The sequence below is a fragment of the Cyprinus carpio genome, chromosome B9, assembly GCF_018340385.1.
Source record: "Cyprinus carpio isolate SPL01 chromosome B9, ASM1834038v1, whole genome shotgun sequence".
In the NCBI taxonomy this organism is placed as follows: Eukaryota; Metazoa; Chordata; class Actinopteri; order Cypriniformes; family Cyprinidae; genus Cyprinus; species Cyprinus carpio.
Genome location: NC_056605.1, coordinates 25,664,536 through 25,767,947, shown reverse-complemented (window position 1 = coordinate 25,767,947; position 103,412 = coordinate 25,664,536). Strand labels below are relative to the sequence as shown.

Sequence of the window (103,412 nt, the reverse complement as noted above, 5' to 3'; positions counted from 1 at the left end):
TCTGTTCTGGTTCAACCACATGAGCAACACGGGGTATGTGAACAGGGCTCCCTTGAACCTGAACTTTTAACAATGACCGGTGAACCCGCTTGATCTTACCCCCGTCATCCACCGGTGCAATAGTATAAACCGAGCCACCTACCCTAGGCGCTTCTATCACCCTATACACCACAGAGCTCCACAAGTCCTGAATCTTGTGTCGGCCCTGCCTTCCACATTCCCGGAGATAAACCAGCTGCCCTTGCTCAAGTGGTGCGTCATGGACCCGCAGATCAAAAGATGTTTTCCGACGATCAGCGGCTACCTTTAAACGATCTCTTGCCCCATCAAAGGCTACTTGTAACCGTGTCTGGTGCTCCATAATCCACTCATGCACCTCACCTGCCACTGGCTCAGACACTCTGCCCAACAGGAAATCGATGGGGAGCCGCGGCTCCTGACCAAACATAAGGAAGTGTGGGGACTCACCTGTGGCCTGGTGTGGAGTGGTATTATATGAAAAGAGCACCTGAGGGAGGCATGACACCCAGTCTCTTTTCCTTGAAACTGGTAAGGTGCGCAATAAGTTATGCAATGTTCTATTGAAGCGCTCACACTGACCATTACCAGCTGGGTGGTATGGTGTAGTGCGAGACTTCTCAACCCCATAAAGCTTACACAATTGCTGGATCAGAAGGGACTCAAAGTTTCGGCCCTGATCAGAATGAATTCGTACAGGTACCCCAAACTTATAGAACCATTCACACACCAGCACTTGTGCTACAGTCTCGGCCCGTTGATCCCTAGTGGGGACAGCAAGAGTGAACTTCGTAAACACATCCGTCATTACAAGAACATTCTCCAAGCCTGAACGAGAGGCTTCAAGCAACGTGAAATCGATGGCCAAGATTTCATTTGGCCGGGACGCTAGCAAATGTCCCATAAAACTACGGGCAGCCGGTTCAGTGTCTTTGGCCACTTGACATCGTTCACACTCCTGAACCCATCGTGCCACTTTGGCTGTCATACCAGGCCAATAACACCGCTGACGCACTAACTCAGTAGTGCGTTCAATGCCCTGGTGCCCGTGTTCTTGATGCAACCCTTGCAACACGTCACGCTGCAGTACAGAAGGTAGAACTACTTGCAAAATCTCATCCCCACCATCAGGACGAAAAATTCGACGATAAATCACTCCCTGCTTTTCCACCATGCGGTCCCACTGCCGAAGAAGAATTAGAGCAGCCTGTGAAAGCTGCCACCGCTCAAGAGGCCCAGGGAACTCTTGCTTTCTCCAAAACCCCAGAATCTCACCGATTACTGGGTCAGCCTCTTGTAAGCCCCCGATATGATCAAGTGAATGACCCGGTAAGGCAGTCACCATGGCCTGACAAGCAACAGGAGCCAATGGTACAGCGACAGCCTGACGTACCGAAGCGGGAACCCCTGTACCTGGGAACAGGCTACCTGCCACTTCCAGTACGGGTGGATTCTGACGAGACAAGGCGTCTGCATTCTTATTACACCTCCCAGGCCGATACTTAACTTCAAAATCAAAGCAAGCAAGCTGTGATGCCCAGCGCTGCTCTGTAGCCCCCAATTTAGCTGAGGTCAGATGGCTGAGAGGATTGTTATCAGTGTACACCACGCATTTATGGCCTAATAGATATTCTCTAAATTTCTCAGCCATGGCCCACTTTAATGCCAGAAACTCTAGTTTCATAGAACTATAGTTTGACATATTACGTTCTGTGGGTCTTAGGCCACGACTTGCATATGCCACAGGTCTTACTTTGCCACCCTGCTCCTGGGAAAGGACTGCACCTAACCCACCCAGGCTAGCGTCCACCTCCAAAATAAAAGGGAGGGAAAAATCTGCATAACAGAGCACCGGAGCAGAAATGAGCTTACCCTTCAAACTCTCAAAACTTCTCTGACAGTGGGTAGTCCAGCCACTTGCAAAACCTGGCTCTGCTCTCTTCCGAGACTTTGTGCCACCAAACTCTGCAACCAGCCGATGTAGAGGGGCTGCCAATTTAGCAAACCCCTCCACAAAACGGCGGTAATAACTCGCAAAGCCCAAGAAGGAGCGAAGCTCTGACACACTAGTAGGTTGTGGCCACTGGGCCACAGCCTCAATCTTCTTGGGGTCGGTGGAAACACCATCGGCTGAAATCACATGACCCAAATATGTGACTTCCGAACGAAAGAAAGCGCATTTCTCTAACTTTGCCTTAAGACCTTCGCACTGCAACCTACTCAAAACAAGCTCCAGTCGTTCCAGATGTTGTTTGACTGAAGATGAAAAAATTACAATATCATCCAGATACAGTAACAATGACTGACACTGTTGATCACCGAATAAACGCTGCATTAAACGCTGAAACGTACTAGGTGCGTTGCAAAGGCCAAAAGGCATGCGATTCCATTCAAATAAGCCGAATGGCGTACAAAATGCAGTCTTAGGCCGATCTTGTTCACTGACAGGGACCTGATTGTATCCGCTAGCTAAATCCATGGTGGAAAACCAACGGGCTCCTGTCAGTGAATCTATTGACTCCTCAATACGAGGAAGAGGAAACGCATCCTTTCTAGTTCTCGCATTCAACTGACGGTAGTCTACGCACATCCGCAGACTACCGTCCTTTTTCTTGACAAGAACTATAGGGGATGCGTAAGGGCTGCAACTCTCGCGTATCACCTTAGCCTCCAACAACATATTGATATGGGCCTTTACCACCTCATACTCCGATGGGGGTATTCGACGGTACTGCTGCCGAACTGGGGTATCATCCATCAGTGGGATCTCATGCGACAACAGGGTAGTACACCCCAAATCCCCCTCATGTACAGAAAACACCGACTGGTACTGCCAGAGCAGAGCCTGAACACGTTCTTGATCCTCCAGTGACAACACAGACAAATCAGTAGCCTTTATCTGCTCTTCAATCGTAGGCAACTCATGAGAGACCTGCACGTTAACGGTAGCAGAGATAGTTTTAACCTCCGTAACCCCTGATGGTAAACTGACAACATAAACACTAGTTAAAGTTCCTAAATGAGTGCGTGGGGTAAAGCACAATGTCAGTGGTTCACACATTCACCACTGGCACCGAAACAATACCTCGATTTACCTGCACCAACGATGGTGAGGCCAACAATCCAGCTGGCAGGCCAGATTCAGGGGGCTCAAAAAGCACAGTGTCATGCAAGAACTGCTCTGAACAAGTTGCTGTAACTAGTTGTAACATGCCACCTGGGATGCGTTGTACCCTACGACCGCGTACCCTAACTGACCCCGCACGAGTAGAATAAGACTGGGAGCATACCTTATGACAATATTGAAATGCCTCTGTTACAATACTGGGTACCTTAACCAATGAGGGAGATTCAAAAAGAGAAGAGCCATGCTGCCCAAAGAGCTCCTGGTAACATCGGCTGAGAACATTCATTCCCAGAACTCCCGGTGCCTGGGAACACAAGCCCCCAGGAGGATCTCGGACAACCGGCACCCCGCATCCTGGCACTAACCTGCCACAGAGTTCGACATCCAACTCCATATAACCAATGTAGGGGATGTCCAACCCGTTGGCAGAACGAAGTTGCAACCACTGGCATGACCGAAGACGATCCTGACCCCACGGTTCAAAATTTTGTAAGAAACAACTCTCCGTTATTGTAGAAACCATGGAGCCAGTGTCTATAAGGCAGGGCACCTGAACCCCACCAATGCAAACTACCAAATGGGGACATGACGACATTAAAGATGATACTGAACGAGAACCCTGAAGAATCTTTGAGCCAACATCTACCCCAACCGAGCTGTGACTCTGCAGCCCGGCGGGTGCTAGTTTTCCGACAACTGCTGTGCAAAAGGCTGCCCACCTCCAGCCACAGGAGGGACCATACGAGAAGATGGAGGGTGAGGAGGAACACGTTCCCCGTCACACTCCCTGGCAAAATGGCCAGGTCGCTGACACCGTCGACAAATTATGGTATTGCCACGAGAAGAGTGATTCCGTGGGTGTGGAGATTGACTACGTGCACGAGGGGCTTGACTACACTTAGCCACCATCTGGAGCCGAGTCACACTTTTAGAGAGCTGATTTAATTGGGCTTGCTGTGATTTCAACAGATCCCTTAACTCACTTAGCTCAACCATTGAGGCACCACGGGCATCTAACGATGATCCCCCCTGTACCCCATACTGCATAACGGGAACCAAAGGAACCGACTGGCTTCGACGGCGATCACCCCCCGGCAACCCCCTCTCTCTCCCACCTAAGAGCCTCACTACGGACCTCTAACAAACTGGAGGAGGGTAAGCGACGTACCAATTGTTTCAACTCATGACGTAAGGCGCTATCTATCACATGTTCTACAAATTGGTCACGCACAAGGGTTTCTGAATTTGGCATAGCATAAGGGGACTTTTCTTCAACAGACTTCCAAAGGCCCATCAAAGCTAAAGAAAACTCTAATAGGGTCTCCCCCTCACGTTGTTTACGAGAAAAAAATGCCTCCTGCAGAGCCACATATGACTGAGAACAGCCATACAATTCCCTCAATGCGGAAATAATTTTATCGCAATCCCCTCGTTCAACACTAGGTGGATGCCTAATCTCCTCCCGTGCTTCCCCCTCCAAAGGGTCAAATACAAAAAACGCTCGATCAGCAATAGAAAGATGGCGCACCTGCATACACGCCTGAACTTCCTCAACCCATTCGTCAATGCTGATGCCAGCCCGGCCGTTAAATTTTGGACATCGCCGATCACGAGGTACAAACACAAACCTCTCAGCTGAGGTGGCACCAGCACTCACGGGTTGGGACACGGTGGCGGGAGCCTCTGCAACACTAGAAACACCATTATTTGACAACAATGGAGCACATACACGTTCTTGGCGCAATTTCTCATTATCAGCCTTTAGCTGTGCTACCAATTCCCTTAATTCTTGTAACTCCCCTTCCATCACTACTCACCACAACACCGAGGAGATTTTACACAAATAACACACCGCTGCCTTGCCTTTAGGAAAGAAAGAGAAAAGAAAAAAGAGGGGGGGAGAAATGTACATGTATATTTTTCAACCATACAATACCAACAGAAAATATACTGCCTCAAAAGCACTCCCAGACTCACTTCTCAAAATACAAGCTCACCCAAAATATGGAGACCCTGCCGACTACGCCAAATGTGGCCAGTGGCGTCAGGTACTGGAAGGAACTGTATAAAGCAACAACAATTATATAACGTTCAACTACGCCACCCGGTATATATACCGGGAACTACCAGCCCCAAGACAGGGGGGCGCACAGGTTCGTTACCGAAAAATGGGTGAGCAGAGAGACATAGGCCTGGGAGTACAAAAGATGAAGCAGCTTTATTCAATACAAAATTTAAAATCATCAATACATTACCATCAAGGGCTAAATATTCACGTGTCAACAAAAGAAAAAAATAAACACTTTACAACACTTCAATAAATAAAAAAAAATGAATACAACATAATACAAATACACAAGAAAGCTTAAGGGAGGGAGATGGCCTGCTGTGACCCTCAATTCACACACACACACACACACAACACGCTTAATACCCACACACACACTCTGGTGAAGTAAGGTCACACAATAAGCACAACACTCAACGTGAACCCCGTTAAACAGCGGCTAACCCCTCCTCTATACACCTTCCTTAGGACAGAAATAAAAAAAAAGTAAAATAAAGAGAGAACAAAAAAAAGTACACAGTCAGTTCACAAAAATAAGTGAGGCCACGATCGCCCGCACACTCACAGGGCAAACGAGAAACAGCCACGCTTTTACTTTCACTGAATTCAGTGATGAACTGCCTTTAACTGTCATTTTGCATTATTGACACACTGATTTCCTTATTAATGTTTTTCAGTTGCTTTGACACAATCTGTTTTGTTTAAAGCGTTATATAAATAAAGGTGACTTGACTTGACTTTGTTTCAGGTTTTGTCTTTTGTTTTGTTTGTGTCTTTTGTGTTTGTGTGCTTTGTTCCCAAGTGTTTCCTATGTTGATTGTCTCATTAGTTCCAGGTGTCCCTCTTCTTCCCCTGATCAGTTCCTGTGTATCTAAAGTGTGTTCCAGTTCTTGTTCCTTTGTCCTCTGTTAAATGTCATCCCGAGTTTGTCTCGCTTGGTTTATGGAATTAAAAGTCAAGTTAAAGTATTCTCCAGCGTCTCCTCGTTCCTCTCCTGTGTATCGTGACAGAACAGCGGACCCAAACTGAAAGCAGCGCCCCCTCTCCCCATGTTCATTTTTTCGTTTTCCTAAAAGGGGTTTTGTTTGTTTTTTCCCTGTGTGTTCTTCCACATCCCTAAATGGAGGAACGCGCTTTATTTATCACCGTGGCTCAGGCGAGCACCAACCCAGTCAGTTATGCAAGGGCGTTCATGCCGCTCGCCCTCGCCAGCTCCCTCGAGGGGGAAACCCTAATCACTCTGTTCCAAATCGGGATTAATTGCCATAGCCCCACAGAGCTCCCAGACACCACCAACCTTGATTGGAGGGAGGCAGTCATCCGGTGTCTGGAGAGCATCCGATCCTGATCCGGAACCCCTCAGCCAGCAGTTCCCGAGCCCAGTCAGCCAGACATTAATATGGCAAGTCCGCCAAATGTTAATGCGGCCCAAGTGTCGGTTCCAGCCCCAGTGCCCGCTCCTCGTAAGCGCCTTCCAGAGCTCCCTCCAGTGCCCGCTCCTCGAAAGCACCTTCCAGAGTTCACTCCAGTGTCGGCCCAGCCCCAGAGCAAAGCTCAGGAAGGGCTCCCGATCCTCAGCCAAGCCCAGGATGGGCTCCTGTTCCCAAGTTAAGCCCAGGATGGGCTCCTGTTCCCGAGTTCGACCCAAGGAGGGCTCCTGATCCCCTCCGTTCGGCCCAGGGAGAGCTCCTGATCCCCTGTTCAGCCCAGGGAGGGCTCCTGTTCCCCCGTTAAGCCCAGGGAGCCGGGGTAGTAAGGCTCCAGCTGTAGAGGCCGAGGTGGGGACTGGGGCCAGACCCGCCATGGCCTCCCGAGTCTTCTGATCCGCCATGGTGCTCCGAATGGCCCACTGTCCTGTGTGTATCCTGGGGTACCTTGTGTGTGCTGGGGTACTTCCAGAGCGCCCCCCCCTCCCCTGGATACCGCTTTGTTGTGGAAATGTGGTTTTTATGTAATATTTTTGTGTGTGTTTTGTGTGTGTTTTTTATTTTTTTGTGCTCTATTTACCAGTTTCTGCCTTGTGTTTGATTCCATTATTCCAAAGTGTTCCCTATGTTGATTGTCTCATTAGTTCCAGGTGTCCCTCGTCTTCCCCTCATCAGTTCCTGTGTATTTAAAGTGTGTTCCAGCTCTTGTTCCTTTGTCCACTGTTAAATGTCATCCTGAGTTTGTCTCCCTTGGTTTATGGAATTAAAAGTCAAGTTAAAGTATTCTCAAGCGTCTCCTCGTTCCTCTCCTATGTATCGCGACATATATTAGGGCTGTCAATCGATTACAATTTTTAATCTTATTAATCACACCCTTTTTCTGTGATAAATTACACACTTCATGAAATTAAGCATAGATACCATTTATCTTGTTTCAAATGTTTATTTTGTCATCATTTGCTATATCCAGCAAAGTACACCCAAAAGATTAAAGGGTGATTCTCAAAATCTGTATTTTCTGCAAGCTTTTTTCAAGATAAATTTGAATGTCTTTCCAAAAAAGGACACTTAAAAAACCCAAAAGGACACCAAAGAACCAAATTACATAAGGAACCCATGTAAGCACATATGAAAGAAACAAAAAAAATCTGAATTTTATAGTATGTGTACAGTGCAACAGCAAAGAGCTTTTAACATTTTTAGAGAAGTCAAGTTGCAATACTGAACAGGACCACATAGGGACTACATAGGGATGCCAAAAACCCCCCCCAAAAAACCCTAAACCAACCGACGGCTGACTGCATATATCTACTACAGTACACAGATCCATTCGGTATTTACTAAACACAGCAACATAAACATGACAAATCAAAACATTATCGTGAATGTGTGTGGAAACAACGTGAATGTTTGCTGTGCATAAATATAATATGCGATCAGTGCGTTAAGAGCACTCATACACGCATTATTATAAAGGACTCACTAGTGTTTACTGTACGACTCCTGTACCTCACCGCAATCATCTTTACCTTGATTGCAGCTTTCATCCATCAAAACTCTACTAGCGAGACTGGTAAAGCTAAACTACTAGCTAAACTTTCCCAGAGTTTAGCAGCTTAAAGGGGTCATGTGATGCGATTTCAATTTTTCCTTTCTCTTTGGAGTGTTACAAGCTCTTGGTGCATAAAGAAGATCTGTAAAGTTGCAAACATTAAAGTCTCAAATCCAAAGTGATATTCTTTATAAAAGTTAGGAGCCAACCACACCCTCCTAAAACGTCTCATTCTAACACGCACCCCCGTCTACGTCACAATGTGGGAAGATTTGCATAACGCCATCCAAATGTTCATGCAACGAAAGAAGGCTTAACTTTTATTCTCGCTGTAGTATTGTTGTTTGCCGCTCCGCTATGTTGTGGAGATGCTGTGTGTTTCATTGTGAAAGCGAAACTACTTTGTTTGGCATTCCAAAAGAGGATGATATCCGCTTCTTCGTGCCTAGAGCTGATCCATGCTGGTCGCTGAGGAAATACATCAACTTTGCACTGAGGATTGCTGGATCGGCTTTCAAAGAGGACGAAGCGGAGTCAGCCTGGGGTCATCACATGTGATTGCCGCAAGTCCACCGGCCGCTCCTTCATCGAATCCACCGGCCGCGCCGCTCTCAAGTCCTCCACCGCTCACTCTAGCCTGCCCTGTATGATGCTGTGTTTCGTTGTGAAAACGGAACTACTTTGTTTGGTCTTCCAAAATAGGACACAACTAGAAATCAGTGGTTAAGTTGTATTTACAACACTGTTCCAGAACAGTTCAAACCAAATAGTCAGATGTGTGCAATACATTCAGATGTGTGCAATACATAGTCAGATGTGTGCAATACATCTCTATTGTGCAATACACAACAGAGAAGACTACAATGCCGGCTGTTCTGACTCACAGACTTTAAGTAAGTTTTTAATATTTAAAGAATTTGCCACTGATGATTTAAACGCGAGTTTTGTGCAGTGTAGAGTAGCGCTTGTTGTTTGTCGTTTCTCCAATCACAAATGCAGACATGGTTTTATGTTTACGCGGCGCATTTAAATATATATATGTGTTTTTTTTTTCAAAGCTCCATTACAGACTGGTTCAGCTCTAATACAGCTTGGTGTACAAAGGAATACTTTAAACTAATTTGATTATATCTTGGGACCTTATACTGCCAGTTGGATAGCAACAGTACAAATTCATAATGCAACACATGATTCAGTTCAGAAACAATATTATTGTCCTACCTTCCAAGATTTTTATGATAGGATAATTCATATACTTTTTGAAGTGGCTGACCCACTATTTTGGAACACGTTTTTAGTGAGTTCATCAGCTTTGTTTTTAAACTGACAGATAAACTCATATAGTTCAAGTTCAAGTTCATTTTATTTTATTTGTATAGCACATTTACAACAGCCACTAGGCTGACTAAAGTGCTTTACAGAAGAGAAAATTATAAAAAACATACACAGAAAGCAAACCAGATAAAAATAAGAACAACCTGTTTAAAAATTAACGTATAATAGTAATCAGTACACTAAGGAAAACAAAGTTTTTAGCAGGGACTTAAAAACAGACATAGAAGGAGCCATTCTAATTTCTAAAGGCAGGGTATTCCAAAGTCATGGCCCTGCCACCGCAAATGCATGCTCCCCTCTACGCTTAAGTCTTACATTTGGAACTACCAACAAAGCCTGATCGCAAGATCTTAGACTTCTAGATGGAGTGTATAAATGAAGGAGTTCTGAGAGATTGACAGGAGCTAGGTTATGTAAATATTTATAAACAAAGAGTAGAATTTTGAAGTCTGTTCTCTGATGAACCTGCAACCAGTGTAGAGATCTGAGAATTGGAGTGATGTGTTCATGTTTGTGACACTTCAGAAGAAGTCTGGCCACAGTGTTTTGGACTACATATACCACAATATAAGGAATTGCAGTAATCTAGCTGAAATGTAACAGACGTATAAACAGCCATTTCTAGAGTTTTGGGAGTGAGAAAGTCTCTGATTTTAGACAGTAGACGAAGTTGATAGAAACTGGATCCGATAATGGAGGATATATGTTTATCAAATTTTAAATGCTGATCGACAACAACACCTAGGTTCCGCACCTGTGATGATCCAAAAATGGTTAAACTGTCCAAAATCAGGGTGTATATACTGAGAGTTCTCTTTAGAACCAAAAACAAATTACTACGGTCTTTTTCCGGAAATTTTGAATATCATCTGCATAGAAATGAAAAGAGACACCATGTTTCCTTAGAATAGTTCCCAGAGGTAGCATGTAGAAAGAAAAAAGGAGCTAAGATAGTGCCTTGCGGAAAGCCATGGGTCAGAGGTGCAGGGGAAGAGGTAAAATTACCCAGCTTCACTAAAAAATTTCTGTCAGACAGGTATGACTGAAACCAATTAAGAACGGTAGCTTTTAGACCCACCCAGGACTCTAATCTGAATAATAGTGTGGAGTGGTCTACAGTATATAAATCTAAAAGAATTAGAACCACAGAGTCTCCAGAATCAGTGGAGAGATAAATATCACAATCACACTCTCAAGAGGGCAGACTGTGAGCATACTTAAAACCAGATTAAAAAACCTCATAAATACAATTACTTACTTAAAATGTTGAAGTCGATCCAGCACAATTTTCTCCAATATCTTAGAAATGAATGGTAAGACAGAGATTGGCTTACCATTAAAGCAGAAAGTCTGAGAGCACAATATCATTCACATCAAACCCATAGGAAAGAACAAGATCCAATGTATGGCCCTGGACATGAGTAGAGTCTTTAATCCACTGGAATAGATTAAAAGCATCAACAAGGTTAAGAAAATCATGCGATAGGGGGTTAAATGTACAGCAAACATGGATATTAAAATCGCCCACCAGTAGAAAGCGATCATAATTAGTGGCAATATTGCTGATAAGTTCAGTGAATTGCTGTATAAAATCCTTAGTAGAGTGAGGAGGGTGGTAAATATATATATAGACTCTACTCATATCCAGGGCCATACATTGGATCTTTCCTATGGGTTTGATGTGACTGATATTGTGCTCTCAGACTTTCTGTTTTAATGGTAAGCCAATCTCTGTCTTACCATTCATTTCTAAGATATTGGAGAAAATTGTGTTGGATCAACTTCAACATTTTAAGTAAGTAATTGTATTTATGAGGTTTTTTAATCTGGTTTTAAGTATGCTTTTTACAGATATATTCTATATGATCTTTCTATGGTAACCTGTTATCTTTACTCCTAAGTACTTATATGCTTCTACCTGTCTGATGTTCTCATCATGTATAACAACAGGTGTAGTTTTTATGTTAATACTGAGGGCATTATAATCACACCACTCAACTAATTTGTTTACCCCCTGTTGATGCTTGTTCTAAACACTCTGAGTTATTTAATAATGTTACTATATTAAATAGTTCATTATTGCTTATGGATTCAAATCTACTAAAAAAGCTGTTTAATTCATTTAATTCATTGGCAAAGCCAACTTCATTATCTGTCACAACAGAGTTATTAGATGATGATAAACCTGTCATTTGTATCATAGTATCCCAGACTTTCTTGTTGTTTTTAGTAGTAAAGGCTCCTTCTAGACACTGTCTAACTGTCTATGATTTTTTTTTTTTTTTGCTTTCCTATATATATATATGTGAAAAACTGGTAACACTTTAGAATAAGGTTCCATTAGTTAATGTTAGTTAACTACTTTAGTTAACATGAACTAAGCAAGAACAATCCTTCTACAGCATTTATTAATCTTAATGTTAATTTCAACATTTACTAATGCATTATTCAGATCAAAAGTTGTGACTTAGCTTTGAATTGTGAATTAGCATGAACTAACAATGAATAACTGTATCTTCATTAAATAATATTAACAAAGATTAATAAATACTGTAATAAATGTATTGTTCATTGTTTGTTCATATTAATTAATATATTAACTAACATTAACTAATGGAACCTTATTCTAAAGTGTTACCGAAAAACAAAATAACTAAACTGTTTATCACATGCAAAACATACATAAAATACTGCATTATTCCATTGAATATCTAATTTTAGAAAGTATTTCAATTCAAACAGGAAATCTTTTTTAGCCTAACTATTTAGCCAATGATTAATTGAAATGAGCATACTGTCATGAGACACATTAACAATGCTCTACATTATCTCATAACAAGTGCTCTGTGTGCTCATTAAACCTCCTCTTTTTTTCTAAGGATAAATTAAATTGCACATTCACAAAAATCTGTAAATGAAGAATAATTAAACTTCAAGTATTATTTCTTTATCAGCTGCAACATAATTAATGGAACCACATCATATGCTGTTTTAGAGAATGGGAGATTTCTAAACGTATTGCTGGCCACCTTATAATGCCTTAAGCATATTGTATGTCTGATTATGCACAGAGATACGGTGAGGACCAAGACCCCATCTGAACTATGTGCTGTTTGCTTGAATCTTCTCTCTCTCAAGGAACAAACTTTGCATGTTAGCAGGAGTTGAGACACCCAGACAACAAGCAGCAAAACAGCACTGGCGGGCAGAGCAGAAAATCCCATTAAAAAAGGTCCACTGATAAGGCAATCACAGTTTGCTCAAAGTGGCTCAGAATTTCACACCTCACTATTACTTCTACCCACAGCAAACCATAGCAAGACCACTCTGTAACAGACAAATGTGAGGATAGTTAGGAGGAAGGAATGGTGCTGTCATGTTCCTAATGATCAACATAAGGGGTTTGAGATGTAGGAGTCCGCACGGGTCTGTAATTTGTTGGACTGTTGCCTGTGTTAGAACTTTTGCAGGTGGGGTTCTTTTCCTTATTAAGACTGAAATAAAAAAAACACCCTTTTAAATGAGGCAATGTTGTACTGAGGGTGCTAGTATAAGCAAAATATCCCTACAGCTGTAATAAAAGTTAAAAGGGTTTCAGAACATACAGTGAGTGTATTATAATTCAGTTGGTACTTTGTGATATAATATCTGACCCAAAACAACCCCAGTTATAAATGAACACACTGGGACTTTGAGTAAAGATATCTTACTCATTCTGCAGTGGGAAGCAGTAAAAGAACTCAAGCTACTGTAGGTGCAGCAGAACTGAAATATGAAAATCAAAACAACTGGGTCAGGTATTTTAGAGAAAAAATACAGGAAACTATTTTAATGAACAGCCCAGATATAACACTAATGAGTAAATATATTTCTTATTTTTGTACTGCTCTCTGGGAAAATTGATTCTGATTGGACACTAAAGTGAGAGCTTCAAATGGAAAAAAAAGGCTGTAAGGGACTAAAAACAGTTCCTTGCACCATAAAGGTGCAAAGGTTCTTTATTGGCATCAATGGTTCTGTAAAACCTTTCCACTGCACACAATGTTATTTATAGTGGAACAACGTTCTTTAAAGAACCTTTTAAATGTTCTTCACGCTGGAAATGATTCTTTTAAGAGCTGTTCACTCACAGATTCTTTGGGGAACCCCAAATAGGTTCTTCTATGGCATTCTTGCGAAAACCACTTTTTTGAACTTGTATTCTTAAGAGTGTGGAATGCACTTCTTTGTCATCTTGCCAAGACAGTTAAAGAGGTATCATTCTCACACAATTAAGCTTGCAGCAACAATCACAGGAGCGAAGTGTCCATCAGAAATGGCCAGTTTTGAGTACTTTGGTTTGTAACAAGCAGTCAACATGGCAGCCAAGACTATTTTTACTCCGAAGTTATCTTTCAGAGGCGGATTTATCCTGTTTGGAATGCAGTGACAGTCTCATGCCAGTCTAGTCTCATATAAATCCAGCTGACATCATCTTACATGTTATTGACTGAAGACAATGCACCACCTGACATCAGTGTTAATATTACTGTAATATTGTTTTTATATAGTGGCAACTTTAATATATTACATAGGCAAAAATGATAAAATACATCCAAGCATTTATGTATTTATTTGGTCAGTAGGCATGGAAGCAGGATAATTAGCCAGGATAATGTCTGATAATAACAATGATAACCTAAAAAAACATTGCCATGGTTAAAACAGCTCACTCTCACAAGTGTCAATGTACAGTGAAAAATTGTATAATGTAAGCCTTTTGAAGGCTGTTTTATTTTGTCCCATTCAGCAAACTGTCAGTAATATTCCAGCTGGCCTATATGTACTGTACGTCAAAAGCATGTTTTTCACAGTCCTTCAAAGAGCTGTGCTGTTTATTTTCACACACATAACATTGAAAACAAGTGCCATTCATCTTTATACTGGTTATCACAATGGGCTTCATGGGCTCCTTTCCTGAACATTATTTCTGCAATGTATATATTCCACATATTCCTTCTTTAAAAAATATTATGTATGATGTTTGAAGCCCACTGAGAGTATGCTATATCTGTGGGGGCTTTGGTGAACTGCCAAGCAGAAGTCATTGTAATAGCTTTCATGATATCATTTCAGCAATCTAATTTTCCAAGGCTCACTTAGGGGACCAACAGGGTCGATTTTCTGTTGATGACTACAGATAAGTTTCATCACCCTTGTGTTTCTTTGAGCATGCTATAGGAACCAGCACCGAAATGTACCAGAGTGTGATCTTCTCAGGAAAAACATTTAACAGTTCATGTGCACGTGGCATGTTTTCTCAGGGACTGACACAGAAAATGCACAAAGGCTGCCCACTCTCTTTTCATATGGAACATGGGAGTTATAGAGGTCAAAGCGTCCCCTGGGCTAGAGGTTTGTTTATACTGGAAATGGCCAATTACATGCATGTTTTAAAACACTAGTGCTATAATCTCTCCAGCTGCTGGCTAATGGCAGAACAATGCAAGCGACTCGGAGTGGATTGTTCTGAACAAGCTCCCAGCTCAACCAATTTAATCATATAATTCTTGCAAAAAAATGTCATATAAATAGACTGGTGGTAAGGAATGAAAGAATTGTGCGAAATTACTCATTGTTATCAAAGTGCATACCTCCATGAGCTTTCTACCTTCATTCTTTAAGAAAAATGCTTTGCATCTCAGCTGTCTACAGATCTGAGAGCCTGTAACTTGTTGGAAAATGTGTAAAAATGTTTGCACAAAATAGACCTTTTTTTTTTGACCAAATAGTTCCTAGAATGAACTAGCAAGCATTTCTCCATAAGACAACTTGCATAGCCTATAAAGCCTATTGACCACAGTATATATTTTTGTAATTAAAATAAATTTTTTAAAACTTTACTTAGAAATCATCTACAATTAATGTAGAAAAATAATGGATTAAAAGAACAGTAAAACAACAACAGCAACACACAATATTTAGTTTGCCCTTCTAAGGACAATGATCTACATATTATCAAGATAAAGCACCTCCTTTCACTGAACATTTGTTGGTTTAAGATTTGTAATTAAGATAGTGTTTAAGTTCTTTTTAAAGAGTTTCAGGCCCTATTCATGGAGAGCATATAGCATAGCCCTATACTCTCTGCCAATCATTTCATCAAAATTGCTATAGCAGTAAGATTGCTAATTTTCTGGCTTCTGAAGTGTCAAAAGATTGAGAGAGATATGACTGTCCCTGACTCAAGAATTTCAATTTTGAGAAATTATGTTTCAGAGAGCTCAATATCATATTGCACATAATGCTGAAAGTAAATTATCTTGTGCAAACTACCGTGATGATATTAAGCAGTGTTCAAAGAGCAGAAAAATATGTCCCTAACCTAATTTAAGTAGATTAGTCATATGTATATGCTTGTGCACACATTCCCCTGCTCCTGTGAGTGTGTTCATCCAACTACACACCCTCAAAATGACTGCTACCGTGACACCCTCCTAAGAGACACGGATTTGAACTCTCCAGAGACATTTATTAAAATAGAACCTGTCCTTGACTTCACTATAAAGATGAAGTCTGTGTCATACCCCTCAGAGATATGGAAGCTTTAAAGACGATATGAAATAAATAAATAAGAAAGACCACATAGAGAGTTTCTGATGCCTGTGTGGTGAAATTGCCCACAATCGCTAACATCTAACAATGTTCATCTCTGTCATGTTTTTGCATGGCTGTCTTACATTTAAAATGACGTAAATTGTACAGCATATTCTGTAATATGACTCCACCTGACCTATGACCTGCCAAATCCCAATTTGTGCAACGACAAAAGTTTGGAGAAGAAGCTAATGGATTATGGGAAACAAAACCCCTGCAAGTAAGCTTCAGCTGTATACTGCACACTAACTGTTAACCAAGGGTTAATCTGTATACGGAAATGCAACCTAGAAGTTAATAAACTGCATTATGCATTTAAATCAGTAGATTTACAAGTCAGCAGTATTCTGCATTTATTTATTTATTTTTGCATTTTCAGAAATTACATTTTAATAAATTGCAAACAGACAGCTGCCATGAGTGATGAATGTCCAACAGAAGCAGAAAACTTGTTTTAACATGTTTCTGATAAAGTCGTCAGATAATTTCATTAGACTATATAACAAACTCCATGCTATTCTGTGTAATGAAAACCTGGATGTTCTTAATAGGTTTTTCTTCAGGACCCAGATTTGAAATTAGAGATAATAGTTTATTATATAAAAGTAAACAAAAATCAAAAGTGGAAAAGATGCAATGATATGCACAATTACTTAAATTACACAAAACTTGACAAGCCTTGCTGTCCTGAATGCCCAGTGGTTGGCTGCATTTTATTTTTTGCATATCTTCCTTCCTGTCTGAAGGAACAAGGAGACCTATGTCTCCTTTACTTTTTGTTATAAAAGAAATGATCGCTGAATCTGACAGAATACCTTTCTTGTGTATCCCCTGCAGCCCAGCTGTCCATTTTGTCTGATTTAGCTACAGGTCAATGCAGACATCCCACAGAGTGGGAGTGGGAAGTCCATACTCAGAGGCAGAAGAACAGCTTCAACCACTTCTAAAAAAGAAAACCTTTTTTTTTTCAAGTTACTTGTATCTAACTTAAATATAATGACAAACAGAGTCTTTGAACAGGGTCAAATTGGACAATAATGAAAGGACATGTTGCAGTGGCATTTGTATGGACAGAAGATTATATATATCCATCAGGTCTTGGCTCTCTCTAGAGGGCAATTCAAAGGCAATTTGTCCAAATGGGTATTGCTGAAAACATTTTCACATCGGCACTTAAACAATCTGGTGTCTTTAAATAATGTTCTGACAATTTTTAATTGCTTAATGGTGTATTAACTGATACTAGCCCTTTTACTCAACCTCTCAGTGGGAATGCTGACAGCTTTCTCCAGGTATATTACAACTCCTTGGTTTACAGAATCTGTAGATGAGTGTAATATCTCAGAGCATCAATGTTAATGATATTTGTCAGGTAGTGGGATTACAGCACCTTTAATTCCCATAAATTGCTTATTGGATTCTCTCTTGTTTTGTCTTTACAGTCTTTTTATCAAGGTCTTGTGTACTGTTTATCTGCCACGCTTGAACCCTGCAAAAGATTTAAGACTTTCATTTACCATGTCAAACGAGCCTCTTTGCAATCAATTATGAATTTGGCACAGAAAGTTCTTACCCTTGCAAAACCCATTGACCAAAACGTCTAGGACAGCTTCAAACTGCCAGCAAGCTGTGGAGTCTGCCAGATTTCATAATGGCTCTTTTCAGTCACTGAACACAGATGAGAGCAGAGGATTGTTTTATTTGTTTTTAGAAAGTATATTTAGAATGTTTGAGATTCTTTGATTTCAGAGAGGGTACAGCAAGAGTTTTCATTGGCGCACAGACCTAATACATTATACTTTAGCTAGGCTCTTTCTCACCAGAGAAATTCATTTATCATGCAGCGAGTATAAGGTGTTCATTTGATTTAAAAATCTTTAGTGATTAATGACTCTATGCTGTTGAAATAATAGTTATTTACTTGAAAAGACACATGCCAGGAAGAAGAACAACCCTGCAATCATAACTCTTATAATCTGCAGTGTAATCAGAGCCTCTGTATACAGACAATAGATGCCAGTACTCAGTACAAAAGGTCAACAGAAACATGGCATGACCAATGAAATTTAAAGGGATCATATGATGCGATTTAAATTTTTCCTTTCTCTTCGGAGTGTTACAAGCTCTTGGTGCATGAAGAAGATCTGTAAAGTTGCATAGACTAAAGTCTCAAATCCAAAGAGATATTCTGTATCAAATTTAAGACTCTGCCACGCCCTCCTAAACCGGCTCATTCAAACACGCCCCCACATATCTACGTCACTATGTGGTAATATTTGCGTAATGCCGCCCAAATGTTCACGCAAAGAAAGAAGGCGTGGTTTCAGTTAGCGCAGTTAGTGTTGAAGTAGCCATGTCAGGGAAATCCTGTGTGTATGTAGGCGAAAGCAAAAGAACTTTATTTGGCCTTCTGAAAGTAGATCCATTTAGGAAGCTTCAAGATTACTTACAACAGAACAGCAACGCATTTTATGGACGACCGTTTCGTGAAGCTAGGAGAGGAGATAATTCAGACTTTGCTATGACAGTCTGGCTCTTCTGAATCAGCTACTGTAAGTATGTTTTGTTATTAAAGTTTTTGGCCTATGCCTATTCAAATGAGTTTTGCGCGTCGTGTGTGTGTGTGTGTGAGAGAGAGAGAGAGAGAGACAGGGTCACACAGTGGAGTCAGCTGTCTTAACCGTCCGTGGCTTGTGTACTGCAAACACATACTAGCATCATCACTGTGTCTGTCGTGCAACCCTAACCCTAACCTTGAACTGATGGTAAAACTAAGGATATTATTAACTGTCTTTAAATTTATTTTGAGAGATGAAGCTCGCGATTATGGAAAGGGGCGTTACATTTCTGACGAGTGCTTGCGGTGTTCGGCCAATCACAATGCACTGGGTCAGTTGGCCAATCAGAGCAGACTGTGCTTGTCAGAAGGAGGGACTTTGTAGAAAACGAGGCGTTTTAGAGAGTCGGGGCAAAGAGGGCCTACAATAATGTACAGTATTTAAAAAAATAATGTGTTTTTTGAACATTAAAGCATGTCAACATATTCTGTTACACCAAATACACAAAATAATGATCTTTAAAAAAGCATCATATGACCACTTTAAATGTGCACTTTAAATGTGCAGTTTTACACATAAACGTTTTACTTTTGAAAAGTATGTTTAAAGACCATGGTGACTCAAATGAGACAAAGACTCCAGTCATATCAGCAGAGGAGTAAAAGCTGATTTATTTGAAATAATATGGGACTCATCAAAGGGGCAGAAATGTTGAGATCACATGATCAGAATCAGGGTTTCTGGGTTTGTGGCCCTCCCACAAATGAAGGCCTAAGAAGTCTTAAATTGCAACAGAAAATCTTAAATTCATAAAGAATTTCATTCATCATTCATTCATCTCAATTGACAATTTTTTTTTTAAAAATCATAAACTCAGTTTCTGATTTGATTATTTTATTATTTTTATCAGTTTCTCGTAAAATAAGATGCCTTATTTTATGTCATTTTGCTTCTCAAGTAATTGTGTCTTGATTAAAGAATCTTTGGACATTTGTACTGGAAAACAAGACAAAACTGCTAAAGAAGAACATTGCTTTTTACAGTGTGATCAAAAGATACAGGAAAAGTTATTCACACATCCTAGTGGTTGAAAACAGAGTCATTTAAGCCATTTTTTTTTTTTTTTAAGTAAAAAGTTAAAAAGTAAACTTTGAAATTTTGCTAATATAAGACATTTACATTTAGAAACCTTATTAATTTATAGTGTTCCATTCCATTTGTTCCTTAAATTTTCTTTACTTGGTTTTTAAAAAGCCTTAAATTTACCTTCATAAAACCAGCCAAAACCTTGCAGAATACTCCCCAATGATAGTAAAACCTGAAATCTCCTGCATTATGGGGACTATTAGAAATGATTAATAAACATTAATTAATGTCTAAACGTAAATGTAGAAAATACCAGTTACATTAGCTTATTTTAAGGTGTCCTTCCTACAGTATAATTATACATTTAAGTACTGAGTAATATTAATTAACTACATGTACTTACTATATGGTTATGGTTAGGATTAGGGTTTGGTTTAGGGTTATTTTTATGTAATTATGCATAATTTATTGTTATTATTATAGTAAGTACATGTAACGTCTAACAACGACACCTTAAAATAAAGTGTTACCAAAATATATTTAGCTTAGTACACAAAACAACAGAAATCATTGTAAAGAGTCAACCATAACTGAGAAAATGTGGAGTCTGTTAGCATAGCACAGTCCATATTTCATGCATCTCACCGAGAACGAGTTCATATATATTCCAAGTAGTTCACATTCAACATATTGTCATGCATTAATCACACACTTAACTGTGAGTGCTTTAGCTCCCACACTGTGGGTCGTATTTTTTTTATAATACTGCATGTGGTACACCAATGAAAGGAGGAAATCTATCAATAGTAAAAGGTTACAGCAACAAAACTGTTGGACTGGCTATCAGATGTGTATAATAGGTCCATATGGCCACGAGGCAGAGTCTGGAGCATTATATTATATGCTGCATCAGCTGGGGAACATCTAGACGTTAATGAGGACTTAATCAATAACCTGTTTGAGAAAGTCATTGTAATGCCATTAACCTTTTGCTGTTTAAATGCTATGCCACCCTTGAGATAAAATGAATGAGAATATGCCAATAGGTCATCTTGATGCATATTTTAGTATTTCTATACAACAACTTTATGAGTGTATGGGAATGGGAATATCAAGGGTTGTACATAAAACATGGATGTTAATGGTGTACCATGTTGACTTTAAGACATCAAAATATGTTTTATCAAGCATAACTATCCAGTACACAGCAAAACTAAACAAGATATTTTAAAACTGAAGAACACAGATGTAAAATGAAAGTGAGCAGCTTATCTAAGGCCTCTGATATAGTCTGCAAAGACATCGAGGTCTGTCTGATACTTGTCGAATTACTAACTTTATCTCCGTTTTATAAATTGGGTGACTGTCAACAAAATGATAGAAAAGATGAGAACAGTGACATTAATAAGTTGACTGGTAAACATAATTTTTAACCTTGACAGAATGTCATGGATGATGAAGAGATTCAGCCACAATGCATCAGGTTCAAGTTAAAAATGCCATTTTTCAACCAAAATTGAATTCAGTCTTCATTTATTATCCAGATCCAACTCTCCACAGTTTGATGCAGCAGCAGTAGCATTAGCTTTGCTACTAACTCATTGCTTTCAATGCAGTTCCCCAAAGCTCACATTCATTTTTTTTTATAGTCATCCCTGTTATAGCCAAAGCTTTTGACAAACATCATCTCAGAAATGACATTTGTCTTAGTGTCTGATGGGAGTGATATTCTCATAAAGGTAAGCCTGGTACGTGTTGAGACTAAAAATGAGAGAAAGGCCAAGGACAGATTTTGATAAGGAGCCCCTTAAAAAGAAAGAGCACCTATCAACACCATAAAGCCAAAAGGAAGATCTTAATACCTCAAGTCCAACTTCAAATAAATAGATAGATTTAGCACCAAGACAAGGATTAATCCCCCTTCTGGAAGTATTTAGATAAAATACCTTTCTGGGTTTCGGTTCAATAGTTTACTGTAATTGGGTCAAAAAAAAAAAAAAAGTTACAAAATGTTAGATCTATTGAATTCAGGTTGTAGCAAAAAAGAGTTTTTTGTTTGTTTGTTTGTTTTGCAACAGCAACATTAGCATATCAAAACACACTATTGAGCAGAATAAAATATATCATACCACTATTTTATTTATTTATTTATTTTACAATGTAACACCAATAATACATGCAAATTACCTGTGTGAAAAAAAAATTATAATTTGAAAAAAAAGTGTTTCAGGCACCTGATAAATTCAAATGATTAAAATGTACAAAACAAGTATAAAGTGAAAGCATTTCATTATGGATGTGGCTAATGCTTATTAGCGTATTTGAAAATGCATAAATAATGACTTCAATAACGAATTCAAGCGAATAACAACATGCTAGACTGATTTGTTAGGATGTCAGACAAGCACACAATAATCAACATACTTAAAATTACCACACAAACATATGTATGTAGCCAGTAGGAATAAATGAACCTATGCATGGTGGCATCTGAAGCTGAAATCCAACAGTTGCATTGCAGATTTTCTCCTTTTATTGTGCAGAATGTTTGCATCTCAAAAAATCACATGAAATTGCTGTGGTTTGCACATTACATAATAGATCAGTGATTGCAGTCACACATTAAACAATATTTCACTTGGAAGAAACCTTAACAACTCAATATAGTTTCAATATAGTTTACAAAACATGTGAGAAGCAATACAGGAAATCACATAAGACTCCTCCCCCTAAAATTTCCCTTGCCCTGTTTTTTGCTCTCTCATTGGCTGTAGGTCGTCGACGATGTATTTTCCAGTCAAAAAATATTTCACACTGCAAGAGGAAGAGTCACAGACACATCCAGATATTTAGCCCTCAAAATATTTCTCACTCATCAGTGCTTCTAGGTTGCATCTTTGATAATTAAGACTATGCGATCTTCACTCATGACCAAGCACTGATTTGCGCCACCTACTGGTGTTAAATGTAACCCCAATAAAAGTGACTTGACTTAAATGTAACCCTGCAGAAAAGGTCACCAACTGAATCTGAATGATACTTTACGTGGTATCTACTTCAGAATTTATTTTTTTTAGTCATGACAGATAGTTTAATGAATATTCTGGTTTCTTGTGTTTTTTGTAACTGAAAAATAAAGGGATATTTTTGTCCCTATAATTAACAAATGACACCATTTCAGTAAAACATATATATTTTAAAACAGGTCTATAACAACAGTGAGAGTGACACTGCTTCAACAAACCAACTGCGAAATAGTAATGCGGCATCTTGAACATCCATTTATTCTGAACCAACTTAATCACATTTTTCTTGATCCTTTTACATGCTTTTATTCTAGAGCGTTACTCAGCAGCCCCTTGTGCTGTTTAGTATGAGACTGCAAAAGCGCAGAGTGAGAATCTCATTACAGGGCCTGTCAGTTTCCTCAGGTGTATTGAATAATGAGGATTCTCTAGTCTGACAGCTCGCGATGTCTTTGCGCAGATTAATAAACTGAATTAGAAAATGATTCTTGAAGAAAAAAATCTTTAGACTGTGTCTCCTCTAATTAAGTTATAGGACACCACATCACTCATAATAGAAGTCCACATCCCAGAAACAGCTAAGTAATAAGAGACTGAAGTTGCTCTCTGGTGATTATGGCTGTGGCTGAGCACTACCTGAAGCCTTTAGAGCCTAATACTAGAATAAAAAAGTAGTTTCTCTGCACAAAGAAAGCAAAACAGTCATCAGTTGTAGTAGTTACCGATTGTTCCAGTTGGATTGATAGAATCTGCTTTGCATATCCCACTAAAATTAATTAATATTAACATTAATGAATAGGCTAGGCAAATTATTCAGACAATATTTTGCTATGGCATGTAACATCTCAAAACAATTAGCGACATTTAATCCCCAATTAGCTGATTAGTAGTGGTCTTCATCCTACTGGCAATATCAAAATGTACTGAAATATAATTTTTCAATATATCAATATGTTATTAAAAAAATTTACATTAAAGTTCAGCAAATATATTCACTTTCAATATTGTTTATTTTCTGGCTTTAAAGTGTTGTATATACGGCATTGTTGTTCTCAAACAGTGTTTTTTAGTGTAATATTGATATACAATTGTATATTTTGTTAATATTTCAATTAGATTTTTTTTATATTTTCTGTTTTCACTTTAATATTAGGTAAACTAAGTAATTTTGATGTTTTTATTCATTTTGACATTTTTTTCTATAATAAAAAATTTTGTATTCATAAATTTTTACTTGTTTGTTATTTTAGTACTTAAACTAAAGGAAATGTTGCCTTGCGAACTACAGAAATAATATAAATATTTGTTTATTTTTTTCATTTAATTTAACCTGCTCTCAGATTACTATCATTGTCATAACAGTAGTTTCCCAATTATATTAGGCAACATTTACTGTTTCTTGTCCATTGGAAGACCAAACATACAATGCCATAAGGAAAATGTGGTGTTTTTGTATTAATTTACTGTCTCCAGGCCGACTCACCTCTCTCCCTGCAACTGTCCAGAGAAGTTTGAAAGTTGTGTTAAATGTGAAAGTTTTTATTTTTTTTATAGATAATAAAGGCTTGAACTGAATGTTCCAGAACACTGGATTGCTTAACCTACGGAATCTTGGGCTTTTCTCCAACAACTGAAATAAGAGATGGCAGTGTCATAGAAACGGTAAATTTGTCCAAGGGAAATCTTCTTTGCAATATTTTTTTTTTCCCCCACAAGGATGATTTTGTTCTGGTCTGCTGGCACTGTTTCCCAGCATGCACTGACTTTTCAGTCAGGAGTTTGTGACCTTCCTGGACTTTCCCTTAAAATCCCAGCACATAGCAAGATGAGTTGTCTGGTTTATGGGAAAAATGCTAATCTGTACGATAAAGAGTTCCAGTTAAAATGTGGCAATGGGCTTTTAGTTTTTTCAAATAATGTCAATGAGCTCTCTAATCAACACCGTAATGCTAAACCATCAAGAACTAATCATAGCCTAAATGCACTAATTCTAAACAATAAACTGTGCCTTACAATGATGAAAAATAATAATGCTGTAAGAAACTGTAAGAAAAAAATACATAGAAAAACAGATAATGTCCTGTCAGAAAATTACCAGGATATTTTCTGTTAAGTTTATGGACATTTCCTTTAACCTTAAACCACTACACAATGCAATGTGTAATTCAAAATACAGGTGAAACACCTGAAAGAAAAAAAATCTATATGCAAATTTAGTTAAAACATTAGACAGGATTTTATGAAATTTTCACAGATTTTATTAATGTCCATTGAAATATTTATGTGTAGGGGGGGTTGGGGGTGTTCACGGTGTGTGTGTGTGTGTGTGTGTGTGTGTGTGTGCACTACTGTGTGTGCACTTGGATGGGTTAAATGCAAAATGCAGAGCACAAATTTCAAATTATGGGACACCATACTTGGCCACATGTCACTTCACTTTCATTTACTAACCCTTGTCATACTGCTGTTTACTGAAATAGAAGAGACCATAAGCAGTGATATCTGAAGATCTTTTGAGCATTATCATCAATGAATAATTTGATCCAGTTCACAAAGCTGGTCTGAATGATCCGCTTGTGAATCAATAACCTAATCAGGTTCTTGAGTTTAACTCATTGACTCTGTACCCAGCAGTTAACAGCCCTCTAGTGGTGAAGATAATGAAGGAATATTAACTAAAGCCCCGTTCACACTAAGCAACAGCAAATCAACACAATCCCATTAATTTCAATGGAAAGCTGGCGATTTCCGGTGACACAAGCGACAGCAGCCGTTGGCGACCGGATGGGGCATGTCCAGCGATGTGACAAAGTTCAGAATCCTTCAACTTAATGCAAATGAAGAGCGGCTTTCGGGAGCGACAGCCAATAAGAAAGAAGACAGTAGAGCTCATGTGATTGTTCTCCTTTCAGCGGCATAGATAAACATACGCAACTGAAGAAAGTATGCTCTGTTTCTCATTCATTTTTGTTTGTATGTACAGATTTAATTTAGATTTAGATTATATTTAGTCTTTTGCCTCCAAAATATTTGTACTTAGCAGCAAGAAATCAAGGCAACCAGTATTGAGAAGCCCCACTAGCAACCTCATAGCCAGCCCAGACAAAAGTCGCTGCTAGTGTAAACGGGGGTTATTATTTTTTAAAAAGATGTTTTTTCATTAGTTTTTTTATTTTTCATATGAGTTTTTGTTTTATGTGAGAGAGAGAAAAAAAGGGGATGTGGGTTCAGAACATGGGGGTGATTAAATAATGACAGAATGCTCATTTTGGGTGATCTAATCTGTTAAATTTAATTAAAGTAGCACTTCTCTTACTCTGTATGAAGTGAACTTCATTAGACTTGCTAAACTACTATTCCAGATTTGCGTTGGGGCCTGGCAGGCATGCCTTTGTCTTTGCCTCCTCTTCCTCAAAGCGAAAGTGGAGCTCTGAGAGTTTTCTGTGATTATTCCAAGCAAATGTAGAAAAACACTTTTGGCACTGTCTCCAGTAAGACATCTAAATGAGAGTAGACAGTTCTGTCTTGTTGGTTCCAGCCTCAGCATCACTATGGTTTGCCTCCCTCATGCCTCTTCAAAACCAACCCTGAATCAGTTATTTGCTTCATTAGACATCTTATGGGAGTCTCACTTCAATGGTTATCTGAATTTAAGGAGGGAAATTCCAAGATCATCCAGTCCTCTGCGGAATGCCGTTTTTTAAGCTGTGCTCATCTGGGTGGGCACTGCTGAGAAGGCACCCTGCTAAACAGAGGGAAGTAAAAAAAAAAAAAAAAAAACATTATGCGGACATATTGCATCCAGGCAGAACTATTTAGATTTAAACATACTCCGATACTGTGATGAGCACAATGAGGTGTAGTGACGTGTGGGCCTTTCTAGTAATAAAACATTTAGTGCATCACTTCCATGCGGTCACAGTGAGCCACTTCCTCATGGAGAGACGATTAACAAAGGAAAACTTCTCAAAAAGAAGTGCTGGAATACTTACTAAAGATGAATCAGACAGCCTGCTTTTCTGCGAAGAAGCTGTAGCATTACTTTATCATTTAGGCCAAACTAAACTAGGCCACCCTTGTGAGACTTTAAGCAATGCAAACCTGTCAGTAAATAAAATGATTATCACATTTTGCTTACTTGTGCATGATTTTGGACTTTCATATTTAAACAGAGAAATAAAGATTTCACATTTAATGTGTCTGTGTTAAACAATATTCAATGCACACTGTTAAAATGTGCAATCTATTTGTTTAAAAGATCATCTTCAATGCCACGGCTAGAGTCAATATTTGTTTTAAAGTAAGAAGAAACGGGATATAAAGGTGCCATTTATTATATTTGGCCCGAGTTAGTGTGTTTATTTGCTCTCATCCCCATGAGGTCCAAACTCCAGCTGTTCTTTGTGACCATATGCTGGAATTGTTTTTTGTTTTTCTCCATGATTCATTTGGTTTCTTAAATCTTAATCCGGTAATTATGAGAATGGTACTTAATGTTCATCTATGCATAAGAATAAGAGCATTAAGCATAATAAAATGAAAATTGCACAATCATTATTGGTCCAATGCATCACCTTCCAGTCAAAACATACCAGTCTCAACTAGGCAAACAAATTAACGTAGTATCCGTAAAAAAAAAAAAATCAGAATTAGTGGTGATTTAAAGTCTAGCCTACTATACATATTGAAGAAAGAAGACTGAACAAGCCTCTAAATATTACAATATTAAATGTTTTGTTGTTTAATTTGTGCTATAGACATGAATGATACCTCAATTTGTATAGCTTGTTTCAGAATGGTGTGCTATTACTTTTCTCCACAAGACTTCACAGACTCAGGAGTTACCTTAGCCATAATTACTAAAATATCAAAACACTGGCACTTTTTATTTGGGCAGTAAGTAACCACCTAACACAGCAATGTGCTAAAATCACTATGGGCATCTATTCTGCATTTACTTATCTCATTTTTACATGGAAAAAGGTGTTTTATTCAATCAAACAAATATCTTTTAAGTCAAGTCCTGTTAAACATGAAGGTAATATATATATATATATATATATATATATATATATATATTTATAAAAATGTATAAATATATGTATGTATGTATGTATGTATGTATGTGTGTATATATATTTTATTATTTATATTTATACGTATCTACATAAATAAGTTTATTTAGATTTATGTATTTTATTTTGTGTCAAACATACAAAAATTCTCTATGTCAACCATACTTTTTGCCAAACATCCAGAGACTAATATTATTGTTAAGAAAGAAAGCAAGAAAAAGTGTCAACCTGCTGTTAGTCGTCACTCTCATTAGAAATGAAAATGTGAAAATTATTGTATATTCTTGACTCTTTGTCTGAAGTCTTCCACTAAGACAAAAAACTCTTTTGCAATGTAGCCTACAGAGAAAATAGAGCTGTCCTGTAACGCTGGCATGGACAATCATACAGTATGTATGTATATTTAGTTTTAGTATTTAGTAAATTTAATAATAATAATAGTAAATTTAGTGTTTAGTATTTATGGAAATGTTGTGTTTTGTTTAGAGCATAACAAAAAAATATAAAAATACATTTTTTGAAAAATGATATTTTGTTCATATGTTATGGTATGTCCTCTATAGAGGACATTGGGACTATAAAAAGTCCTGTTTTTTCTTTTTTTTCTTCTTTTTTTTAATAAACGAAATGAATTGGCATGAAAAGGCAAAAACAGTGGGATTTTTGTTTTATTCACAAGTCAGTTTTAATTTTTTATACCAAACTTTATATAAAGATGATGCTCAACTATGTTATGAGAGATATTTTTAAAGACCATTTTTATTTATGTAAAATGTGTGTAAAATGGCCATAAACAAGTTTTCCCATTATATACAATGTATCTTTAAACTGTATCTAATTTGCATATTAATGTGTTTTGGGGGGCAACATAGAATGAAAAAATAAATGCAATATTGGGAGTAATAATTGGCAAGATTTTTAATAATAATATTTCATAGGAATATTGATATACAATTTTTTCTCTATTCATTTGTTCTCTCCCAATATGTGTAATAAACATGCGTTAAAGGCACAATATGTAATTTTTGAATTACATATTGTGGAATGAATTAGGGTTAAAGTTACAGGTTAAAGGTTTCTGGCAACTTTCCACATTACCAGTCAAATTCGGTTATTCCGAAGCTCCTTGTAAAAACAGTTTTAGAGTAAATAGACCTAACTTAATGTGGGCGCATAACTGAAATCATGCTTTAACATTAACTGACACATCTGTACGGTTTTACAAAAAAATATTCCACACTGCAGTGTCATAGCTTATAGTTGATTTTATCTGTTCTGCAACCCCTCTACAATGGCACTGCATAAAAAATATGCCTGCCTTTTTATATACAAAATGATTCCACGTTATGAGTGATTTAACTGCTGATTACTTCCTCAAATGATGCTGCTGAAAATGGAATAGCCTTGTAAAATGCCTTGATATGGCTTCTTGTGCTCAACACATCAGCCGAGTGGATGAGATGACTCAGTCTGGTTCAAGTACAAAAATATTATCAACAGAATATTTTAACCGAAAATGTGCTATTCCAAATTGGTAAAATGGATAAAACTATTACATATCAACACATATTATTCAGAATACATTTACCCTTACATTATTGTCTAAATGGACCATCATTTGCTTCACCCCCAGTTTTAACAGATAATATGTTATTATTATGGAGACTTCATCAAGGTCCATCTGTTCTTTAAATTTGTTTCTGTGTTCTAGTGTAGCAGTAAATGAATACAATCATTTCCAAACTTGACTTTTGCTCTTCCAGTAAATTTCACAAACACAGTCTTTGCTCAGTGGAAAGAATTAGGGTTAAAGTTACAGGCTAAAGGTTTCTGGCAACTTTCCACATTATCAGTCACATTTTCAAATGTAACTTGGGCGATTTTACTGAGAAAAATATGTGAAACGAATCAGGTAGCTGACTTCTCTCTAAATGTATTTAAAGATAAAATACAGGTGCATCTCAATAAATTAGAAAGTTCATTTATTTCAGTAATTCAATTCAAATAAATTTATTAAATAAATTCAATGCACACAGACTGAAGTAGTTTGTCTTTGGTTCTTTTAATTGTAATGATTTTGGCTCACTTTTAACAAAACCCCACAAATCTCAACAAATTACAAATTATGGTGACATGCCAATCAGCTAATCAACTCAAAACACCTGCAAAGGTTTCCTGAGCCTTCAAAATGGACTCTCAGTTTGGTTCACTAGGCTACACAATCATGGGGAAGACTGCTAATCTCACAGTTGTCCAGAAGACAAATATTCATTGCCAAAGAAGCTGGCTGTTCACAGAGTGCTGTATCCAAGCATGTTAACAGAAAGTTGAGTGGAAGGAAAAAGTGTGGAAGAAAAAGATGCAAAACCAACCGAGAGAACCGCAGCCTTATGAGGATTTTCAAGCAAAATCGATTCAAGAATTTGAGTTATGTTTATTAATTAAGAATTCTTAATTATGTTTTTTTTTTTTTATGTCTTATTGCTTTCTTATTTGTATCTTAGTTTTATATACTGTAAAGCACTGTGGTCAACTTCTGTTGTGTTTATTTGTGCTATGAAATGAAATGAAATGAGTGAACTTCACAAGGAATGGACTGAGGCTGGGGTCAAGGCATCAAGAGCCACCTCACACAGACGAGTCGAGGAATTTGGCTACAGTTGTCCTAGTCCTCTTGTTAAGCCACTCCTGAACCACAGACAATGTCAGAGGCAACTTACCTTTGCTAAGGAGAAGAAGAACTGGACTATTGCCCAGTGGTCCAAAGTCCTCTTTTCAGATGAGAGCAAGTTTTGTATTTACTATTTATTATTATTATTGGACAGAATTCCTATGATCTTTTTGTTTATGGTGTCTATCTTTGACAGATTAATGTCTGTTTCTGCAGTATTTGTGTCTTCACACATTTGTGTAAAGCTGCGGATTTCATGAGGTCTCTACTGACAATTATTGTATATTTAGGAATGTGAAAATGGGGCTAAATCGAAAGTAAGCATATTGTGTTATAAACAAATGGGAATACATAAAAACCACCATTTAAACAGAGCAAATAGAGTACAAGCAACATAGTCTCATTTTTACACTTAAGCAGAATGCATTTGAAAACAGATGCTACTGACTATATACTAAACAATAGTGTAGAAACAATTTTCACTCAGAAATTACTAGTCAGTTATACGTGAAATTCTGGAGTAGAAAAACCAACAGTATTTTCTTGTGAAACATACACCAATAATCAATATTATATTTACAGCTTCAAACATAGAAATATTTACATTTAGAAAATTACAGAAAAATGGTTTGCTTTAAACTCTAAAATATAATTATGTTTGTTTATTGAAGGCAAAAAAATAAAAAATGTAAAGACTTTAACAGGTGCTGGTTAGGTTCTGCCCATGATAAGACTCACCTCCAATATGTCTTCAAGCAATCATCTCAGATTCATCAGTGATTATGAATTTTTATGCTAGAATTACTACTACGGCGGCAAGCCTTTGTTCTCAACTTCCTGTATAGTATAATTGGCAATGAATTAAACCCTACAGGCTTTTTTTACATAACATGAACACAAGACCCAAATACATATTAATCAGTTAACTCTCTCTTTTCAATTTTGCTTTAAGGAAATCACAGAAAAGTGGATCCAAGGGCCAAATAGAAAAGCGATCCTTTGTTATAGGCAAAATATTGCTCAAGGTGACCTGAAGCAGTTTGTTTTCCATAAGATGGATAAGTAGGTAACTTGATCTGGCACTTTATCCTCTATCTATCCTCTATCTCAGTGTACCGAGCTGTAGTTGAGTCTGATTGCATGGCATACTGAAACTGTTAGCTGCACTATTTTGCATTAAGAGAGACAACACTTCAGAGATAGTGAGCTCTCACTTTTTTCACTGGCTCTCTTTTGTCAGTGGATTTAATGGAGAGTTCAGCAAAAAAAGAAAAGAAAATTCTGTCACCATGTATGAGTCACTATTTTCTGTTGTTTAACTATATATATATATAAATATAAAACCATGTTGGTAACCAAATAATTGACAGTAGCCATCGAGAGGGTGTATCATATGTAACATTCACACTGAAGATTGAATTAATATATTAAAATTCTGTCAACGTTTACTTTTGATTTTTTAAAGTTTTGAATGAGATGTCAAGACTTCTAGTTTCTAGTTTTTTTTTTTTTTTTTTTTTTTATAAATAGGGTGCTTTTATGAGCTTGACATCTTCTGGTCACCACTGACTTTCACTGTATAGAAAACTGACTTTCATTCCATGGTGAGTAAATGATAACAGAAATTATTACATATTTATTTTTGGGTGAACTATTCCTTTATATCAGCATGAAAGGTCAAACACACAGTGTGATATTTTCTAAGATTAAGCTGGCAAATGAATTATCATACAAATGTTTGCATCTCTCTCAAAATAATGTTCATCGACAGTGAGTCAGCAAGTTATTTAACCTTCTTACCAGTCGTTTTACAGTTTTCACCAAACTAAAAACGTTCCGGTCTCAGTACTCTGATTTTTTTTTTTTTTTGTAAATGTCACTGTATTGCATAATGGGATATAACCTAAGTTGCCCACAGGTATACTGTGACATTAAATGATTGCAGAGGAAGCTTATTATAACCAGCACAAATAATATAATGACCTTCAGACATTGAGAGGTGATTTTCTCATTCAATATCAAATAGCAACCCTGTTTTATAAATATATAAAATAACAAATACGATTAATCACAATCTTCCACTATATTAAATGAATATTAAAATTTACATGTGCGCTAAATTAGAAACTTTTCTATATCTTGATATAGGTGATGTAATTACTACCAAGGAATTTCAGTGTGATTTGCAGGTTGGGAAATAATAAGAATAAAAAATCTCTGTCTTTTAAGTGTATCTTCACCTCATTTGACTGTGTTTCCAAGTAAAAGTTATGTTGTAACACTGAGGGCTTTTAAGGATTTGGGAGGTTGTCTTGACCAAGCTTTTATATGAAGATTATGACGTGAAAGGAAGTAGTGTGGATGTACAGGTGGAAAATTAAATGTGAGTCATATGAAGACTCATTTTAATGGGGCAATTTCAGACTGTTTCCTTAAAAAGCCTACTTTTTCTAACAGGCTGACTTAAGGAAAACAATTTTAAACAGGATGTCTACAAGTTTCACTTGACTTGGTACATTTTTGGAGTAACTGTTCAAGTTATTGTGGCTGCAGACTAATTGTATGTGGCTTTGCAGGCTGATTTCAAGGTAATCACCACCATAAATGCATGATGGACTGTGATTCTCCATCTGTTTCCAGGCAACATCGGCCAGCACAGCACAAGGGAATGAGAGCTCGTCTGCCCCAATCATACCCTGTCTTCATGGTAAACACCAATCTGTGTGATCCATCTGAGATGAACGAGGATGCATTCCCGAAAACATTAACCAGAATACACCAGCCATAATGTTTCAAGGTTCTCAGAAGAATAACTGTATATCAATAACAGAGAGTGAAGTCACTTCTACTAAAAATGTATCTATATGTACAGTATATCTATCTATCTATCTATCTATCTATCTATCTATCTATCTATCTATCTATCTATCTATCTATCTATCATGTTAAGTTGTGTTGTTCTGTAATATCCTGAGAGAGGTTCCTGAGACTGTAAAGCATAAATCAAATTTCTCATCTTTGCATTGAGATGTTATGAGAGCGGTTTCATGAGGGATAAGGGTCTGAACTGAGATAGCACATTATGCTCTGGCGCAATGGAGTATTTTGATACACATTTTTTGAGGGGGATGAAAAAATGCACGGTTTGTGGTATTCTGGGAAACAAGGACAAAGGAAATTTTCCACTTCTTCAGTTTAGAATAAACCTTAAAAATGGATATGTAACATTATGTGTTATTTATACTTAATCTGAACAATAGAAATAGCTTTTGTATCCAAATATATTATTGTTGAAAAACTAATAAAAATTACAAAAGCACATACAAAATTGTATATATATATATATATATATATATATATATATCTTACACACACACACACACACACACACACACACACACACACACACACACACACACATACACTGATTACTGTTAAAACTTGCTTATGATGTGACCACATGAAGCACATTACCCAAGATAAACTGTTAATGCATTTTGCATGTTGCCTTTTTATTTTGTAAACCTTACACCTAAAAATAGTGTTTACAGTTGAGGAAGAAAAAGGCGTGAAATAGAAATAAATAAATAAAGAGGTTGGTATTAAGGTCACCAATAAAATCATGCCCAGCCCAGATCAGACATTATAAAAACTCTAGTTCACTTTAAAAAACACAAAATTAAATACTAAGGGCTAAAGCAACAATTGAAAAGCTGTCTGTTTATTTATGATCTGACCATTGTGTCCAGTCCTCGACTAAAAAAGTTCTGACCATTCTCGGGTTATAAAGAATAAAGAAGGGAAAAGTTAATCTTCCGAAATGAAGCAGCAATATCTTCTCGGGTAAAAGTTATTAAAACTGTGTCTAGAGACACGCTGGCCATCACACTGCTCTGACCTTATCAGTCCGTTTGTATCCTATAATTTGATTCGCTCTTGTCGCTTATGACAGAACAACTAATCACGATGATCTTGTCTTCGGAAAAGATAATTTTTATTCGCTTATGTAAGAAACAGCGAATCTCTTTAAAAACTGGCTGTTGTTTTCACTTCATTGCATTGTTATAATTCGTAAAAAGTTGTACCCGCCAACTGGCTACTGACACTGTTACATGGACTCGCCCTGCCCCCACTGCGGAATAAATGCTACTCTGGCCCATTAAAATCCATTTTAGAGGGCTCTAGGAGATTGTCGCTGGACACCACTGCAAGTTCAACATTTGCATCTACTTTTTTTTTTTTTTTTTTTGGTTCTGCCCCTGTGGAATTAAGTGTCTAAGTTTCATTAACCTGATACTTCCTCTAAAGGTGAATCATCATTCCTCTAGTCAGATACAGTTCTATTCACAAGGGCAGGCAAGAGCAGTGAGTCACTAAAGAATACAACTCCAGTTCCAGTAATCTGAGTGTTAATGGCCGGATTTCAGGATTTTAACATGACAAATCAGGAATGAGGAGGAAATAGATCAACAAATTGAGGAAATATATTAGACCATAGAGACTTATGATTTGTGAACCAGAAGGCCTAATATTTTCAAGTTAATTGATTGATTGAACCTTAATAATTGATTTATACGTTTTACAATATCTGAATGATTCGGTGGCAAATATTGGCAAATCAGCCTTAATCTGAATGTTTAAACATTCAGACTGAGTTTGTTATGAAGAGTTGTTTGCTAAAAACCTTGAATGACTCTTCTGAGTCCATTGTTTATAAGTGAATCGAAACACACATATCTTGATTCCCGAACGAATGACTCTTATGAGTTGGATCTTTCTAGAACTAAACTATTATTAAATTATTACTTTTCATGTCGCCTCGAAATAAATATAAGAATGAACCGATCGTGACACCTAAATATATTACTGATTAATTTTACAACTTGGAGATAGGCTACACATGCGTTTTGCTGTAATCAGGTTTTTTTTTTTTTTTTTTTTTTAGCATAATGAAGTGAATAAATGTATTATTACCACTCATTTAGTGATAGTGTGCGATATATAGGCCTATATAGGAGCAATTTGATTGCATTATGCTGCCTCATTAAAAGCAGGCTACTCCTATACTTTTTTTTAAAAAATTATATATTCTGGACTTTGGAAATTATATGATTTAGCAACAGACTAGGCTACTGTGAGCAGATAATAGGCTACAATATGGAATTGCATTACTTTCTTTAAAATAGTTTTTACCTCAAACGTAGTAAAAGAATCGAACTGGAATCTTTAAAGGGAATCAGAACAAGAATCACGAAATTCTGAACACTACAAGAACGAACGGTCACTCACCCGGAAGTGCGTGACACACCGACTACCGCGCAGTCAGTGAATACTTGGAGAAGTTGACTATTTAGAGGCACAAACTAAACTATAGCGTACTCACTACTCCACATAACTCTGGAAGCGTGTGATTGCCTCGCCTGCTGGAATGGCTCCATTACTGAGCTGGTCATGTAGACCGCTGCTTCTACTGCCTCTTATTGGAATATGTTTCACAAAATTTGCAAGAGGTGAGTTCTTATTCTTTTTTCGAACGATTAGCCTATTATTTTATAACATAAGTTCATTTCACAAAGGTGGAGGGAATATGCGCTTCTAAAGCACTTCTGGAAGTTCGAACAGAAGACTCAGCTGTGATAATTATACTGATTTAAATACAGTAATGAAAGTATTATAGCATAGCCTACATATAATATCCCATTTGTGGTCAGAACTTAAAGCTTATGCTAACACGACTACTGCAAGGAAATTAGACAATATTGACATGTTATAAGTGTTTAGAGGAGCTAAAGCTACTTTAAAGGTAATATGTGACGGATTAAGTTTATATTTTAGATCACGGGTTATTTGTAAAGATTGTAGAATTGCATACTAAATACTAGGTTGCTTACTGCGTCCCGCCAGGCAGTGGGAGTTTGGGAGTTCTGGTGGCTCAAAAGTTTCAGCTCAACTTTGATGATTAAATCCAAAACAAACTTCAGATTTTTGTCAACAAGAGCTGTGTGCTTTACAGCCACAATTTCTAACCGAGATGAAACTCGAGGATTGAAAGTATTTAGGGTCATTAAAATGAGCATTTTGCGCCGGGACTTTTGTTCTGTTTTGTCTGTAATAAGTATGGGAAGATGGCTTTTTAACTTTTGGGAACTGGAATTTAATATTTAACTTGCTAGGTGTATTCAATCCCTGCAATGCAAACAAACGTGTTGTAGATTGTTTGGCTGTAGTTTTTGTTTTGCCTCAATAATGTTATGTAGTTTGTATGATTTTATTTTATTAAAAGACGAAAATGTACCTAAATGCCATTTTACATGTTCTTAGTTTATTTTTACTTGAGGAAATCTGTTAAAATTAGAAGAACAAAATAAGTGATTTATTTATAAAAGTGGTATTGCTCGACCTAATGCTTATTGCCACCAATTAGTTCACCATTTAGTTACATTTTATGCCATTCAATTTTTTTTTTTTTTTTAATCAGTGTCAGAACTTTTATTATTGTTATAATAATAATAATAATTACAAATATTGCCTCTTAATAAAAACTAAGTATTAATAAAATCTCCGGGTGTTGGTTATAAGGCATTTATTTCTTATTTTCTAACCATATATAAACACCCATTTACGCCAAATGTTTCATTTAAATCAGTTTATTAGTTCTCAGTCTGAACAATTATGGCTGTTACCTGTAATATTAAATCAGTGTTAAATACAAAAGTATCTGCAAATAATGCATCAAATATCTATATTCCGGTAGCATTTTTGCACCAAGCCCTTGTTAATTCTTGACCCTGACTACAACAATTCCAGCGTATACAATTCTGATATTTTAGTTACAGAGACCATTATAGATCTCATTATGGTTGGGATATAACATCAGTAAGATGTGATTGCTTGGTTGTTAATGTAATATTTTCTCAGCACCCACCCCTTGGATCCATAGCTCTTTAATATGTTACACACTGGAAACCGCTTACGCTGAAGAAATGTGTTTGTTCCTTTTGGCTGCAGTCCAAGCATTGTGAACTTTTAGACCTGCTTAACTGCACCAATCAATATGCTGGGTCTCTATCCTCCATAAATCTCTTTAGCGTCTCTGAATGTGTGGAGGTCACAATCTCAACTCAACGCTGTTGCTGTTATGATGAAAGGATTTGTTTTAATTAAATGATCTTTAAAAATAGATTGGTGTACATTTGGGTGCGATGAAATATAAATAGAACTCTGGCTTGTGCATATGTTTTTTATAATCTGTCGGCTTGACACTACTTGCTTGATGTTCTTTAGGGAGATTTTACTTTGACTACTTATTTGAAAGAAGATGCTTCTTTCCTCTGAAGACTACAGTGCGATTAAATATGGTTTATAAAAACCTTATATGAACTTGATTGAGTACCACAGGATAAATTGAAGTCAACTGTACGTGCACCAATTACTTGGAATTATTGGAAATTTAATTTAATTTAATTTAATTTAATTTAATTTAAATTTTAAATTTTAAATTTTAAATTTTAAATTTTAATTTAATTTAATTTAATTTAATTTAATTTAATTTAATTTTAATTTAGCATATATCATATATTTGACCAAAAAAAAAAAAAAAAAAAAAAAAAAAAAAAATCTACCACATAATTTTTGGCTGTTTATTTTGCTGTTGTCCACCTGGCACAATGCATAGAAATAGTAGTTAAATTTCTTTCAAAAGATTCTGTTACATTTGCACTTCAGTCTGGAAAAATATTGAGAAAGAGATGTTCCTTTCTGTGAATAATGGGTCTGCACTCTAATATCGGATGAGAAGCTCACATAAAGAGACATCCACTTTCGCCAGATGCGACCTCCATTCTCAAGATGCTGCAATGCAGAGATCATATCTTCTGATATGGCGTGACAGTTTGTGAACAAGTGATTTATTAGTAACCTTTTCGATGAACAAACGTGTAATGAATTCTCGTTATTCTAATGACGTAACTGACAGTATTATGAATATTATATGACAAAGGTTACGTTAATTAACACATTCTGCAGGATTTTATATTTGTTTATATTTAAGAAACACTCTCATCCTCATAAAGTATGTTGTTGGCTTGGTACATTTGTTTGGACATTATGGCTACTTCACATTAATTTTCATCAAGAAATTTTACTGAACCCCGCAAAGCCATCCTAAGCTGCAAGACCCATAATCCTCACTCATTTTTTCTTTCTGGGTTAAATATACCACTATTAGTCATGCCTCATTGAATGAGTCATTAGAGGAAGGCTTGTCTGAGCTGATAGCTCTATCTTTTTCCTGAGGTCTGACCCTTTTTCAAGACGAATGGCTTATTTCAGTTTTTGTTGAGACACTTCGCAGAATTGCACAAAGCTCCTCCCTTACAGGACTTTTGAATGGTCTGTAAAAGTCAAAGTGCCATATCTAAAGTTCCAATGAAACATCAGGAGAGGTCAGAGAGAAGTGTGCTCTCTTGATTAAACTATGACAGAGACTGTAATTGTGTCTGTCATTCCTTACACATTTACTCTGAAGAAGAATCCATGCAAGACTGATACCGTTAAATATAGACTTATATGGTTAAACATGCAAAATGTGCTCATATGGCAGCTGTATTGCTCAAACACAGTGTAAAAGGAAAAATATATATTGTAACTACCCAGGGTCCTTGTGTGGGCTGTGAAAAGCTGGGTGAGATTAAGGGCGCCTACACACTTTTATACCACGTCAGTGATGTGAATACATTGATTTCAGTAGCGTGTCATGAAAGCATATAAACACAAGGGTTTTTATGAAAGTGACAAAACAATTAGCCAAGGAGAATGTCAGGGAGGCAGGTACAGTTGTGTATTCCCGCTTGATTTCAACTTGACAAAGCTTTTCCATGCCCTTTAACAGAAGTGTAAAAGTAATGGTCGACTGCCATTAAATTGTACTTAAGTTAAAAGTACAAATGCTAAGTCACAAATATTCCTAAGTACCTTAATCTTCTCATTTTTCTGACTATGTAAGATGTTAAACTAAAACCAATATTCTGAAACCTAAAATTAACAGCAGAAAATTATACAGTGGTTTGACATTTGAATAAAATGATTAATAAAGAATAATAATCAAGAATAATCAATAATGTTCAAACTTAATGCAAGTTCATCTATCAACAGTGATGGCTATAAAAGAATAAAACACATTACTTATAGTTCAAAGTCTGTGTCTGAAATGGATAGTCCAACGAAAAATGAACATTGTTATTTATTCACAATCCTTGCAACAGAAAATAAGTTATTTATAGCAGAATGTCTAAACTGATCTTGTGTGTACAACGAAAGCGAATGAGGACCTTGGCTGTCAAACTAGATTTTAAAAGTGAATAACAACATAAATTTCACTCTCTACATTACATGTATCAAATAATTTCTTGATGCTTTCATGCTCACATGATATGGTTCTTTTTTGTTGTTGTTGTTGTTTGTCATATTTGGAATATTTTTGGAACTTTTGGAATTTTAATAAACTTGGTATCCAAAGACCTGATACCCATCCACTTTCATGATGTTCGGAAAAAGCATAAACTTTCTTCAGAATTTATTCTTTTGTGATCCTGAAGAAAGTCAGGAAGGTTTGAAATGACAATGATGGTGGGAAAATGATGACTTTATTTATTCATTTATTGTTTGTTTGTTTTTGTCAACTAGTCTTCTAAAAACTTACACCTTATCAGTATTTACACTAAAATAAGTTAACTGTCATAGGCTGCTTTAATAAAAGGCTATTGACTGAAGAAAAATACAGTTTTTATTACCAAATCATTTGGGAGAGATTTAAGGCATAATGATGTATGACATATGTGATTTTGTCATTTTAAAGAATAAATGAAATTGTAATAGTTTAATAGTATTTTTTTTTTTGTTTGTTTGTTGTTGTTGTTTTTTTGTCCTTGTAAATGTAACTGAATAAAAGTAAAATTATTCAGCTTTAACAGAACTCGAGTATAGTACAGATTCCCCAAAATAGTGTAGTTGAAGTACTATTACTCAAATACTTTATACCTTACCCTTTAAAACATATTTTATCGCACCTTTTCATCAGATGAATCCCTCATGTGTAGGTGCCCTATAAGACAACTGTTCAGTGAGAATTATCATCAGGCCCACATGGAATTTGTGCCCACAGAGCTCCACAAAAAGCTTATTTCAACAGAACCGGAACATACGCAACAAGCCCACACTTGCCACATAGGGCTAATTTGACAAAGAATTCCACATTTTTTTTATTTTTTTATTTTTTATTTTTTTTTATAAAATGAGCAAAAAATGTCTGCTGACTCTGTCCGGGCCTGCTGGGCCATATACTGTATCAAATGTTCCACAATGACTCTTCGTTAAGATGACATCATTGCTTTGCTTTCATTACAAACTAGCTAAGCAGTAGGGTTGAGTCAAGGCATGTTCTGACAATGTTCTTTGTCTCCTTTTTAAAGGATCCTAAAGGAACTGTATTAAGATCATATATCAAGACTGCAGTATTGCAAATAGCAAGTTACTGTTTGTTACTTATAGCAATATAGCACGGTTGAGAAGTTTTAACACTATGGGTTTTGCATGCAAAATACACTGGATTAACATCAAAAGTACTCATGTGGACTATATTTTGAAAATTATCAGCAAACCTTTGCTGTTTTTTTTTTTTTTTTTTTAAATGGAGAAAAGATTTAATTGTGGCAGGATCATATTTTTCTTCTATGCCAAAGTTACTTCTGCAGGGATCAAAACAGTTATAGAAAGACGCTGTGTTTTAGTGCTTTAAGTCTTCTCATTTACATGCCTTTAAAAGAACGTGTGCTTTGTGTTTATGTGTATGTCTGCCTTCAGCCATCTGTATTAAATCTCAAAATATATTAAAAAATAACCAAAGCTCCTTTAAGGCAAGTCAGTGTACTTGGCAACCATGTTAGCAACACCCCCAGCAGCTATTTTCTATCACAATAGGCATGCAAGTGCAGGTCCTATCTACTTGAATGTGGAACTGCTTGAATGTGGAAACTGTCATATTGTGATTTCTTCCATTAAAGGAATAGTTCACACAAAGATGTGCTCACCCTCAGGCCATCCAAGATGTAGTTGAGTTTGTTTGTTGCATGGTAAAAGTATATATTTCAGATTCAATATTAAAGATATTATAAGGGGACAGGTAAATTAAAGGAATAGTTCACGCAAAATGGAAAATTTGCTAAAAATGTCACACCCTCAGGCCATCCAGTAGATAAGTTTTCTCACATCATTCACACATCACTTGCTCACCAGTGGAACCTCTGCAGTGAATGGGTGCCGTCAGACAAAAGCACTACTCCAGTCCAGTCATTGTACATATTGTGAAGTAAATAAAGCATGTTCGTAATAAACAAGTTTATCACTAAGACATATTTAAATTCAAACCACTCTTTCTATCCATAATATTGCTTTCTCTAATGAAAAAGTTAAAATGCCTTCAAGATGTGTGTGTGTATATATATATATATGTATGTATGTATGTATGTATGTATATATATATATATATATACATATACATATACATACATATATATGTATGTATATAAATATATATATATATATATTTTTTTTTTTACAAGTATAGAACTTTCTGCTTCATGTTAGTTGATGGACTGGAGTTGTGTGGATTACTTGTGGATTATTGTTATCAGGTGTTTGGATTCTGACGGCACCCATTCACTGCAAAGGATCCACTGGTAAGATAGTGGAGGAATGCTAAATTTCTCAGGATCTGTTCTGTTGAAGAAACAAACTTATCTACATCTTGGGTGGCCTGAAGGTGAGTGTATTTCTTTATTTCTTCTATTTCTTTCATTTATCAGATTATTTAATTTATCCCTTTCGATATCTTCAATATCAGTTATGAAACTAAACTATACTTTTACCATGCAACATCTTACCCTTGCACTTAAAAGTGTCAAAGGCATGTCTAAATTCTTGCTTTGACTTAGTTGAACAATGTCGCCAAAAGTATCAACTTGTTTCATGACATTGTTCCCATGGTAAGAATTATTGTGAAAAAACAGTCAGAAGGTCTCCCAGTTTGATCCCGAGACCTTGTTTGATCTGTTGCATTAACTCATGAGATCATGACACCAAACTTAGAACCACACTAAGGTTTCTCTCTTCAAACTCTACTGCACTGACATTTCAAGCGCTAGAATGGTATTCATGCATGCATAGACAAATATTGGGTCTCATCTTCCCTCTGACCTTGAAAGCTTTTGTACCATGATTGATGACATTTCACGACTACATTGTGTTTTTCAAGGATAATCAGTGTCATTCAGGGAATAGTCTACACTCCCCAATAGTATGCGGTGGGAAATATTTTTTATTACGGTAGGGTTTTTGGGCCGTTTGTAGTCTAGCAGAGGTTATCAGAACATTTTTCATAGATTATGTGGAGATAGATTACTTACAAAATGTAATAGTGAATGAGTTTTCTACTGCCTGTACTTGTTTTATGTATAGCTAAGCTAGTAGTAAAGAAAAATTACTCTATTTCCTGCTTCTTACAATATTCTCTTGGGAAAATTATTTTCCAAACATCATTTTAAAGAGAGTTACACCATGAATTTAGAGTTGTATAAAACAGATTGTATGAATACCCTTTTGCAATTTCTATGAAATATTTTTACATTGTTTGGTTAAGATTCTTAATTTGGTAAACCTTTTTGTAATAATGCACAATATTATTTAAAATATACACATAAAAGTTGCATCATTTTATTTTAAATAGTCTTACAATATACAGTGTGTTAAATGTGAATACCAATTTACAGAAGTAAATAAATATAACAAAGATATTACCTGAATGAAAATGTTTTTAAATCACAATCACATTTTTTTTTCTATAATTTATTATTTCCAGTCTAGGTCTCCTTGAAAAGGTCTAGGTAAATATTCCAGAGGTCCTTAATGCCTGGTTTTGTCAGCCATGTTGAATTTACATAATCATAAAAAAAAAAAAAAAAATACCACAAAGTGTCAAAGGTAATCACCCATAATGGGTTGAATGTAACATCAATGAATGGTTAATGGTTAAAAATGACTTTTAAAGATCTTTCCATTGTAGACACCATATATCAGAGGACTCAACAAGCAGTTGACTGAAAGTGTGTGTAAATATCCTTGTACAATACAAATCTGTATTCAATATGAGGCCTTTAAACCATGCTGATTTATTTGCCTTATATGTATTCCTGCCTGCACACATTTACGTCAACCGCCTCGTAGTGCTTAATGGGAGATCAGTGCTCTCAATTTCCCATTTTCTGTATTGTGTACAGACTTATTGCAGAAAGAGATAGAGATCAGCCAGTTATGACTTTCACCATAGGCGGTTAACTTGCTCTACAGCATACCACGCAATGCTGTGGGATATTTTTCCCCTCTAAGCCTTATGTTTAACGTATGTCCAAATCAAGTGTCCCATATGGTTGAACAGGCCGGTGACCACACATTCATTTAAAGAGCCTCTCATGCAGTCAGTTGCAGACCTGACAATGATTAATTGGGGTGTACAGGATTATTTGCTTCAGCGAGCCCTGCACTGCAGACCTCAGATAATTGCACCTGGTGACAACAAGGAGGATTTTCTGTCCTGCATGAGTTTCATGAGATCCAACACGACAAGCTTTACTTGGTCACCCATTGTTGTTATCTGTGAACTGTAGTAGAATAAACAAGTTCTGACCTATCTGGGATTTAAAGGTGTTGCAGTTATTGCTGAAGTGGAGGATTTTGTAGACAAAGACGATCTGCAATGGCACCGGTAAACAGGCCTAGACATGGATCAAGCCTGGACGCCTGACAATAGTAAAGCAAAATAAGTCAAAACTTTGTCACAAGTCAGTGCACAGCATAAATAAAACAAAACACCTGTATAGATTTTTCTGTTTTTTTTTTTTTTTTATTATCTGTTGACATACTTTCTCCTACCCCAGTCAGGGCTCAGAATTTACTTTTTTACATGGTAGCACTGGTGCTCCCAAAAGTTAGGAGCACCAGCAAAATTTAAGGGGTGCCCACTGAAAATTAAGGAGCACCACAACTGCCAATCGAGCGGAATGGTGGGCAACATCATGCCGATTTAAAGCAATCAATCGAACCTGATCCTGAATATTTTTCCACACACTTGTCCTGGCATTTCTTGTTGATGCACTGATCCTGATTTTCCATGGCTGATTTCGATTGCCAATGTTTTACAAGCAAACGACCTAATTCTGATATAGGCGTTTTTTTCTCTCATTCGACAAAATCAAATGTTTCCGTATTCACCATGTATTTGAATGCCAAAATATTATTTATTATGTAGCCTATGTTCCAACTCTGACCCCCGACGCATGTGGCAGGGCATCCAGATCATCAGTGACTACAAGCCAAGCAACTCCACTCCAACGGTCACGGACGTCTCCTTCCTTAACGAGCTAAATGACTTTTATGCTCGCTTCAACAGCGACAGCAAGGAGACGGCCACCAAAACCACACACTCAACAGACCACCAACCTCTCAAACTCACCTCCACAGATGTCCACACTGCATTGAGTTGGATCAACGCACACAAGGCTGCCGGCCCGGACGGCATTCCTGGACGTGTGCTTAGAGCATGTGCAGAGCAGCTTGCAGGGGTCTTCAAAGACATTTTCAACCTGTCCCTCACCCAAGCAACTGTGCCAACATGTTTTAATTCGGGGAGGAGTGTTTCGGTACCGAAACACTCCTCCCCGATGTGCTTAAATGACTACCGCCCTGTAGCACTCACACCCATCATTATGAAGTATTTGAGCGATTGGTCCTAGCACACTCTCAAGACTGCCTCCCACCCACACTGGACCCACATCAATTTGCCTACCGCAGAGAAACAGGAGCACAGAGGATGCAGTATGCACAGTGCTGCACTCTGCACTCACACACCTGGACAATAACAACACATATGTACGGATGTTGTTTGTTGACTTCAGTTCAGCATTTAACACCGTCATTCCCTCCAAGCTGACCAAAAAACTTGGAGACCTGGACATTAACACCTCCCTCTGCAACTGGATCATGGACTTTCTGACCAGCAGACCTCAGCATGTTAGGTCAGGCCATACCCACTCCACCACCATCACTTAACACCGGCGTACCACAGGGCTGTGTGCTGAGCCCATTCCTCTACTCCCTCTACACCCACGACTGCAAGCCTGTGCATGGATCCAACTCCATCATTAAGTTTGCAGACGACACCACGGTGATTGGCCTCATCAGTGACAACGATGAGACTGCCTACAGGGAAGAGGTACAGCACCTGGCCACATGGTGCGCTGACAATAACCTGCTCCTTAACACCAGTAAGACAAAGGAGCTCATTGTGGACTTCAGGAAGAAAGGAAGCACGCATGACCCCATCCACATTAATGGGATGGTTGTTGAACGTGTCTCCAGCTTCAAGTTCCTGGGAACCACCATCACGGAGGACCTGTCCTGGACCACAAACACCTCCAGCCTGGTTTAGAAGGCTCACCAACACCTCTTCTTCCTCAGAACACTGAAGAAGAACCAGCTGTCTTCAGCCATAGTGGTGAACTTTTACCGGTGTGCGATCGAGAGCATCCTGACCAGCTGCATCACAGTCTGGTATGGGAACTGCTCGGTGGCTGACCGCAAAGCACTGCAGAGGGTGGTGAAAACTGCCCAACGCATCACAGGGACACCACTTCCTGCTATTGAGGACATCCAGAGGAAACGCTGTCTACGTCGAGCTCGCAGCATTCTTAAGGACTCCTCTCACCCTGACCATGGACTGTTTAACCTCCTGCCCTCCGGGAGGTGCTTCAGGAGCCTCCGAACAAGGACCAGCAGATCTAGGAACAGCTTTTTCCCTACAGCTGTCTCCTTACTGAACTCTGCCGTCTGACACCCCCCACACCATGCACACAGACTCCTCCCCCACTTCATCACTACATCTGACTGATTTATTTATTTATTTACAACAAGCAAAACAGCAAACTTGCTATTACTTGCACTACTGTCTGTTCATCCAGGAACACTGAATAACCCATTTGCACACTGAAATATTTTCTATGCACTTTACTTTTCATTGCAATAGTGTAAATTGTTCATATGTTCATAGTTCTGCCTATAGTGTACATACACTTCACATATTTCATCTGTATAGTATGTTCATAGTACACCTATCTGTATATCATGCTGATAGTATTTAAAATCTGTAAATTTTGTCCATAATACTTATCTGTATAGGTATTGTACATATTGTAGACCTTGTATATTCTGTACTTACTGCTTATTGCACTTCTGGTTAGATGCTAACTGCATTTCGTTGCCTTGTACCTTACATGTGCAGTGACAATAAAGTTGAATCTAATCTAATCTAATCTACTTCACTGACGTTCCAAAACAAAATGTGTTGCATAACATCATGGGAATACGGTGATAACACTGAAGATAATCGGAATTGTAAAATGTTTGCTTTTATTTGTGTACATTCACAATACAAACAAATATTTGTGCTTTTGTAAAATAGACCTAAAGAAAAATAGTATGCTGCTTTCTGCCATCTTCTTTTCCTTTCGCGCATCACAAAAATGAACCAAAACTCTGAATACTAGGCTACTTGTCACAGTTTTTTCTTTTGTTTTCTTAATTTATTATATAAGTAAAAATATATTTCTCGTATAGGCCTATTTATTCGTTAGGTTATATATATTCTCTGCTCGCAGAAGCGCTGCAGGTGCATGATGTGATATGACCATGTGAATCCTCATGTTCTGTTGTTTGCTGCTTTTTGCTCATGAAAAATGAATCCCCGGAAAACAAATGTTAGTAGGCTATTTTAAACGGGTCACAGACACTTATCCTTTCTATTTTAATTAAATTCTAATTTAAAATAATATAGTCGGTCAGCGGTTAATAATTGGTTAATGTGCAGCGTTTGTTGGTTAGGAGAAATAACCGAAATGAACATCCCTAATCTGAACAAAACAAAAACAGCAGACTGGCTAAATGAAAATGCTAATTCACTCTCTTGACAGCAGATGGCGCTTATGGAACAGCAGAAATACAGTGTTTTCTTGGTTACCGCTATAAACAAAGCAGCTCTGCGCTTATAAGCACGACTTTAAAAAGTATTATACGGAGGTAAAACAAAAATACCATATAAAATTTTCTGAAGACAGTAAGAAAAACACTCAGAAATACATTCATATAAACCCCCACTCTCAATTCAGTATTTAAGATTTTCTCAATAAGATCCCTACAGTATATATAGGTGTTTTGTTTAAAAGTAAACAAAAGAATGTTTTGAAATAGTGTTACCGATTGTTACAAATATTGTAATTTAAAACAACTTTTTATTACTTTTCCATTTTTATACAATTTTAAAATCTAATTTTTCAGCAGGCATTAATCCAGTCTTCAGTGTCACATGATCCTTCTAAAAAAGTAATTTGTGTATACTGAGTCAATGCTCTAGATACATTTATTATTATTAACAATGTGGACTGGTATTTGGTAACACAAGTGACAGAAAAATTACCAAAGGCTGGAATACACTACATGACTTTTAAAATCAAACACTAGGCATCATACACTTACCGACTTTGTAAATAGTGACAAAGGAAAACTGACCACATGACTGAGGATCATACACTTCCAGACTAACAAACTCATGCAAAAACGTGTGCTTTGTTGCTAGCAGATGTATGAGAAAATAAAGACAATATGTGCTCTAAAATCGTCTGAAAATATTAAATATGTTTGATAGCCTCTGACTGGATAGAATCAGTCTGAAGCTAAAACATCAGAGTTTGTGACCACCATACACTACGCGATTTTCTATGGAATCTGTCAACTCAAATCTGCAGACTGGCTCTGACTTTTGGCATCTAGCATCAACTTCTCCAAACTGTAAATTGGCGGAAAATTGTGGCAAAAATCATATAGTGTATTACAGGCTTACGTTGACCATTAATGAACATTAGTTTGATTATTGTGTAAGGCCATGTTTGCATATTCATCAAGATAACCAGGCTGCCTTGCACTTACTTTTCCTTACAATTTGACTGTCTCCCTCCACCCTCAAAGTCCAGGTTGCTGCGATTGCTGTGAACAATGACCCCGTAGAAGGGAAGTCAGTAGGTTAGCATGACCTGGTCATCAGGTTCCTTAGGGGGGGCCGAAGGTTAAATCCTCCCTGGCCCCCCTCCATACCCTCTTGTGACCTGTCTCCAGTGCTTAAAATACTATAGCAGGGCCCATTTGAGCCTTTTCATTCAGTTGAGCTGAATTTTTTTTTCATTGAAAACTCTGCTCCTGCTTGCACTGGCCTCCATCAAGAGGGTAGGGGACCTGCACACATTTTTGGTCGACGATTTGTGCTTAGAGTATGGGCCGGCTGACTCCCAGGTAATCCTGAGGCCTCGGCACGGCTATGTTCCAAAGGTTTTCACTACTTCCTTCAGGGATCAGGTGATGAACCTGCAAGCGCTGCCCCTGGAGGAGGCAGACCCAGCCCTTGCTTTGCTCTGTCCCATCCGAGCCCTGAGATGCTACGTAGACCAGACACAAAGCTTTAAGACCTAAGACCAGCTCTTTGTCTGTTACGGAGGCCGGCAGAAGGGGAAGGCCGTCTCTAAGCAGAGGATGGCCCACTGGATTGTGGATGCCATCACCCTGGTTTATCAAGCACAGGGTGTGCCCTGCCCGTTCAGGTTGCGAACTCACTCTACTAGAAGTGTTGCATCCTCCAGGGAACTGGCTTGTGGTGCCTCGCTGACAGATATTTGTAGAGATGCAGGCTGGGTGACCCCCAACATGTTTGTTAGATTCTATAGCCTTCGTGTGGAGCCAGTATCCTCCTGTGTTCTCACCTCAAATGGGTAGTGGCACTGAGAGGCCCTGGTTAGTGTCGGCTTGCTAAAACTGCTCTAGAGTGTCCGTACTGTAGACCCTGTCAATTTCCTCCATTCCCTTTGGCAGCCAGACACGGCAGAATGTCCGGCCCAAGGCCCTCACTCGCCGAATCCTTGAGAACCAGTAGAGGGCTGGGTTCCATATGTGAGACCTAAGTGGATCCCATATGTGTAAAGTCCATGGTATAACCTCAGAGCCCTTGTTTCCCCGGCAGACTTCTGCCATTTCCAAGAGGTTTACAATCACCTCCAAATTTCCATTTGTACCTAAACAGATGTTTGTACCTTGCTCCCGAGACCTCCTTCGGGAAGGATGGAGATTTTCCCAGTGTTATCTAATCTCACTGAGCGGGTAGTGCTATGACAATGGTGAGTGGTCTTCTTGTTGCGAGCACCGACCTACACCAAAAAGGGGCACAGGTGGCTCGCACAGGGCACTGGAAGGGGCACTGGAAAAGGGAGCATCCATTGTGCTTTGGTAGGGAATCCCATTTCATCGGTCACTGACGTGTCGTCGAAAGTGAAAGACTGAAAGGGAACATCTCGGTTACGTATTGTAACCCTCATTCCCTGAAGGAGGGTTACACAGACGTCACGTCCCGTCGCCACGGCTGCTGTACCACTGCTGAGTGGCCCGGTCACCAACTCGGCTCCTCAGCAAAAACCTGGTATGCATTGCACCTGCTGCCTCTTTATGCTCAGGCTATGATCAGCTGCAGCTGGATGCAATAGTTGCATGCCAATGTGCATTGGCTCATTTAGTTTACACTCAAAGTAGTTTGGTCTCTCAAAGCAAGATCCAAATTCGTCGATCACTGATGTGACGTCTCCATTCCCTCCTTTAGGGAGTGAGGGTTACCATACGTAACCGAGACATTATTAATTTACAAATGACAAATACGTTGCCACTCATCCTTAGTGTCATTGTGCTGACGGCGTTATTATTCATTGTCTTGTTGCGCAGGTAACTAACAGCAAACATGAAATGTTGACACCTGTAAACAGATATTTACATACATTGTGCTTTCCGTCAGACTTAGAGTTCATGAATGTTTTACTCTTTTCAGATACTGACCGATGTGCTAAATTCCACTTTGTGATAAAATCAACACTTCTCTTTCATGAGGGGTATAAAACAAGCAAGGGCTGAGTCTCAGCATGTGGCAATGTGCCCAAGCTCAGCATCGGCAATGAGTCTGGCAAAGCACCAGTTTTGGGTTGTCCTGACCACTATCCAAATTGAGGTGAATCCAAGCAGAACAAATATTCAGAAAAAAAAAATGGCAGTTGAAATTTTATCAGCCAGATCTGTTTTTTCCATTATAGACATAAGTTTTTTGGAGGAAGTCTGCAGGTCCAGGTATTGTCTGTTTTATGATACATGTGTCAGTACGTCACAAATAGAACAAGGCATCAGTTTAATGTTGGGTTTTGTCGCACCACTCCGCATCAAGTGTAGACAGCGTCACTGATTGGTTTTACTGTATTTTGCCACGGCTCGTGTCCGGTGTAGACACAGTGTTTAATGTTGTTGGTGAGGAGGAAAGTCTGTGTGTGTTCTATGCCTCAGTGGACAGCATGAAACCCACAGTAAATAAATAAATAAAAGAGAGAATAATAATAATAATAACAGTTATTCTCTCTATGCTATTTTTCGGTGTTTCAAGTGATGAGGGTGTTTTTCCCCTGTAGGTTTTTTAAATTACAAAAGCATTAATTAAAAGCATAAAATACTTTAGTTGTCTAATGTATATTACTGTACATAATATACATTATGTACAGTAGCTCCCACAGGAAAGAAAAATCACTGCTTCAGTTTTACTCTTGAGCAGATCTCACTTGAGAGTTACAAAAGAGATCTCAACAGTGTCAATTATACTCAGATTTACCAACACATCAAATTCTGCAAAAAGTCTTCAAAGGTCAAATTACATTACTGTTCATAAGTTTGAAGATTTCTTTTAAAAATTAGTACTTTTATTCCGCAATGACATTAAACTGATCAAATGTGACAGGAAAGACATTTATAATGTATAAAAATGTATTAAAGATTTATATTTCAAACAAATACTGTTCCTTTGAACTTTCTATTCCTCAAAAAATCGTGTTCAAATGTATCAAGGTTTTCACAAAGATATTAAGCAGTTTTCAACATTGATAATTATATGAAATGTTTAATTTTAAATTAATTTTAAATTGTAACATTTCACAATATTACTTTTTTATCAAATGAATGTAGCCTGCATTCTTGTATGAGCATTCTTCTCTGTCTGCATTAATTGATGCAAATAAGAATATTGATGCTTCAGTTATTTTTCTACAATGGCAAACCCATCAAGATGTATGCTATGGGGTGTGTGTTTCCTGCTTTTGTGCAGGCAGGAATTTTATCCAGAGTGTGTGGAATACCTCTCTCCAACCCGAGGGCAGTGTGGAGAGGGTATTTTAGAGTGGAGAGCTTTGGGGAGATGAACATCAGGATCTGACAGGATAAGTGATCCAACAGCCCGCAGGATGCTGTCACTCAAGTCCAAGACCATCTGTTACTTTAGTCTATGGCACATTGGATTCAGTCTTTGTTGTATGAACAGGAAGGACTGCGGAGTTCACTTTACCCAGCATGCTCTTAGAACAAACTAATACGGTTGGTTCTTGGTAGGGATTAAGAACCTATTCCAGGGGGAAAGAAAAAACTATTTGATTTAAACCATCCAAATTTACACTCAAGAAAGAGTGCTTTATCTTCCTCGTTGGATTGAGAGTGGAAAAGTGTAGGAGGTTCATCCTGATTTAACCAAGCGTTAAACACCAAGGGCAAAGCTGTCAGATCCCTCAAATCTACAGACTATCATGTCAGTGAGACCTCTTTGAGCAAATGCTCTAGCTCTATTAAAAGTAGGTGTACTGTATAATAACTTTCCAGTGCCAGAAAGCTCTTTCACCCCCTACAAAGCCTTAGGTGCGAACTTAGTTGCCTTAAATTTACCACGCAGAGTTTTGTGAATTATGTCCGAAGCAAATTATAACTTCTGGCTTCCTTCCACCCTCAGCAGATGGAGTGAGGTCTGAACTCAACATATTCCATCACTCATGTGCCCTGAAGAAAGACGAAGGGCCATGCAAGGCAATAAAGGACAGGTTCTACTTTGACATTGACACAGGTCGCTGTGAACTCTTTGAATACGGAGGCTGCCAAGGCAATGCAAACAATTTTGAGACCCTGCAGGAGTGTGAGAAAATGTGTCTTGTGAAAGGTAAGGCAACATTTACTTGACTTGTGCTCTTCTATGACAAACAAAAACAAATACAAATATATATATATATATATATATATATATATATATATATATATATATATATATATATATATATATATTTTTTTTTTTTTTTTTTTTTTTTTTTTTTTTTCAGAAAATGTCAGAACTTGTGTAAAATAACCTTTAGATTCAGTGCATCTTTCAGAACGAGGAAGAGGCCTTTGTGTTAGCCAATTCCATTTTCGCTCAGTATATTGGATGACCTGACCAAGACTCATGTGTCATGACAGTATTCCACACACCCATGCTACAAACAGCAATCCAGATAAGCATATCTTGGGCAAAGTAAAAGCAAAGATTACTAATATAGTATTAGGCAATAACTTATGAGAGACTGTGCTATATTGTGGATGAGTCAGAGCTAAGGAACGTTTTTAGGCTCAGTGCCCAGCAGTGTATTTACTTTTAGGTTTTGAGGGGTTTACTGCTTTTATGAAATTCCCAATACATAACAAAAATATTACGGAATTGGATTATTTAAATAAACAAATTCATTATGTACAACAAGTTCCAAATGTCTGAAAGTACTAGTGAAAGTGCTTCTGTTTTGCATTTTTCTAACAGTGATGTTACTGCTAACTAACACTGAAACTTTAAAAAATTATTTTTGACACAAAATAAAATATAAATATTAAATGAAGAACCTAGAACATTACTAAAAGTGAAATAAAACTGTATTAAAGCTATATAGGCATTTTAAAATGACAAAAGCACACAACAAAATTACATAAAAGTTAACTAAAATTAAAACTTGTATAAAATAAATAAAGTATAAAAATAAATGCTAACTCAAAATATTTTATTATATACTGTTATTGTATATAAACAATAACAACATAATACTATAGTAAAATAAATTTAATCAAATTAAATCTTTTTTTGCTATCAGCATAACAACTTGAGTAAAAATATGATATAATATGAATTTAAAAATGTCTTTGTTTTCCTTTTTTAATTTTACAAATAAAATGGTATTTTAAGTCTTTTTTAGATGTTATGTCATAGTTTTGGGCCCCAGTGAAGTCACTGACAATAACAGAACATTAGTCTATGGGTGCAGCACAGTAATGTGGGTGTTGTACGTCATATCTGTACTTTACAATGGCTGTATTCATCAGCATCGAAAACTACTTCTTGTTTTATAACCATAAAAATAACATGCATTCCACCATATACTTTTATGGGAAGAGTTCACCATGAGGGCGCCGTTCCCAACAACTCATTAACGGCCCATAAAACAACAATAATGCAATGCATTGGTGTGGTACTGCAACTATGGATCAGTTTAGACTCAGCAAGTTTTATAATTATAACCTACACCACATTACTTTGTAGAGGGTATGAAATATACTTCAAAAAATATGGGACCAAGTTAAGAAGAGAAGAACAGTTGTTTTGTTCGTCATGCTTTTAAACAAAGACATTATTGTGTATGTTATATATGTTGGAAGAAAATACATGGAAAATGCGTGTATTATAGCCTTTCAAAGCAAAGCTTTGATGAATAGAAAGGATTCTAATGCAATTGTTTCATCTTCAATATTGGCATTAAATTAGTATATAAAGGCAAAAATGGAAATTACTCGAGGTCGCAGAGGAAAATTCATGGCAACAAGCCCGAGTTGAGATGAGAGAGATGAAAGATACCATTTAGGCAATCTGATTATTTCAACAAGAATAATAAGGAACTCTTGGTCCTTTTCCTAATAAAACAAGGACAAATGTGCAGTTCACAGAAAAGTCAGGCCACATTGGATTATTTACAGCACATTGGTTGGTTGGGTGAGTCATATCTCATTACGCTTTCCAGTGGGGGTCATTGTGATTTGGACGGGCCCCTGCAACCTCGCCTCCTGTGAGAGGTCATCATAATAATCAGCACAAAACAGACGGTGTCATGTGACTGCTAAACAAGCCTTAGTCCCATCACAGCCACAGAGTGGGAAAAACAAAAATTTTGCGGCTCATTTGGACAAACACCTCCAAGGACATGAGCTCTCGTAAATGCCTGCAAAGTATTGCCAAAGATCTCCCATGCAGGCAGAAGAGGAAACTGACTGCTGTGTTTGGATTCATTTCTTCACCACATGCCCCTGATTATTTGCAGCTCTGCCAAGTCAGTTTCTAATTTCTGCAGCCACCAAACTTGCTTTTTCTAGTTATAGAGGGAGTATTTAACCCTTTAAACATATCAACCCTTCTAACACAGTATCTGGTCTTCAATGAACCAAAGAGGGTTTATGTCACACTCCTCTTGGTCAGTGCTCTGATGTTACTGCCTGCTACATTCTTTAAAAGAAATCCAAAAGTTTTTTTTTTTTTTTTTTTGCAGCAATGCTACAATGCTATGGAAGAACTATTTTGATTTCCCCAAAGAAACTTTCAGTAATCAATCAGTTTTTAAAAGAACCATTTTATTTTCTAAAAAGCCCCTTTTCCAATAAAAGAACCTTTTGTGTAAAGGAAAAGTTCAGTATTCTTAAAAATAAAGGTTCCAAAAGGGGGATTTCGCAGCGACGCCATAGAAGAACCATTTTTTTGCGAGGTGGGGGGGGGGGACCTTTCAGTGAAGAACCTTAAAAGAACCTCTTTTTTTGGTCTTAGAGTGAAGGACATTTTAATAATCTAAAGAACCTTTTCAGCTATGGCCATTCTTAATAGAACCATCAATACCAATGCTACTCTATTTTTAAGAGTGCATGGTTGAAGGTTCTTCATGAACCATAGATGCCAATAACAACCATCAAGAAATGACTCAAGACAGACCTGTTTATGTGCATATCTCAAGCATAACCTTATTTTTATATATATATATATATATATATATATATATATATATATATATATATATATATATTTATATATATATATATATATATATAAATCTCTTCCTCTCTGTTTTCTCTGCACTGTAACACTGCATTGCAGTACTGTGAGTATTTTTGGCTCTTGATTGTCATGGTCCTAATTTGTTAGTCACTTTGGATAAAAGCATCTTCTAAATGAAAAGCAACAATTAAACAAGCTCTCACTGTTTGCATTTATGCACTTAAAATTCAGATTCAAAGGGAATCACTGAGTTTATGAAACAAACATCAGATAATAAACCACTGCGAGAAATGACTAATGTCTCCATCTAGTGAATCAAATCATCAGTGCACTTTAAAGAGTGGTTTGTTTGTGTTTTTATATGTAAAGTATGAGACAGAGAAAGAGATAGATCAACTGGGAGAGAAAGATCATTTTCTAAAACTTTTTTCCCCTAGAAAAAAAAGTTTCTTTAGAAAAATTTTGTTTAAAATTTTGATACAGGTAGGTGTTTTGAGTTGTGTCCCATAGGTGGTATGTGTATTTTTGTGTCTCTGCTGGCAATAGATGGAATTGAGTCAATGAGGTGTATTATGTGTTGTGAGAGCTATCCATATAGCATTTACAATCATCTGAATGGGAGTTGCTCAGCTGGTGCAGAACCTACTTGAAAGTAGCTGTCTTGCTGCCATCTTTTTTAATGAGCACTCAGTTAAACATACTGCGCAAGTCCTGTACTTGTGAGTAAATGATACATGGAATGAGAGACACTAGCCTGGCATCTAGACAATCTCCTTTCCTAAAAAAACACCCAAGAGGCTGTTCAGGACAACAGCAGTCTTGAATTATTCATTTTGGTTAGTGTTCTAGATGTATCCCATCTACACTTCTGCTAGAAGTCAAATTATATTGACTACGACCATTTAAAACTGCATAATTCATTTGCATCATTTCAATTCAGTTAATTTAATTCCGTTTATTAGGTGTCCTTGTGAATGTGTACTTTTGGTCACTGCTGTATGTGAGTGGTCATTTGCTAAGCTTAATTAGCATTCGTCTACCACTCTCGGTCAGGGCGACTGTCTGGGACGTAGAGTATCAGAACACAGTATCTAATGCAGTGAGTTTAGCTGCAGCCTGATGAATTCTCCCATTTTATTATGTACAACAAAGTGTGGAAATTGTGTAAGGGCTTGATGTATGTTATCTGTCATTTTGCATGCAAGTTTTATCAAATTCAGCAGTTTTTGAATGACTGGGATAAACCAGCAAATAAAATCTGATGAAAATGTTGTTATATTGCATTTTAGAGTTTACTATACCTTTATGTCATCATTTATTTTGAGATATTTTGAAGAAAAAAATATATGTTAAGTTAAAGTTGGTGAGCTTCAGTGTTATTTTTGGCCTTATTGACTTTCATTGTATGGACCAAAAGCAGTTTTATTTTCTGCTCACTCAGAATTTTTGTCCTGACCATAATCGCATTTTAATCAATTTCAAGCAGTAAGTGAGACTGCAATTAACATTTACATATATATCCAAAAACAGCAACCGGCTTTAATCTGTATGGTCACTTTGTGACATTTATGATCAGGTTAGTACAACTCATCCTTCCTCCTAAATCAGATTTATCCGAAAGAAGAGAGAAAAACAAAATACCCTGGTGATTTCTCCCAGCTGATTGGATTAAAGCTGCCTTTCTCCATGATGAATGACCACTTAAGTGAAATATTTTAATTAGCAATGGCCATAAATAAATTCTGCATTACAGGGCAAAAACGTGGCAGGAAATTAAGTGATATTTTTAATCTGTGGAATTTTGGAATCCAGCCAACAGGGCATGTGCTATAGATGGAGCTGGAATATATCAATCACTCCAGTCTGTCTGTGGCTTATGGCCAGGGTGTTTGTTAAGGGGATGGTAGAGCTGGTTCTGCTGAAAGCCACTGCTTTAGAATTCAATTCCAATATTTGTCTAGTTGTAATTTTTGCTTCAAAATCGTGTACAAAAAAGTGCTTTAAATCCTTACACTGAGCTGTAAACTTAAAGTAATAGTTCATCCCCAAGATGGAAAATTTGCTGAAAATTGCCCCCCCCACTCTATATTTCAAAGCATGGAAAAAAAAATCACTACAAACACTTTTAATTTATGTTCATGTTTACAGTTGATGAAAAAGAAGCTTTAAATAAAAAAAATCACATGATTTATGGTCTGTCTCATCTTTTTCCTTGTTTTTGTAGAGGATAAGAGTCCATGCCATCTGGAGGAAGAGCCGGGGCCTTGTCGAGGAATGGTGCCTCGTTATTATTTTGATTACAAGAGCCAGGAATGCAAGCGATTCTATTATGGTGGCTGCTTTGGAAATGCCAACAACTTCAAGACCATAAAAGAATGCCATGAGAGATGTCTACGTATGTACCAGCAACATAACATTTCTCTTCTCTGCAATTTTCAGTAATGACATATAGTTTTTATACAAACCCTGTGATTAAAGTCATCTGCATGACAAAGGTTACAGCCTTTTTATATTCTGATCTCCATAACCTTCATTCCATAGTGCAATTAGCGCTTTTAATTTAGCCTATTGTAATTCAATCCACATTCTGTTTTTTAGCAGTAATTTGAACAGCCAGAGTCAGTGCAGAACTGCAAATGTAGAAACTTTCTCAGTGCATTTAGTGCTAAAGGGGTCATATCATTAGGAATCAAATTATCCTTGAAGGATAAGGACGTTAAAACTAAACTGGACCCAACAGCAAACAGACAGCTTGAATGTGTTAGAGCAGCACTGTATCCAATTTCACATGTGAAGAGGGCATTTACACAGATGTCTTAAAGGGACAACAGCCTGTTAAAGGTCAGAGAGAAGGTGAAAACAACAACAACAACAAATCTGGCAAACAAAAAACCCTTGACTAAAACTATAGTTGTAGATGACTATTCCACATACAGTACTATAGATGCTACAGAGATTTATAGGCCTATTAAAACTAGTTATAAAATTGTACACAAATTTGCATAGCTTTGACCATTCCCTGCAGATCCCATCTTATCACACATCCTATTGGTCAAACTACTTTTCAGTCATTATTTTCAGCAAGTATAAAAACAATAGGAAACCCAGACATTTTAGGCAATTTAGAAATCCCAGCCAGGACATGACTGGGAAAAAAGGAGGTTATTCCAAGTATTAAACTTGGAAAAACAGACAGACAGGAAACATGTTAATAGTACTAATAGTGCTACCGAAGAGAAAAAGACTCGCCTGTAACAACAGTACAACAAAGATTATCTCATTTTTCATTTTCTTTCCTCTTTTTAGCTGCCTCAAACCACATGGAACAAAATGCTCCATTAAAGCCAGAGGAAGAAGAAGCCAAACTCAAAACAGTACCCGACACCAAACATGGTGAGATGAGTCACACATCCTGCTTGTTGATAATATCAGAACACCTTTTTATTTGTACTGGATATTTTTGCAGTGATCTGTAGGTTTGATCTAAGGTGTGATGAGCTATTTTGTTTGTTTTGGATTTTTGCTGGACCTTTAAACACATGCAACACCACACAAAAACAAATGTTTTATATGAATCATATTTGTTGTTTGTGTATTTGGTGATTTTTAGTTGAAGCTCCATTGATTGCATCACATTTTCCACTGCAGAGAATGTCCCAACCATCTGCAGAGGAAGCAGGTGAGAGTCACACATCTCACACACGTGTGCAAACACACGCGCGCGCACACACACACACACACACACACACACACACACACACACACACACACACACAGGCAGAGGGTTCTAGACAGCTGTGCCTTCGTGTCAGACAGTCTGTTTGTCTGAGTCCAGAGGGCAGCGTAGCAGGCATTTTTTTCTGCCTCCTGCTTATTTTGACAGTTAAGAGCTGCTCTCTACTCCGCAGCCCCAGGGCACATGACATCCTCGTCTGGCAAACAGATTGCACAGAAATCTGCATCAAATATGTGATTTTGTAATAATAAAAAACTGAATATCAGTTTTTGTAATTGCAAGTATATTTTGTTGTGTTAAATTACCTCTTTTTCATTCTAATTGGATTTGATCTATGTTTTTTATTGTTTTACTGTTTTATGGTTTGTCTTGCTTGTTTTATGTTAACCCTTTGATTTTGTTCAGTACTTTTGCCAGCTTTGCTGAGATATATGTGCTATATAAATAAACTTTACTTACTAACTTACTTGGGATTTGGGCTCTTGAGGGGAATTGCAAACAAACTATTAAACACTTGCAAATTTCTGTATTTACATGGTTATCGTGTTAATAGGAGAGCTACATATTACTCCACATTTGCCTCTTCTTGCCTTAATCACAGTAGTTAATGAAGAATAGTAAGTGATGTTCACAATCATGTTAGCGTTCTGTTTTACTAACTTATCATTGGCAATTTACTTTCTGGGTTAAAAGTAACTGCAAATTAATTACAATAATTGCTTTTGGGTTAAAAGGGTGACTTGGATGCACAAAAGTGCTGTGGTTCCACTGAAGGACAATGCTTAGAATTTACTGCCACCTAGTGGATCAAGTATGTAAAGTCGAGTTGAGTTTGTCATTCCAGCTAGTATGAATAGTGTGACGTGATGTGACATACAGCCAAGTATGGTGACCCATACTCGGAATTCGTGCTCTGCATTTAACCCATCCAAAGTGCACACACACAGCAGTGAACACACACACAGAGCAGTGAACACACACCCAGAGCAGTGGGCTGCCATTTATGCTGCGGCGTCTTGGGAGCAGTTGGGGGTTCGGTGCCTTGCTCAAGGGCACCTCAGTCGTGGTATTGAGGGTGAAGAGAGCACTGTACATTCACTCACCTCACCTACAATCCCTGCTGACCCGAGATTTGAACTCGCAACCTTTGGATTACAAGTTCAAATCTATAACCATTAGGCCATGACCCCTCTAACCATTAGTGCTGCATTGATGTATTTTTATAGGCCATCCCAGAAGTTAGCATCATCCTGGTTTCTAAACATAAGCTATAAATGAACCACAGTCACTTAGTGACCACAGTGACTTCAATGTCAGCACCACGCATTCAGTCTTTATTTAATTAAAAAAAAAAAAAAAAAAAACCCTTCCCTGAAAGTTTGAGTTAGTATAGTTTGTAAGAAAATGATTATAAACACAATGAGTCTGTACACTGCAATACAATTACAGTAATCGGTACTTGGTCGCAAAGAGACATGAAAAGTGGCTAGTTAATTGTTTAATTGTGTAGCAGAAATGCAGGGCAAACATTAATATATATATGGTGAGCATGGTGAGATGAGTCACACATCCTGCTTGTTGATAATATCAAAAAATAATCTGAAACTAATATATATATATATATATATATATATATATATATATATATAACACAGAATAAAGGTAGCAATAATCTATACACACACACACACACACACACACACACACACACACACATATATATATATATATATATATATATATATATATATATATATATATAAATATATATATAATTTTTTTTAAACTGCTACTGATATTGCCAACCTATTGTTATTGCATTTCAGAGTTCAATCCCCCAGAATTCTGCTTGAGTCCAGTTGATAGGGGCGATTGTGATGACTCTGTGAGGAGATTCGTTTACAACACCAGGACTAAGAGATGCCAGATGTTTCGTTACAGTGGCTGTGGAGGCAACAAAAACAACTTTGTCCACAAAAGACACTGCATGAAAATGTGCATGAAAGGTGTGTCTTCTGCAGCCCTTGCTTACTTTAGAGGGTTTGATATTATAATTGAGGAGAACTACACAGTTTAGTGTCAATAATGCTGATGCATGCTCAAACATACGACTTTGGTTCCAGTAGACTACACCACAAGAAAAGTGAAGTCTGTTGTTGATTCTGTATGTTCAATGTTTTCTCTTTTCAGATCACAGCCGGAGGAAGCAAATACGGATAAAGACGAAGAACTCAAATATCTTGTTCCGATCTGTCTAGGTGGACATATACAGTGTTTTTCATGAAACCAAATCCTAAACCACTCTTTAGAGAGGAAAAAATAGAAAATAAGAAACAGCAGCACATAGTACCTCTCTGACCCACAAACTGTTCTTATGTATATAATTATCACAGTTAATGCATTTTAATCTGGGCTTCATATATAAAGACATTCTATTTTAAATGTAAAACATAATCTTACACTCTATATTGTTTTATGGGGAAGAAAAATTAAAAATGACTCTCTCTCACACACACACACACACACACGCACACATTTTTCTTTTTTTTCACATTTCCACTAATGGATCTATTTAACACTATTTATGGCTGTTAAAAATAATTGCTAAAGATTCTAAATCCTTTGTCTTTCTTTTCCTTTATTTTTTATTTTTTTGTAAAATTTTTCAAACCTACTAATTCTTAATCTTTTTAATGGTAAATCTTTAATATGTTTATACAGTACACTCCAAAAATGTTTTTTTATGCCCTCGCACTGTGACGTTGACTCTTGCCATTGTTTGTATGTAATGACTAGATGCAAATAATGAGTTTTTTTTGTTTGTTTGTTTGTTTGTTTTTTTAATCCAAGACACAGTGATTGAAAGTTGAGTCTAACATAAAAAATCATATAAAATGTGACCAACAGATCATCACTAAGAGAACCACTTACCCCTACTGTATATGACTGCATAATTTACTAACATCTTAAATTACCAAAAGAGTACCAGCGATTCCATTGTGAAAGGACTTCTTGATGGTTTGAAAAAAGAAAGTTCATAAATATGCTTACAACACAAGATGGAGCTGTTACTCTTAAAAGACATTTTGAAATCCACTCCTAGTGGCTAAAATGCTTTTATATGCGTTCTTATTAAACAGTTGTATTTAAATAAACTTTCTTTGTTTTAACTGCGACTGTAATTAATTATGTTATTAAAATTAAAATCTGCTGGAATTATTCTGCCCCACTTTACATTAGGTTACTTTAACATTTACGTTCTTAATTTTGTAAATGTAAAGAATTTGATATAGTGTTTTTATTGTGTATGTACTGTTTTGTTAAACTGACATAAGATGGGGGTCATCCTACCCCGAGGGTCTAACTTTTCACTTCAAAACAAGAATATTGTTTATACCCCACAAATTTAAAGTAATTACAAATATCCACATAAAATGTACAATAATAAGAAAAAACATAATGTAAGCTTAAAAAAAATCATCTTTAGAGTGTGTACATATATGCATAATTATGAAAATTATTATAAAACAAACCCTTATCCTTTAACCTTATAGTAAGTACACGTTAATAGATAATACTCAGTACTAGTAACAAGGACAATCTTTATAATTTTAAATAAAGCAAACCGTGTAATGAAAGCTCTAGTGTGCCATTGAGGCGGGGATAAGCTGCGATGATGTAACAGGAAGCTACTACACTGAATATCTTCCAGCCTGACAGCCGTCTTCATTCACACTCTGCGTGTCTCGTGCGCTTTCATCTCGCGCTCTGATATTGTTACATTGTTTCATGCCATCGTGACGTCTCGAAGGAAAGTACTGACTGTTTGTGTTTTAAAATAAGAAGACGCGTTCGTTTTTATCTAAACCTCTCCAGAACACCTTGGATTTAATCTGCAGGTAAGGATATGCTTGATACAGATGAACGACTGGTGAATTATAAATATGGTCAGACAGGGAATTAATTTACCAAGTGCAGCTGAGCCTCTCTTGTCAAACAGGCTTCATTTCATGTTATAATAACTGCTGACTGAACAGACTCCAAGGCTTATAATAAATTAATGACAGCTTTAGACTGAAATAAATAAATAAACGGAGGTTTTGTCTGTTAGACTGTTGACGCTATTAAAGCGAAATTTCTAAAAATATCATAATGGGTAGTTTGGCTCTTGTGTTACTGTAATTTCATAACTCCACTGAGATGCGATGTTTGAGTGTGACCACATGTGTGCATGTGTATCTCTATATTCAATATTCGAATGATCAAAACTGGATTGCACTTACAAATTGATCATCATTTTAATTTACAAACTGCAATATTTTATAACAAAGAATGACTGTAACCGATACTGTTGATATTACCTTCATGTTAAGCGTTATTGTGAATCGTTCTTCAAATAAATAAATACTTGGTTTTTAATTTGAATTGTATAATGAGCAACAATCAATTTCTATACATAAAGGTTAATTATCTTCCAAATACAATTCATACAAATACAATTCAACATTTTCGAAATCCACCTAAAGGATTAATTTAGGTAGTCAGAAGTGGCAGAACAATTGTTTGTTTGATTAATCTATTATTATTATTATTATTATTATTATTATTATTATTATTATTATTATTATTATTATTATTATTTTATGTTTTCTGTAAAGAAGGTGTCTGCTTTGATATAAAATTAGTCAAACTTAAACTGAATTTGCTAGTAATTATTTTGGGGACCTCTAAATATATTTCTTTTCCATTCAGTCTTAGAACTGTAGCTCTTAATGTTGTACTTCATCATTATTCCAAAACCTTACAGCCTACATCAGTGAAAGGAACTGAGAAGATAAAATACCAGTATCATGGAGTAACTAGAAATACTAAGGTCTGTTGACACCTAACCTGACAGAAGGGGTCTGACAATCTCTCCAAGGAGGAAGAATTGTGATAATTAGCCAACAGATAGTCTTGGTATTTGTTTTTTTTTTACACAAGCAGCTGCTTGTACATGATGAAATACTGTGAAGCTGATGAAGGAAAGATTGCTAAAATGATTTTGCTCATATGATGCAAGGACACTATCTCTGTTTGATGTGCAGTATCTTCCGAAGATCTTTCATGTGAAATTCTGTCTTATCCCTGTTGCCTGACTCTTTAATCTCAAATGTAAGCATCAATTATTATTGCTGATACTTGCGGTTACAGAGCTTAAACTTTCTAATGTGAACCTTCAATTAGGTGTATAATTCATGCACAGTTTGTGCTATTGGCTTGAATAATACCTTAAATCATGCAGCTATCATAGACCAACCTGAGCAGACACCTACTGTACAGAAGCAATGTAACCACCCAGAAATCCCCAGTAATGGCACAGAAGCACGGTAAAACCACCCAGAACACCTTAGCCATTTACGTAGAGAAGCTCTGTCAAACAACCATAACATCCTAGAATCATGGCAGTGAATTTTGCACAAACAAGCACTCTCTAATATTGCTTATTTTCATAATCAGGCCTATACATAGTGCTGAGGTATGAACAATTTGTGCTATGGATTCAGTTTCATCAGTTGCAAAATTAAAAGGTTTGTGACCGTTCGTCTCTGTGCTAGCTGGCAAAGAGACCTAAAGAAAGAATATTTGTTACTTAGAGCACGAAAAGCCAATTAATCCTCACACAGAATATGTTAAAGAGCATAGATTATGTTTTTAAAAGGGAATCAATTATTTAGTCCCGCCGTTTGAGAGCCTTTTATGTGGCTCTCAATGCAGAGCCCCAAAGCATGCATGTGTTTGTCAGGGTTGAGTGCAGCTTTCAAGGAGGATTTAATGTCAGTTGAACAAAGCTGTGTTCCTGGCCTGGCAACATTGCATTCCGTTACTGTGCCATTACCATGGTTCACCCCTTACCTCCGTCACAGAAACGTGGAGAGCAGACAGTAAACCATGCCAGAATGTTTTACTGCAAATATAGCTATCACAATCCAGTCCTCAGTGTAAAAGTCTGCTCTTGAGCAATATACTTTACAGTCCCACTGGTTGGATTAATAGAATTTGTGCACATTGGTCATAATTCGATGCATGTGAGCTCAAAACACCCCTGAGCATTTCCAAAGTAAATGTTTTCTCTATCTCCACTGCAAGACAGGCCATGATATGTCTTGCATTTTTCATTAACAGCAATGTCAGAGTACATAATTAGATGCTTTGAATTAATGTAAAAAAATAAAATATAAATGACAGTCAGGGATTTGGTTTCTTGTTCCATGCATTAAACTAGAGTCGGGCTAATAGGACCATTTCATTTCCTCTCTCCAGATACATTAGGTTTTATGTGAGTTGAAGTGCGGCGAGCCTTTTATCGCAAGCCGCCATCTAGATCACATCTAGTTCATTCACTAGTCAGTATTATCACATTGCATTAAACACAAAATCACAAAATCATAATTGATCTATTTCTAATTGTCATTGAGATACTTGGTAAAGAATTATTGCTCTAGGTATAACCTTATGAAATATCTCCGTCTGCTGTATACACAAGTAGTTTGACCTATATGCTGCTTCATATTTTTGTGGAAACCGTGATACACTACCAGTCAAAAGTTGGGGGTAATCCAGGGATCCTCAAATCTGGCTCACAAATAGTTTCCTGCAGAGTTTAGCTCACCTACCTGTGATTTTCTAGAGGTCCTGAAGACACTGATTAGCATGCTCAGGTGTGTTTGATTAGGGTTAGAGCTAAATTCTGCAGGAAAGTGTATCTTGCGAGCCAGATTTGAGGATCCCTGGGGTAATCAAAGAAAAAAAACTTTAATTCAGCAGAATTGATCAAAAGTGATCAAATATTTCCTGTTTGAACGTTCTATTCATAAAATATTGTTAAAAGAAAATATATCAGGGTTTCCGCAAAAATATTAAGCAGCAAAAACTGTTTAACATTGATAATAATAAGAACCGTTATTAATAATTAAGCACCAAATTTGTATATTAGAATGATTTCTAAAGGATCATGTGAAACTGAAGACTTAAGTAATAGCTTCTGAAACTTTAGCTTTGCCATAATAATAGATATTTTAAATTATATTAAAACAGAAAACAGTTCTTTTAAATCAAGATCATATTTTACAGTATTACTGCTTTTACTATATTTTTGATCAAATAAATATACCCTTGGTGAGCAGACACCTTTAAAAAAAATCCTAATTATTAACAACATTTGATCAGTGTATATATATTGACGTTAACAAATTTCCCAAGTAATTTCTTTTTAGCAATTTTGAGTCAATATTGTGTGCCATTTTGTAAAATTTAAATAAAATTAAAAATTAAATAAATCAAATATTTAAAGTGAGGTCCACTGGGAAACTACACTGAAAATATTCTTATTTATAATCCAACTTATTTCAGGCATGGCAATAAACAAGGTTTTAGGTTTTTGGGGAAAAATAATAAATAAAATTTGACTATTTTTATTTTTAAATTTTACCCATTCAAATTTTCACATAATATAAATTGCATTAAAATTATTAATTTGAATGACACACACACACACATATACACAAATATATATATATATATATATATATATATATATATATATATATATATATATATATATATATATTATACACAAAATATTTGAAATTAGAATTTTTTTTTTCCAATTCAAATTTTCACATAATATAATTTGCATTTAAATTATTAATTAACGGGTTTATATGAATATACCTATAGAGGAGGGGTCGGCAACCTACGGCACGCAGAGTGATAATAATCGCTGGCACGCGAGCAATGGGGAAAACTTCATACTGACGTACATTTTGAGGTAATAAATATTAAAATGTGAGAATAAACTTGTGCTAGTCTACGGACGCGCGCGACCGCTGCACATACTAGGCACTTCAGATCAAAGCCTCAATGGTCTAACAGTGCTCGTCAATGTCAAAATGACTGAGATGGCCAATCAAATCAAAGTAGGCAGGGCTTACTGTTGACAGAAGGGGGGGGGGGGGGGTGGGGGGGGGGGGGGGGTTGGCACAGTGGTTAGCCAGAAAAATTAATACTGGCACATCATGCTAAAAAAAAGGTTGCCCACCCCTGCTATAGATACTGGAAGCCAGGTTTGTCCTGCAGTATGATTAATCATGGCCAAACATGTCACTGATGACACTGAGTGAATGGGACTTTAGTATTGTTAAAAATGGACCCTACTAGACATGAAGGGATTGTGTGGGTTGCTGGACATTGGAAATATAAACAGAACTTGAATGAGTGTCTAAAGCTGATACACTAAACAAACTGCAGTTGGCGGATAGCCGCATTAAGATTTACTGGCCTCTTCCACCACTCGCAGTGCGGGGGATCTTGGGAACATATGTGGATGAATCAGAGCCCACCCACTTCCAAGTGGGTCAGTCTTGGGTTATCATGTGTCTGCCAAACACTTCCTCTAATGTGGGATTTAATTTTTCACGGCATGATTTAGGAGCACCAAGTGGAACTGGATCTTCCTCTTCTAATTTTAACATTCCTCTCTTTTCTTTCCCCCATAATCTCTCGCTTTTGTTTGCTTTTCACGGAGCGTGGTGAAAGTGTTACCTGAGTTGCATAACTCACTGGACTGCAGCCTTTTTTAAACCTGCAATGCTGTTCTCTCCTGTAAGCAGCAAAGTCAACTGCAGTTCAAGTTCAGGACCTTTCACATGCCTTCTCTAGTCCTGAAGGGTACAGCCTGAAGGCCTGCAGGTTTTAAAATAGAAATGAATGTGATCAGGTTCCGAGTTTTATTTTCATAGCCCAGTGGAAACCTGCGAGCGCAGACTGTTGGCCTGTAGAGGCAGAACTCTTTTGGTCCTGGGTTATGGTCTGCAGAGGAAGTGGTTTTACATGTTAGACACAGAACTAGCTGTCTATACACAGCAGGATGCCTTTGGGGATCTTCTATAAACACAACGGTCCCCGCTGAGCTTTTTCAGCTGTCTAGTTTTTATATATTTTTGGAATATATTTGCATGTGTTTGGTCAGATTTCCTAGCAGTGAAGTAGATAGAATAGCAGTTCATTTTGGTTACTGAACTCAGAATTACAAAAGGGTCGAGGTTCTGTGTATGTGGTTTGAGAAAGTCCTAATTGCCTCTAGTTTGTTTATACATCCTAAAAATGCCATGTGAAATAAAAGGAGACCTAATCGTTTCTAAAAACTTTCTTCATTGCAAGAGCTTCTATATGATTGTCTTGCATATGGGTATCTGTGCCACATGCTTTGCATAATGCATTTACTGTAAACTAGAGATAACTGTTTTTAGTTGCAAAGTCATGCCAGCTTATACCACTTTATTTACATGCATTTTATTTAGTTGTTTAGCATCCAACTCACCAAAGAAAGTCTGAAAATCAAGTAGCAACACAAATTAAATGGAAAATTTTAAATTTATAATTTTGTAAACAAAGGGACAAATTTACTAAACAGCTCAACCACATGCAAAATGTCCTGAAATGCACTGGGGGTATATAGATATTTGTATGAATTTCAGTTTTTAATTTGTGTGTTATTTGATATGCAGATTTTCTTTGGTGAATGCTTCATTAAAGGAATATTTTACCCCAAAATTAATATTTGATGCAGATTTACTCACCCTCAGGTCTTTCAAGATGTAGATGAGTTTGTTTCTTCGTTAGGACAGTTTTTGAGAAACATAGCATTACATCACTTGCTCAACAATGGATCCGCTGCATTGAATGGGTGCCATCAGAATGAGAGCAGCTGATAAAAACGTCACAATCTACACAACTCCAGTCCATCAACTGATGTATTATGAAGCAAAAAGTGGCATATTTTTAATAAACAAATTCATCATTACGATGTTTGTAACTTCAAACCATTGCTGTTCTGGTTAACATATGAGCCCAATCAATAACATTTCTTTCTCCAGTGAAAGTCATCCTGTATGAATCAGGAGAGAAATATGCACAGGCAAAAACAATCCAAAACAGTTCTAAAACAAATATGTTGGTGGATTCTGATGTGCAAAACAACACATTATGGATTACGGCCAGAAGCAAAAAGTTTGAAGTTAAAACGCCTTGATGGATTTTTTTTTTTATAAACACACAGCTTTCTGATAAACTGAAGTCATCTGGATTACTTGTGGATTATTGTGCTGTTTTTAATCAGCTCTTTGAACTGCCATTCTGCCATTCTGATGGCAACCATTCACTGCAGAACATTCATTGGTGAGCAAATGTTCTAATGCTAAATTTCTCCAAATCTGTTCTGATGAAGAAACAAACTCTACATCTACATCATGGATGGCCTGAGGGTGAGAAAACTTTCAGCAGATTTTTATATTTGGGTGAACGATTCCTTCAAACAAAAATGCCTTCATTGCTAGAGTAGCTACATGATTACCTTGCATATGGGCATTATAGTGTTACATGCTTAAAATAATGCAATAATGCATAATGCTAGAAAGAACAAAGGTTCTTTGCCAATTTTAAACACTAAAAGTTATAATATGCTGTCAGCTAAACACTTAAATATTTTAATTTGCCAGCAGATACCACTATATTAACATGCATTTTCAAGTTTTCTGCATCCAATTAACCAAATTAATTCTGTAAATAAAGTAACAGCACAAATAAAAATAAGAATAAGAATAATATATTATGATTATTTAATTACCCCAGTCCATTACAGTGAAAATAAGCTTGTTATTTACTCACCCCTCGACCATCCTAGGTGTATACTATATCACTTTCTTCTTTCTGATGAATCCAATCGAAGTTGTATTTAAAATTGTCTTGGCTGTTCTAAGCGCTGTCATTGTAGTGGGCGGGTGTTTCTTTTCAACAGTCCAAAACATGTTAAATAAAGACCGCACATCCATAATAAAACGTGCCTCACACGGCTCCGGGGGGTGAATAAAGGCCTCCTGTAGCCAGTCCATGCATGTTTGTAAGAAAAATATCTATATTTCAAACGTAATAATCACTTTTCTATCACTTCTGCCATCTTTTTTTTTTCTTTTTTTTTTCTTTTTTTATTATGCTTTAAACAACAGATACAAAAGATTATTTTAAATTATTTTAAATTTGAATTGAATTAAATTAAGAAGGATAAGTGTCTGTATATATATATATATATATATATATATATATATATATATATATATATATATATATATATATACTGTATACATAAGTAGCCTAGTATGCATTTTTGTGCTGTGGGTGAACTAGCACAAAACTAGGGTGAAGGCGACAGGAAACAAAGACGGCAGAAAGCGGCACCCTATTTTTCTTTAGGCTTATTTTACAAAAGCACAAAGATTAGTTTTTATTGTGAATGTATACAAATAAAGGCAAACCTTTTACAATTCCAATTATCTTTATGACTAATAGGAGTAGTTGCTTCCACTGTTAGAAGGAAAAAACAATTGATTGCGCTGGCGCTGCATGTGCGCACAGTTAAGCTTTGCTACCTTGACAATGCAGCCTGTTCATTATCATAATAAAACACAGTCAGTCAAACATATGGGGGCACACTGCTTAGTTTAAATTATTATACGCGACATATGTTTTTTCTCTAAAAACACAATTTTTTATACGCATAGCATATTTTAACCAGGCAGCAAACTTTTTTAAATATTTTGATAAATTACTTAAAATAAATAAATAAAAGACTTTTTAAACCGTTTAACTGATTGTATTAATCGGTCAAAATTCTTAACGGTCGGTTTACAGTTAACCAGTTAAAATTAACATCCCTAATAGACATGCATGAAGGTTTTGAAGATAGAACACAAACTGACAGTTTTAATTGCCTTTCAGTTAGTACTATGTTGAATAGTACAAAAGTAATTTTCCAACTCTCTATAAAACTCTTTAATAAAACAGGGTTTTTTGTTAGAAAAAAAAATTCCCGTACGGGGAAGCAGTTCTGGTGGATGATGTAGGGCATCGGCGTTGCGTGTTTAGTGAAGAAGGCAGAGAGAGAACAAAACGCCGGTCATGAATTAGAAGTACAAACCAAGTAATTATAAAGAAAAATGTCGGAGGATTTCGATATAAGCCAAGAGGAGACTGGTTTTCCTTTGCTAAAGTAAGGAAACTTTGCTTCCTTAAACTCGTGAGCATAGCTCAGAGGCGAGCGCACGACGCATACGTCCTACATCATCCGCTGTATGACAGTCAGCAGAAGTGAGAGAAATATGGATATTTTTCTTACAAAACGCATGGAATCGCTACAGGAGGCCTATTTTCATGCCCCGGAACCATGTGAGGGATGTTTTATTATAGATGCGCAAGCTTTATTTAATGTGTTTTGGACTGTTGAACAGAAACACCTGCCCACTGCAATGATAGACCTTAGAATAGCCAGTAAATTTTTAACCCTCTGGAGTCTAAGGGTATTTTTGGGGCCTGGAGAAGTTTTGTCATGCCCTGACATTTGTGCTTTTTTCAGTTTCTTATAAATATCTAAATGGCTAAAGTCTATTCTCACTGTAATCAGCACAAACTGGGCTATAATAATATGTGAGCAGCATGTATGTACATGATTGTGTTTTTGCGGAAAAAAAATGTTATGCGTGGTTAGTGAAAAACTAAAAATGTTGAATCACTTGAATAAGGCAATAAAACACATACAGAAAATTGGTTCCCGGGACTTTTGAGAACTGGAGCTTGTAGCCTAGAATTTTTTTTTTTTTTCTAAATGATGTGAAAATCATCTTGTGTTTACTCACTTACAGAAAACAATATATTGATTTAAATTTTCTAAGACACTTTTTTTTGTTGGTAAAAGTCATATGCGAGTAGGCGTCAACTATCATGAATTCACACCTGAGAAGACAAAGGCCTGCATAATGAGCTGCATAATGAGCCATTCAGTCAGCTGTGTCACTGAGAGGGATGAGTTACAAGAAAGAATGTGAGGACAAAATAAATGTATATAATTTTATGTTTGTAGTTTATTTAGAATATATTTAATTATCCCACAACATAATTTAATATTCACTTGCACGTGCAGTTAAACAGTTTATTAGGAACAATCAAAGCTGACTTTCAAACTGAATTTTTTGGCATCATTACTCCAGTCACACACAATCCTTCAGAAATCCTTTTAACAATCTTATTTTCTACAAAAAAAAAAACATTTATTGTTATTATTATCATTATTATTATTATTATTATTAATGTTGAAAAGAGCTGAGAATATTTTTTTTTAGGTTTTTTAGGGGGGATAAATTGAAAGAACAGCATTGTTTATTACATTTGTGACAGTTACATTTATTGGTACATTTATATTATTTACATCAAGCTTTTGAATGGTATAGTAGTGTATATTGTTATTGAAACTTCATAATATTTCACTTGATTATAATTTAGTCAGAAATTATAGTTTAGAAAAAGTCTTTGGAAAAAGTCTAACTAGTAAAATGTTTACACGTTATGTGAAAACTAGTACAAGTATATAAATAAATAAAAAGAGACTTACTCATGTTTATGATCTCTGCTGGATAAAGTGCTTCATTCTTTTTTCTGAGGAAATCCAAATCTCAAATCCTCAACCACACCACATCTTTTTGGGGTGAATTATGTCTTATTCCTCTCATCGCGAATCAAACAGTAAAATAAAAAAAACTTGAAGAACAGTCGCTACGTTGTCTTCTGTTGTGTGGGCGTATTCAAGCCGCACGCTTCAGTGAAACATTATAATTTGAATAGCGTGCTCGGCGCGGGGGCGTGGTCACATTAGAAGATAATGAAGGGAGACGTGAAAAACGGACATCGCGTTGTTCTCATATGGATTACTTTATCACAGAATATTTGTTTTCGGCAGCACTTGTTTAGTTTAAAAGTAGACATGTCAGGCTTTCTATAGATATATCGCTCATGTCTCTGTGTTGAGTATTCACTGAGTTACAGTTCATTTTAATGACGCGTTTGTAACTGAAGATAAGCGCAGACAAAGGCTGCAGACAGCACTCCTGGTTTGTTATCTTTATTTTATAAGTGCACAAAGTTTTGTTGTTATAATGTCTGTATACAAATAAAAGTAGACCCTTTACAGATTCAAATGATTTAATGCTCTGATTTGTACAATCAAAAAAAGTAATTTAAGTTCTTTTAGGCGTTATCAGGAGAAAATACCCCAAAACACGTATACGCGTTAATCGACTTCAGAGGGTTAATATAACTCTGACTGGATTCATATGAAAGAAAAAAGTCATATACACCTAGGATGGCTCGAGGGTGAGTAAAACACAGGCTAATTTTCATTTTTGGGTGAACTAACCCTTTAAGTATCTGGTTGAGCTGTTTAGTAAAGTCGCCCATGCATAAAGATCATTTTCAAATTTTCCATCATGACATGCATCTGAATCCAGACACTCAAGAGCAAGTTATGACAAACAGTGGAAACACTTTGGGGATGGATTATGGTTTGAGCCCTGAAATAGCTTTAAATATGTATTTACTCTGCAGGTGTTATTCTGGAGCAGCTTGTGATAGTTTTATTTTTAAATGTGTATTTTTGTAACTGTATATGACCGGCTTTGCCACCCTGTTTTATTTCTGTTCTCCTTGGGGTGTTTGTATCAGTAGCCACAGGAGGATAATGGTCGCCCCTGGGGTTCTGCATATTCAGCTGTACTAGGCAGGAAAGGGTGGTTCACATTACCTAACATCAACATTAGCAGATTTGTCCAGGTAGTTGGCTGCTGTGTTTCATAACAGCAATTTGTTGACCAGATTTGGCAGATGCTGGTGTAGATTTCGGTCTGAATGTAACATTTATATTTTTTTTGCTTAATCCTCAACTTTTTATATGCTGCTTTTCATACTCTCTTGCTCTATTTTAAGTTGGCATATTCGTCAGATTTTGTTACAGTGTATGTTTTCACACCCTCTTTTGTAATATCCTGCAGCTACTAGAGGAACCTGACACTCAGGTTTAAATAATCCCTCATATTGTCGCTGCATTAGCTACTTTTGCTGAAACCATCATAACCTAACCTTGTTACGTTTATTTAATGGAAAACAAATATGAAAAGCTTGTGTCAACTGTGGTTCTCAACTGGTTCTCAAAAATGGATCCCCAGGTCTAAAATAAAAATGCTAAATGCAAATAATAAAATGCAATTAATTATACACTACTGTTCAAAACTTTAGGGTCAGTAATTAGATAGATAGATAGATAGATAGATAGATAGATAGATAGATAGATAGATAGATAGATAGATAGATAGATAGATAGATAGATAGATAGATAGAAATGTATACAGTTATATATATAAAATTCACATGAATAAATTACATTTTAAAATATATTAAAACAGATAACAATTGTTTTAAATTGGAATAATATTTCACAATATTACTTTTTTTTTTCCTTTTTTCTGTGAGAATAAGTCATATTTTTTAACAACAAACACAACCAAAATACTCAAATTGGATTAAATATGAGTTTACTTGCAACATAAATTAAAATGGTATCTGCTAATAACTGTGATAAAAAAATTTTACATTGTACATTTTGAAGTTTGATTTAATTTTTTTAATTTTTTAGCTGCATTACAGTACTGTTAGAGATGAGGACTTTAATGCACAAAAATGTGATGATTTAAATTTGGTAACTGCATGTACTAATGCTAATAACAAAGTTGTACAAAAAAAATCAGTTGTGTATGGGTGTGGAAGGACACAGGGATCAGACAAAGTAAAAGCTTGGCATTTTCTAATGGTCTGTTCTACAATCCACCCTCCTACTTAGGCCTTCTAAGACAATTCAGAGCAGCTTTCTCTCTGACAGCATTGCCAGTCGTGTTCTCCAGCATCTGCATGACTTCATTATGATTCGCTTTGTAAAGCTCAACATCTGGTTGTGCCCAAGGCAAGCTGTGAGCCAATTTTGGCTTCATTTTCATGTAATACAGCTAATACACATCAGCTGCAACCAACAAAAAAATCCACAAGAGTGAAATCACATAAAAGGATGGTTTGAGGGGCTTGACAAAACAAAGGGGTGGAGTGAGTGTGTGTAAAAGAGTGAACTGCACCTGAGGGCTTTGGGCTGTTATATGCAAATCAGGCGGCAGGTTACAGCTGGGAATATCTGGTGCAAAGACAGCTGTTGCCCTTTTGTTTTTTTCTACAACATGTATGTGGTTTTCTACAACATGTTATATATATATATATATAGAGAGAGAGAGAGAGAGAGAGAGAGAATTTTTTTTTTTTTTGCAAAAAAATACAGAAAGGTTTGCTAGTTAAAACTGAAGGAAATTTATACAAACATGCTGTTATTATTTTTTTTTTTTTAAACAAAATAAGAAACATTGTCCACTTTTTACACACAGCCTGCTATCATATGACTTTAAAAGACTTGAAATATAGAGGGCATGACTCATTTGGTCTACTTTTATGGTGTCCATTTCAGTGTATGGGAGCTGTGTGAAATTCTTCAAAAACAGCAGCAATTTTTTGGGAACAAAATTAGGAATAAATATTGACAGAATTTTCTTGGATTTCAATTCAATATATTTTAAGGAGTCTTTATCTTTAGTGCACAGTTGCAGTGTTTACATTTGCATCTCTAATGGAAACGAGATTGAAATGACAAATTGAATGCAGGGCATATTTACATCTGTATGTGCCACTGGGTCGAGTATGTAGCTGAGCGATAAGTCTAATCACTGCAGATCATGTTGTGGGAGTTCTGAGCGAGCTGGGGTTATTCTGAAAATAGGAAAAGGTAATCATGAATGCTCAGGAGGAACTTGGACAGAAAGCAAACATCCTTTGGTCACTGTAGGATGTTTACAAGCTTCAACTGCATTACAATAGCAACGATAAAGCCAGTGGCGGCTCGTGGGTTTTAAAATAGAGGAGGCACACTAATTGTATTAGGCTGGGGATCCCTACCGATTATTATTATTGTCATTATTATTATTATTATTTGCTTATAACCACTTTAAAATGGCTTTTTGGTGGCTTTTAGTCAGAAAACGTAAAGAAAAAACACATACAGCAAGATAATATACCTTCATTTACATGTTTTATCACTTGAAGCAAACATCCATCCCTTCTTAAAAAGTCTGTGTTAAAAGCTGCCTGTTATGCTATTTAATTAAGACAACCACTGTAGACTATATCCAGCTTAGATGTGTTCTAGCTCCCTTTATCTTTAATTTGTATATAAACTGTTTGAATGACAGTTTGGTAAATCTGTCGGCGATCAAATATTCAATATTGCTACTCATAAGTATTTGGCACATTACATCATCAGTGCAGCGGCTGCGAGAGACATTAAAACTAATATAATATAATTTACGTCTCTATGATGATTGATTGATATACCAGAAGGGAGGCTAGCCTCCTCTACGAGGTTTCTTTTCTCAACACTCCTCAGCTCTGTAAGTGAACACTCAATGGTGATTGGTTAATTTTTTTTTTTACAAACGGAGGCAAGAGAGCTCAACTCTCCCCCGGCCTCCCCCTCCCCTTCTCTATCATTTAGCGGTTGTAATTACATCAGCAGATTCAGCACATTCGTGATAGAAAAGTGGGGGTTTCATGTTATGGTATTACAACTATGAAATTACAAACAAAAAAATACACATTCTGAGACATGAAATGAATTGTGAATTTTATTAACATTAAATCGTCCTCATTTTCACCTCAAAATTTTGGGGAAGGTGTGCCTCCCCTGCAGGGGCGTTTCTAGGATTTTCATTTTAGGGGAGCTCAGCCCCCAATAAGGGTATGATTAAAAAAATATTATTTGACTATTAGGGTTGGGTTGTATACTACTAACCTTATTGTAATCCACTATTCCACTGTATTCGCTGTATTTCATATATGGGAGTAGAAGTACTGACTGAGCCATATACAACACCGTAAAAAAAAAAAAATGAAAAATTAAGATGTGACCAGTCACTAGATAATTTTGAGTTGGGAATGTAGATTTTTTTTTTTTTTTTTTTTTTAAATTAAGATCTTCCTGATTCATTATTAGGACATTCATGTTTATCCTTTGACGATACCACTGCTTTTTCTCATGAAATGTACGTGGAAATTGGCAGACAATTTAAAACAACATAAGGGTTCAATGACTGCAGTGAATCTTGGGAACACAGTGGTATTGTGTGTGAGAGGGCTGTCTACGTTCTATTCTCACCTGACTTGCTCATTTGCAGACCTACTCCCGCAAGACAAGAAAAAATGTTGTATATCCATCTCCAATGAAATATATATATATATATATATATATATATATATATATATATATATATATATATATATAATTTTTTTATAAAAAAATTTTTTTTGAGCTTTTTTAGCATTTATAATCAACAATACAGTTGGTTATACATCAAGTCACCCCCTGAAAAATTTATTTCATTTCAAATCATTTAACGAACCAGCTAATATTCATTAAGAATATAGACAAAACATGTATTAATGTAATTGTCTATTGGCAATATGTTTAATCTGTTCTATATTTATTTCTATTTATTAAAAATAACAACATGAATTATCAATTTGCCACTTCTATAAATCTGTTACTCAAAAAAAAAAAATCACAAATCCCTTTACTCTACTCGCCTCTTACTCTAATATATGTATCATGATACACTAATGATTCATTATTGCTTAATACAAAATTATATTTAATAATACAAAACAAAATAACTCCACATGATGTTTCTCTCTGTGCCCTTTAGTGTTTTCAGACAATGATGTGTGTGTCTTTAATCATTTCTGTGCATGGCTGCATAATGTAATGCCAAAATACACAATAATATGTTTTAAATTTTAAAAAGTAAATTAAAATAAATTATGATCGTTTTCTAAAGTACGTTTTCATGGGTGTTAATCGCTTCATTTTTGTTGGAAGAAAAAACAACTATCACACTGTGATAAGGGCTGAAGGTGAATGCAGTGAAGACGTATTGGTATTGGATGAGAAACCGAACTGTGTATTGGTCCAGTAACATTATGTAAACTGCAATTACAAGAACTGCACCAATGCAGATGTCATATCATAGTAATCTATCAATAAATGCACACACACCTTGTACTCTCTGATGTTCGCTCTGATCAGCGCCCCTGCGGATTGAAAAACGCGCTGAATCCATGCAGACTCAGATCAGGGGAGGAGCCGAAACTTGACGCAGCATGCGGCCGTTTGAAATGAGTTTTTAAAGGGGACTGAAGCGATCACAAATTAATTAATCAAATTATTTTTTAGGGGGGCTGGGCAGAAGTTTAGGGGCTGAAGCCCCCCTAAAAAGGGCCTAGTGACGCCCCTGCTCCCCTGCCTCCCCCGAGGAGCCGCCACTGGATAAAGCATATAGAATTCTTACAAATCTATACACAAGTACACAGTCCTGTGCCACTTTAGTTTTTATTGTTTTGTGTAAATATAAGATTTCACACATGATCAATAAAAGTATGATACATGGTCTGCATTAAGTACCATACATGTCAAAATCTTAAATATTGCCCAATGAGGTATAAAGGGAGATTGTCTGACCAACAAAGTGACCTTTTTAGTATATCGATTGCAACTGTAATAAGGTAACACGCCAGTGAAATAGTCTGGAACACTCAGCCATTTATCAGATTGCATGTTTGCAGGAAAGTGTGTCATTTTCGCTTATATGAATAATGGCCCCAACAAGTGTTATTAAATGTTGTTATTGGATTTCTGTAAGTAAGGATGGCGGTGACTGGTCATTACTCAGAGATGTGTGCGTGCACTTACCCTCGATTATTTCCTGCTCATTCTGAATTGTTCTCCACTTGAAGTGGCACATGAATGATTTAATTTCTTCAGTGACCACAATACAAATGTATTAGACCAGGGCAAATTTTAAAGAATCTTAACATGTTCACCATTACTAGCATGTACAGAGCCTCTCATGACATACAGGGAAAATATTGGGGATAAAAATAAAGAATGCACTCTGATGACTTAATTTGTTCTCACATATTATTAATTTCTTCCCTTTTTTTAGTTAAATCACGTCCAAGTTGTGTACTAAAAGGTGTTTATTAAAACAAGGGCATATGGAAGATGGGAGCAAGTACGATAATTATAACCAAAAATGTTTTTAATTATTCTTCTAACATTGAAGGACAAAAAAAGTTTAAAGCATGCATTAAAACATAATTACAATGCACATTTAGAACTGCTTAACAGAACATTATCTGCCATTGTTGTGGACACTAATATATTTTTCATTGTAGTTTACCTAAAACTAGTAAACAAATCAGTATAATGTTGAAAAAAGGTTACCCTAAAACGAGGAAACAAACTAATAAAACAGTCGAATTCTTCAAATTCTCTCTAATGCAAATCAGTTTGCAGGTAGATTTTATTATTCATACATGCAAAACAATCTGAGGACTATAAAACTACTTGATGGTAACACAAGCACACAAATATGGAAAATTATGATTATTGACTATATTCTCTCCCAAACCAGTTTTGCACATTTTTATTGACAGAAAAAAATACAAATTAGAAATAGAATAAGGAATGCATCGGTACAGATATTCTTCAATCCACTCAGATGTGTGATAGGAAGTGCTGTTTCCTAATTCAATATTTTATCTTCAATCTAATAGGGGTGCAAATACACGTAAGCATGTGTGTACCAAAAAAAAGTTCCATTTTTTTCAGTAATTTCAGACAATAAATGCCCTTTTGGCACTGGCATGACAGATCGCTGTATAAATGCCTCTGTTTTGACGGAAGCACAGAGCGCGCCCATCCCTTCCTCTTTATTACTAGTTTTAGTGTTTCAACCCAGAAAAGACTTCATTAAACCAGTTTGAAAACAAAAGGTCACATAGCATTTCATTTACCTGTCAAGTCACTTGCAAGTCATCAGAGTCTACAGCTCATTATTTGCTACAGAGAAATGAAGTCTAGTCATCTAATCTAGAAAAGCATTTTGCGAAATATTACACTCTATAGGTTACACTTTATTATATTTTACTTCACCTTTTAGTGGTGTCTTAACTATTTAATGAAGGCTATGTTTAAATAAATCTTTTATGAAACAAGTTATGAGAGCCACTCTGTAAATTATAATATTTCAACAACAAATAGAAATTGTATAATTTAGAAGTTAATTTAAAACATGTTTGCATAGCCTACAATTTTTTTATTTGAGTGTTAACTATTGTAGCCTAGTTAAAACGAAATAGTAATTGAATTTAAGTTTGGGCTCTGTTGTTAATTGTAACCTTATATTATGTAACAGTGCTCCCTAGGCTAGTTTAGAGCAAAAGCTGAGGTAGATTTGTATCCCTAAGAAAATGTTATTATAATTGAATTTATTTAAAGAAGCTAAAGCATTGTTTAATTAAAAAAAGAAGCCATTTATGTTTAGTTTTCTCCTCCTGCTGTACCCAACCGAAAATATACCAAACCGTGACGTCAAAACCAAGGTACGTACTGAACCCTCATGTTTGTGTACTGTTACACCCCTACAATCTAATGATCTGTAAAGTAATTATATTTGTTTTCTAAATTGTTTATTCATCATCAAATTACATTTCCTGTAGGGATCTGCGTGATTAGGCAAGGCAAGTTTATTTATATAGCACATTTCATACACAATGGTAATTCAAAGTGCTTTACATAAAAGAAAGTAAAATAATCATGAAAGAAAAACAAATAATAATAATAATAACAAAGTAAAACAAGGAATTTTAAAACTTTGAAAATTATTGAAACATTAATTTAAAATGCATTTAAAACAGTCAAAAACAAAGTGATTTTACATAAAATACAGTGAATACACAAAATACAGTGCAATCAGTTCGGACATCGCACAGTGTTCATTCAATAAATGCACAACTAAACAGATGAGTTTTGAGTCTAGATTTAAAAGTGGCTAATGTTTTAGCACATCTGATCTCTTCTGGAAGCTGATTCCAACTGCGGGCGGCATAATAACTAAAAGCAGACTCCCCTTGTTTTGTGTGAACCCTTGGTATTTCTTACTCGATTCTAATGATCTGAGTGCTCTGTCAGGTTTATATTCAGTGAGCATATCTGCAATGTATTTTGGTCCTAGGTCATTGAGTGATTTATTAACGAGTAAAAGTACTTTAAAATCAATCCTAATTATAACTGGAAGCCAGTGTAAGGACTGAGGACTGGTGTGATATGCTCAGATTTTCTGGTTCTAGTCAGAATCCTGGCAGCAGCCTTCTAGATGAGCTGCAGCTGTCTAATGGTCTTCTTGGGAATGCTGGTGAGAAGACCATTACAATAGTCCACCCTGCTGGTGATAAAGGCATGAACAAGTTTCTCCAAGTCTTGACTGGAAACAAAACATCTAATTCTTGCATTGTTTTTTAGATGATAGTATGCTGATTTAGTTACTGCTTTGACATCACTACTGAAACTAAGGTCTGTCTCCAGAATCACACCAAGATTCCTGACTTGATTTTTAGTTGTTTGACCCCTAGAGTAAATGTATGCATTCACTTTGAGAACTTCATCCTTGTTTCCAAATGCAATGACTTCATTCTTTTCCTTGTTTAACTAAAGAAAGTTCTGGCACATCCAACTGTTAATTTCATCCACACATTGGCAGAGGGAGTCAATGGGGCTGTAGTCATTTGGAGATAAGGCTAGAAAAATCTGGGTATCATCAGCATAGCTGTGATAGGCAGTTTGGATCTTTCTCATTATTTGACTTAGTGGAAGCATATACAGTCGTGGCCAAAAGTTTTGAGAATTACATAAATATTGGAAATTGGAAAAGTTGCTGCTTAAGTTTTTATAATAGCAATTTGCATATACTCCAGAATGTTATGAAGAGTGATCAGATGAATTGCATAGTCCTTCTTTGCCATGAAAATTAACTTAATCCCAAAAAAAACCTTTCCACTGCATTTCATTGCTGTCATTAAAGGACCTGCTGAGATCATTTCAGTAATCATCTTGTTAACTCAGGTGAGAATGTTGACGAGTACAAGGCTGGAGATCATTATGTCAGGCTGATTGGGTTAGAATGGCAGACTTGACATGTTAAAAGGAGGGTGATGCTTGAAAACATTGTTCTTCCATTGTTAACCATGGTGACCTGCAAAGAAAACGCGTGCAGCCATCATTGCGGTGCATAAAAATGGCTTCACAGGCAAGGATATTGTGGCTACTAAGATTGCACCTAAATCAACAATTTATAGGTTCATCAAGAACTTCAAGGAAAGAGGTTCAATTCTTGTAAAGAAGGCTTCAGGGCGTCCAAGAAAGTCCAGCAAGCGCCAGGATCGTCTCCTAAAGAGGATTCAGCTGCGGGATCGGAGTGCCACCAGTGCAGAGCTTGCTCAGGAATGGCAGCAGGCAGGTGTGAGCGCATCTGCACGCACGGTGAGGCAAAGACTTTTGGAAGATTGCCTGGTGTCAAGAAGGGCAGCAAAGAAGCCACTTCTCTCCAAAAAAACACTAGGGACAGATTGATCTTCTGCAGAAAGTATAGTGAATGGACTGCTGAGGACTGGGGCAAAGTCATATTCTCCGATGAAGCCCCTTTCAGATTGTTTGGGGCATCTGGAAAAAAGGCTTGTCCGGAGAAGAAAAGGTGAGCGCTACCATCAGTCCTGTGTCATGCCAACAGTAAAGCATTCTGACACCATTCATGTGTGGGGTTGCTTCTCATCCAAGGGAGTGGGCTCACTCACAAATTCTGCCCAAAAACAGCCATGAATAAAGAATGGTACCAAAACACCCTCCAACCAGCAACTTCTTCCAACAATCCAACAACAGTTTGGTGAAGAACAATGCATTTTCCAGCACGATGGAGCACCGTGCCATAAGGCAAAAGGGATAACTAAGTGGCTCGGGGACCAGAATGTTGAAATTTTGGGTCCATGGCCTGGAAACTTCCCAGATCTTAATCCCATTGAGAACTTGTGGTCAATCCTCAAGAGGCGGGTGGACAAACAAAAACCCACTAATTCTGACAAACTCCAAGAAGTTATTATGAAAGAATGGGTTGCTATCAGTCAGGATTTGGCCCAGAAGTTGATGCATGCTCTCAGCCCAGTCGAATTGCAGAGGTCCTGAAAAAGAAGGGCCAACACTGCAAATACTGACTCTTTGCATAAATGTCATGTAATTGTCGTTAAAAGCCTTTGAAACGTATGAAGTGCTTGTAATTATATTTCAGTACATCACAGAAACAACTGAAACAAAGATCTAAAAGCAGTTTAGCAGCAAACTTTTTGAAAACTAATATTTATGTAATTCTCAAAACTTTTGGCCACGACTGTACAGGCTAAACAAGAGCGGTGCAGGAATTGAGCCTTGTGGGACTCCGCATGTCATGGACGTCCACTTAGACTTATGCTCTCACATACTCACATAATAACCTCTCCCTTCTTAGTATGACCTGAACCATTTGAGTACCATAACAGAAAGCCTGACCTAGTTTTCCAGTCTCTCTATTAGTATGTTATGATCGACAGTGTCAAACGCAGCACTGAGATCTAGCAATACCAGCACTGATATTTTGCCAGAGTCAGAATTTAAGCAAATATTATTTATTATCTTAATGAGTGCTTTCTCTGTGCTGTGATGCCGTCAGAAACCAGATTGAAAATTGTCCAGGTATCCATTTGAGTTTAAGTATTTGTTCAGCTGATTAAAACAACCTTTTCTATAATTTTGCCTATAAAAGGAAGATTTGATATTGGTCTATAATTTCTCAAAATGGTGTTATCAAGATTGCTCTTTTTCAGGAGGGGCTTAACAACTGCAGTTTTCAGGGAGTTTGGAAATGTCCCAGAGAGAAGTGAGGCGTTCACCACTTCTAAGAGATCTGCTTCTAAACAGTTAAGCACACTTTTGAAAAAAGATGTGGGAAGTGTGTCAAGATAGCAGGTTGACGATTTTTGATGCTGCACTATTTCTTCCAAAATTTTGCTATCAATTGCTTCAAAAATAGACATAGTATCTTTTTTATATTGCGGCCGAATCTGTCTGACCTCTGCATTACTTGAGGATGTGCTAATTGCCTTGATATTGATGATCTTCTTAGAAAAGAAGGAAGCAAACTCATTGCATTTGCTGTCTGAGAGCAATTCACTGGGAATCTATATGGTTAGCGTTAGGATTAGGTTTTTTTTTCTAGGGTCACTTGCATGTAATTATGCATAATTTGTTACTATAATAGTAAGTACATGTAACATGAAACAAGGACACCTTAAAATAAAATTACCATTTTTTAAATTTGTGTTTCATATGAATTATTTCTAACTTAGTGAATATTATATTAAATTAAATAGTGTGTAATAATTTTATATTATTAAATTAAATAGTGTGAAATCATATATACGGGATTGCATTCAAAAAGTTAACACAACCTCTTAAAAACAGCTATGATGCAAAACAAAGGCTATTAAAAAAAAAAAAAAAAAAAAAAAAAAGTACAAACTGAACTTGCTCCATCTCTCCTCATCTCCAGAGTACTGAGATGATTTATCTATGTCAAATTCAAGGAGCTAAAATGACCATAACACACATCCAGTTTCATGTGCTTGCACTCAGAGGTTTCATCAGCAAGGGAAAATACTGCTGTTTGTTCAAGTAGTGCAATCAATGGAAGATAAAAGAGTGCGGATATCAGTAGAGAACAGATATGAACAGATATAAGCACGACCAGCCTGCAGAGTGGCTCACAATGGCTCTACCCTGCATGTTTATTTCCTCATATGGAAAAGTAAACACCATTATTTCAGCTGCAGCCAATGACGCAGCTACACACAGTGGTCCTTGAGATCTGCTAGTGCTGTTTCATGATATGCTGTATTGTGGGTAACATTACAACTCGCTCTTACCATCTGTTTCTAATTTGCAATACCCCCCTTTGCTTTCCCCTGACTCTCCTGCAAGAGTTTGACCCAGTATGAGCAGCGTAAGTCCAAACAGAACTGAAGACATGCCATAACTTCCATGTGAGCAGTCAAGGGACATTATTTAGTAATATCAGGGAACGTTTCTTCACATCAGCTACTCTGTTACGCAATATTTTCTATTGCGTATGAGGGTCCCTCATTGACTAAACCATACTTTTGTTATTTACATTTGTCATTGGGCTAATTTACCAATTAGACAGAGCAATAGATGTGAATAGGTTCAAACTGACTATTTAAGTGAACTGATTCCAGATTGTTAAGTGCTATAAGAACTGAAGTAACCATCAGAGACAATAGAGTTCAAATATTACAAATTTGTATTCTGTGCATGTGTGTCTGTATGTTTCTGTGTGGGTATATATTTGCAATAAGCTAGAGAAGACAAGTATTTCTGTTTGTGTCAATAACCGCATAAGAGACTTAGAACTGTGCACAGTGTTTTATTGACATTGCCTTCCTTGCAGGTCAATAGTGGGTCATTGCAAATGCCAAAGAAGATGACAGCTAGCTGCTGGACGATCTGTCTGTTTCTGCTGGGATCTGTCACTAAGGTAAAAGTTTATTTGCCACATCTTGTTTTATTAAAATGTTTCAGATGCTGTAGTTTTAAAATATAGAGTGATGCAGTAATAATTATTTTTGAAGGCCAACCCCTTGGTTCCATCAACAAAAACCCAACTGGATTTTTTCAATGGTTTTCAGATTATTGCAGAAAATCTGCTCTGTGACCAATAAAAGTTTATGATTCTAATGCCTGTTGTTCATCATGATAATCTTCACAAATACATGTCACCATCACTTAGCTTCCGACAACTCTTTCAATCTTTATTTAAAAAAAATATATATATATATCATTACTAGTGAATGAGATTACCTGTTTGGATTCAACTAAAATAAAAAGTGAAACTAAAATTAAACTCATATTAAACATTTAATTACCTAAAGTAAACATTAACTGAAATAAATATAATAATTTCTTTGGTTGATGTTTGATGTCCCCGACAACCTTTAGTTCCATTTAGCCCCTTGTTAGCAAACGCTTTTTTAACATAAGTAAAAGCTTTAAAAATCACAACAGAAAAACATCACAAGGGAGTATTAGTGATGTAGTTTGTCATAGAAAAAACAAACATGGAAATATCTTACATTTGTGTTAACCATGGACCAGATTTCAGGCATTTAACCAATTCAACTTTGACGTCAGGATAATGGAACCAGAAGTGCTAAAATGCTAACTCATTTCAGAGTTTTGGGCTACAAAAAGCATGATCCTCTATTACAATATACAGTATTGTCTTTGATGGTAATGTCTCTGATGGTATATTATGTGTAAGTAAAGCAGCTGCTTAAGTAAATTACAATAAGAGATTAGTACAGAATAAATTAGGAAGCATTTGGCAACTTTAAAGTGAGTATATGGGGTTTGTGCAACTACATGTTTTTTTTTTTACATTTACATCCAAAGTGACTATATGGAAAATAAAAAAAAATTGCCATGTTTTTTAATGTACCGCTATAGTTAAGAATAACCACATGTGGTAGTAATTTTACATTTACCTGTCTCATACATCTAAAGAAAGAAACTTGGTTAAGATGATTGTTTGTGAAATCAGCCTGTTCTCAAACAATACTTTCCTAAAGTGCCTGTTGTTTGTAGTTCATTGTTCTAGCCAGTCCTGGGGTAAACGAAAGCCAGCAACAACATCCTCAAAATGTGTACCATGATATCGGTGTTACCAGAAACAAGATTGTGACGGCACAGTTCGAGTGCTACCAGAAGATCATGAAGGACAGCAGTCAAGACAGAAGAGGTAGACACTTCACATACTGGAGTTTTTACAAGACAAAGATCAAGTTGTATAATTCTGTATCCCGACAATGTGCAATTTTCATGTTACTTTACAGATATTCATTCTGCAATTATAAATTTGATGCTACTTGTATCACAGAAGTGACACACAGCAGCTTCAAGCCAGTTCATTCTAGCCAAATAGCCATAATACTTTTGTACTCATATTTTACAGCAAGCACGCACATGTGTCATACTAAAATAATAATATATAACAATAACAATTCAATATGATTTTCAATAAGCCTCTCCTAGAGTATGTATTGCCAGCGTTGACAGTAGTTTTTGTCATCCTGTCTAATTAGTACAGCAAGAACACACAAAGCCTCAGGTGGCTCATATTCATTCTGTTAGGAAGAGTGCATTTTGCCCCACTGGGTGGCAGGACAGCTGTGAAATATTAGCTCTGTTCCAAAACCTAGTAGACTTCCTACTTAGCCTCCTAAACAAGAAACAACAATGACTGATTTGGGGTGCTTTTCATAGGCTGCAGCACACCTATAGCTCACGGGGTAATGGGTTTTGGAACAGGCTGGTAGAACTAAGAATAGTGATAATGAAAACAAGGAAGTTGCGGTTTCCCAGTCTCCACAGAAACCAATAAATGTTTTGGGCTTTTCTTCATATGTAGTTGGTCCGGTATGCAACAGGACCTGGGATGGATGGTTGTGTTGGGACGACACAGAGGCCGGCACCCCTTCTGAGCAACACTGCCCTGACTATTTCCAGGATTTTGACCCTACAGGTGAATATATTCAATTTATAAGGTTTAGTGTAAGTGTTTTCTACTCATCTGCCTAATACACATACATTATTGTCAGTTCTGTCGATCCATTAACCCTCACTATCAAATCATGCTAAATTCATAGGCTAAATGGTTGTTAAAATTTTTATATGACTTATTTTCTGCCCTGAAGTAAGGTAAGGTGAATGGATGAGCATGTTTTCATTATTAAAGGCATTTTCCAAGTTTAGTAAATTTTGCAGTAAAGTTATTAATTACTGTAATAGTTTCTAACTTTAATCTTAAAAACGGCTTAGAAACATAGCAGTAAAATATCACTTTAGCCATTTTTTTTGGGATAGTTTTTTTTTTTTTTTTTTTTTGAAAAAAAGCATGGGTTTTATTTATTTATTTTATGATTTTTTTGTTTAATAAATTTTGCATTAATGTTAGCAACTTTCTAAAATTACTCTTAAAATTTGCTTGGATAAATATCTAAATTACGTTAACTATTATTTTTCTCTACAGAAAAAAACTGCTTGTTTTTTAACAATTTAACCACTTACAACATATTCCAAAACAAACAACAGAAAAAAAAAATATATATATATATTTAAAAATAAATTTAAATGAATTAATAAAGCACAGTTGTAAAGCACATACAAGTCAGGAATATTATGACACCATATCTCAAAATGTTGCTAAGAGTTGACAAGCGAATGAAGTTTTTCACCATGTCTAGACTCCATATCGATGCTTCTCTTAGTAAGACGTTTGGGTTTACTTGTGTTTCTTTGCAGAAATGGTCACCAAAATATGTACAGAAAGCGGGCAGTGGTTCTTGCATCCTGAGAGTAATCGCACATGGACAAATTTCACCAGATGTAATTTGCACACTGCTGAAGGACGCAGGGTATGAGAAGGAACACTATAAACACTTGAGATGAATATAAACACACATTTGAATTGGCTTGCAGAATAAACACTTCATGGCTCTATTGTTTGTGTGATTGCAGACTGCAATGAATTTGTTCTACATGGCACTAATTGGTCATGGGCTCTCTTTAACATCTTTGTTCATCTCGCTAAGCATATTCTTTCATTTCAAGTAAGTCTCTTTCACTACTATATTCAAGTTTTAATGGTTTATAACAATTATCTCATCATTTTGCTGTCTTTTTTTCTGCCTATAGGAGTTTGAGCTGCCAGAGAATTACCCTGCACAAAAACCTTTTCTTTTCCTTTGTATTAAACTCCATCATCACTGTCATTTGGTTAACTGCAGTGGCAAACAACCAAGAACTAGTTCAGGAAAACCCAGTAAGTAGCGTGTATTGACAGTAACTTGGCATTTTTTTCACACCCGTTTAATTATTGGCTTTTTCTTTGCAACAGTGAGTTCACAATTTAGACTTTTTTTTCTCAGAACTGTGAGTTTATATCTTGGAATTGCTTATTATGAACTGGTAATTGCGAGTTTACAATTCTGACTTTTTTCCCTTAGAACTGCAAGTTGTAAACTTGCCATTTTGACTTTTTTAAGTTTACAATCTTGCAATTCTGTTTTTTGTTTCCATCATGGAATAAGGGAAGAAATGGTGAGTTTATGAATCAAGAATCTCACAGTTTAGAGAATTCTAGTTGTAGGAAAAAATTCAGAATTGTGAAATATAAACTTTTGTTTTGAGGGGAAAAGGCAGAATTGTGATTTAAAGTTGCAAATACTTTATTTTTTTAATCCTGCGGCAATGTAAAGCTTCCATACAATTTTAAATTAAAAGGGGACATATTTGAGTAATAATTTTGTATCTATTGCCATACAATTCAGACTAACCTATTATGGAACAAAAGGGTGAATAAATAATGACAGAATTTTCATTTTTCTTTGATCATTTAAAAGCATTACAGCATGTCACCACTCTGCTGTGCAAACCATTTTTAAATGTCAATGTTGCTTCTCTTCAGATCAGCTGCAAAGTGTCACAGTTTATCCATCTGTACATCTTTGGATGCAACTACTTCTGGATGCTTTGTGAAGGAATTTACTTGCACACGCTCATTGTTGTGGCAGTTTTTGCTGAAAAACAGCATTTAATGTGGTATTACCTTCTTGGATGGGGTGAGTTTTTGAATAAATATTTATTTACAGCATTAATTGCATAAACTAAATCTAATTTCTTTCAATCTCTATCGGTTTTAAATAACAGGTTTCCCTCTTATACCTGCTACAATACATGCCGTAGCCAGAAGTTATTACTACAATGATAAGTGAGTATTCTTGTTCTGTAGCTTTGAGTTAAATTGATCATTATTATTGCTAATGTAGGATATCATAGTGAGATTAGCTTTTGTAATTTGTACTCTTACAAGCAACACTCAAAAAAAGAAAAATGCAAATCCTTTTTCTTAAGATTCTTACATAAATCCATGTGAAGTAAAGCAATTATTGTACAAAATAATACTCTTGTTTAAGGATCCAAAGGTTTGGCTAATCCATTTCTTCCCAATCCGCAGTTGTTGGATCAGCTCAAGTACTTCTCTGCTATATATTATTCATGGCCCTATCTGTGCAGCACTGCTGGTAAGACATCTGGATGTTTTTGTCCTTTTTCATTTCCAAAACACATCTTTTTGTGCAAGATTAATTATAATCTTTGCACAAATTACGTCCAGAAGTTTGTATTTGCCAATCTGAATTTATTTTCGAGTAGCTGAGCACAATGTTTGTATGTATCAGTACGTCAAAAAGAACACTAGGATCCTAAACTAGTTTGAAGTTACTGTACCTAAATCTCACAGAAACTCTATTCTGACATCTGCCAGCCAGCTGGGATCTTTTTGTTTTGAGTTTGACGTTCATCTTGCCTGTCCTTCCAGGTGAACTTGTTCTTTCTGCTGAACATCGTACGAGTTCTCATCACCAAACTGAAAGTGACGCATCAAGCAGAGTCTAGTCTGTATATGAAAGCTGTCCGAGCCACCCTCATTCTGGTTCCACTGCTGGGCATCCAATACGTTCTCCTCCCATACAAACCTGGGGGACGCGTGTCTGCTGAAATCTATGACTACATCATGCATATCCTAATGCATTATCAGGTAAGCAGTCAAATCAGTCTTCATGTAATCTTACAGATACGCTCAGGGCCCATCTGTCAATGCCTAAAACAGAATTTTAATCTTGCAAAATGTATATTGCACATCACAGTTTTTTAAATATAAAATACATGCATTCATTTGGGGTCAGTAAGACTGTTTATGTTTTTGAAAAAGGTCTGCTACACTCATCAAGGCTGCATTTATTTGAACAAATATATAGTAAAAACAGTAATATTGTGAAATATTATTAGAACTGAAGATAACTGCTTTCGATTCAAATATATTATTAAATGTAGTTTTTTCCCCGGTGATGACTTTTCAGCATCATTACTCCAGTCTTCAGTGTAACATATACCTTCAGAATTCATTATATGTGCAAAATTGAAGCTCAAAAAATGTTCTTATTATTATAGATTTTCAAAACCATTGTTATTTTTGTAATACTTTTGTTTCCAGGATTGATGAATAGAGCGTTCAAAAGAAGAGCATTTATCTGATATAGAAATCTTTTGTAAATGTATTCACTGTCATTTGATAAATTTAATTAATCCTTGCTGAATAAAGGTATTATTTTCTTTAAAAACACACACACACACACACACACACACACACACACACACACACACACACACACAGATTTTCATAAAACCACAGAGAGAACTAAATTTTAAAAAGCAAAGAGAAAAATCTTATTCTGAAAAAAAGAAAACTTAAAAAATACAAAACTAGATAAAGACAATGTATCACTCAAGCTATTATACAGTATACATAATGGAAAAAGAAATTAAATGGGAAAAAAAACTCAAAAATTTTCACTAGTGGTCTTTTGTAAAATGCTTTATGTGTTGCCATTGGAGTTCTGAAACTTTAGGCTAACTAGATAAAACATTATTTTTTAGTTCCAAACTTTAAATACTTGCCGATGCCAAATGTTTACTTGTACTTTTCACTTGTGGAGTGTTTGATTATAACCATGATTATATTTATTATTACTACAAGATATGATTTCCTAATCTCTTTGTCTTTTTGACTGGCAAAAGCTCAACAGCCTATAATTAAGTTTACTTTGCCATTAGTGACTTAAAAAGCTTGTAAAACAAATGTCAACAGTGTCCTGCAGCTCTGTAGATAAGCCAGAGGGGAAAACTTGTCACTTTAGAAATCCTGCTGTTAATTACTCTCCCGCATTTTGTTCCTAAATGGTATGCAGTTTTTTTCCTGTAGTACACAAAAGAACAGTTTTCACACAAGCCTTTTCAAGTGTAAGTCATTATTCACAGATATTCTTCATCTCAATTGCGCTATACTGAAAAAAAACTGCAAATAACAAAAGGCACAACCTTTTTTGGGGGTGAACTATTTATTTGCAGAAGGAGTTGTTAGGATCAGGTCACTTGCCTCATAAAAGCCTGATTCCTGAACATTTATATTGAGATGGGTAGGTGTTCAGCAGCAAGAAAATAATCATTTGTAGTCTGTTGTGAGAAACCTTGTACAGCTGGTACTGCTAGACCTAGCTGAATCGGCACAATGAATAATGCAACAAAACAGGCTTGTCATCCCAGATGACTCTCTGTGCACATCAAGAGCACTCGCTCTGGTAAAATGTGTCAAAACACAAGGGAGAACAGTACTCAACACCATCCGAGAAATGATTAGTGGAGAGCTTGCGATATAGGAGATTATAGTTTAGAAGTGCAAGATAGCAGTTTATGCTGATTTGTTGCTGACGTGCATTTCTGATTTTATTTTTAGGGACTGTTGGTAGCCACAATCTTCTGCTTTTTCAACGGAGAGGTAAGTGTTTACCCAGATGAAATGAAAACTTTCCTGTTTATCTGCAAGGAATTATGGCTTGTGCAACATCCTTTTCCTTGAAAGCAAAGCTCAGATATGGAGATTTTGTACTGGTTGTTTAAATCCTAAAAACATTGGCAGATGTCCACATGTACCAATAGGAATGCCTGACTCAGAGGGAACCTGTCCAAATAATGTTTTTGCGTTGAGCTGTTTTAGAGGCACTGTGGTAATAAGGCATCCAGAAGCTATTATGGATAATATCACCAGTCCAGTAGTTAATACAGCCTATATGCTTAAATGGACGGCTGGTTTGTGTGACGATATACTGTATGTGTCAGCTGGAAGAGAGTTTGCTATTCGCTTTCAAACTGTATAAGGAAAATCTATATCGAATATATAAGAAGGTACATGTGACAATAATTATTTTTATATATATATATTTATATGTTTGGAATCTTATTGACTTAATTTGTCATCAATAAACACATTAAGTAAATTATCGCTTGGTTTGTGTACCAGAGAAAATAAATAAAAAAGAAATTGTATAGTAATTATTTTAATTAAAAATGCAAAAATATGCATGACCATATGGTTATTTAAGCAACGACCAATGTTATTTTAGTATCACTGAAATACAATTATAGACATTTATGTTTATTTTGAATTATCTTTTATTTTATACCTCCATTTTAATTTTAGTTAAGGTTTTATTAATTTTGTAGTGTTTGTAATTCTTATTCTTGTTATTATATTTTAGTTTTTATTTATTTTTATTTCAGTTTTAGTTAAACTAAATGAGAAATGTTACCTTGGCCTACCTAGCAAAAACAAAAAAAGTTAACTATGATAATTAACTATTACTGTAAAAAAAGGGAGATGTTTTGTTTTTGTTTTGTTTTGTTTTTTTTTGGAAAAAGTGAATTGTTAAAGGCTCAGACCAAGAAGATAATGGATTATTCATGCTCTGTGATGATAAGTGATTTCTGTTGACTCAGCAGATGATCTGTCCATATCTTCCTCAGGTCCAAGCAGTTTTGAGAAGGCACTGGAATCAGTACCGCATACAGTTTGGAAGCGCCATCGCACAATCTGATGCTCTGAGGTCTGCATCATACACAGGGTCCTCCATTACGGAAGTCCAGGGCTGTTACAGCATCGACGGCCACACAGAACACTTGAATGGCAAAAACTGCCATGACATTGACAGCAGCACCTTAAAACCAGATAATCCCTTTGCCTGATGCCACTGAACGTGGCAGTATGCCGCTTAAAAAAAAACAAACAAAAAAAAAAAAACTGTTGACTACAGCGAGAGCTGTCACATGGCTGAATTGGACCGTTTCACCCATAATTCACTGCTCATTCTCTCTGAAGGGTGGAGAAAAGCCATTTCTCCTAGAATTTACACTGAAAAACATTTTGCTACCTTCATTTAATGTTAAATGGACAAATATAAACATTACTGGCCCTGTCTTTGTACTTTGCATTATTATAGTTTGCTTGACGGCTGTGCGCAGTTGACAATATTCAGCTCTTTTTTTCAGATTTCATCTGTAATGCACTTCTTTGTCTTATATTTGACCCTGTAATAAAAAAATGAAATATATATCTAATCCAAATCATGACCACACTAATGAGAGATGTATATTTTTACTAAAAATTTAAACAAACTATATGTATTTTGAAAGATAAAAAATGTAAAAGTGCCCAAAAGCCAGTGCCGCTTTTTCTTTTATAATATTCATTTAGTAACTATTTTAATGTAATTCTGTTATTTTCCTTTGGAGACAGTATTATAGCCAATATATATAATTGTTTTATTTGTTAATCCGGTCAAGAACTAAATGGAAGATTAAAGATTTTGTATTTTTTATTATACTCAATTTTGGTCGCTATAATGCTAGTTATTGGAAGGGTTCAAAGTAAATTCATTTTTTTGCCTCAAATATAAAAATTCATTAACACATGCTTTAGAGACCCCTAAAAGTGACACTGGAGATTGGACCATAATTTATGTAACATTTCTAGGTTTAATAAGAACTCAGTGTGAAGCCTTACAGTACAAAAACAAGGTTACCACTTTATTTAAGATATATATCTCTACTTTTATACTTAGTTTTTCACAGTTAAATTTATACTACACATGCCACATTTTCAGTGTATTTGATTTCATATTTCTTGTAGTGTTTAGTCATGTACTTTTCTTTTAATACATGGCTTTTGTGAAATTAGGTACAATAACCCGCTACCTACAGCGTTACTCTGCAACTTTTCCTAACATGCTTGGAGTGTTTGAGATATTGCTCTTGTGTCAAAGGCAGGGGTTCCTTTCACCCACTATATCTAAATTCAATTACATTCCATATTATTTGAATAATGTGCCCAGTGTTTATGTCACAGTGTTACCTAAACTCACTCCATTTTAGACTTCTCTGACAATCAACAAGTTTTCATGATGCTTAAAGAGATAGTTCACCCAGAAATGAAAAATGTACTGTACTAGTACTGTACGTGGACTCAAGGAGAATTTGCAATGAATCATATGCCCCTCTTTCAATATTAGCTCAATGTGGCCACATCTGTCAAAAAAAAAAAAAAAAAAAGAATAAATCATAAATGTAACCCATATCTGACTCATGCACTATATTTTAAGTTTTCAAAAGTCATACAATATTTAAATTTCAATCTGTTCACTTTACATGACAAATAGATTGAAATGCAAGTCATTATTAACTGGGAGTTAAATTATTATTTTGGATCGGTTTTGTTCAGGAAGCCAATTTATGTGGCTCACAAATACATATGTAAAAAACGTGCATATTTTTGGGCAAACTATTCAATTCTGTCCTGCTTTTGTCCATATGCATATTTTAACAGTGCAAAAAGAATTGTTGGCAATGCTACACATGCGGGAAAGTGCTTGTATTAATTATGTAAATATTATATTCTTAGCTGTAATCACATTTGAATATTTTATAGGGGTGTGCATAATATTGCTTTGTACTACATGATGCGTGTGCATTTCTTCCACCCTAAACAGGAACGTATCTCATTCTGGGTTCAGAACAAATCAGTATTAATATTGCAAATCACGGCACTTCACAGCATGTAAACAAATGCCAATCATACATACACTGTATCATTTCGTCAGGTTTTCATCATCAGACTCAACTCAATATTCTTTTCCTTGAATGTCATTTATTTTTCGTGAATGTGTGCCAATTACTGTTGCTCATAATGCTTCCTGATGTTTTTTTGTTGTGTTGTTTGTGATAATTTGTGTGTTTTAGTGAAAACAAAACACTCACTGCAGGACTGTTTCATATGTTTCATGTAAACATTTGCTGCTTGTTTTTTGACCTGGTATTTAAGGTTGTATTTGTGTGAAAGTAAATTTTGCTTTCAAACTTATAGAATAGTTGTATTGTGCATATGCTGCACCTAAATTCAGCCACTTCAGATGTTCTTTTCTGTATGAATGTAATATGTCTTTTGTTCCTTTGAGGTGTATCCATGCAACATGGTATTATTCTGTAATTATATATGATTATTTCAAGTGTCCTGTTTGCATGTGAATGTGTGTTTCATTAAAAGCACTGGGGTGGGAATAAGACATTGGTTGAAACATAAAAGCCTATCAAAGGTTCCACTATTCACATTGAAGGGGATTGAAGTCAGTTTACTTTACAATCTAATGATGTCCTCTCACAAAGTCATGTTCAGCATCAAACGTGCCCTTTAACTGCCTTCAGTCAAGTGCATTTTTAATAAGGTGGCTTAGGAACACAGACACACAATACTTCAGGAACAAGAAGGACTTTCCTCTCTTAAAATTAAAGCCAATCCATCTAGATGATCACTGCTCTGTGAAATAGTGTAAGAGAAAATCTAACAACTGTAATGTTACATTTCAATCAATAAAATATCTGTCTGCCTATATATATATATATATATATATATATATATATATATAAATATATATATATATATATATATATATATAAGACATTTAGACATTATTTATAATTACTGGAATATAAGTTACTGGAAAATGAAAATTTAGAGCATCCAAGACTTAGCATTACATCACAGTGATCTTCTGCAGTGAATGGGTGCCGTCAAAATGTAATGAATTAATTACAATAATCTATCCAACTCCAGTTCATTTATTAACATCTTTGGAAGTGAAAAGCTGTTTCTAGGCTGTTCAAAACACCAGCCCATAATTCATAATAATGCATCCTTTAGTGAAAAAGACCATACACCCTGTTGTCTTCTCACATCAAAATCCACCAACGTATTTGTTCAGTACTGTTTTGGACTGTTGTTTGGTTGTAAATGGTGCTTGATCTGTGCGTATTTCTCTCCTGATTAAATGAAAGCCATATTAAGGATAGAGGACTTAAAGCCAGAAGGAATGGTTTGAGGTTTAAAAGGTCTTAATGATGGATTTGTTTACAAACATGCAGCTTTTTGCTTCACAATACATTAAATGATGGACTGGAGTCATGTGGGTTGTGGATTATTGCGATGTTTTTATCAGCTTTTTGGTCTCTCTCTCTGACGGCACCCATTCATTGCAGAGGATCCATTTGTGAGCCAGGGGAAGAAATTCCAAATGCAAAATTCCAAATCTGTTCTGATATATATATATATATATATATATATATATATATATATATATATATATATATATATATATATATATATATATGTATGTATAAACTATATATATATATATATGTATGTATAAATTGTGAAAGATTTACTTTTTAACAATAAAATAAGATATACTTTAGCTGCTTCATTGTTGAATTCCTACCTGCTAGTGTAAATTTACAAAAGTAAATGTCTGGACTGCATGTCATCGGATATTTATGAGAACAAAAGTATCATGCTGTGAGTAAAGACTACAGAAAAGTTCTACCAAGGAAGTATTAGCCCACCAGATGTTTCCTCTGACATGCCACAGTGCAGGATCAAATTGAGAACATATGTTGTCCACCATCTTGGAAAGCATTAAGTAAACAGGGCAATCCCAGAGAGCACTGAGCACTGCCTTTACAAGACTTGAATGGAAAACAAACTGTGAAACAGTTGTATGACAAACTGAAATAGAAAAAAAAACTGCCTTTGGGACATGGGGCCATCAAATATAATTCAGTCCGAAATGTTGTATTTTGGTGCCCATTTTCCATTTTGAACACTGAAGAGAATGTGTTCACATGAATGAGGCGTTTCATTTATTCTGTTCCAATTCAAAAGAATATGTTCAGTGTTCAGGCTAAAAGATGAAATCTCTCTCAACACGTAGCATGGTGTGTAACCGGAGGGAAAGTCCACTGAAACTGAGGGCTGGCAAAACAGGTGGGCTAACAGGCAAAAGCACTTGACAAACAGGAGATAAGCATTCATTCCTCTGCCCACATGAATGTGTGTTCACCGTATGTTCTGCTTTATCCAAGATTTTCAACAGTGCCCTGCGTCATTGCCTTGAATAAATAGCACACATCTGTATTCAGGGAGATACGGCAGGCAATATGAGGCAGTTCTGCCAGGTGAGGAATGCAGTTATGATGAGACTGGAACAATTTTCCACTAAGAAAAAAAGATAAGGAAAAAAAAAGGAACCAGAACGTTCATACAATTTGCATTTCAAGGAAGAAAAAAAAACAGCAGGATCTGAACAATATGGTAAGTAAATGAGGATTTTAATTTGTGAAAATTGGCTTCACATAAGCAGGAATCATAATATTCAATAAAGGTCAATTAGCTGTAATGAATCATTTCCATGTGCTTAGTATGCTTTGTACTATATGCTCAATCAGAGTCTTTAAAGGTTAACTAAATACAATAAACAGTTTAGGTTTACAGAAGTAGTAAAAACATATGCTGGTAATATTTCACTACAAAATCATGAGAAAAAAATGCAAATAAACATTGCTTACACAAAATACAATAAATGTATTTTCAATTTTCAGGCCAAAATCAAATGAATGGAAATTAAAAAAAAAAAATCTAGAAATTAACTAAACGCATTACAGTAAGCCACATACACACAAGCAAAATGTAACCTTGAAAGGAGTGTTTGTAGGCACATTTATACTTCACCTAATCTATCTATACTTTGCAGTAGTAACCCCATGAGAATATATTCCAGTTTATCTCTAAATGGGTTGATCTATTTTTGCCCTAATTAATTAATCAACTATCTTGATATTAACATCTCGAATCTCTCATAATGGAGATGCAACAACATTAGAATTTGTGTTTGAAGATTACAGTTAGCCCTAAATGACCTAAACAGCAGGCAGGCTAGACTAATGGATTATAACACAGGGTGGAGACTGCCCGAGGCCAGTGTCACCTGCATTTAGCTTCAAAATCTGATGAAAACATGCTTTACACCAATTCACAGATGGGTGAGTAACACTCCCTCTCATCCTCACACATTCATGTGCCTGGGGAAAAACATGAGTGAAGCACAGCGAATGGAACACACACATAGAAAAGCCTGTTCTTCCAGTTGTTTATTTCACTAATTTCACATAGTTCTTACATCACCAAAAATTATTATATTGTTGAAATGATTGCACATTTACTTGATCATAATCATGACAAAAACAACATACACGGTTAAATGAAATGCACATGTGACTAGCATTACATATAAATCTGCTTTATTTAATTTCAATAGTGTGAATATTGCCATCAAAATATCCAATAAGAGCAATCACATAATTTCTTTGGCCAATATTCTGATTGATGGAATAACTTTCACTACAGCGTAACATTATACAGAGAATCACAATTAAAGTGACTCCAAAAAGACCCTGAAGGGACATCTGTGAGAACATCCTTGGGTAGGAAATTGCAGTTTAGCTGCACTGTAAAACTTTGAACTAGCATTAACCTGCTGACATATGGCCAAGCTAAATATATGATTTCATGAGAAACTTGGATGACTGAGGAGGACTACATAAAAACAAAAAATGTATAAATAATTCAGGATCACTAAATTCAGACAAATTGTTTGACTTCAAAGTATATATACTGGGGTCCTGAACCCCACCGCAGCCTGTGACACAGTGACCTGGGCAGCACAGATTTGTTTCTGGAAAAAAAGGAGCCAAACTTGTGTTTGTTCTATCTAATCGAGCTTTGTCTTTGATAGCATAGGAAATGGGCAGACGGCAGAGTCTTTACTCAAAGAAAACAAACACTACGACCATCCAGACTGCACCGGTTCCTCCTCAGGAATGCTACCAGGATTTTATGGGAGTCAACTGTTCACTCGTTCAATTTCCAGTTATCTGTAAAGTAAACAAGGCATCTGAATAAGAGCTTCTTTCAAGGGAATAAGGTACTGTGGTGCTTTTGATGTGATAATGTAGAGTTATATCACTTGTTCTACTTCGAAAAACACACTGTTTCCAAGCAGGGTTAATCTGATATGCTCCTGAGGCCCTAAACAAAAAGTCTTTGGGATTTTGAATTGTTCTTTGCACTTTATTGTGAAGTTTGGGACATCCAGTCTCAGTCTACAACAGGACAAACTCTGCTTAAATTATTCAGATCTGGAAGAAGCCAAGATTTCTTCCAATTCTCTGACGTTTCAGTTTAAGTTTCTCTGAAACTGTTGTGGGAATGGAATCTGGGGGTCTCATTCAGTTTGGCAGACTGGACTACGCTCTGTAATGGAATTTTTTCCAGAGCGCACTTCAGTTTCTGTACATGAACAACATTTCAAATTCTTGCATAGGATCTATTTTACACCTTTTGTCCTTCATAGAATGCTCTCTAGTTACTCAAACTTTAGTTTTAAATGTAAGACATTCATGGGCACGCCATTTATTTTGGTCCTGTGATCACATTCAGCTGTTCTGGAAAGGGGTTCACTCTGTGATTCAGGAGATAACTGGTAAACATTTCATATTGTCCACTTCATTTTATTTGCTGAACCACTCCTGGAAAGGTTTTTGATGTAGACACTTAAAAATCCTTTTAATTCTGATATAAGAAATGTATTTTATTGAGGTGGTCTTCACCCCAGATTCCCATATTCATCATGTGGATATCCCAGTTGTCGGCTTTCTTTCTTTTGAAGAAACTACTTTTTGATCTACATCATAATTTAGACAAATTCTGGAGACTTTAGAAACCTCTTCATTCATTTTACAGAAACTCTGCTTGTTTCAAGAGGACTATATGGTGTTTTTTCTTTTCCTTTTTTATAAACTTTTTATTTTCCTTATTCTGTTATGTTTGTGAAAAATTTATACAGTAATAGATATATTATTAATGTAGATGTATTCTTTTCAGTCCTTTGGGTTTGTTTGTCTGTTCATTTATGTTTTTGTATGTTTTGGTATATTTGAAAATCAATAAAAAAGATTGGCAATACAAAAATCTCAAAAAGTATAATAATTTTTCAATTAGACAATATATATTTATTGTAAATACATGCATATATTTATTACATTCATTTAATTTAATTATTTAAATGGCTAAATTACTAAATTATTATTATTATATTTTTTCAAAATGCACTCAGTCCTGATGCCCCTTTAAAAAAAAAAAAAAAAAAAAAACCTCTTTCCTGAGAACTCAACCATTTTCAAAAACCAAGTTATTACGGCTAACCCTTGAAGAAATTCGGAAAAAAAGACAGATGTCCCCTTCAGAGGAAAAACAGTGAAGGGCTCCCAGGAGGATATGTGATGTCAATTAGTTTTTATCTTTGCAATGCCTGTTGGGTGATTTGCTTGGTTTTAACAATTTTCACATGGTTCAACAAGGGAGCTTGAGTCAGGGAATGCAGAAGTGAGATTATGCAGAGATTCCCATAAATGTTTGGAAAGCAATACAGTGTATACATTACTGCAAGAGAGTACTAAATGTAGCACGACTACAAGAATGACAGTCTGGAGTGTCCCATTTTCTGAACCACCACAAATGATCCCATTTGTCCAGATGAACGGATGAAATATAAGAGGTGCTGTGCTGTAATTTCACAGTTGACGTCAAGAGATGTGAAAATGCGTCACACATGGACAGTGCACATAATTAAACCTCAGCCATTTTCAAAGTGACTGAAACTGGGTCCCACAGCAACCAAGCTTGAGGTGTTATTAATCCACAAATGTCAAACCCCCCCACCCCCCGTGTTTGCACCCTCAGTTTAGTCGGAAAGTAATAAACATGGAGTTAATGCTGTTGTCAGATGTTTGACATGTGCATTCAGAGAAATCGTGCCTCTCTCTCGCACTTCCCAGGAGAGTCCATAGTGGACACAACAAGGACAGGTGCTGTTATTTGAGAGACTTGGGTATATAGGCCACAGCTGTGAGGGAAAGAGCCCAGTGAACATGCCATGCCTCTGGTAACATCCTGTCGTAGTTGTCTGGGCGCAGCGGGGGCCAAATAAGATTCAGCCAGAATGTTAGCTATATTTACAGATCCATTGCATCACAAATCGAGATTCCACCGAAAACCATTGCACATGATCAGCAAAACTACTTGTGCCATGCAATTGTGTTTGATACTTAAAAAAAAAAAAAAAAAAAAAAAAAAAAAAAAAAACAGAATAAATAAATAATATAAATTTGGAATAAATTTAAAATAAATTTCAAATAAGTAAACAAACAAACAAACAAACAATGTTTTGAATAAATAAATTAGGATAAAAACATTTAGGATCAATAATTTTATAATAAATAAATAAAATAAATAAATATCAATTTAGAATAAATTTAGAATTAATAAATACATGTAGGATTAATAACTAAACATTTAGGATAAAAACAAACAACCTTAGGATTAATAAATATTACATATAATAAACAAACAAACAAACAAACAAATAAATACAGCATAACATAAAAAATTACTATGACAAGAAAATACTACAATTAATCTATATATATATATACACACACACACACACACACACACACACACACACACACACACACACACACACAGTATATATAGTTGCTTTGGATAAAAGTGTCTGCTAAATGTAAATGTAATGTGCATAAATCTCACAAATAAAATAATATATAGCAAAATAGCGATTATCAAAAATAGTAATTGAGACCAAACACAGTTATACATCAATGGTAATGCAGAAATGGGGTCATTCAGCTGTCAGATTTACATGGAAAGTCGTTCCATCACTGGTGCCAACATGCGTCAGTCAGCAAACCTGGTGACGATTGCTGGGGTTAGACCCCGCATGGAGACAGGTGTGTTGTATCTGATACTCTCTATCGGGAAGTGAAAATCCTTGGATAAAGCCAGTACATGTAACCAGAGCTTCTCTTATATGTGTGATTCAGTGTGGCTGCTGAAGCCTTTGTGCAGGAGGTGCATTATTATGCCCTCATGCATTTAAAAGGCTGATGGGAATCAGACACAGGAAGAGCAGTCTTCTGTAAGGTCCTTGAGAGCAGCCTGAGCTACATTAATGTGTCCTCACTGACTCTAAAATAAACCTGTCAACCGCCCACTGAGAGGAACTCATGCTAATGCTTCCTGCATTTAAATCCATTAAAATGGACATTGCTAGCACAGACAGTCTATTCAAAACCACCTTGAA

At 36.2% G+C, this 103,412-nt stretch overlaps 2 protein-coding genes across 3 annotated transcripts; both read left to right on the top strand.

Annotated features, from left to right (window-relative positions):
* Positions 1–35,890: 35,890 nt before the first annotated feature.
* On the top strand, positions 35,891–62,584 carry LOC109062260 (tissue factor pathway inhibitor-like). Of its 2 annotated transcripts, none has more exons than XM_042730514.1 (7): positions 35,891–36,089; positions 52,586–52,786; positions 57,903–58,073; positions 58,985–59,071; positions 59,289–59,357; positions 61,241–61,420; positions 61,605–62,584. In XM_042730514.1, the coding sequence occupies exons 1-7, from the start codon at positions 36,008–36,010 to the stop codon at positions 61,670–61,672; spliced, it is 858 nt and encodes a 285-aa protein (XP_042586448.1). In that variant the 5' UTR covers positions 35,891–36,007; the 3' UTR covers positions 61,673–62,584. The 2 variants fall into 2 exon arrangements, with proteins under 2 accessions (XP_042586448.1, XP_042586447.1); XM_042730513.1 differs by having other exon boundaries at positions 35,894–36,089; positions 52,583–52,786.
* Positions 62,585–62,733: 149 nt separating this feature from the next.
* Positions 62,734–96,372, top strand: calcrla (calcitonin receptor-like a). Its single transcript, XM_019079350.2, has 13 exons — positions 62,734–63,313; positions 85,808–85,894; positions 87,001–87,154; positions 87,824–87,937; positions 88,717–88,829; positions 88,933–89,024; positions 89,110–89,236; positions 89,882–90,035; positions 90,124–90,184; positions 90,431–90,497; positions 90,794–91,012; positions 92,768–92,809; positions 93,835–96,372. Exons 2-13 carry the CDS (start codon positions 85,829–85,831, stop codon positions 94,051–94,053), a joined length of 1,428 nt encoding a protein of 475 aa, XP_018934895.1. The 5' UTR covers positions 62,734–63,313; positions 85,808–85,828; the 3' UTR covers positions 94,054–96,372.
* The last annotated feature ends 7,040 nt before the right edge of the window (positions 96,373–103,412 follow it).

Coding starts and splice junctions, on each gene's coding strand:
- calcrla (XM_019079350.2), top strand. CDS start 85,829: ATGCCAAAGAAGATGACAGCTAGCTGCTGGACGATCTGTCTGTTTCTG. Junction 90,185..90,430: donor AGTTATTACTACAATGATAA/GTGAGTATTCTT, acceptor CCCAATCCGCAG/TTGTTGGATCAGCTCAAGTA. Junction 92,810..93,834: donor TCTGCTTTTTCAACGGAGAG/GTAAGTGTTTAC, acceptor TATCTTCCTCAG/GTCCAAGCAGTTTTGAGAAG.
- LOC109062260 (XM_042730513.1), top strand. CDS start 36,008: ATGGCTCCATTACTGAGCTGGTCATGTAGACCGCTGCTTCTACTGCCT. Junction 36,090..52,582: donor TTTCACAAAATTTGCAAGAG/GTGAGTTCTTAT, acceptor TTCCACCCTCAG/CAGATGGAGTGAGGTCTGAA. Junction 52,787..57,902: donor GAAAATGTGTCTTGTGAAAG/GTAAGGCAACAT, acceptor TTGTTTTTGTAG/AGGATAAGAGTCCATGCCAT.